This window comes from Microtus oregoni, unplaced genomic scaffold (assembly GCF_018167655.1).
Source record: "Microtus oregoni isolate MIOR12 unplaced genomic scaffold, Mior012 000005F_ref0000423, whole genome shotgun sequence".
NCBI lineage: Eukaryota > Metazoa > Chordata > Mammalia > Rodentia > Cricetidae > Microtus > Microtus oregoni.
The window spans coordinates 12,502,719-12,638,193 of record NW_024543064.1 but is presented as its reverse complement, the minus strand read 5'-3'; the positions used below and the strand labels follow the sequence as shown (position 1 = coordinate 12,638,193).

Genomic DNA, 135,475 nt, shown 5'->3' with positions numbered 1-135,475 from the left:
GGGAGGGAGGGAGGGAGGGAGGGAAGGAGGGAAGGAGGGAAGGAGGGAAGGAGGGAAGGAGTGGGTGGCTGAGGAATTCCCAGCCCAGTGACCACCCTCTCAAAGCAGCTTGAACGAGTGTGCACAGGAAGTCCTCATTCTGTCCTTGACATGACATTGAGTCCTAACCCTAAATGTGCATCTTCTAAAGAACCTGAGTCCCACTGCAATGTCATTAAGAAGCGGCTCTGCACAGCCGCCTGCCCTGTTCGGCAATACAGACAATGAAACCAACAAAACAACAGTTCACATTCAACAAGGGGCCACCAGGTCCACACACTGTAAAGAAGCAAAAGGGCATGTGGAAGTTCATGCTCTCACACACTCCCCTACACAGAGCAGAAAGCAGCTGCCCAGTAAATGCACCCAGAAGTCCAGGTAGCGCTAACAGGATCAGAAAGTATTCGGACACGTGAGCTGCCTCATGTGCCGGCAGAAAACTGGAAAATCCTGATTATGTTTGAAGATTAGACCGTGTTAAGGTATCTTGTGAATTTCCTGATTCTGCTGACTATAGAATGGCATTGAGGGACAGTGTCCTTGGGGGCAGGCAGCACACCGCAGTGCCCAGGGTGGACAACCATGAAGCCAGCAGCTTCTTCTCCTGAGAGGGGCAGCCGGTGCGAAGTGGGAGCTGTCGGAGCTGCAACTGTTCTGATTACTTGAGATCTTATGCAGAGTCAGGCAGGGCTGGCAAGATGGCTCAGGGGGAAATGTGCTTGTACTCAAAGCCCAACAACCCAAGTTGGATTCCTGAATCCCACAGCGGAAGGGAGAAAAGCAACTCCCAAAAGTGGTCCTCTGAACTCCTCATGTGCCACACACACCCCAGGGACCAGTGAGGGGCACATTAGCGACACGTGCTGACTACGCAAGACTCTGAGTTCAGTCCCCAGGACTCACACGAAGGTGGAGGGAGATACCTCACTACAGAGGATAGGATTGTGCTCTGACTTCCACACCTGTGGTGGCGTGTGCACGCCTACAGTGACATAACACACATAATAATAGTAAATAAAATTTAGGAGAAAAGTCAGATGACTCGCTCTCAACCAAACAAGTCACTTCCTTCTCTCGGCCTCAGTTCCAATATCTATACGTAACATAATGCCCATGTCTCCTAGAGGTGTGACCTAGCCCTTATCATCTTAAATGGAGCAGGTGTGATCGGGCCGAGACTCACAGCGAGGCTGGAGAGCTGATTCAGTGGCTAAGAGCATTTTGTTCCTGCAGAGGACCCAGATTCAGTTTCCAGCATCCACACTGATGGTGCACAACCATCTGTAACTCCCGTCCCAGAGGATCCAGCACTTGCTTCTAGTATATGTGGGCACTGTACACATACGGTGCCGACATCCGCGCATCCAAAACACCCACAGCAAGCCCTGAAAGGCAGATCTGTACTCCCCAGCTACCCGGATGGGGGTGGCGTACAACTTTAATTCCAGCACTTGGGAGGCAGAGATGGGTGCACTTGTGTGTATTTGTGTGCATGAGGGCACACTTGCCTGTGCACGCTTGTGTGGAAGCCAGAGGCTAACTTCCGGTGTCTTCCTCAGTCATCTTCTCACTGTTTTCTGTTTTTGTAGCTGTTTTGAAACTGGGTCTCCTGGAAGGAGGTGGGAGGTCCTTGGACTTCCCACAGGGCAGGGAACCCTGACTGCTCTTCGGGCTGCTGAGGGAGGAGGAGTTGATTGGGGGAGGGGGAGAGAAATGGGAGACAGTGGCGGGGAGGAGGCAGAAATCTTTAATAAATCAATAAATAATAAAAACTAAAAAAAGAAAGAAACTGGGTCTCACTATGTAGCCCTGTCTTGCCTAGAACTTGCTGGATAGACCAGGCTGGCCTCAGAGTCACAAAGTCCTCCTTCCTCTGGCTTCCACATAACACACCAAAAATAAATAGTTCTGAAAACTTTGAAACTTTATGGAATCCTTGGGTGGACAGAGAAAGCACCAGACCTCAGCTTTCCACCCCCACGGTGATGGAGCATCCAACAAGGCTGACCCTGGAGCCACCTCCTCCCCGGCACAGCCGGCCAGATGGAATGGACATCTGACCCACACTGAGCCCATTGGCTCATTGCTTCCAGGAATGTGGAATTAGAGACCCAAAAGGCTGAGCTGGAAGAATGACCACAAAGATCGTGCAGAACATGGTCAGTAGCCACATTATGAAGAAACCACCGCCGGGTCGGGCTGAGGCTTGAGAGAAATGTAAAAACCTTAAAAAACAAAACAACAACAACAAAAAAAAAAACCTAGTACTGAATATGTAATTCAGAGACATGACTCAGCAGGCGGAGGTCTTGCCCAGCATACAAAGCCCTGGGCTTAATTTCTAGCATCACACAAACCAGGAGTGGTGGTACACACCTGTAATCCTAGCATTCAGGAAGTGGAAGCAGGAGGAAATTTAAGGTCACGTTGGCTGCATAGTGAGTTCAAGGCCAGCCTGGGCTACAGAAGCCCCTGCCTCCAAATAAACCAGCAATAAACAAACACAAATAAAAATAATGATGATGATAATGATAATAGCAAACACTGTCTCTCTAGCTTGCACTGTGTGGACATTTGTGTCTATGAATGCATCCCCCACGCCTACCCCCAGTACCCTATAAAGTATTGTATTGACTTTTACAGATACTAAAGTTGAAGCACAAAGACTTGTTGTGGTCCCGACATCTGTCACTGATGCTGGGAGCCCCCCCCCAGAGCGCCTTTCACTGGACCTTCCAGAGGGCGTCTGTGGTCCGTGACAGCAAAGCAGCCTGTGACAAGAGGCAGGTGGTATTCTCTGTGCCCTGGCCACATGCAGGGAGAGGGGCACACCTGAGTGTTATACAAGAGAATGCTCAGCCCCTGCTTCTGCCTTCCTGGGTCTTCAAATATGAAAAGGTGGAAGGTCACCCGTGAAAGGTCACTGAGGGGTGATGTGAGCAGGGAACCTAAAAGGTAGCTGCTGGGCCTCTCAGAATCTCTGCCCACCAACCTGACACCACAGGCCCACATGCCCGGGAACCCTGCGTCATCTGCAGCCTCTCAAACAGAGTGCCTGGGCCTCTGATGAGCAGGGGTTTGGGTGGCTCTGCCTGGGACCTGGGCACACAGCCAGAAAGGACAAGAGGCAAGGTCTTTTCCTCCTGGCATCAGATTACCACCAACCAAGAGCTCAGAGTTGCCAGTCAGCTGACAGAGCCCAGAGCCTGCTCTAGAAGACACCACAGGGATGGAGAGACAGGGTGAGGGGCCGCTGCAGAGAAAAGGAACAGCAAGGGTACCAGGGACAGTGTGAGCCCAGCCAGGGGACTGGGTGCAGACACAAGGTCTCCAGAAGGGAACAGCCTCAGCTGGGGAGGAGATTCTGCAGCTGCCAGCCTGCCATGACACTGGCCACAGCTATGGCCTGGCACGAGCCCCAGAAACCTCCATTGTCCCTGGCTTCACCACCGCCCGGACTCTCTACCAGCTCCCTGGTCCCCAGATGAAAGGCGCTTTCTAAGGGTCATAAAACTGTCCCCACTCAGAACAATGGGCCCTTATGTGGCTGCACCCTTCACATAAACTCCAATCAGCAGCGCCCAAGAAGCTGCAGGCTGGGCTTTTATAGACTGGCCTTTTGGACCAGTCCCAGCACCAATTAACATCCAGTCCCTTAGTCCTTGTATGAGGCTCTGTTGGCTCCCTCCATTCACAGAGGCTCGCTGTGCACCAGGCCCTCAGACATCCCTGCCAGGACAATGGCTTTGTCCGGCTTTATGAATATGGAAACTGAAACCCAGAGAGGGTGGGCAGCCAGCCTGAGGCTACATAGTCAGAGCCCTGCGAGTGAAACCTCCTGAGAACGGTCTGCCACTGAGATCGTCAGCATGCAGGTCAGGCCAGGCACAGTGAGCTGGTCACATAGGCTGGGACCCAGCACACCAAGGACTTGATCCAAAGGAGGGCCTGAGCCCAGCCCCTCATAAAGCCCAGGATCCCCCACCAGCCCAGACTCATACAGTCCTGCCATGCCAATCCTTGTGAAGCCCCCAAAACTTAACAAATGCTTAGAGTGCATACACCATATACTCCATGCCCAAACCCCTTCACTCTCATAACACCAGGAATCTAGAAACCAGGAATCTACCAGCACATGAGAAGGATGTGTCCTCAGTCCCTCAATCCCAAGGAGTCACTTGGGATCCTTTCTGGCTCCACCCATTTCTGCACCCCTGACTCCCCCCTACACTATCTGCCTCTTCTCGACTTCTGCTGATTTCCTTCCCACCCTGCACCCTGCAGAGACAGTTTAAGGAAGCAGAGTGGGGTAACTCAGGCCTGCAACCCCCAATCCTGAGGAAGCAGAGGCAGGAGGATCATGCAATCATGGGTAGCCTGAACTACATAGCAAGTTTCAAGCTAACATGGGCTAAGATCCAAGATAGTCCTATCTCGAAGCAATCCAAAGACAGAGAAAAAGGCAGTGAACAACTCCTGGCCTCCTGGCTTCTTCTGTGCTAGATGCTCCACTCCTGCCTGGCAGACAAGAGGGGAAGCTCTTAAACCTTCACGTCAGCTATCAGTCAGTAAGGCCAGCACCCAGACCCTTTGTGGAGGTCGTTCTCTCATGGCTTGACCCACCCTGGGAAGACGGCTTGGGACCTGGCCTGTGTCGCTCTCTCCTGCCACTTCTGCTGCCTTCAGGGAAAGCAACCTGCCCAGAGGAACTTGTAGATGCAGTGGCTCATCAGAGCCAGGCCTGGAGCTGGCAATAGCACTGTTGTCATCCCCTCCATCACCATCATCACCGTCATCTCCTCCATCACCATCACAATCATCATCCCTTCCATCACTATCGTCTTCACCATCATCACCACCATCACCACCATCACCATTATCACCTTAACAAACACTTTATGGCTTCTGGGTGTTTAGCCTTTCTTTCCCTATATGATCTGGTCATTTCATAATACTCTGTGCTACACACAAGGAAACTGACCAACAAAGACAACCAACCCACAGCATAAGTGACTGTAGGGCTTGCTCAGTTATCTGTCACCCTTGCTACTCTAGCCCCCTGAAGGTAGGATCCTGTCTGTTTGGCAGAGTCATATCTTTAGAACACAGTGTCTGGTACTGAACAAGCATTCAATAAATTGCCTTTGGATGCATGGATGGATATAGGTGGGTGGGTGGCTGAGTGGGTGGATGGATGGATGGATAGATGATGAATGGATGGATGGATGGATGGATGGATGGTAGGTACATACATGGGTAGATAGATAGATAGATTGGTGGATTGATGGATGGTGGGTACATACATTGGTAGATAGATGGATAGATTGGTGGATTGATGGATGGATGGATGGATGGTAGGTACATACATGGGAAGATAGATGGATAGATTGGTGGATTGAAGGATGGTAGGTAATACATTGATAGGTAGATGGAGAGATTGGTGGATGGATGGATAGATGGATGGATGGATGGATGGATGGTAGGTACATACACAGGTAGATAGATGGATAGATCAGTGGATAAATGGTAGATGAATGAAAAGGGATAGATAGTAGATATGTATATAGAAGATGAATTGATGTATGGATGAATTGATACAACCATCTATTCAGATAGACTGATGAATGGAAGACATATGGATGGTACATGTATGTAGAAATTAATAGTAAATTAATGTATGCATGGTAAATAAGAGTGTAGAGACTAGTGGAGAGGGGCTGGAGAGGTGACTCAACAGTTAAGAGTACTGACTACTCTTCCAGAGGACCTAGGTTCAATTCCCAGCACCTACAGGGTGGCTCACAATTGTCTGTTAATTCCTGTTCCAGGGGTCCAACACTCTCACACAGACAAAACACATGCAGACCAAACACCAAGGCACAGAAAATAAATAAATCATTTATCCATTGGATGGATTGATGGATGGACAGATGGAAGGGAACATAGAAGGATGGCATCTGAGTGAAGACAACTGGAAACCAAGGGGAGAAAAACAAAGGGTCCTAGCTCCTCCACTCCCAGCCACTCATCCCCTGGGAGAGGAGGAGGAAGCTGGATGTGGTCTCCTTGTTTACTGGGAAATCCCGTGGCAGGGATCCCAGGGGAGGCAGAGGAGTGTGTTGACAGTTTCTAGGGACAAAGAAATAAGGATGTGGTGTGATGAGACACCTTGAGAAGCCTGAGTGACAGCAGTGGCAGAAGAGATCCCACAGTCCCTTCCCAGACACCTCCGTGCCAGGGAATTGCACCAACCCCAGTTCATGTCCCCACATGGGGTTGGGAGGGGGTGTAGGCAGCCATAAGCTGTACCCAGCAAGTGAGCTCCCTGCCCTGTGGCTGCAGGGTGGGGCCTGGGAACAGAGCTACAGATTTGCTTGGAGTCATCCTCACCATGGCCTAGGAGCTCTCAGACCCCAGGCTGGTGGCATCCTGGCAGCTCAGAGCTTTCCCTGCTGGCTCTCCTTATGCGAGAGACCTCATGTGACCCATGATGAGTCCTCCTGTCCCATTACCAGATTCTGGGGCAAGACAGCATGAAGAGATGTGGCCAGCCCCTTTCCCTGAGCAGTTTCCTGATGGAGAGGGAAGACTCATGGAGAGGGGAGGCATCAAGGCAGGAGACCCAGTTTTCTAGTTGCTGAAGGAAGGCTGGGGACTGCTTGCCTGGCAAACGAGACGTCCTGAGTTCAATCCCCAGCAGTGCAGAAACCAGGCATGGTGGTACGTGCCTATAATCCCAGTACTTGGGAGGCAGAAGCAGGAGGATCAGAAGTTCAAGGGCATCTTCCCAAAAACAATGCATTGGAGCTGCAGGAGCCCTGCTGGAGAGAGGGAGGAAGATAGAAGGAGAGGAGGAGGGAGGGAGGGAAAGACTAGAAGTATGTGACTTCTCACCCCTTAAAGAAACCCATCCAGGGGCATAAATGGAATATGTCATGGTCCAAGGTGGCACTGGGAGGCAGGTGTCCTCCAAGGCTGGAACTTGTCCCTTTGAAAGAAAGAAGAAGTGGGGGTTGGGGTCACTTACTATGCACCAAGTTTATAGCTATGACTGGGAGAACTCACCCCCTCCGCAGCTCTGGAAGCCCAGGGATGAACAAGTGACTCTCCCGCAGAAGGTATAGAGAGGCTGAGAACCCCAGCCTGACCCCTGAGCTCATCATTTCTCCGCTGATAGAGGACCTTCATCACGGGGCCTCTTCTCCCCAGGATGGGCCCTCGGTGTCCACGGTTTATTCCAAAAGGCCTGGGCTTGTGTGACCCTCACTCCAGTCTAGCTCATTCCCCTCCTATGAGAAGCCACAGATCCCTACTTCCTGGGCACTGTGGCTGTGTGAGCCTGGGTCAGAGGCAGGGTGGCCCGAAGCCGCTGGGCCCCTGGAGACTCTCAGAGCTAAAGGACTCTTAGGAATGGTGGAAACCAAGCCCCTCCTTTCCCAGAAGGGGAAACTGAGGCCCTGGGAGGACTAGGATGTCCTCAAGGTCACAAGATGAAGTCTAAAGCTCCTGGGAGCAAAGGCAGCCGACTGGCTCCAGCCTGGGGTTCCACCCCGACTGAGGCTCTGAAAAACAAGCCCACTGCGCCTCTTATCAGATAGAGGGAAAGCTTATCAGATTCCTTTCCTGCTTATTCAGGGCTCAGAGAGACAGGGTCAGGAAAGATGTGAAGTGGAGGAGGGAAGCTAGTCTGTCTTCCCTCCCTCACCTGGCCATCTCATGACTGAAACTGAAATGAGTGGGGGGGTGAGCGCTCTCCCTCCACACCCAGCTCCTGGTGTTCCCCCCACACTGAGGAAACTGGGGGCAGGGTGTCCTCTAACGAGGAGCTGAAGACTCAAGGGAGGCACAAGGCAGCCACTGTGTCTGTTCAGATCCATCCTCTCAGCTCCTGGGACTTGTTCCCTGGAATCTGGCTTTCAGACATCCTAGGAATCTTTAAATCTGCATTTATTATTATTATTACTATTATTAATTATTATTATTATTATTATTTTCGTCAGATTTGGTGTCAAGTACCTTTATTTTATCCACTGTGCAAACCCTCCAAAACAGGCTCCCTGCTTAGCTCCTGAGTTCCCTGGGAGACCCCTGCTCCCCAGGGAACTTATATTCCAGGAGTGGCACCCACTTCTGGGGACACGAAGACTTGTTTCATACCCTTGTCCCCACCCGATGGCTCTGTACCCTTGACTGAGTTCAGTCTCTGCTTTCCCACTGCCCACACAGCCTGTCTTCCGGCATCACAAAGATTGACATCAAGAATCGCACAGGCTAGCTAGTGAGATGGTTCAGTGGATGAGGACACTTCCCTCCACGCATGTGCCATAACCTGTGTTTGTCATCCCCCATACACACACACACACACACACACCCACGCACACGCACATGCACACGCACACGTAAAAAGAAATGTAAGGAGAAATGCTTAAGAGGTTCAAAGCCACTCTTTTGTTTGTTTGATTGTTTGTTTGTTTTTGTTTTTTGCTTTTTGAGACAGGGTTTCTCTGTGACAAAGTCATTCTATAAAAAATGTACCTCAGACACCAGTGTTAAAGGTCAAGGGCCTCACAGTCACCAAAGGACCTGCAGACCTTAGCTGAGCAGCTGCCTGGACTGTGTAGAGGCTTTACTGGTTTGGGTTGTTGTCTTGAAGAAGGGAGCTGGTGGTGTTGTGGAGACAGGTTCAGGATGGCCTCAGACTCACGGCAATCCTCCTGCCTTACCCTCCTGCCTACTGGGATTACAGGGGTAAACCACCCCATCCCAGCATTTTAAAGCAGTCCCAGTCATGACTAGCTAGAGCTCTCAGTGAAGTGGGGCCGTCAGGAGAACTCTGTGCGGCTTGTGCTCCACACACGGTGGTGCTCAGGGAGTGGATTGGTGGCCATGGCAGTGTGGAAACAGTGGATGTCATTGTTACCATTACAGCACTGGGGTGGGGGGGGGGACCACAGCAGATTTCTCATGTGTTCTCCTCCCCATGACTGCCCTCCAGACTAAGGACAGTGGGAACTTCTCTCTTCTCAATGACAGGAATATGGAAGGGCTACCCTTTACCTCCCGCCCAAAGTCTTCAGCTCTTGGAGGACAAAAAACAGGTGGGTGAGAGCCACAAGTTGGGCCTCAGTGGGAGAGGCAACTCCCCTCTGATGCTTCTGCCAGGCACCCAGGGTCCTTCAGACCTCCAAAGAGGAGGAGACAGCCAGGAAAGGGAGAGGACCCTGAATCTGTGCTGTCCCAAAGCTATGTGACTCAGGTAGGATAGCTGACCTCTCAAGGCTTCCGACCCATAACTATGGGGACAGTCATCAAGAGTGTCAGTCATCATGGGGATGGCTGTTCCCACCCTGTCCAGTTAACCAATGAGTGCCCTAGTGGACCAGCAATATGGGCTGGTTGTGTAGACTGTAAAGTGCCTTAGGTATGACACTGCCTTCTTGAACACAGACAGTGCCTTCCAGAAAAGCAAGGTGAGGTGGGAGATAGCAATAATGGAAAAAAAAAAAAAAGCAGGCAGGATCTAGGCCCCTGTTGTCCTCTGCCCACAGCCACCCTTCCTCTTCCTTAAACCCCAGCTCCCCTTCTCTTGATCTCTGAGATCTTCAGGAAGTGACTTCACCTCTCTGGGACTGCGATCAATTGGAGCTAACAGGTACTCAGTGGGATGTTGGAGGATTAAATGCGTCATACAAGCACCGCACTGTGTCAGCCAAATAAAAACATAAAGCTAGGGTCCAGTGAGTTTATTATGTTATCATTGGCCAGGCATTGGCCAAGCAATGAAAGACTCTTTCAGAAAGCACTGAGCTGTCTACAACCGGAGGTATTCAAGCTGTGGCTAAACAGCCACCTGTCAAGGGACTCAGGACAAGACTGCCAGGTGACCTTTAAAATGCCATCCAACCTCAAGCCGGTAAAATCTCTGCCAAGGACTTGAATAAAATGCTGTCCTCCCCTCCAGATCTGAAATCACAGGGACAGGTAGTGTCCAGCCACCTTGCCACCCATCTGCTGGGCAATCTCGGCTTTCTCTGGGGTCTCGGAGCCTCGATTTGCCAGTTATAGAGAGACGAGGCTTGAGCAGGTGTTCTGAAGCCAGAGCCGCCCTTCTCAACTCATTAACCTTAAGAATGGGGTAGGGGAACTCCCACCACACACGCGCCTGCTCGTGGCTCCCCCCACATTCCTCCTCCCACATCACCCTGCTCTGCTAGGCAGGAGCCAGGGTCACCACCGCAGAATGCAGAACTGTCAACAGGTCCTCTCTGAGACTTCCAGGTACTTCCAAGCCTCCCTGCCATCTGGGAGAAAGCTGGGCACCCCAGAGCTCAAGGGTGTCGACACAAGGAGACCCCAACCACCTCCGTCACATCCAAAGAGCCCCCTCCCACTGTGCAAAGATGGAGAGGACTTAACTGTAGCGAGTGACTGACCTGGATTGCTGACAGTTCAAACGTGGTACTCGGAGAAGATGCAAGTGGCTGGGGCAGGCACCGCCAGCGGAGCAGTGTCTGGTGGGGAAGCTGCTGGTGGAGCAGGCAGGAGCCTCCGTTCTGATACACACAGACTCCTGATCCAGGCCTGGCTAGGCTTGCAGACAGCCCAGGTGTATGAGTCACTTACCAGTCAGACCTGCTGGGCTGGGCTGGTGCATAGGACATGAAGGGGGGGCAGAGGGCGGGAAACTGGAGGACAGAAGGGGGCCGTGGCCACCACCACAAGGAAGAGCTGTGCAAGCCCAGCCTAGGAGGCCCAGGAGGTTAGCCATGGGAGGAACAAAATCATCAAAGATGAGCACAGGGCTCAAGATAAGGGGCTCAATATAAGGCCCCAGGGTGGTGTTCTACACATCCAGACCCTAACAGGGAAGATGAGAGGAACAGGCATACATTGATCTGGAAAGATACTCTCCAGGGTGACCTCGGGCAAGTAGCCTAGTCTCTCTGAGCTCAGTTATCCGCTTGTTAAACTGCAAGCGTAATTATAATAGCCTCTACTTGATAGGGCTATCTGGAGGATGAGATGAGACTGTATGAGGAATAGGGTCACCACCACAGGCTTCTGACTGCTAAGAACAGTCAGTGACCGCGGCTCAGATCACTGAACCATTCTTTGGCACTGCAGGAAAGTTAGCTGGCCTTGCCATCGTCAACTTTCTCATTGCCAGGGTTAATTATTACAGATTTGACCAATACGGAACTGGCCAAGAACACAGGTGTCTGAACGTCAGAAAGGTCATTTAATCACAGGTACGCTGCCTATTCTGTGAGCCTCGGAAAAGCCTACACGGAGGCACAAAGCTAGCTCCACCCCTGCTCACCAATCCACACAGATCAGTGGCAATGGGCACAGCTGTGCTTAAATTTCACACCAAAGTAGTTCTGTGTTCACCACTGAAACCCCAAAGCCTTGAGGTATTAGATCAGAGACGGACAACTGCAAACCTAGGGCTAAATCTGGCCTGTCCTTGCTTACATAAACCAAATGTGCATTTATCCGAACACAGTGGTGCACCCCTGTAATGCCAGCCCTGGGGACTAGGGGCGGGAGGATCTCTGAGCGTCAGAGGCCAGCCTTGAGCTGCATAGTGAGTTCCACATATGGAGATACCGTCTCTAAAATACAAAACAAACAAAGTGTGCATTTGCTCCTCCATTCTTTCCAGTTGTTTTACAGACACAGCAGCCTGGTTTCATCCTGACAGAGACTACAGCCCAGAGAAGCTCCAGAGGTTACACTGACCCTTTAGGAAGAAAGCCTGCCAACAGTGACTTTGACAACGGTGATGATGATGGTGGTAGTGATGATGGTAATGATGGTGGTGATGATAATGATGGTTGTGATGTTGGTGATGGTGGTGGTGGTGGTGATAATGGTGATGATGATGGTGTGATGGTTGTGATGGTGGTGGTAGTGATGATGGTAATGATGGTGGTGGTGATAATGGTGATGATGATGGTGTGATGGTGGTGATGGTGGTGGTAGTGATGATGGTAATGATGGTGATGGTGGTGGTGATGGTGATGATGAGGATGGTGGTGATGGTGGTGGTAGTGATGGTGGTGGTGGTGGTGATGGAGGTGGTGATGGTGATAATGGTGGTGGTGGTTGGGTTATGTACTCCACAAGTTTCATACACAGAAAACTTCTCCAAGCGTAATTCCATTCACACCCTTATGGCATCCTTTTTATGCAGAGAGAGAAACTGTGGTTCTAGAAAGTAGCTTACCCATAGTCTCACAATGGATGGATATTTTGATAAAAACTATTTGGACATGGGCATAGTGGCACACACCTTTACTCCCAGCATTAGAGGCAGAGGCAGAGGACCAAAGCAAGTTCAAGGCTAATTTGAGCTACACAGCAAACCCTGTCTCAAAAATTCAATTATTAAACATCAAATGAGTACATTTGATCTGGGCATGGTGGCACACTCCTGTAACCCCAGCATTCACGAGGTGGAGGCAGGGACATTAGCAGTTCTAGGTCATCCTCAGCTACATAGCAAGTTTGAGGCTAGCCTTGGCTACACGAACCCTTGTCTAAAAACAACAACAAAACTTGGATTTGGCTAAGTGAGTCCAAAGCCTCCTGCTCCACCAGTTATCCCAGCGGACAAGTCCTGGCTGGGCTTAGAAGTTCCCCAGCCCAGGAGAGGAACCTTAAGCCTGCTTCGCTGGATTCCCTCCCGGAAGGCTGAGAATCTCAGATGAGTCACAGTGACTGGATTTAATCTCTGAAGTGGAACAAGCAAAAAGAGTGCCACAGAAGTGAGTAAGATGGTGTGCACAGAGAGCCCAGCACGTGCCAGGCGGGCAGGCTCCCATCTAGGCTCCAGTGTCCTTGTCATTGCCACTGGGACTTGGAGTACACCCTAGGCAGGAGATGGTCATTCCCCCTACAGGAGCCAGTGTGGGATGATGGCGCCCTGGTCCCTGGTCTACACTGCTACCTGGACCAGAACCTGCAGTCACAACCCTGGAGAGGAGGCTGGCCCATGAGAAGGCTGAACTCTGTCTCCAGCCACACCCATCCCTAGAGCCGTTGCCCTTCCAGTCCCACTGCCTAGAAGGTCTAACCTGGTCTTGAACCCCCTAGATGCAAAAGAAAGTGGGAGGGGCCAGGGTTGGCCTTCCGAAAGCCTGACCAGCCCCCAGCCCAGGATGGGTGACGGGATTTCTGGAATCTCCTACCCTGCCCTTCCTTACTTTACCACAGCTCTGGGCCCAGGTAGCCTGAGAGGAACTGCATCTGGGGAGAAAAGAAGTTTTCCACAAATATACATTTTCCAGGGGACTCGAAAGATGGCTCAGAGGTCCTGAGTTCAGTTCCCAGCACCCACAAGGTGGCTCACAACCATCTGTAATGGGATCTGGTACCCTCTTCTGGTGTGTGTATACACAATAAATAAAGAAATCTTTTTTTAAAAAAAACACGCATTTTTCAGAAAAAAAGTAATAGCAAATTCATTTTTTTCATTTTTCCCTCCTTCCTTTTTGGTAACAGGCCCTCACTGTGTTGCCCAGGCTGGTCTTACAGTACCGGTCCCAAGTTATCATTTTAGCCCCAGCTTCCTTAGCCTAGATGGTTTTTTGCTGCTGCGATCAACACTGTAACCGAAAGCAGCTTGGGGAAGACAGGGTTCATTTCGGCTTACAGTATATAGTCCATCATGGGGGGAAGTCAAAGCAGGAACGGAAGCAGAAGCCGTGGAGAGACCCTGCTTACTGGCTTTCTTATACCCCCCAGGACCACCTGCCTAAGGACGGCCCCACCCACCGTGGGCTGAATCAATCCTTCCATCTCAATCACTCATCATGAAAACGCCCAACAGAAATGCTTGCAGGCCAGTTTGATGGAGGCATTTTCTCAGCCGAAGTTCCTTTTTCTCAGCTTGTACCAACTGGACAAAAATCTAGCAAGCACATTCTGGAATAGCCCCGTCTGCAGATGAACGAAACCACACCCCACCTACCTGCCACACCAAGCTGGCTTCCTACCAACCGAGGTTACAGAGACGGTGTGAGCGCCCATCATGCACCTGGCCTCTGCTCCGCTTCACTGACCCCGGCCACCCTTTGCCCTATTTAACTCCCCAGGCCCAGCAATCACAATACACCCGGTAGACAGGTAGAATGTGCGCCCCACTGAAGCTGATCTCAGTCCTTCGAGGAGAGCGGGATGGAGGCTGCTGACGGCGGGCGCTGTGGAAATCAAGGACTCCTCTACCAAGAGCTGCGGGGGCCTACGATTGGTCCCCACCTCTGCACTGCGGCTCTGAGGGGACATATGGTCCTACACCACGGGATCATCCTGGACTCCATAGGCAACCAGCACCAAATCCCTGCCTCTGCCCACCCCACTTCTCCCCGCCCCTCACCACAAGCCTGCAATACCCTCTTTGTCAACCCCAGCTGTATCCAGGTGCCATAAATGCCCTCAGAAGAGACTCTAGTTCACAACCACCGGCTTCACTTCCTGGCACCAACTTCCATTTTAGGTTTTGTTATTGTTGTTTTGGTTCATTGATGTAGCTGAGGATTCTTGGTTTGTGGTTTTGTTCATTTGTTTGTAGTTTTGTTGGTGGTGGTGCTGGTGGCTTGTTTGTGTTTTTTGTTTTAGACAAAGCCTCCAAGGGTCTAGCCGGGCCTGGACTAATAATGTAGCTGTGGTTGGCCTTGAACTCCTAGTCTTAGTGCTTCTACCTGGGTTTATGAGTGCTGAGTTAACAAGTGTGAGCCACCACACCCAGCAGAGCCTTGCATTTTATCCTATTTTTTACATTTGTGTGTGAATGTGTGTGGGTGGGTGTGTGTGTAGGTCAGAGGACATCTTTTGGGAGTTGGTTCACCTCCACCATGTGGGTCCCAGGGATTGAACTCAGGTCATCAGGCTTAGCAGCAAACCCTTTCCCTTACTAAGCCCTTTCACTGGCCCGTTCCTAAATTCTGTCTCCATTTTCCTCATCATCCCTGTTCAACCCAAGATCAACAGTCTGGAGTGCCCAAGACACCTCACTAACTCTGAACCGAGCCCAGCCTCATCGTGGGAAGGTGCCAGACTCTGGAGAATATTCCAAGGCAGAGCTCAGGAAGCATTGCGGCCCCCAGCAGAAGGACATCCTTATGCAACAAGCACTCTGCCCATTAGGACAAAGGCAGAGGAAGGTTTTTGGGACTACCATCCTGTGCAGCCTGGGCAGCTGGGGAGAGCCTGCCTCACTCTAGGCTCCTGCAGGAATGTGACTGCCTAAGACAGACTGTGTGCCCTTCCAGGAACCAGGCAGAGGACTGTCAGTCAGCGCAAGCAGGTTCCTAAACAGCCAGAGTAGCAGATCCCACATCCGTTTGGGGGATGGGAAAACCCAGGTTCAGAGAAGTCACAGAACTAGCAAAGGGGACAGATGGTGTTTGACTCTAAGTCCTCAGGGGGAGGAGAGGATTGAGGTCCCTAGGGCAGGCTGCTTGGGGAGCAGGGGGTCTGCCCAATGTTCCCAACTTCCTAAGTCATTTGCCCACAGCCCTGTGACACACTGGGTGGTGGTCTTCATGCCAAATGGTTGCAGAGTGGAGAATCCCACCTCCACCTCATCACACTCCTCAGCCTTTGCAAAGGAGGCCAAGGCCAGAGACCCTTCTGTGGCAGCCTGCCTGGGTGTCTTGGAGACAGAGGCCACTTGCTACCATCAGCTGTGAAACAAGTCATTGGGCTGGGCCAGAGGGTCCCCAGCTGTCCCCTCCCTCCTGCTCAGATGGGAACTTTGCCCAGGGGAAGGCACTGCCCCTCATTGCTTCTCTAAACTGTCTTCCTGGTCCCCAGAGTCACAGCTTGACTTTAAAGAGTTCCTAGCCCTGGACAGAGACACAACCAGCCCTGCAGCCTGAGCCCCAGGACAAGCCTGTAATTATCACAGGGTGGGGATCAAACAAACCCCAGTTTGGGTTCAGCTTCTTTGCAAGCTACATGACCCAGGAGAAGCCACTCGACCCATTGACCCATAGATGCAAGGTTGTGAAGTGGAGGCGAAGCAGTTCAACTGTGAAGGCCATTGTGCAAAGTGAGTGAGCTCATCCACGAAAGCACCCAGGTGCCCAGGGTCATTATGTGGGGACAATGGGAGTGGCCTTTGCCCTTTTTTATTCTACCAAACCCAAAAAGCTGGGACTTCGGTATGCCTCTAATCCCACTCAGGAGACAGAGGCAGGAAGATGGTTATTTTTGGACTGGCCTAGGCTGCCTAGAGAGACAATGTCTAAAAAAAATTGCTGGGTATGATGGCACATGCCTGTAACCCCAGTACTTACAAGGTGGGGTGCTGTGAAACAATCTTCGTACACTGGAAGTATGTATTGCTCTCATTGTTACTAAAAAGCTGAGTGGGCTGGGGGTGGTAGTGCACACCTTTAATCCCAGCACTCGGGAGGCAGAAACGGGCAAGTCTCTGAGTTCAAGGCCAGCCTGGTCTACAAAGCGAGTTCGAGGACAGGCTCCAAAGCCACATAGAGAAACCCTGCCTCAAAAAAAAAAAAATAGCTAATTGGCTAGGCAGGATTTGGGGGAGGGGGGGGGCAGAGAGAATGCTGGGAAGAAGGAGGGTAAAGTCAGAGGAGTCTCCAGTCAGATACATGGGAAGGGGACTTGTAGAAAATGAAGTAACAAGCCACGAACCCTGTGGTAGAACTTAGATAAGAAATATGGGTTAGTTTAAGTTGTAAGAGCTGACTGGAAACAAACCTGAACTGTCAGTTGAACATTTATAATTAATATAAATTTATAATTAATCTTTGTGATTGTTTGGGAGCAGCTGCCGAGACACAGAGAAACTCCACCTACAGTGGGGGTTGGGAGCAGGAGGGCCAGGAATTTAAGAATAGCCCGGGCTACATGAGACCCTGGGCTGCCCATGAGGCTCGATGGTAGAGCACTTGCCTTGTGTGCCTACGGTACTACATTCAAAGCTCTGTTTTGCAGGAAAACACTGTAAGAAAGATGAAGCTCTGGGACCCCAAATGTCCCACCTACACTGGCCCTTCCTGCGTTTGGAGGCAGGGCACTAAGGGTCCAGCTGGGACAGAGCGACAGAAACCTTCCTCCTTAGTGCTCCAGATGCTTAGAGGCATTTTCAGGGTGCCTGCTCTGCCCCTGTCATTCTGCCACTAAGATTCATCCCCACATGTTTATTATCGTCATTATTGTCCCTACTCTACAGGCTGAGAAAAAAAAATGTGGCTCAGAGACCTGAATGTTGCCACGGAAAGAGGCAGCTGGATTTGAAGCTTCCGGGGTGTTGTTGTTTGGAACAGGGTCTCATGTAGTCCAGGCTAGTTTCAAAGTCTCTACCTAGCTGAGAATGATCCTGAATGCCTGATACTCCTGCACCCAGCTCCTGAGTGCTAGGATTCCAGGCCTCCGTGTTTTATTTGGTGCTGGGGATCGAACTCAGGGCTTCACGCCAGTTAGGCAAGCATGGTAACAACCAAGCCACATCTCTCACCAATTTGTCTATTTATGTGGTTTTTGCTTATTTGCTTTTGTTTTTGAGACAGGGTCTTGCTATGTAAACCTTGAACTCATAGAGATCCACCTGCCTCTGTCTCCCAGTGTTGTGTGTGCTGATGCGGGATGCCCCACCCCGCTCCACCGGCTATTAAGACAGCCAACAGGCCCCCTCAACTCTGCAAACAAATGTCACCAATCAAGGACATCCACAGAAGCTGTTGCTCCCCCAGAGCTGGCATGGTCCATGGAGGGCCAGGAGGTGAACCAGCTGCAGTGTTGTGGGATATTTGTATGCTGTGTGAAAATGTATTGCGGGGTATTTGCACACTGTGTGAAGATGTATTGTTGTGATTGGTGTAATAAAAAGCTGAACAGCCAATAGCTAGGCAGGCAGTATAGGTGGGATTTCTGGGCAGAGAGAGTGAGGAGGAGGAGAGAACTGAGACTCCAGGAGTCAAAGAAAAAGCAGGATGGATGGTGCATGACAGATTAATAGATTAATAGAAATGGGTTAATTTAAATTAGTAGAGCTCGTTAAGAACAAGCCTAAGCACCTTTAATTCCAGCACTTGGGAGGCAGAGGCAGGCAGATCTTTGTGAGTTCAAGCTCAGCCTGATCTACAAAGTGACTTCCAGGACAGCCAGGGCTACACAGAGAAACCCTCTTTTGAAAGAAAACACACACACACATACACACAAGCCTAAGCTAGGCCAAGCTTTCATAATTAATAATAAGCCTCTATGTTATTATTTGAGAGTTGGCTGGCAGGACAGAGAAAGAGTCATTACAGGGCAGCCATGGGCTCAGCACTGAACAGCAAGGAGGAAAGGCAAGAGCAGGCACTATGAGCCCAGCCTGGAGGTCACAGGGCTGAGCAATGAAGGAAGGAAGTGGGGAATGTATAGATGGAAATTTCTGTCCTGCCCAATCCTACAGCCATTCAGTCCCAAATAAACAGAGGCTTATATTAGTTATAAACTGGTTGGTTTATTGCTTGGGCTTATTACTAACTAGCTCTTACAACTTAAATTAACCCATAATTCTTATCAATGTTTAGTCATGTGGCTTGGTACCTTTTCTCAGTGAGGCATTCTCATCTTGCTTCCTCTGTGTCTGGATTGTGACCCCATCTCTGCGTTTCCTTTTCCCAGAATTCTCTTATAGTCGCCCCACCTATACTTCCTGTCTGGTTACTGGCCAATCAGTGTTTTGTTAAGCCAATATGAGTGACAGATCTTCACTGTGTACAAGAGCATTTTCCCACAGCAGGAATGGGTCACAGGAAGAGTCTCACAAGCTAGAAGGAGTGGGGGTAGAGATTCTCATTCCTTTCCCAGGATAGGTGGTTGATCTGGGTCCCCAGCCTCTTTCCTGGCTCACAGTGCCTCCCCATGGCCTCCTGTCACCCAACATGGAGTTACACTGCACCATTAGAGGCCCAGGGCAGAGCCCCACCCCCACCCCAGCTGGATCTAGTCTATGCTGATATACACCAAGCCTTTCAAACTTCCCTCAACCTCCTTCTGTAGCTTTAGTTATAGGAGACCCAGTGGGGGATGCTCTGGAACTGCATCCAGGAGCCGGATGGAATGGGCTCAGCCATCCTCACTGGCTCCCCAGTCCCCCAGGAGACCAGTGGCTCCTGAGCCTGCCTCCATGGTTTCATGAGATCCTTCATGGACTCACGGGAACAGTGACGAGCCTGCTTCCCTGGGCTTGGGGAAGGGAGCCTCCGAGCAGGTAGCTGTCATTGACTACTTGTCAGTGTCTGCTGGATACTTTCATCAGTCACACTATCCCTAACATAGCCCTCTGCCATGTGCCATGGAGGGGAGGGGGGAGCAGACTCTGAGGCCGGAGCAGAGTCGTGACCTTCACAGTGAGATATGCCTGAGCCAGGCCTGTCAGCCCACTACCTTGGGACAGTGAGGTGGGAAAATCTAGAGACTGTGCCCTTCACTCCTCACTGTGTGTTTCTAGAAGATTCAAAGGTCAGACTAGGAAAGGGATGAATCCAAGACACCATCTGTCCTCTTGCAAAGCCAGCCCTGGACTCCCACTGGGGTCTTACCAACACAGCTGTGGAAAAGCAGGAAGTTATCTTTAGCCTGTCATGTCTTTGTGAGAGGGGGTCCTACTCTTGGATGGAAGCCCTGTAAGCTCCTCCCTGTCAAAAAGCTACCTCCCCAGTGAATCTACTGCCCCCTGCTGGTCACCAGGAGCTCCGTGTCCAGTTCAAAGGCAGGAAGCTGCCAGCTGCAAACATGACTGAGCAGGAAAAAAAAAAAACGCTAGAGTGGGGGTTGGTGGGAATGGACAACAGGGCTGACCGAGACTTTGAACTGCCCCTGGGGTCTCATATGCTTCACCCCAGCTTTCATGGCCCTGGAATGCTCAGCTCTTGATGCCACCCACATGCAATCCTTCGAGTTACCCCAGTGTAGCTCTGGCTGTCCTGGAACTTGCTCTGCCGTCCAGGCTGGCCTCAAACTCACAGAGATCTGCCTGCCTCTGCCTTGCAACTGCTGGGATTAAAGGCGTGAGTCGCCAATGCCCAGCTAAACCCTATTTCAAAAAAGTGAAGATGGCTCTATAGCTAAGAGCACTGACTGCTGTTTCAGAGGATCCAGGATCAAACCTCAGTACTCACTAGCATCTGTTACTCCAGTTCCTCTTCTGGCCTCTGCTGACACTGGGCACACACATGGTGCATAGGCATACATGCAGGTGAAACACCCATACACATAAAACAAGTTTGTTGTGGAAGAATCTTTTTGTACAATGTGAAGATGTATCTTTGCCAAGGTGCCTTCTAATTGGTTTAATAAAGAGGTAAATGGCCAATAGCTAGGCAGGAAGAGGTTAGGCAGGACTTCCGGGTAGAGAGAGGATAGGAGATGAATATAGGTGTGGGTGAGACACCAGAGGGCACGGAGAGGAAACAGGAAGAGCAAGATGGAGCCCTCGAAGGCCAAAAGAGGGTGCTGTATCCCCTGGAATTGGTGTATAGAAGGAATTGTGAACTGTTCTGTGAATGCTAGGGATAGCACTCAGATCCTTTGGAAACCAGGAAGTGCTCTTAACCTCTGAATCACCTTTCTAGACCCCCCTCCAAAAAAAACTGGAACAGGTCTCACTATATAACCCTGGCTGACCTGAACTTGCTATGTAGATCCAACTGGCCTTGAATTCACAGAGCTCTGAATGCCCCTGCCTCTCCAGTACTAGACTTAAAGGTGTATGCCATGATGTTCTATATCTAAAAATTATTTCAGAACAAAAATCTCAATTAATAATAAAACGAGGGCAGTTGACAAAGCGCAGCTCCACAATGTCTATCTAGTCTGTGTGAGGCCCTTAGTCTAGTCCCCAGTATAGAAAAAAGTGGGGGGGGGTATAGTGGTACACACCTTTAATCCCAGCACTTGGGAGGCAGAGGCAGGCAGACCACTGTGACTTCAAGGCCAGCCTAGTCTACAGAGTGAGTTCCAGGACAGCCAGGACTACAAAGCAAGTCTAAGGAAAGAGGAAGAGGAGGAAGTAGGGAAAGGAAGGGACAGAGGAAGGGAGGGAGAAAAGGGGTCCAACTAGCTGACAGGAGAGAGGTGTAGGCAGGTGTTGGGGGGCACAGCTGTCATCCAGCACTTTCAAGATGGAGGTAAGAGGATCAGTGGTTCGGTACCTGGTGTCTCCTACCTTCAGGATCCAAAGACACTGTAGACAATTGAGTCAGCCTTAGCTACCCAGAGTTCAAGGCCAGCCTGGGATAAGCGATACCTTATCTCAATAAAAGAACAAAACTTAGTCCTCAGCCGGGCGGTGGTGGCTCACACCTTTAATCCCAGCACTTGGGAGGCAGAGGCAGGCGGATCTCTGTGAGTTCGAGACCAGCCTGGTCTACAAGAGCTAGTTCCAGGACAGGCTCCAAAACCACAGAGAAACCCTGTCTTGAAAAACAAAAAAAAAAAAAAAAAAAAAAAACATAGTCCTCTGACTAAGGATAGAAAGCCAGGTTCCTGCTGCCCACCTCTCCCTCTTTCTGGCCTGGGGGTGAGACCTTCTTAGGGACCATTGCCAGCTTCAGAGCCCGGACGTGATGGTACAAGCCTAGAATCCCAGCCCTGGGAAGAAAAGGGAAGATCAGAGGTCCAAGGTCATCCTTGGCTTTGTTGCGTTTTCAGGGCCAGCCTGCACTACTTGAGGCAGTACGCCTGGCCAGGCTCAGAGCTCTGTCTGGCCCATCCCTGCTTTATTAACTACAGGGTCAGATGGGAAGACACAAAGTCCCTGGTGGGATGTCCTGAGCCCAAGTCCTCAGGTTCTTCACAGTCTGACAGAGTGACCTGATTCTGAAGGAAGGAACTCTCACCTGTGTCCCCTTCCCCTCCAAGCAGACCCATCGGTGCAGACGCATGGGGCCACAGCACCCCCTGCTGGTGGCCATGAAATCAACACCAAGAGGACTAGCTTCCTCCACATCTCTGCTTTCCGGTCTACCCAGGATTCTAAAGTAATCGCAGCAACATCCCAGCCTTGAAAGGCTCATGCTCTCTTCAGAGGAAAGCAACCATTTCCGAAAAGGCCCCCAGCACAGAGCCAAGGAGATTCACCTGGCCCACTCTGCCGTTCTGAAAGAAGTGAGCTGTATTCAGTGATGGATAGCCTGATTCAGGGGCTCAGTTCCCTGGGTCCCAGATAATAATTTATGTCTACCTGACCAGGGCAATTGGCACAGACCACTCTTTCATGTTAAGAAAAGCTGAAGGCGGCAGAGCATGTGCCTTTAATCCCAGCATTCAAGAGGCAGGGCAGAGGCAGAGGCAGATCTCTGTGACTTCTAGGCTAACTAGGGCTATGTAGTGAAGCCCTGTATGAAAGAAAGAGAGAAAGAGAGGTGGGGAAGAAGGGACGGAGGGAGAGAAAGAGGGAGTGGGAGGGAGAGAGAAAGAGAAAGCATTGTGTGGTGGCACGCGTGCATAAACCCAGCACCGGGAAGGTGGAGCCTGGAGGGTCAGCAGTTCAAGGCCAATCTGAGCTACAGAGTGAAACTATATCTCAAAGCAGGAAAAGAAAAAGAAACGTCCCGTTGGTAAAACTTGAGCAGCCATGGTTCCCTCCTGTTCTGGGTTGTGGCGAGAGGCAAAGGTGCTGAGGACATGTCGTGTCTGAGCAGCAGAGGGAGACAGTGTGCCGGGGAAAGAGGGATGAGAGAGCCAGGAAGGGGCCGGGAAGGGGTGGGCGGTACTGGTAGGGGTTTTGTATGTTTGTCTGTGTGTGTACATGCATGTGCACACACAAACCTCACATACCACAGAGCCCTGCCTCTGACTGCTGGCTCCCTGTTGTGCTAGAGGCTACAGCACAAAGAATCTATCTCTTTTTTTCTTCCTCTTTTTCCTTTTCTGATAATTTTACGAAGCATCTACCATCTTGGCTAGGGCCACAGTGACGTCTCCAGGCCTGGTAATCTCCCCACCCCACTGCACCATTGCAGTGTAGCATTGATTGGGAGGGGCTAGCAGGGGGCAGGGGTGACATGGGGCTGGCACCGAGAATTGAAAACTACAGAACCCATCCAGGTGGTGGTGGCAAATGCCTTTTAATTCCAGCACTTGGAGACAAAGGCAGGTGGATCTCTGAGTTCAAGGCCAGCGTGTTCTACAGAGTGAGTTCTGGAACAGCCAGAGCTACACAGAGAAACAGTCTCAAAAAAAAAAAAAAAAGCAAAAGCGAAAAACAGAACTCAGGAAGGTAAAAGAACAAAATTCCAGGGAGCTGGAAAGATGACTCAGAGGTTAAGGTGACCTCGATTTGATTCCCAGTCACATATGGTGGCTCAAAACCACCTACAAACTCGGTTCCAGGGGGTCTAACGGGCACTCATGTGGTACACAAACATGCATGCACGCAACACATCCACGTGCACAAAGGAAAACAAATACATCTAAAATACAGCTAAACAAAACAAAACTCCAACTTGTACTGTTTTTCTTTTAGGTAGGGTCTTAAGGAGTCCAGGTTAGCCTCAAACTACCTATGTAGCTGAAAAAGACCTGTAGTCAGATTTTTGTTTGGGCCACCAGCTCACAAAAAATGACACGGAAGCTTATTAATTATGAAAGCTCGACCTATAGCTTAGGCCTCTCCCACTAGCTCTTATAACTTAAATTACCTGTTTATTTAAATCTACATTTAGTCGAGTGGCTCCTTACCTCTTCTCTCCAAACTGCTCGTGCCTTCTTCTTCCCAGAGTTCTCTCTCTGCTGTGCCCAGAAGTCCCACCTATACCTCCTGCCTAGCTACTGGTTGTTCAGCTTTTTATTACACCAAACACAGAAATACATTTTCATACAGTGTACAAATATTCCACAGCAATGATTTCGAGCCCCGTGGTGGTGGTGCATGCCTTTATATCTTTAATCGCAGCACTCGGGGGGCAGAGGCAGGTGGATCTCTGTGAGTTCAAGGCCAGGCTGATCTCCAGAGCGAGTTTCAGGACAGGCTCCAAAGCTAACTTCTGCTCCTCCTGCCTCCACGTCCCAATCCCAAATGCGGGGATGGCAGTATGCACCTGCATGTCTACTTTGTGGGACACCGGGACTTCATGTTTTGATATCAGGCACCATGCCAGCTAAAGCACAGGCAGCCCTGCTTCCTGACTCTTTATAGAGCTAGGGAACCCAGGTCCTCAAACATGCTAAGCAAGCCCAGCCACCACTGAGCCACACCCCAGTCCTGGTTCAATCTCTATTAAAGGCCTTTAGTTGTTAGACAATTATTTTATAGGATTGGTCTAGAATGCAGAGAAACACAATGGGTACCCAGGTGCATGGAACTGTCAGTGTTTGTTTATGAAAAGGGGAGCAAGCAATGGGCTGAGGACACATCTTGGGACACCAGGGAACTTTTCCGTGATAATGAGGGAGGGAGCCTCGTTAGCTGTTGATTACACGGCCTGCCTGAGAAACTTAGCTGGGAAGTATCATCTCTGCTTCATTTCTCTAGGCCAGACAAACAACTCATTGGGGAGGTCTTGGTTTTTAGCCTGGCTGCTTGGGGCCATTTGAAGATTAGTCTAACACTATGGATTCTTGAGATTATTTATTTATTTATTTATTTATTTCTATTTCGTGTGTATGGGTGTTTTGCCTGCAAGTATGTCTGTGCACCACATCTATGTCCGGTGCCCAAGGAAGCCAGAAGAGGGCATCAGATTGTTATCATTCATTACATGGGTGGCCCGAGGCCGGTTCCATGAGGGGCAGTGGTGGGTGATCTGATGGAGGAAGGTCATTGGTTAAATAAAAATAAACTGCTTGGCCCTCATTGGTTAGAAGATAGGTGGGAGGAGTAAACAGAACAGAACGCTGGGAGGAAGAGGAAGTGAGCTCAGACTCCACAGCTCTCCTCTCAGGAGCAGACGCCTCAGAGAGACGCCATGCTCCCAGCTCCCAGGCAGACGCACGCGATGAAGCTCCAACCCAGGATGGACATAGGCTAGAATCTTCCCGGTAAGCGCACCTAGGGGCGCTACACAGATGATTAGAAATGGGCTAAATTAATATGTGAGAATTAGCCTAGAAGAGGCTAGATAGAAATGGGCCAAGCAGTGATGAAATGAATACAGTTTGTGTGTTGTTATTTCGGGCATAAGCTAGCCAGGCAGCCAGGGTGCTGGGGACACAGCCCCGCCGCCCCTAATTACTACAGTGATCCAAGGCCCTGGCAGGTGGAAGACAGACAGATATGCCATGCAGAGAGAGAGCTTGGGTTTAGAGTTTATTTAGTGGGTATTGGGGGGGTATAAGAGTAAGAGGTTATGGAGGGGGAAGAAGGGGGGACAGAGAAAGAGAGGAGAGAGGGGAGGGAGAGGCAGAGACTGCCTCTTCAGAAGAAGGATGGAGAGAAAGAGAGAAGGGGGGGGAACAAAGGCAAAGAGAGTGGCTTACCTCAGTGGAAAGGGTGGGGGGATGATTGGGAGTGAACAGGGCTTGCCTCTTAAAGGGACAGGGTACCCAGGTAACAGGGCAAGCCAGTAGATTACAACACAGATCCCCCTGGGACTGGAATTATAAACTGTTATGAACTGCGATGTGGGTGCTGGGAATTGAACCAGAGTCCTCTGGAAGAACAAGTGCTCTTAACCACAGAGTCATCTCTACTGACCCTGTAAATTTTATTTAACTTCTCTTAGGTCTTCCTTCATTGTCCCCGTGGATCTTTCTTTAATCTCCCTAGTCTTTATTTTAAACATTTATTTTACAAGCGAGGCATGGTGGCACACCTTTAATCCCAGCACCCAGGAGGTAGAGGCAGATGGATCTCTGAGTTCAAGGTCAGTCTATTCTACTTAGTTCCAGAACAACCCGGGCTACACAGAGAAACCCTGTTTTTAATATGCATCTGTGTGTGAGAGAAAGAAATTCATTTCTGTGGGCTCTCACAGACCAGACTGGCCTTGAACTCACAGAGATCTGGGATTAAAGTAGGTGCCCCCATACCCACCATTTATTTTATTTTTTAATTTTTCATTTTATTTTTAATATTATTATTATTATGGTTTCTTCAAGACAGGGTTTCTCTGTGTAATAGTTCTAGCTGCCCTGAAACTAGCTGGCCTCGAACTCACAGAGATCCGCTTCCCAAGTGCTGGGATTAAGGGCGTGCTCCACCTCCACCCGGCTGATTCGTTTTATTTTTAATTGTGTCTACACCTGTGTGTAGGTATGTATGTAAGTGCAGGTGCCCACAGAGGCCAGAAGAGGGGATCCATTTCCTTGGAGCTGGGGTTGCAAGCATTTAGGAGTTGACTGGAGTGAGTGCCGGAAGCTGAACTTGGGCCCTCCGGAAGTGTAGAGCGTGCTCTTAGCCTTGACCATCTTATTAGGCCCCTCGACTGACATCAAGAAAACATCAAACTTTCTAAGAATATCTGAACCCAGTCAGCCCCAAACCAAAGGCCAGCACCTCAGTCACTCTTCTCTTGTTATACGTATGAGTGTGTATACTTTGTATACACGGTCATGCGTGTGCAAGGGTGTACACATGCAGGTGTCTTCCTCAATGACTGGGTGTCCCTAGTCACACGTGTGGGGGTGTATGTGTGTGGAAACTATAGGCTAATGTCAGGCGACTTCCTTGATCATTCCCCACCTTACAAATCAAGGCAGGGTCACCCACTTGAACCCAAAGCTCACGAGTTCAGCTATTCTAGCTAGATGGCTTGCCTTAGGGATTTCTCTGCCTTCCTAGAGCTGGGAGGACAAGTGGGCCATCACATCTGCCTAGCATTTGTGTGGGGTTTGGAGATTCTAACTCAGGACCTCTTGTGTGCTCAGCAAGCGTTCTATCCACTGAGTCACCTCCCAAAAGTCTGCACCTTATTTTCTGAGACAGATTCTCTCACTGAATATGGACTTCACCAACTCTGTAAGGCTAGCAACCCACGGGACTCCACGGATCCTCCTCCGGTCTCCTTCTGCTTGGTGCCAGGATTAAAGGCACAGGAGTACTCAGGTTCTGAAGTCAGGTCCTCAGGCTCCCACAGCAGGCCTCCCATGGATTCACAGGATCTGAACTCAGGTCCTCAGGTTCACACAGCAGCTGCTTTACTGACTGACCCATCTCTTCAGTCCTTCATTTCTTTATAGGTTTTGCTCATTATTTTTAAGATTTTTTTAAGGGGGCTGGAGAGATGGCTCAGTGGTTAAGAGCATTGCCTGCTCTTCCAAAGGTCCTGAGTTCAATTCCCGGCAACCACATGGTGGCTCACAACCATCTGGAATGAGTTCTGATGCCCTCTTCTGGCCTGCAGACATACACACAGACAGAATATTGTATACATAATAAGTAAATAAATATTAAAAAAAAGATTTTTTTAAAATTATGCATAAGTGTGTAAGGGTGTGTGCATGTGAGTGCCTGTGCCCACAGAGGCCAGAGACGTCAGATCCTTGGAGCTGGATGAACTGATGGTTGCGAGCTACCCTACAGCCTCTACAAGAGCAGTACATGTTCCTGTTCTTGATTGCTGATCTCTCCAGCACATCATTGGTTTCCTTATTTGAGTCAAAGTGTTGATAGGTAGCCCAGGCTAGCCAAGTAGCCAAGTCTTGAACTTGAAATCCTCCTGTCTCCATCTCCCAAGTGCAAGAATTGATGTGGGAGTGTCATATATCAATCTGTTGATTTCATTGGTTAAGTAATAAAGAAACTGCTTGGCACTCATAGGTTAAAACATAGGTGGGTGGAGTAAACAGAACAGAATGCTGGGAGGAAGACGAAGTGAGGTAAGACACCTCAGAGAGACGCCATGCTCCCCTCTCCCAGGCAGACGTGATAGCTCTGCTCTCTGAGGCAGACGCGATCAAGCTCCAGCCCAGGATGGACGTAGGCTAGAATCTTCCCGGTAAGCGCACCTTGGTGCTACACACTTTATTAGAAATGAGCTAGTCCAGGTGCGAGAGTTAGCCGAGAAGAGGCTAGATATAATAGGCCAAGCAGTGTTTAAAAGAATACAATTTGTGTGTTGTTATTTCGGGGCATAAGCTAGCCAGGCGGCTGGGGTGCTGGGGACGCAGCCCCGCCACTCCTATTACAACAAAGAATCACAGGCATTACCCCTAATAGCAACTTCTATTCTCTTTCCTTTTGTAAAATGACATGTTTCTTCATTAACAAAGACATCATTGACATGTTATCCCCTTCTACTATCCCGGAGGGAGCCTGGAAATTCCCACAGACTCCAGGCCCCACCCCGGGACAATGAAGTCTCTGAGCCCCCAGCAGATAGGAAACACATGGCCACGCAGTCTGTGAGGCTGTCGGGATCAAAGTGAGGCATGTGGTTCTGACATCCCTACCCCTGGAGGGGCTCCAGCTCCTGGACCACAGGGGAAGGTAATTATCCCAGCAATTCCACCGTTCTCCATTGGAAAAGGGGCTGTCACCGCCCCCAAAGAACATCTGTCAATGTCAGAAGATATTTTGGGTTTCGTAGCTGGAAGAAAGGGGAGCTGCTGACATTTGACAGATCTGCTGAAGGTGCTAGGGGAAAAGTGGGGTCCACTATTGAGGTTCTTAGTCTCATTAATAAAAAGATTTAAGAATGAACTCAATTGGAGACACACGGACAATTTTTTTAGAGTTTAACACACACACACACACACACACACACACACACACACACACACACACCAAGGCAGGCAAGCTGTAAATATCAGCGGCTGCCCAGAGGCGGAGAATGGAGAAAAGAGAAACGGCCATGCTTTCTAAGATGGCAGGGAGGTCAGAAACATGGCTGACAAGCAGCCACATGGTATGGAGGGAGGTTTTAGAGAAAGTGTAAAGAAGCCCAAAATGTTGGGGGGAATCCCAAAATGTTGACAACAGCATGCTTGGAAAAGAGAAGAAATGTTTGTTTGACAATTAAACCTACCAGCTTATGTGGCTGTGACAAGTAGGGTCCTGTGCTAAGGGCAGGGATTCTGGAAGGAGACTATAGTACCTCATTGAAGGACTAATTATTCCGCCCATCTCTTCCCGTGGCTTAAGGTGAGCCTGCTGTCCTGGGGAAGGCCCTTACACACAGTGAATGAACCAGCCCAGCTAGTTATACCAGGGCTAAAGATTCCATCCTCTTGACCAGGAGGAGGTACAAGTTTAAGGTAGCTAGAATGACTGTGGAAATAGCACTTGAGAAAAGTGACATTAACCTGTATAGTCATGGGACAAAAGAGAAGTCACGAGTCACTGAAAATTATAGGCAGAGGGACTGGAAATGTGGCTCAATTGCTCACTTAGTACACAAAGCCAAAAGTTCAATCCCCAGCACACACAAACCCAGTGGGGAAATATATGTAATCCCAGTGCTCAGGAAGCAGAAGTTCAGGAGTTCAAGGTCAACCTCATCCATATAGTGAGTTCTAAGCCAGCCTGGGGCATATGAAACTCTGTCCCTAAGCAAACCAGAATTCATTGGTGAGGCTTTCAGGTAGATGAACTACAGCTGATGAGGAAATGCTGGGCTGAACTCAGAGATCCACCTGTCTCTGCCTCCAGAGTGCCAGGATTAAAGTTCTAAACAACCAGGACTGGCTTCTTTTTTAGAGACAAGACTTCAAATAGTCCAGATTAACCTCAAGCCCTCTATGTGACCAAAGATGACCTGAACTTCTGATCCTCCTGCCTCCACCTTCCAAGCACTGAGGTTGCAGGCGTGTGTCATTTCCTGCCTCCACCTTCCAAACACTAGGAATAAGCCAGGCAGTGGTGGCGCACGTCTTTAATCCCAGCACTTGGGAGGCAGAGGCAGGCCGATCTCTGTGAGTTTGAGGCCAGCCTGGTCTACAGAGTGAGTTCCAGGACAGTCAAGGCTACACAGAGGAACCCTGCCTCAAAACAAAACAAAAGAAGGGCTGGGAATGAAATACCGAGTTTCCAGCAGGCTAGTGGAGAGCAGCTCCCTGCTGTGAGAAACCTATTTAATCCAATAGCTTAGCTTGAGGGCCAAAGGAAGCTACATCCTCTTGTGTTAAGAATGTCTTCTAAAAGTCAAGAGGATGTCAGGTCATAGAAGAGGTGGTTAGTAAATGGTTATTACATGGGATGGAAGACAGCTGGGATAATCGCTCTCTTGAGCTCCACCCTTCCTCTCTCTCTCTGTGGAGTTTTACTCAGCCAAGGTCAAGAGGGCTGCTCGCGGGCTGGAGAAATGGCTCAGTGGTTAAGAGCATTGCCTGCTCTTCCAAAGGTCATGAGTTCAATTCCCGGCAACCACATGGTGGCTCACAACCATCTGTAACGAGGTCTGCTGCCCTCTTCTGGTCTGCAGACACACACAGACAGAATATTGTATACATAATAAATAAATAAAGAGAGATTTAAAAAAAAAAAAAAAAAAGAGGGCTGCTCGCTCACTTGCTCACTCATGAAGACAAATGCAGCTTCTTCAGAGAACTTCAGTTCCATTTACACAGTGCAGAGAGTGGCCCTAGCACAGAGAGTGACCCTTCTGTGTGTGGATATGTGTGTCTGTCTCTGTTTCTATGTGTGTGTGTGTCTGCGTTTGTATGTATGTGTGTTTGTGTGTGTGTATTTGTGCATGGGTGTGATGTGTATGAATGTGTCTATGAATGGTTTTGGTGACGTGGGAGGTGATGTATGCTGTGAATATGTTTTATTACCATTGGTTAATAAAGAAGTTACTTTCACCTTTCACCGGGCAGTGGTGGTGCACGCCTTTAATCCCCAGCACTCGGGAGTTCAAGGCCAGCCTGGTCTATAAGTGCTAGTTCCAGGACAGGCACCACCCTGTCTTGAAAAACAGACAAAGAAGCAAATAAATAAATAAATAAATAAAAATAAAAAATGAGGGCTGGAGAGATGGCTCAGTGGTTAAGAGCACTGCCTGCCCTTCCAAAGGTCCTGAGTTCAGTTCCCCAGCAACCACATGGTGACTCACAACCATCCATAATGAGATCTGGTGCCCGCTTCTGGCCTGCAGGCATACATGCAGACAGAATACTGAGAATACTGTATACATAATAAATAAATAAAATTTAAAAAATAAATAAATAAATAATGAATAAAGAAGTTACTTTTGGCCAATGGCTTAACAGAGCAAAGCCAGACTAAAAGAGATATATAGAGAGAGTAGGCAGAGTCAGAGAGAAGCCATGTAGCTGCCACCAGGGATAGACACCTCTGCTGGAGCCTGCTGAAACTTTGCCTGTAGGCCATGACCTCATGGTGTTGCACAGATTAATGGAGATGGGTTAGTTTAGGATATAAGAGTAAGCTAGGAATATGTTTAAGCTATTGGCCAAACGGCATTGCAAATAATATGGTTTCTGTGTGATTATTTCAGGAGTGAGCAGCCAGAAACCAACTAGCAGTCTCCCCTGCAATAGTGTGGTACTTGTGTGTGTGTGTATGCACGTGTGTGGTGTGTCTGTGGGTGTATGTATATGTGTGTCTATATATGTGTGTGTGTGTGTGCATGTTTGTGTGTATGTGTATGTGTGTCTGTGCATGTCTGAGGGTTCAGAGGACAGCTAGTTTGTTCTCTTTCCACCACTCGGGTTCTGGGGATGGAACTCAAATACAGTGCAAAAGAAATGAGGATTGGGATGAAGGGAAGGGATACTGAGATATTCACAACTTTCCTGGGAATTCTGGTGCCACGCAGCCATTCCCCTCTTTTTGTGGTTCTTTCCTCACTATGATGATTGTCAACTGTTGTGCCCCTGATGGTGTCATGTTGTTGGAGACCACTTGTTTGTTTCCTGGCTGCTTGTTTGGTTCCTAGACGCATGTTTGGTTCCCAGCTGCCCAGACTCCCGAAATAATCACACAGAAATCTGTATTAATTGCAATACTGTTTGTCAAATAGCTTAAGCATATTTCTAGCTAGCTCTTACATCTTAAAGTAACCCATTTCTATTAATCTGTGTATCTCCATGTGGCTGTGGCTTACCAGGTAAAGTTCTGTCCAGCATCCGGCATCTGTCTCTGGAGGGGCTACACGGCTTCTCACTGACTCCACCGACTCTTTCCTCCTCTATCTGCTTGGAACTCCCGCCTTGCCCTATTCTGCTAAGCCACTGGCTGAAACAGCTTTATTCATTAACCAATAAAAGCAAAACATAGACAAAAGGCCTTCCCACACTAGTGTCACTTAGTGTGTAGCTGGCGTTGTAATGAGGTTGATTAGAAGTTGCCTGGACATCATCACTCTGGATCTATCTTGTATCAAACGGTCAGGCCAGCTGACCTAAGGGGAGACTTCTAGGCACAGACATCCTGTGAATTAGGGAGAGTTAGATGTCACATGGGGTTCCCGGGCACTACTCAGGGTGGCATGATGTCAGTGATACCTGGGAGGCCAGTGTGGTGGCATATGCCCATAATCCAAGCACTGAGGCAGGAGAATCACTGCAAGGACAAAACTAGCCTGGTCCAAATGGAAAGTTCCAGGCTATCCAGGCAATTGTAGAGCACGCCTTTAATCCCAGCACTCGGGAGGCAGAGGCAGGTGGATCTCTTTGAGTTTCAGGCCAGCCTGGTCTACAAAACAAGTTCTAAAACAGCTAAGACTGTTACACAGAGAAGCCCTGTATTGGAAAATCAAAAAGAAAAAAAGAAGAAGAAGAAGAAGAAGAAGAGGAGGAGGAGGAGGAGGAGGAGGAGGAAGAGGAGGAAGGAAGGAAGGAAGGAAGGAGAATCAAGAAAGTTCCAGACTAGCCAGAGTTTCATAGTAAAACCTGTCTCAAAAAAACCCTGTAACCCAAATAATAAAAACCCAGAGATGTGTATTGAGGTTCAAGCCGAAGATCAGAAAAACAAAGCAGTCAACTCCTAAAGAGACCTTTTACCTCTACCAAATCTTCAGACCTAAAGGGAGAGATCCTGTTTCCAGGAATCCTCAGAACCCACACTCCAGTGAGTTCCTGTCTCTTCCCTTTATATTCTTCTCTCCACCCAACCATATCGCTCCTGTCTCCACCTCCCTAGTGCTGGGATTAAATGTGTGTGACTCCCAAACTTTGGGATTAAAGGTGTGAGCCACCACCACCTGGATGTGTTTCTGGATCAATCTTGTATAGCCCAGGGAGGCCTTGAACTCACAGAGCTCCCTCTGCCTCTGTCTCCCTAGTCCTGGGATTAAAGGTGTGAGCCACCCCTGCCTGGCCTCCAGTGGTTTTGCTTTGCATTCTGATGCTCAGGCAAGCTTTATTCATTAAAATACAAATAAATTATCACTACAAAAACAAACAAAAACAGGGCCTTCGAGATAGCTCATTGAATACAGAGCCTTGGAGCCAAGATTGTCCTGAGTTCAATTTCTAAAATTCATGGGGCAAAATGAGGACTCTTACAAGGTGGTCTTGGACCACCACACACAACAACAAACAAATGAATAAATAAATATAAATTGTTTCTATGGGGTGGGGGTACTGGAATGAAGCCCAGTTGGTCGAGGCTTGCCTAGCATACAGAAAGCCCTAGGAAATGGTGATGCCAGGAAGGATGGCACATGCCTGTAATCCCAGCACTGGGGAAGCAGAGACAGGAAGAAGAGCAGAAATGTGAGACTCCTAAACACTGGGATTAAAGGTGTATGCCACCATGCCCCTGAAAAAGGGACCCAAGGGGCTGGAGAGATGACTCAGTACTTAAGAGCTCTTGCTACTCTTAAGAGGACAGTTCAGTTCCCAGCATCCAGGTCAGGCAGCTCACAATTGCCTGTAACTCTAACTCCAGAGGATCCAATACCTCTGGCCCCTATGTGTTATGCCCAGATCCACAAAGTCCCCCAAAACTAACAAGAAGACCTAGTCCCATATGTAAAAGCAAAGAGCCTCTACTTTTATACAAGTTTGGCGACTCGGGCTCTCTGAATACTCTATGTATCATGATCAAAGAGCTCTGAGCTCAGTCAGGGTTGGGTTTTTATAGTAGCAAAGGTAGGGGTGAGGGATTTCTAAGGTTCAGGACCCCTGAGTGGCTGGCATTTGTCTATGGGTGTCCTGGTGAAAAGCAAAGGGTGTGTACTGGCAGGTGATCCTATTACAAAGGTTAGAACACTAGGAATTTCCTCCTTGGTGAAAAGGGGATGGGTGTGTGCTGGGCTAAGGGATGGCTGTTCCTGGGTGGAACGTGGGTGGTCTCAGTTTGTGGTCTTTCTTAGAACCAGGTATTGCCTTAGGGTAAACTGAGACTCAGGCCTATCTTCGGGTTGATCTATAGAGCCTGTCTTGACGACTGTATACCAAGCTGCCCAGGGTCCTACACTATGGGGCTCACAAACTCAATTTTTAATAAAAATACAAAAAGGGAGTTACTGGGAAACCCTGGAATAGCTCAAGTAGAGCAGCAATGAGCTTTACAGAAAGATTCTGGGCAGTGGATGAATGCGGCCTCTCAATGGGACACAGTGGTGTGCACAGCAGCCACCAGCTTCGGCCTTTACTGAGTCATTGGGTGAGGCCTGGTGCAGTTCTCCATGTACTGAGGCTCCAGGGACCCGCCTGAGAGAAGTTATTCCCACAAGGACAGTCTTGAATACTTCTAAAGCCTCGCTCCTCAGATCCACTACCTCTCTGCCCAATCCCCAGAAGCCTGTGGCCTAAAGTTCCTCCCAACATAAAACACTGCCAGATACCTCCACTCTCAGCTCCATTATGACCCCTTCCACAGAGGCCTTCTACAAGCCTCCCGTGGGTCACGTGCTTGTAATTCCTGCTCTTGGAAGGCCAAGGGAGTTAGACTGCTGGTGTTCAAAGCTGGCCCCACCCATACCCCCCCAAAAAAATCCCGGGCCAAGAATGATGGCAGACTTTAATCCCAGCACTCCGGAGGGAGGCAGAAGCAGGCAGATCTCTTTGTGAATTTGAGGCCAGCCTGGTCTACCTAGCAAGTTCCAGGACAGCCAGGACTATACAGAGAAACCTTAATCAGAAAAAAGAAAATCCCCCCCCCCATGTGCTCATTGACACCTTTCCTCAAGTGCCAGGACAGTTGATAGCTACCGTGAATTGCCCGGATGATGACTGGACAGAACCAGAGAAGCAGGGGAAAGGGCCACACCCGACACCATTCCCTGAAAACACAATGACAGCCCTCCCTGTCATTGTGGCTTCTCATTGCCCCGTTTTTCCTATCCAGTTTCTGGAACAACCCCCACCTAAGGAGTTCAAAGTAAACCTTTGGGCCCCCCACTTCTGTCCTTGGCCAAGACCAGGACTCTCATTTTCTCTTCCCTCGTGTTAGCTCCCCAGTTCTCAGCCGGGTATGGGTTTTGGGGCTAGGGACATGTCTTGGTCGGCAGTGTTTGCTCAGTATGAATGAAGCCTCAGGTTTCCGCCTCAGGACCCCATCCATCCGTTTTTCTTTTTTAGTGAATACAAGGTGTTTTGCCGTATGCGTCTGTTCGCCATGTGTATGCCTGGTACTCATGGATGCCAGTACAGAGTGATGGATTCCCACAGAAAAAATACAGACTCTGTAGGAGCCAGGGCAGCTTGGTACACACCTACCAGGACAGGCTCTATAGATCAACCCGAAGGTAGGGCTGAGTCCCAGTTTACCCTAAGGCAATACTTGGTTCTAAGAAAGACCACAAACTGAGACCACCCACGTTCCACCCAGGAACAGCCATCCCTTAGCCCAGCACACACCCATCCCCTTTTCATCAAGAAGGAAATTCCTAGTGTTCCAACCTTTGTAATAGGATCCCCTAGACAAATGTAAGCCACTCAGGGGTCCTGAACCTTAAAAATCCCTCACCCCACCTTTGCTACTATAAAAGCCAACCCCAACTGAGCTCGGGGCTCTCTGATCACGTCAATACATTGGGTGCTCAGAGAGCCCAAGTCCGTGAACTTGTGTAAAAATAGAGGCTCTTTGCTTTTACATACGGGACTAGGTCTCCTTGTTAGTTTTGGGGGGACTCTGCATATCTGGGCATAACAACTCCATTTCTCAATAGCCTCAAACTCATGCCAATCCTCCTCCCTCAAGCTGCCTAGCAGTAACATTGCAATAGAGTTACAGACAGTAGTGAGCTGCAATGTGGGTGCTGGGAATTGAACCCCTGTTTCTAGAAGAGTAGCAAGTGCTTTTAGACACTGGGCCATCTTTCTAGCCCTGACATATTTCACTAAAAAAAAAAAAAATGCATCCTTCTTTGAGTACCAAGGCCCAAATACTAACTAGACCTTTGAGGTGTTCGTCCAGATGTCCCCGTGTGGCAGCAAACTGCATACATCAGGGGCTTCAGTGAAGGAGACACGACTCAGCAGTTAAAAAGCACTTGTTCTTGCTGAGGAACTGGGTGCAGAGACCAGGCACTGATATACATGCAGACATAACATTTGTATGCATGAAATAAAGTAAAATGAATCTAAAAAAAATTAACACATAGAGTTTTCTCTCTGTACTTTTTTGGGGGGGTAGAGGCTTAAGACATGGTTTTGTTGTGTAACCCCAGCTGTCCTGGAACCTACTCTGTAGAACAGGCTGGCCTCGAACTCACAAAGATGAGTCTGCCTCCACCTCCCAAGAGTTGGGACTAAAGGCATGTGCCACCCCCTCCCAAATACTAATATATTTTTAAAGATTTAGTTATGTGTGTGGGAGTCTTTTGCCTGCATGTATGTAACATGTGTGACTGGTGTCCTGCAGAGGTCAGAGTTTCTGGTTCCCTCAAACTAGATTTACAGATGCCCGTGACTACCATGTGAGTACTAGGATTTGAACCCGGGTCCTCTGCAAGAGCAACAAGTGCTCTTAACAGCTGAGCCATCTCTCTAGCCCCTACCTTTTTTTTTTTTTTTTTTTTTTGTTTAACAGTCCAATCTACAGGACCTCAGCCAGAGAACCTGACATGAATTAATAGAAAGAAATACGAAATGCCTGTTATTTTTACCACTGGGGAGACAGGAGCGTTGTGAGTCGGAGGCTAGCTTGGGTGACAAAGCAAAATTCCTTCTGAAAATAAGTTTGTTTGTTTGTTTGTTTAAAAAAAAAAAAGAGGTAAAATGCTTGCTTGCCTGGCATGTGTGAAGCTCTGGGTATCAGGTATAAAAGAGGGCATGTCGGTGCAGCTCTCTAATCACAGCACTGGAGAGGTGGAGGCAGGGGGATAACCCTCAGTTGCAACTCCTCTTGGTGAGCCAGCACACCAACATAAGCTCACACACAGAGCTGCTGTTTCCACTGCTCTCACAGATCTCAGTCAGGCTTGTGAGGGCTTGTGAAGGGATGTGCGTAGGCAAAGCTGCCCTTGATTGTGCCAGCACTGCTCACCCATCAGAGCAGGAACAGAGTTGCCTGGCCAAGTGACTGGAGCCCTGGAGTCATAGCAAGAACCAAAAGGACAGCCACTTCCTAAGGTTGGACCCGGAGAAATGGATGGGAACCCCGCCCCCACACCCGCACCCTCCCCCACTTTTGCTTTTGAAATATGTATATACCTAAGCTGATCTAAAACTCACTACACTGGAAGCCAGGCGGAGGTGATGCACACTTTTCATCCCACCACTTTGGAGGCAGAGGCAGGAGGATCTCTGAGTTCGAGGCTAGTCTGGTCTACAGAGAGAGTTCCAGGACAGACTCCAAAGCTACACGGAGAAACCCTGCCTTAAAAAAAAAAACAAAAAACAAAACAAAACAACTTAAACCTCACTACGTTGACAAGGATGACCTAGAACTTCTGGACCTCCAGAACACTAAGATTACAGGCGTGAGCCACCACGCCTGTTTTTAGGTGGTGCTGGGAACAGACCCCAGGGTTTTGTGCACAGTTAAACATTTATCCCCTGAGCTCTGCCCCATCATCTAGACCAGGCGAGATGCATACACAGGTGAAAAGCTTGCCCAGGCGCCGTGTGAGTGGAAGGGCTTGCACCAGCTAGGCAGGGGTGGGTACCACCTAGAGCTTGGAACCCTGGCAAGGGGAAGAGGAGGACAGTGTGCCAGGCGTGTGCCTCACTTAGATTCATGGGCTGGGACTCTGAGAATTAGACTAACAGATAAAGGAGAGAAAAAAAAAAGAAAAAAAAGCAGAGTGTCTTGGCCCCATAATTCTAGCACAGCGGGAACAAGTTACACGCAGCGTATTAAGCCATGGAAATCTCAGACGAGTTATGTTTCGTGTCCCTCATCTTTAGGAAGAGGATCATAAATTTCCACCTTCAAAGACAGCCCTCAAGTATTAAATGAGATAATATCTCCTGTCATACGGGAGATGCTATCTTCAAAGCCTTCACGGAGCCGGGTGCCTGGCTCATTCCTTCAGCCAGTGCTGACTCCGAGACCAGGCTGCAGCATCTTCTCTGCTGTGGGTTTTCTAGCTTGGTGTTTTCAGAGAGCCTCCTGCAGCCCTGGCTAGGTTTGGACGCCCTTTAGAGATGAGGGCAACCTTGGACTTTTGATTCTGCTATGCTTACCTCCTGAGACTCCAGGTGTGTGTTTCCATGTCTGGTTTATCCTGTGCTGTATTTAAACTCAGGCGAAAAAAGAAAAGAAAAATGAAGAACGATCCAGTCTTTAAGCAGTACATGTTGGGGCACACACATAATTCCAGCACTTGGGAGGCCAAGGCTGAACCCTGCTTCAGGGGCAGCCCAGACTACCGTGTAACAGCCTGTCACAAAACGAAAGTCCCATCCTTTATCATAGACATTTGAACTTCTAGTCTAGTCTGGAAAAAAAAATATTCCTAAACTCCTTATTCAGTTGCTTGTAGCGTGCCCATCAAACACTTTGGAATGGCACTATCCTCTAACGCAAGCTGTGGTGTGCTTCATGGTCATGCTGGACCAAGTCCGTGTTTCCATGTGTTTGGAGGTGATGCGTGGGCCAGGAGGCTGTCCAGCCACGCCTGAGCAGGCGTGCTTGCCTCCAGGGTCCCCACATTTTGATTTTATAGTTACCATTTGTTGCTTTTGGCCTGGAACCCTCTAGGTAGACCAAGCTGACCTTAAACACAGAGAGCTAGCTACCTTTGCCTGAGTGCGGGATTAAAGGCGTGTGTTGTCACACCCGGATTCTGTTTGTTGCTGTTGTTTGTTTTGAGATGGTCTCTTGTAGCTCAGGCTGGCCTCAAAGTCCCTACTTATCCAAGGATATAATCTTGACTCTCTCTGGTCCTCCTGCCTCTCCCTCCCAAATTCTGGGGTTATCAGCACACGGCACTACTGTTTTGTTTTGAGGCAAGGCTATGCTTGAACCTTCTGATATCCCCTTGCCTCAACCTCCTAAGTGCCCAGATTACCAGGAAGACCAGCATCCTATCCCTGGGTACAGGCATGTCACCGGCCACCGGGAGACACTCTAGACAGTCAACCCCTCACACAAGGCAGAATTTCGCCTGGAGAAAGATTCTCCTTAGCGCAATCAGGGGCAGCAGGAGAGCAGAGGCTGCCAGCTGAAACTCAGGCCAGGCAGGGCGGGTTGGAGCTTGCCGACACTTCAAAGACCCGTCCCCCACTACCAGCACAGCCGTAAATGCCAGAGACCAGTACACCTTGCATAATACTGGCCAGGAGGAAGAATCCTTGACCTAGACAGAGGAGGATGCCAGGGAAAGCTCAGAGGGTCCCAGGAAAAGTACCACACAGCCCAAAGGAGGTGTAGGCTCTGGGGGTCCCCAAGCCTGGGATGAGTCTCTCCCACTGCTGTGTTGTTACCTCTTACAACTTGGTGTCTCATTCAGAGCAGCAATAAACAACAAGAAAGACAGTGCTGGGCAATGGTGGCACATGCCTTTAAACCCAGCACTTGGAGGCAGGGGCAGGCAGATCTCTGTGAGTTAGAGTTTGAGGCCAGCCTCCTGGACTACAGAGTGAGTTCCAGGACAGCCAAGAAGAAGGAGGAGGAGGAGGAGAAGGAGGAGGAGGAGGAGAAGGAGGAGGAGGAGGAGGAGGAGGAGGAGGAGGAGGAGGAGGGAAGGAGAAGAGGAGGAGGAGGAGGAGAAAGGGAAAGAAAAGAAAAGAAAAGAAAAGAAAGGAAAGGAAAGGAAAGGAAAGGAAAAGAAAGATTGCAGGCCACCTCTCTCTGTATTAACATCCCCCCAGGAGATGTGACCTAATGTCTATTCATCCCAGATGAGTCACTATAGGCAGAGACTGCTCATTTGTTTCGTGGCTTCCCAGACCCAAATAATCATTCAGAAACTCTATTAATTACAACACTGCTTGGCCTATTAGCTCAGGCTTCTTATTAACTAACTCTTACATCTTAAATTAACCCATTTCTATTCATCTGTGTATCACCACAAGGCTGTCGCTTACCAGAAAGTTTCCAGGTCCTTCTCTTTTGGCAGCTACATGGAGTCTCTCTGACTCTGCCCTCTCTCTCTCTCTCTCTCTCTCTCTCTCTCTCTCTCTCTCTCTGTTTGGATTTCCCGCCTGACTTTGCTCTGCTAAGCCATTGGCCAAAAAAGCTTTATTCATCAACTAATAAAGTAACACATAGACAGAAGGACATCCCACATCAGGCCACAACTCATTTTCAAGTCCAGCTTGATGAACCAATGAATTTACTGGGTGTGCTTATGGGAACAAGAGGTGCGGGTGGCCTAGCCTGGGGTCTCTTCTGCTATGATAAAAACACTTATCAGGGGCTGGAGAGATGGCTCAGTGGTTAAGAGCATTGCCTGCTCTTCCAAAGGTCCTGAGTTCAATTCCCAGCAACCACATGGTGGCTCACAACCATCCGCAAAGAGGTCTGGGGCCCTCTTCTGGCCTTCAGGCATACAGACAGAATATTGTATACATAATAAATTAATTAATTAATTAAAAAAAACACTTATCAAAGTAATTTAGGTGAGGGCAGAGTTTACCTCACCTTACAACCCCAGGTCACATGATACCACTGACAGATGTGGGGACAGGAAGTCAGAACAGGGGCCTGGAGGCAGGAACAGGCAGAGGCCATGCAGGCGTGCAGCTTCCTGGCTTATAGCTCATGGCTTGCTCAGCCTGCTTTCTTATACAACCCAGAACTCCCTGCCCAGGGATGCCAAGGTGAGCTGGGTGCTCCCGCATCAATCACTAATCAAGAAAATGCCCTCCCGACTTGCCCAAGGAACAATCTAATGCAGGTGACTTCTCAGTTAAGGTTTTCTCTTTCCAGATGACTCTAGCTTGGGTCAAGTTGCCAAAAGTGAACCAGCATGGTGGGTGTCCCTCCCCTGCCCACCCGCCAAACAATTACATCACCACAAAGTCCCACCCAGCAGGGCCAATGGCCTCCTGAAAGCTGTAGACATAGAGACCCCCCCCATTAACTTTCTATCCTCTATGTATTCTATCCAGGCATCTTTGGGTCCATATACAACTAGAGGAGGGTTCCGTGCAAATCAAAGAGGGGCACGTTAAGAAGGGGTGGCTGAAACCTAATAATTCTCTCTGACACCCTCTTCTCTGGGGGAACATCGACAGGACAGGTGTGGTTTCATTTATTTATTTATATTTTTTTTGGTTTATTTTTGGTTTTTTGTTTGTTTGGTTGGTTGGTTGGTTTTGGTTTCTCTAGACAGGGTTTCTCTGTAGCTTTGGACCCTGTCCTGGAACTCGCTCTTGTAGACCAGGCTCGCCTTGAACTCATAGAGATCTGCCTGACTCTGCCTCCTGAGTGCTGAGATAGGTGTGTTGCTTTTAATTAATTTGTTCAGCCGGGCGGTGGTGGCACATGCCTTTAATCCCAGCACTCAGGAGGCAGAGGCAGGTGGATCTCTGTGAGTTCGAGGCCAGTCTGGTCTACAAAGGGAGTTCCAGGACAGGCTCCAAAGCCTGTCTCGAAAAACAAAAAAAACAAAAAACAATTTATTCATTAATTGTTTTTTCAAGGTAGGGTTTCTCTGTGTAACAACCCTGACTCACTTTGTAGACCAGACTGGCCTTGAATGCACAGAGATCCACCTGTTTCTGCATCTCAAGTACTGGGATCAAAGGTGTGCACCACCACTGCCCAACTTTTAATTTATTTTTTAAGACAGGGTCTTGGGACTGGAGAGATGGCTCAAATGTTAAGAGCACTGGCTGTTTTTCCAGAGGTCCTGAGTTCAATTCCCAGCAACCACATGGTGGTTTACAATCCTCTATAATGTGATTTAATCCCAATACTCAGGAGACAGAGGCAAGCGGATCTCTGTGATTTCAAAGCCAGCCTGACCTACAGAGCAAGTTTCAGAACTGGCTCTGTTTACTGGGAAACTCTGTCTCACAAAACAAACCAACAAACAAAAACGGGGGGGGGGGCTGGAGAGATGGCTCAGCGGTTAAGAGCATTGCCTGCTCTTCCAAAGGTCCTGAGTTCAATTCCCAGCAACCACATGGTGGCTCACAACCATCTGTAAGAAGGTCTGGTGCCCTCTTCTGACCTGCAGGCATACACACAGATAAAATATTGTATACATAACAAATAAATAAATATTTAAAAAAAAAAACAACAGGGTTTCAGACCAGCACAAGCACGCCTTTATTCCCAGCACTCAGGAGGCAGAGGCAGACAGATCTCTGAGTTCAAGGCCAGCCTGGTCTATAGAACAGGTTCTATACTAAATAGAGTAACTTTGTCTCAGAAAAAAAAGTCAAGAATCTCACTGTTAGGATTATGCTGGCCTTCCCTGTCACCAGGCAGGATAAATCCCTTTAAGAGACAAGCTCCACCCACTCCCAATCTCAGGCTTGCGCGCTTGTGCGTGTGTGTGTGCGCGCGCGCGCGCTCTCTCTCCCTCTCTCTCTCTCTCTCTCCCTCCCTCCCTCCCCCTTTCCCTCCCTCTCTCTTTCCCCCTCTTCTCTGTCTCTGTATCTCTCCCCTCCTGATGTGGGAGTGTCATATATCAATCTGTTGATTTCACTGGTTAAGTAATAAAGAAACTGCTTGGCTGGCCCTCATAGGTTAAAACATAGGTGGGAGGAGTAAACAGAACAGAATGCTGGCAGAAAGAAGCTGAGTCAGAGAGTCGCCATGATTCTCCCACTCCAGGCAGATGCAGGTTAAGATCATTCCTGGTAAGCCAGCTCGTGGGCTACATTAGAAATGGGCTAGTCCAGGTGCGAGAGTTAGCCAAGAAAAGGCTAGATATAATGGGCCAAGTGGTGTTTAAAAGAATACAGTTTCCGTGTAATTATTTCGGGTAAAGCTAGCCGTGCGGGCGGCCGGGTGCCAGGGACGCAGCCCACTGCTCCTACTACAACACCCTCCTCCCCCCTATCCTCCCAATACCCGCTTCCTAAACAAAATGCCACACTCCCAATCTCTCTGCATGGCGTGTTCTGTCTCCCACACGGCCCCCACTCTAGTGGGACCTGCCAGGGTCACTTGCACTGAGATCTTTCACCCACTATGTAGCTATGGAAGCCTGGAGCTTCCTATATAGACCAAATTTTTTGCAAACTCACGGAGGTCTTTTTTGCCTCTCAAGTACTGGGATTAAATACGGCCACTGAGCCTGGCAGGCACCCCATCTTCTATTGTAGGATGTATACTGTAAAGTCTGGAGAGCAGATAGCTTTCCTGGGGGCTGCCTGGGGTAATTGACAGACTTACTTAAAGTAACGCATTTATTTGTTTGTTTATCTGTTCATTTTGGAAGACAGGATCTCATGTAGCCCAGGCTAGTCTCAAATTTGGTAGTCTCAAACTAGCCTGGCACTCCAGATTCTCCTGAGTGCTGGGATCACAGGCATACAATACCATGGATTAAGTTCTAAGAGAGGAGAATATGTTAAATCTTCATTCTTTACCGGAAAGCCCCTGGCTGGATAGTAATCCTAAAATCTTCAGGTCAATGTACAATGTCATAGTGCCACTTAGGGACACAGACATGGGGACCCTAATTCTTTCTAGGGTGCTAGGACTCAAACTCTGAGATTTACACATCAGACAAGCACTCTACCATTGAGCTACATCCCCAACCCTTATTCTTTCCTCCTGTAACCCAGTCTTCATTTTCTGGTTTTACAGACTGCTGATTAAGGGAAAAGGGCCCGTCCACCCTCAATGACTCTCTAGCCTGAAATACAGACTCTCAAGCACCGTGCCTGTCAGGGGATATGCGGTGTGACGGCCTCAACTCCAAGCCCGCCTCCAGTAGCTGCTCATCTCTCTTCCCAACCTACCCCTACCCTCCACCCCCATCTTCCTGCCCAGGGCCCTCCCTTCTCTTTGCTTCTGTAGCCCCTCCTTTTTCCTATAAACTGGCAATAAGATAGGCTAGCCATAGAACTCTAGACGTTTCTTTCTTTTTTTTCTTTTTCTTTTTTGGTTTTTCGAGACAGGGTTTCTCTGTGGTTTTGGAGCCTATCCTGGAACTAGCTCTTGTAGACCAGGCTGGTCTCGAACTCAGAGATCTGCCTGCCTCTGCCTCCCAAGTGCTGGGATTAAAGGCGTGCGCCACCACCGCCCGGCTAGAAGTTTCTTCTCTGAAGATGCGAACAGTAAGTATTCTAGAGTTTCTGAGACAAGAGGGGAAATTTCAGATATGCTGGGGGCCCTTGGCTTATACAGCAAAGACGTGCGAGCAGTATAGTTTCTTCTTTCTTTTTATCCCTATTCCTGTGATAAAATACTTGGACAAAACACAACTGAAGAGGGAGTTTGTCCTGGCTCACAGTTCTAGAGTGCAGTCCGTCACAGTGGAAAGTCAGGGCAGCAGGAGCCTGAAGTGGCTGGTCCAATCAAGTCTGCAGTCAGGAAGCCAAGAGAAGGAGAGGTGAAGGAATGCTGCTGCCCAGCCCCCTCTCTGGGTCACACAGCCTGAGGATTAGTGCTGTTCTTTGTGGTTGCCTCTTTCCACTACAATCAACGGAATTAAAACAGCCTCCCCTAGGCATGCCCAGAGGCATCCCAGTGATTAGATTCAATTAAATTGACTACACCAATTACCACGGGGGAAGTCAGAAAGGCTAGAGAGGGGACCTCAGTCTACATACTGACCCACCTCTAACGTGAAGATTTTTGGGGAAGATTTTGATGCCCTCTGCAAGTTCTCCATCCACCAGCATGGCCAAGATCTGGAGTTGAATCTTCTCTTGGCATCAAAAGGCCCAGAGGTGCCCCCATGGGTGGGATAACTATTGAGTCTCCCCACTTCGGAGCCTCCTTCCAAGTCCTGAAGGCCTTCTCCCTGGCTTACTCAACCCAGCATCTCCACCTTTCTCCCTCCTCTAAGCAGCAAGTTCCTCCTCTCTGGGGCACTGCCAGGCTCCACTCCCTCAGGCTCAGAACTGACCTGGGGTGTCATTTGTGAAAGAAGAGAAATAACTTCACTTAAAGGAGCCCTCCCCCCCCAAAAAAGGGAGTTGGGATGGAGGCCCTATGGACCAGGAGGTGATGAAATGGGAAGACTACACACACCAGGTACGTTTAGTTAGTTTTTTAGATGGGGTCTCACTGTAGCACAGGCTGGTCTTGAAAGCAACAAAATCTACTTCCTCTGCTCCCTAATTGCTGGAATTAAATAAAGGCTTGAACTATTTTGCCTGACTTTCTTTTTCTGCATATGAATGCTTTGCTTGGCTGTATGTGCATGCCTGGAGCCTGAGGAGGTCAGAAGAGGGTGTCAGATCCCTGGAACTAGAGTTTCAGATGGTTGGGAGCCATGCTGGAATTTGAACCTGTGTTCTCCACAAGAGCAACCACTTGCAGCCAGAGGTCTTAAAGGATGGAGCATTTCTCCAGCCCTCCTCAGAAGCTTCTTCTTCCTTCTTCTCCTTCTCCTCCTCCTTCTTCATTCTTTTTTTTTTTAAATATTTATTTATTTATTATGTATACAGTATTGTCAGTATTCTGTTTGCATGTGTGCCTGCAGGCCAGAAGAGGGCACCAGATCTCCTTACGGATGGTTGTGAGCCACCATGTGGTTGCTGGGAATTGAACTCAGGACCTTTGGAAGAGCAGTCAGTGCTCTTAACCTCTGAGCCCCCCTTCTTCTTTCTTTTTTGGTATTTCAAGACAGGATTTCTTTGTGTAACAGGCCTGGTTGTCCTGGAACTCGCTCTGTAGACCAGGCTGACCTCGAACTCACAAAGATCCACCTACCTCTGCCTTCCGAGTGCTGGGATTAAAGGCATGCGCCAGCACCACGACAGGCTGTGTGTGTGTGTGTGTGTGTGTGTGTGTGTGTGTGTGTGTATATATATATATATAATTTTTTTTTTTTTAAATCAAAGGTTATCAACACAACAAGGGTCCGCATTTCCCGACCCTTCCCTTTTCCCTTTATGGTGATATCGAGCAGTCAGAAGTGAAGTAGGACTTACGGGAAGCGATGTGGTTCCCCCCACCCCCATGTCAGGCAAGAAAGAAGCCACCTTGACCCCGTGTGGTTCACAGTAGACCTTTTTTTCCTTGCCATGCTACTTTCGCTTTGACTTTGGGTAACACTTACGTTATTCTACTTTTCAGAGGCTCCTTGGTAGATCATTCCCTGGAGAGAGGAGGAAAGTCAGGTACAGAGAAGCAGTTTAACTTGATCAAGAACACACAGCAAGTAGCAGAGCCGGAGTGTGTGCTGGGCCACTTGAGTCTATGTCCGCCATGTCTCAAGTTCACTATCCTGGCGGCACTTCCAGCACTGCTCTGACCTCAGCTTCACCTGTGCGCATGCGCCCCTGCTGAGTGACACTGAGACCCTCCCCAGCAGGCAAGGGTTCTGGGTAGTGATTTGCAAGCTTCTGTGTCCATGCACGGTCTTCCGCCACGGGCAGAGATTTGGTAATAAAGGTACTCTTTTGAACACTGCGTGTATAATAATAGTTATTTAAAGTATCCAGGAGATTAAAAAAGTAATGAGTGGTTTGGCTGGCAGAGTGACTCCTGGCAGAGTGGAGGGCACTGAGCCGCAGGCTCCAGAGAGTGGACACATGGTCTTTCTCTGGGCTCGCTGGAGCCAGCGGGGCTTCGCCGGGTCTCTGAGGTTCTGTCCCTCAGAGGAGGGATTGAATTCCAGCTAGAAAATAACTTCTCCAAATGACCAGCCTTCCACCACGGGCAGGCACTAGAGAGACCAAGGTCAACTTCCCACTGCCGAGGTTCCTGAGGCTGGGGTGTGACAGGCTGTGCACTGAGTCCACAGGTTTTCTATGGATGGATCGGTGTAGATCTGTGTGAGTCTGTGCACTTCTGTTTTCTTTTTTAAATTTTCATTTTGTGTGTGTGTGTGCGCGCGCGCACGTGCACCACCAAATGAACTAAGAGTGTGGAGATCCGACAATGTTTGTGACTCTGTTTGCCCCTCATGGTGAGGATTTCCGAGGTCAAAGGCTGGCCTCGGGTTTTAGCACCAGGAGCCTATGGCTGCTGAGCCACTTTGCCAACCAGGAGGAGCTCCTAGCGAGAGATCAGCGGTCATAAGGTCATGGAGTTTCAGGACTGGGAGAGGCATCATACAGTATCCAATTCCTCCTACTGAAGTCATGGTTATGGTTGTGTAAAAACCATCTTTCCCAACTGTCTCTCTTTTTCTTTCTTTTTTTTTTTTTTGAGACAGGGTTTTTCTGTGTAGCCCTGGCTGTCCTGGAACTCACTCCATAAAGACTTGAACTCAGCCGGGCGATGGTGGCGCACGCCTTTAATCCCAGCACTCGGGAGGCAGAGGCAGGCGGATCTCTGTGAGTTCGAGACCAGCCTGGTCTACAGAGCTAGTTCCAGGGTAGGCTCCAAAGCCACAGAGAAACCCTGTCTCGAAAAAGCAAAAAAAAAAAAAAAAAAAAAAAAAAAAAAAAGACTTGAACTCACAGAACTTGAACTCCTGAGTGTTGAGATTAAAGACATGGGACACCATCGCTTGGCTCTAACTGTATTTTTTTTTAATTTTTACTTATTTATTTATTTAGTTTTTCAAGACAGGGTTTCTCTGTAGCTTTGGAGCCTGTCCTGGAACTAGCTCTGTAGACCAGGCTGGCCTTGAACTCACAGAGATTTCCCTGCCTCTGCCTCCCAAGTGCTGGGAATAAAGGCAGTACCACCACCTCTCAGCAAATTATTCTGGTTTTGTTTTTGTTTAAAGATGTATTTATTTATTATGTACACAGTATTCCACCTGCCTCTGCCTCCCAAGTGCTAGAATTAAAGGCATGCACCACCACATCCAGCTACTTCAAAACTTCTTATTTGTTTATTTATTTATTTATTTATTATGTACACAGTATTCTGTCTGCACACCAGAAGAGGGCACCAGGTCTTATTACAGATGGTTGTGAGCCACCATGTGGTTGGTGGGAACTGAACTCAGGACCTCTTGAAGAGCAGTCAGTGCTCTTAACCTCTGAGCCATCTCTCCAGCCCCAGATTATTCTCTTTTTAATCAGCACCAGCATGGCCCCTCACAACCATCTGCAGCTCCAGTTCCAGTGCCGTCTTCTGGCCTTCTGGGGTATTCACATACACGGTGGTGCACAGGCATACATGTAGGCAAAACACGCATCACATACAATGAAAAGTAAATATTCAAACATATTTACTTTATTGTAAGTTGTATGCCTATGTGGGGAGGGGTGGGGATTGTGCATGTGAGCCCAATATCCAAGAAGTCCAAAGGAAGCTGTCAATCTCCTGGAGCTGTTGTTTTTTTTTTTTTTTAAATATTTATTTATTTATTTATTTATTTATTATTCATACAGTATTCTGTGTGTATGCCTGCAGGCCAGCAGAGGGCACCAGACCTCATTATAGATGGTTGTGAGCCACCATGTGGTTGCTGGGAATTGAACTCAGGACCTTTGGAAGAGCAGTCAGTGCTCTTAACCTCTGAGCCATCTCTCCAGCCCACCCTGGAGCTGTTGTTATAGGTGGTTTATACCGACCAAAACGGGTGTGGACGACTGAACTCCCATCCTCTGGAGGGCCGTTCATCCCGTTCTTCACTGAGCCATCTCTTTTCTTTTTTCCTTTTCTCCCTTTTCTTTTGACGTTAGGGATGTTACCCTAACCCTCACACATTTGAGTACGTGCCGTGTACTGAATTGTACTCCTGGTCCTATGTTACTTGGTTGGGATAGCCAAAGCAAACTCACAGTGGGACCACAATCTTATCAGGGTTGTTGGTGAATTTCCCTCTTCTTGCTTTTTTCTTTTCTTTTCTTTCTTTTTTTTTTTTTTTTTTTGTTCTTGACAGTGCTGGGGATGGAGCTCAGGGCACGCACTGTACCGCAAAGCCACACCCTCAATCCAAATAAGCCTTGTCCTGTCTGGCACACAGTAAAAGGTCAGTGTTTTTGAATAAATGTAGGAATGTCTTTCACCTAGCTGTCTATTTGGTGAATTTTAGAATTAGCCTGGATATTTGGGATGGTGGGAAATTCCCAGGAAATCATTTTCATTCTTCCTTTGCTTCTTCTTCTTCTTCTTTTTTTTTTTAAATATTTATTTATTTATTATGTATACAATATTCTGTCTACGTGTATGCCTGCAGGCCAGAAGAGGGCACCAGATCTCATTACAGATGATTGTGAGCCACCATGTGGTTGCTGGGAATTGAACTCAGGACCTTTGGAAGAGCAGGCAATGCTCTTAACCACTGAGCCATCTCTCCAGCCCCCTTCTTCTTTTTTTTTTTCCGAGACAAGGTTTCACTATGTAGCCAGGGTTGGTGGCCCGGAATTTGCTATGTGGACAAGGCTGGCCTGGACCTCTCAGAGATCCACCTGCCTCTGTCTCTTGCATGTTGGGATTAGAATCAAGTGCTGCCAAGCCTCAGCTTGATTTTCCTACTGTTTTAGACAGGTTGGCCTCAACTGTGCTTAGTAGCTGAGGGGATGAGGTATGACCTTGGATCCCTCCCCTCCCATCCTGTCCCGTCCCCTGTCCCCGCACCCCCACCCCAGAGAGAGACAGGGTTTCTCTGTGTAACAGCCCTGGCTGTCCTGAAGCTCTCTTTGTAGACCAGGCTGGCCTCGAACTCACAGGGATCTGCCTGCCTCTGCCTCCCAAATGTTGGGATTAAATAAAGGTGTGCGCCACCATGCCAGCCAACCTAGGATTTTTTTTTTTATCTTCCACCCTCCACTTCCAGAGTGCTCGGATTATGGGTATGCGTCACTATTCCTGATTGACATTGTGAAAGAGATGGAAGCGAGGGGCTCCTGCATGTCAGGTACACTCTACTCCTGAGCTACATCCACCATTCCTGATTGACCTTGTGAATGGGATGGAAGCGAGGGCCTCCTGCATGTCAGGTACACTCTACTTCTGAGTTACATCCCCAGCAACGATGCTTTTGTTTGTTTTTTTTCCACTTTAAAAGGATTATAGTTTTGTATGACATAACATAGCTTACAGTGCAAGAGGTCCTAGCCACTGGGGCTCTACCAGAGTCACCAGGGCCACCAGCATGCCTTAAACAGGCTGTACTGTCTCTTGTCGGTAAACTTCGGGGGAATGATGTGACTCTGTGCTGGGATAGAGCCCTGTTTTTCTTGTCTATTTAAATTCCAGTGGATCTCAGCCTGCTGAAAATGTTCTCGGTTTGATTCATTTCACAGATGAAGTTGGTTGGATGTCTGTAAAACATCCCATAATCCCTTTGCTTTGTTCCCTTCACAACCTCAGTAGGTCTTGCTAATATAGCTTGGTCTGACCTGAGAATCACTTTGTAGCCTAGGCTAGCATAGAACTCCTGCTCTCCCCTCTTCTGTTTCCAGAATGATGGGACTACAGGCTTCAGCCACCAGAACCTAGTTGGTCTTTCTCTTGTTTCAGACTTGTATAGCTGGGTTTGGTGGTACTAGCCTGCAACCCCAGAATTAAGGGGGTGGGACAGGAAAACCACAAGTTCAAGACTATCCTTGGTTATATAGTAAAATGGAAGCCATCCTGGGCTAAATGAGATCCTGTCTCAAAAAAAAAAAAAAACCCCCCCAAAAAAAAAACAAAACCAGTTGGGCGGTGATGGCACACGTCTTTATTCCTAGCACTCCAGAGGCAAAGGCGGGTGGATCTCTGTGAGTTCGAGGCCAGCTTCGTCTACAGAGTTCTGGACATCCAGGACTGCGCAGAAAAATCCGGCCTTGAAATAACCCCAAACCAACCAATCAAACAAATAAACAAAACCCCTGCATTAGTGCCGTCCCCTGCCATGGAAAGTAGACCCCGAATAGCATCTCCTTTACCTGGCAGCTTGAGCAAGGGATGGTTTTCTAGAGAGACGGTGAGCTATTGATTAGAGACCAATTCTGCAGACTGTGGCTGTCACGAATGCAAACACGGGTCAGGCTGGGGAGCCACCGGTGGCCGCAAACTAACCACGTATGTTGATTGAATTGATTTCGATCCAGGTTTTCCCGGATTGGAGAAATTACATTTGATTCCCCAGATGAGCCCGTTCTCATTTCACATTTCTTCGGGCCTCTCTTCTATTAAAAGAGAAACAGTAAAAGCTGTCAGGGCACAATCGCAAAGTGCTCGCTTAATCCTAAGACTAGGCGGCAGGGCTGCAAGAGCCCTCTCCAGCCCCTGGGACTTTTCCTACCTCCCTAACAGGATGTGGCCCAGGCATGAGGCAGAATGCCGGCAAATACTCATTGATTCGGTTTAAACCCTGGTCCTCACTGAGCCAGCTTCGTGGCTCCTACGTCCTTTAGCTTAGAGTCCCTCTCCACGAACTAAGGGATGAACACCCCAAGGATAAAAATAGGCAGGGGGCCCTTCCTTTAGGAAACTGGACGAACAGGTGGCACTTCTCAGGCTTTTGGAAACAGAAAAGGCTCCTGGGATATCTGTTTAAGATGCATGTTCCTGGCAGAAGCTAAGTGTAGCTCAGAGGTAGGGTACACCCTTCTGTTTGTTTGTTTCATTGTTTCCTTTGTCTTGTCTGCATTGGTTTGATTTCATTCCCAGCACCCACAAGGGGGCTCACAAGTCTATAGTTCCAATTCTAGGGCACTCTTCTGGTCTCTGTGGGTACTGCACACACTTGGTGCACAGCCATACATGCAGGGAAATCTCTCATATACATAAAATAAAAATAATAAGTCTTTAAAATCATAAATTAATTTATTTACCTACTTGCTTTTGGATTTTTGAGACCGGCTTTCTCTGTGCAACAGCTCTGGCTGTCCCAGAACTCACTTTGTAGACCAGGCTGCCCTGGAACTCACAGAGAGTAGCCTGCCTCTGCCTCCCGAGTGCAGGGAGTAAAGGAGTATGCCATGACACCTGGCTAAAACCATAATTATAATCATAACAGTCAGGTATGGTAGCACACTCCTTTAATCCTAACATTCAGGAGGCAGAGGCAGGCAGGCAGATCTCTGTGAGTTCGAGGCCAACGTGGTCTACAAATGGAGTCCCATGCTAGCCAATCATGTGTAGTGAGACCCTGTCTAGAAATAAATAAAATAAAAAAAAATAAATGAAGATAAATAAAAAGTAAAGCAAAGAAAATATAGCATATAGTAAATAATAATAATAAACAACTTAACATTAGTTTGCATGCGTGGGCATTTTGCCGTCTTGTATGTAAGTGCACCATGTGCATGGGGCAGCCACCATGTGGGTACCGAGAAGCGCAATGCTGGCTTTAACTGCTGTGCCATCTCTCCCGCCCCTGCAGTTTCTGTTTTAGTAAGTTAGTTTCTAAGAAACTCCCGAGGGATGCTGATGCTGCTGGTCCCAGGGTCGCATCACCGCTTCCTGACCGGGGCTGAGACGCTCCATTTGTCCTGCTTGTCTTAGCAGCCAGCTGTGCAACCCTACAAGCGTCTCTGAACTTCCATTCCTCTTCTGGACGTTATTTAGGTCAGCAAGCAAATGTAGACCGCGTCCTCCATGCCAGCTGCCCTGGCTGCTCACAAGATAGTGGCCAGAAAAACCACAGGTTGATCCCAGGATAGCTGCCAGGCTGGGGACTCAGAGGGCCAGTTGTAACATTTAGAGACCTTTTGGATTCTAAAATTCCGTGACTCACTATCAGAAATAGAACAGTTTTTTCTTTTTAATTAAATTATTTTTATGTGTGTGTTTTGCCTGTGCACCCTCTGGCATGCATTTCCGGTGCTCAAGGAGGCCAGAAGAGGAGGTTGAATCACCTGGAACTGGAGTTACAGACAACTGTGGGCCACTATGTGGGTGATGGGATGGAACCCAAGTCCTCTAGAAGAGCCAGCCGTCCGTGGTCTTAAGTGCTGAGCAATCTCTCCAGTCCCTAGAACAAGACCTTTTCTTCTCAGGAAAGCTCTTACTTATTAGATCTACCTACAGGTTTGGGTGTGAGGAAATAATAAATTCAGAAGGAACCCCAGATCAACGTTGCCATTTTACTAACAGGAAACCAGACCGAAAACAGGAAGAGCTGACTCCAGAACAACCAACTCATTTTCCAGTGGCGCTCACAAAGACAGTGTTTGGCCTCAAAGCCCGGACAAGCTGCTAAGACGCCTAATAACGCATCAAAGCGGACCTGGCTGCCAGGTTCTCCCAGCATCCCTCAGTTCCTACCTGCTACAGAGTCTCCCTGGCTAACACATCCCACCCCTACCCTAAATTCTCCAGCCCAGAGACTGGGCTGGGCCTGCCCTTCTCCCACCGCTTCTTCCCTATATAATCCAGCCATTCTGGCTACGCGTGGCGCTATTTTAGCCCTTTTACCTCTTGACCGCTTCTTGGTCTCTTGCTCTCCGGGCCCTCTCCTCCCATGGTTGGGTTCAGTCTACAGATCTTGCTCAGCCTGGATTCTTTCCTCTGCCTGCTTTCTCTTTATATCTACAATAAAAATCTCCGTTATTAGTCCAAAGAATGTCTTTTTTGTGTGTGTGTTTTTTCGAGACAGGGTTTCTCTGTGGTTTTGGAGCCTGTCCCGGAACTAGCTCTTGTAGACCAGGCTGGCCTCGAACTCACAGAGATACGCCTGCCTCTGCCTCCCAAGTGCTGGGATTAAAGGTGTGCGCCACCACCGCCCGGCTCCAAAGAATGTCTTTATTTTTATTTTGTTTATTTCATTATTTTGTAATGGAGTTCTTGTTTTTTTAATTTTTTTATGTATACAGTGTTATGCCTGCATGTATGCTTATGGGCCAGAAGAGAGCACTATATCTCATTGCGAATGGTTGTGAGCCATCATGTGGTTGCTGGGAATTGAACTCAGGACCTCTGGAAGAGCAGCTTGTGCTCTTAACCACTGAGCCATCGCTCCAGCCTCCGGCTCCTCATTTTATTTCATTTTTCCATTCATCTACTGGCTTTCCGGTCATGCTTGCAGTGCAGCTCAGTGGGAATAAAATGGCTGAAGACCTAAGGTCTGTCCCCGGGAGGACCCAACTCCTGCACCCAGCAAGTTATTCTCTGACCTCCACAGGAAACCCTTGGCACACCTCCCCACAAAAGAGAGAAAAGGCCTAGTGGCACATGTCTTTAACCCCAGCACTCATAGGCAATGGCAGGCAGACCTGAGTTCGAGGTGAGCCTGGTCTACAGAGAAAGTTCCAGGACAGCCAGGGCTACATAGAAACCCTGTCTCAAGAAAAAAAGAGAAAGAAACCAAGAAAAAATATAATTTTGGTATATCAATCCTAGAGAGGCAAGATGTTATCATTTCAACGAGAAATCGATGTTATTTTAAATATTTATTTGACTTTACATTTAAAAAATGTATCATTGTGGGTGCATGTACAATGTCACTGATTACACATACCACGGGTTGCAGACTGGTTCCAAGGGTCAGGAATCAGGTCATCATGCTTGCACTGCTGGATGCCGGGAGCCTTTACTTCACCTGTTGAGCCATCATGCCTGCCCTATTCTTCTTGCTGTTGTTGGTTGTTCGTGTTGCAGATTTATTTTTAATTATTTATTTTTTTGAGACAGGGTTTTCCCATAGCTATGAAGCTAGTCCTGGAGCTTGCTCTGTAGACTAGGCTGGCCTTGAACCCACAGAGATCTGCCTGTCTCTGCCTCCCAAATGCTAAAATTAAAGGTGAGTACCACCACTGCACCCATCTATTTGCTTTTTATGGGAGGTCTCTATATGTTGCCCAAGCTAGTTTCAAACTTTTGTTGTTGTTGTTGTTTTGAGATAGGGTTTCTATGTGTAACAGTCCTGGCTGTCCGGGAACTCGCAATTCAGAACAGGCTGGCCTCAAGCTCACTGAGATCTGCCTGTCTCTGTCTCTCAAGTGCCGGGATCACAGGCACACACCACCACAGCCCAACAGTTTAAAACTTATGATTCCCCTTGCCTCAGTTTCCCAAGTGAGACTACATAGCTATATACCATCAAGCCCACGCTGATATAATAAAAACTGTTCATGAACTCTGTCATGGATCGTTTTGTCTTCAAGTGTAGTGTGAGTTGGGTATGGTGGTACAAGCCCATGATGGAGGTGAGGCCACAGGATACCAGTTCAAGGCCAGCATGAGCTAAGCGGTGAAACATTGTTTCAAGAACAAAGGAAAACAAAACAAAACAAAAACCCCAAATGAAACAAACAAATCCAGTGTTTATGCTGTAGGACATTTGCATCATGGACCTCTCCTATTCAAGGGTTCAGTAGTTTCCCTCCTTCCTTGTTCAACAGCACAGGCAGATTGGATGGCACCCTATTGTGGTCCAATGCACATACCCAGACCATTAGATTTCACTTCCATCTGGAGCTGGGGGCATAGATTGGTAGAGTGTTTGCATAGCATGTATAAAGCCGATTCAATTCCCAGCATCATATAAATGGACTATGGTGGTCCATGCCTGTAATCTCAACACTCCAGAAGTGAGGCAGGTGAATCAAAAGTTGAAGGTATTCTTGGCTACATTTTTAGCTCAAGGCCAGCCTGGAGTACAGGAGACCTGTTCTAAAAACAAAACCATCTCCACCAGCAGTAGCTGGCTTCATTTTTATATAAATGCGACCAGAGACTCTTTGGACTAAGGGGAGATTCCTGCAGTCCAGCTGGATGGAATCGCCCCTCTGGGAAGGACTCTGGCAGTCGCTGAGTCCAACCTTTATTAAGGAGTAGCAGAAAAGGCTAACAGCAAGATCACCCATATTTGCATGTACAAACGGAGACCAGTCACCTGTGCTCAGAGAGAAGGGCCCAGAAGTCTCAGTGCCTCCTCTCCCTTCTCATCTTCACCCCTTTCTTCTGTCCTTGAGCAGTTGCTCAACTACAATGAAGTAAAATTCCCAAGCTTAAGTGGGAGTTGGAAGGAGCACTCCCAGCTTGCCCTGTAGGTGTACCTCACTCTGTCACACTGGTTACATAATCTGAGCTGCCGACGTGCCTCGCTGATGAGCTGAGCGTATGCGCCTGCACCCCATCTCAGCCAGGAGTCACTCGGGCTTTCCCTGGGTCTGAAATAGTGGAGAACTGAGGCATGTAGCGGCAGAAAACACTTTTATCACTCGCCGAGGTGGGCCAGTTTTTGGGTGTTATCCCCCAACTGCGCAGCTTCTCCAGCGCGGCCTCAGGAAAAACCAGTTTTGGAAGCACCACACCTTGGGTCAGATGATGCAACGTGATATTAGCGTCGGGTTGCATCAGCGGTTCTGACGCATGTGCCTTTTACGCCGACAGAAAGCAGTATAATGGGGCCGGAGAAAGAAAGAGACGTTCGCTGCCTGAAAGCCTTTTAAAGGCGCCCTCAGCGTTTCTAATTGGCCACACAGGGTGTTGTCGGGAAGATAAACGCCGAACCAGCCACCTCCCCCGACAAGCTCGGGCATGCCGTTTCCTGAAACCAAGATCTGACTGCACACTTAAGACAGAATTCTTTTCTGGTTGGTTCTAATGTTTTATATCAAAGCCTCAAGGTTTAATCTCTTCAAATGCCTGGCCTATTAAGAGGCTTTCAAACGGTGCTCCTATGTGGTATTGACCTGTATATCTCCAAAATGTACCAGTTGATGCTCATCTTCGGAGCTGTTTTTACATAAGTGCTTCCGGCTCTCGGGGCACACAGACTTATGACTTTATCAAATAACTTAGGTTTGGTTCTCTTGGAGTCTCTGCTTTCAGAGTGAACCCCACCCCTCGCTTCTCGATATAATAAAAGAATGAACCGCAAAGACCCTAGAAGTCTCTAGTCAACCAAAAAAGTTGCCAAAAAAAAAAAGAAAAGAAAAAAAAAGAAACTTTCACAGTAGTCAACTCGGGCACTTGAGAGGGGGAGGAGAGAGGATCAAGTTCAATGCCGGCTTGGACTACAAGGTGGGTTCAGCCATCCTGGTCTGTCTGAGACAGAACAAAACCCTAAAGAAAACGGAAGAAACCTTTGGTAGAAGAGAAAGTGACACTGAGATGCAAGCCTCCCCCTGGCACCAGCCAAGTCGATCTTTGTCCAGTCGACAATCCTGCACGTTGCTTGCCCGGTTCTACGAGCTGGCGCCTGCCGACTTCTCAGCCTTGCCACTTTAATCCCACTCACCTCAGCACCTCTGGCCACTTCCCTTCCGGGGAACCCTGCACTATTCTATGGGGCTGGGAAAATGCTTTTCCTGGAAGGTCGGATTCTTTAAATTGCTCAACCCAGCTTGCCCAGGAAACGCCTTCCCTAATCCTGGAATGGGGTAAGTACCACGCTTTCAATTATTTCTTAAGCTTTCTCCTTACTCCGCCTTCCAAAAGGGCAGAGATCTTGTTCTCTTCGTCTGTACTTTCAGCATCTAGCTCCCTTGCATCTTGTCTTGCTTGTCCTGGGGGCGCAGTAAATATGGTAACAGAAAAAGAAAAACTTTTCACCAGAAGTTTCAAGTCCACCTATGCCTTACCCCCACCCTCCGCTAATGACTAGTTTCTTAGTATATCAAACCTTTATGTAACTTGACCATGTTACAGCACCCGGCTGCATCCTGGGACACGTCCACGGCAAATAAAATCTAGCCTGCACAGGAGAAAGTTATTCAAATTGTATTCATCTTTCATTCCAATCACTCAATTAGGGCACGTCCCTCGTTGGCTGCTGCGTGAGCAAAGCAACTATTTTCCAGCGAGTGTCCTCAGGTGACCTGTCTAGACGCTCAGAGGAAAAAACAAGAGAATCTGACACTCTCTGGAGCCCCATAGACGCCTGTGACGCGCAGGCCGCGCTGCGTGGAAGGGCGTGCGGAGCGCACAGCGGCAGGCCCAACGGGGCTGGCGGCGTGGCGCCGGGTGCCCGGGACACAGGCTCCAGTGGGTGGCCCGGCCGTCGGGGTCCTCCGGCCGGTAGGGGGCGCGCGCGCCCGGGGCCCCTCGCCGCCCGCCGCGCGCGCGCTCGCTTGCCGCCCGGCCGCACATGTGTTTCTGTTTTGTGTTGTAGCATTTGTTCTGGAAGCTCGTATTTACATTTTAAGTGTATCTGGTGAGTGGGCTGGAGCCCTCGTCCCGGCCGGGGAGAGAAGAAGCCGTCGACCCGTCTTTTCAATCGCTCCCCCTCCCTTTTCTCATCACTCCAACCAGGTAGGGGCTGGAAACCGTCAGGGACCAGTTTGCAGGGTCTGGGAAAGTTTTTTTTTTCCTTTTTTTCCCTCCTCCCCCCACCCCAACGAGAAAGGTTTAAAAAAAAAAACAACGCTGGGGAAGGGGGGGTTGGGGAACGGAATGAATAAGAAGGGGAAGGAAGGCGGATCCACGTGGTTTAATCGGAGACAGACAGAGATCCCATTGTTCAAAATCAATAAAAAAAAAAAAGCAGACGGGGCGAGTGCGGGGCAGCGGGGGCCGGGCAGGGGGCCCACGAAAGTTCCTCTTTCCGCGCGTGCTCGCAGGTGCTTGAGGCCGGGCTGGGGCGACGGGGGGGTCCCCGCGTGGGCGCGGCGTGGGGAGGGGCGAGGGAGCAGCAGGTGGGGCGGCCCACGCCGCGCCGCGCTCCCCTCCCCCGCCGCCAGCCCGTGTGCATTGTGCTCCCGTGTCTCCGCAGCCCGCGACCATGCCCAGGAAGAAGGGGGCGGCCTGGGAGGAGCCGAGTTCAGGCAACGGCACGGCGCGCGCGGGGCCTCGGAGGCGCGGCGGCCCCGCGGGCAGGAAGCGCGAGCGGCCCGAGCGCTGCAGCAGTAGCAGCGGCGGCGGCAGCAGCGGCGACGAGGACGGCCCGGAGCTGGACGGGGCCCCCGGCGGCGGCAAGCGCGCGGCCAGGCCGGCGGCGGCGGGCAAAGCGGGCGGCGCGGCCGCGGTTATCACTGAGCCCGAGCACACGAAGGAGCGCGTCGTGAGTGGGGCGGGGGCGCGGGCGGTTGGCGGTTGGGGGGAGGGGCGCCGCGGGGTCACGCCCCGCCCCTCCCCCCACGCCGCGCGGGGAACTCGGGGGAGCTGGTCCCGGGCCGAGGGAGCGGGGCGTGCGTGGCCACGCGGGGGCTGTCGCTCTGCCGCGGGTGCGTCCTCCCCCTCGCTCTACTCCCCCCTTCTCCGCGTCTTTTCCTCCGGGGGGGGGGGGGGAGGGCAACCCGCCGGGAGCTGCCGGCTCGCGCCGGGGCTTTGAGGTTCCCGCCGCTGCGGCTCGGGCGCCCCGGGGGGGCGGGGCCTGGCGCGCGGCGCGCATGCTCCCTGGGTACTCGGCGCGGTCGGCCGGCCGGTGCGCGCGGGGCATGGTGGGGGCCCGCGCGGGTGTGAGCGCGCATGCTCCTCGGAGGCCCTCCCCGCCCGGGGGCTCGCCTCCTCCCACCCGCGACCCCCCGCAGAGCGGCGCTGGGCTTTGTTTGCCTCGGGTGGCCGCGGCGTGGGGCCGGTGGGGTCGGCCCGCCTAGCGCTCTGGTCTCGGCCATCTAACTTGCTGCTTGCGGGAAAAGCCCCGCCAGGAGCGGTACTAGCCGGGCCCAGGGTCCGCAGCGTCCCTCCTAGAACTTTGTGTGCTAGTTTTCTTTGGTACACTTCTGCTCTCCTTCCCGGCAAGCAACCACATTCTCATGTTAACCCTAAGAAAGAGATGGGGCTTGAGCCTCGGAGAGAGTCACCCTTGCTTCGGAGGGTGCTCTGGAGAGGTGACAAGGGTTAAAGGGACCTGGACGCCTCACAGCCATCCAGGCACACTAGATGGGATCGTAGAGAGCCCTTAACCATCGCAGATCGCGCCCGTGAATGTACTTCACAAGCAGCCTTCACAGTGAAGTGGAAGGAAGGGCCTGGCTAGGCATGCAGGGGAACCCTGCGTGAAGCAACCAGATAGTGCGATGGTCTCAGCCTGCCTATTAAAAGAGGAACTCACCAATTGGTCTCCTACTCCCCAACTCAGAGAGTTTGGACAGGATTAAGAAGTTAGGCCTATCTCGAAAAAACGGGGGGGGGGGAGAGGCATGATGGGGTCCTGCCTCTGTTGTGTGGGGTTTTTCGCGAGCTTGGGGAAGTCACATAGAATTGGATTATCTGTGTCTGAGCTAGCAGCTGTACTGCTCTAGTCCACTGCAAAAGCAGCAAGTTTATAGTCTGGAAGGATATCTTAACCCCACGGCGTGGGAGTGGATTGCATGAGGAGTGGAAGAACGGCGCGTGTAGCAGGGACTCGGAGACCTGTCTCTGCCTCCTCCAACCCCGGATTGCAGTTGGCACTTTGTGTCCTTCTGGGACATGCCATCTCTGAGGGAAACAGCCCCCTGCAGTTTGTGCTTGTTTTCTGTGTACAGCTAACTTCCCGTACATGTATAGAAACAGGAACTTAGAAGCTGTGTCTGCCACCTGAAAGCAGGGCCTCTTGAGGATTCTCACACTGGTGAGTGAGTACAGGGCCATAGAGGATGGGTGAAGGTAGGGGCCTGTGAGGATTCAGAAGAGATACACTGTTGCATCTGGCAAGTTTCTTGGGTTTCTCAAGGTCAAGAGCACAGCCTTGCATTCTTTCCCACAGGCCTAGGCCAGCAGACTGCCCAGTGTCTCTGGCCCAAAGGGCCATCATGGTCTTTCTCTGCTAGGCAGATCAGGGACTGTTCTCTGTGGTAGGCTTAAGTTTCTTGATCTTTCAGAAGTTACTTAACTGAACAGACACCAGCCTCTCCCCTGTGGGTTGCTGGAAGGAGGCTCCTCTGCCAGTGTCTGAGCCTTCCCTTATCCTGAGCTTGCAGGTGTGTTGGGCTTGGGAAGATGAGCCAAATGCTTGCATTGTTGAGGGGCGTGTGCTAGGAAAGACAGGAGACTTGTCAGTTTGTAGAAAACTTCAGTCTTGTCCTAAGTTAGCGACTTGGTCTTGTCCCATGTTAGTCACGGATTGGAGGCTCACAGGTAGGATGTGTAGTTTGTCTTTCAAGGAAGAGGCTGATTCATAGTTCCCGGTAGTCTTGCTTGAATCCTCAGAAACTGGTGAGTGGCACAGGTGGTCCTGCTCTGAGTGGTTGTTTGGTTGTTTTGCTGTTTTGTTTTTTGAGGCAGGGTTTCTCTATATAGTAGCCCTGACTGTCCTGGAACTCGATCTGTAGACCAGGCTAGCTTTAAGCCTGGAGATCCACCTGCCTCTGCCTCCCAAGCGGTGGGATTAAAGGAGTGTGTCACTACCGCCTGGTCTGTGGGTTTTCTAACGGGTTGCTAAGGCTTCATGGACCCCTGAGACACATTGTCCATTCATAGTGAACGTAGCTGAAGCCGGAGGGTTGGAAGCCCTCGGGGACTGTTGTTACCAGCTCTGTGATCCTTGTCCCAGGGCATCAGTCTCCTGAATGGCCATGTGAAGAGGTTGACTCAGCCTTGCGAAGTGTACTTGGGCAACAATTCCGAAACTGCTGTGGCCAAGTACTCCCAGTTTGTTGATTAAAGATACTCAGTGCATTTTCTGTCTTAGCCGCTCATCTGGGCCCAGGTCAGTCCTGTGACCAGTCATGGGGAGGTAGGTAGCTAGGTGAGATGGAGTTCCCCCATTCTGGACTCTTGGCCTTTGTTTGCCTGCATGCCTTCAGGTACAGTGTAGGCTGGGCTAGCCTTTGCAGAGCAGGGAAACCATGGGCTTGTTCTTTCTTCCTGTCTTTCCCTCCCTGCCTCCTTCCCTCCAGTGCTTGGGACTGAGTCCAGGACTAAGCACATGCTCTTCCACTGAGCCCCCAAGCCCTCCCAAATCCATTTGCTCACTCTGGTCCCCTGGATAGGGCCAACAGGCTTATGGGATATGTTGTTGCAGTTCTGTGGTTGAGGGTTTTTTTGTTGTTGTTGTTTTGTTTTGTTTTTTGCTTTTTTTGCTGGGGGCTTTGCTTGAAAGGGCATTATAATAGCACTAATTAAAGTTCTTATTCCCTAAGAAGGAGGGAAGACGTAGGCTGTAGAGATGTGAACTGTTGGGTTACTAGTAAAGTAGGTATTGGCAGTGAATGCAATCACTCATCTTCTGTGAGAACATGGGCCATGGTGTGAAACTGGAGCCAGTGTAACAGGTCATGTTTTTAATGGGCATCCAGGCAAGGTTGCCCACAGACAGGGCTTTCCTGTACATACTAGCTGGCATGAAAGCTTCAGGAACCCCAGGGGTAGCAGTAGGCAGTAGACACTGGCCGCCAGCCCTTTGGACTGGTAGAGCTCAACTCGTGGTGTCCGCAGCACTCAAGAAGCTTTGCTGTGTGATTACCTCTCCGAGTGCTGAGCTGCTAGTGCGGTGCTGTCTGGCCTGGAGTCCTGCTGGATTTGAGACCTTGCCCATCTATTGCTGGGTCCCTTCAAAGTCCTGAACTGAAGAGTGGTCACGCATACACAGTAAGTGATGGCCTTACAGAGGGCCCGGTGCTATGGGCTGAGGCTGGTAGACTTCCAGCCACACCTGCCGTTCAACAAAGGAGAGAGTAAGGGAAAGTAGGCTCCCATTGGTAACTTGAGTCTGCTGCTGCAAGGCTGCCCCACACTCCATACTCCTGAATAATTGAACAGGGAGGCCACTCCAGTCCTGTGAGGCCTGGGCCTGCAGCAGAGAGTCAGTCTTGAAGCTTGGTCCCTGCCATCTGCCTCCTGGACCATAATACTGGGAATGCCTGGGACTTCAGATTCCCCCCCCCCCCAATAAAATGGAGACCGTGGAGGGTGTTGTCCAGGACAGCTGATCTGGGGCCACGGCTTGGAGATTTGGGAGCTGCAGCTGCTGCTCAGATCTGGTTTGCTCCAGGCCTCCACAAGGGTCTCTTTCTTAAGGATGGAGGAGTATAGGGGTAGGTACATAGATTGAGCCTAACAACCGACTTTATTTAATTGCTTTTATTTATTTTATTTATTATTATTTTATTTATTTAATTGCTTTTATTTATTTTGTATTTGCTTATTGTAATGGGGATGGAGTCCAAGGATTTTCCCAGGCTAGACATTTTCCACTGAGCTTACAATATACTTTACAAAGAATTCTTTTTCTCTTTTTCTTTCTGTACTAATTTTTATTTCTGTTTGTGTGTGTGTGCCTGTTTACACCATGTGTGCACAGATGCCCTCAAGTCAAAGGGTGTCAGATCCCCTGGAACTGGAATTACAGAGTTCTGAGCCACTCTCTACCTGATCTGGGTACTAGGAACACAAAACTGTGTTTGTGGGCATGTCCGAGTCCTCTATAAGAGCAGTAAATGCTCTTAATTATTGGGCCATTTCTCTGCCCCCGCAAAGTGTGTTTGGAAATTGGGTATAATCCCAGCATTTGGAAGGCTAATGCAGGAGGATTATATAAATGAAGGCCAGCCTGGGCTACATAGTGAGCCTTTGTCTCAAGCAAAGCAAAAGTGCATTTTCCTCAAAGACATCCATTTTATTTATTGTGTGTGTGTTAGTATGAACACACAGAGGCCATGGCTCCTGAGGATTTGAACTCAGTTCATCGGGCTTGCACGATGACTTCTTTTATCTCGTGGAGCCAGCTCAGCAGCCTACAAGTAATTTCCAAAGGAAAGAATAATGTATTCGACCTGAAGGCAAGGAGAGAGTACTAATGATTTTATGGGCACAGCCCATAATTGTGTAGTGGCCTTAAAGTGTGAACTCTATGGGTGGTGGGGCTCAGTAGCCCAGCTGTGGGTTTCTGTGTTTAAGATGGCTGGACAGGTGCAGTGCCGCGTACCTGTACTCTGGTGCAGGGAGGCTGAGGCAGGAGGACCACTGAGATTGAGAGGCAATCAGCACTGCAGAGCAAAATTCCATCTCTACGTGTGGAGAGGGCGAGGAGTCACGCTCTTGTCTGGACGTCCCAGTGACAAAGTCCCCCTTTACCCACTGGTCCTGTCCCCACTGTGGACAGCATTGAATGATCCATGAAAGGCCCCTCTGCATCAGACCCTGCGGCCCCACCAAAGCTGAGCCTTGTCTTTACCCTTTCCATCTCCCAGATGAAGATACCCAGCTGTCGTTCCTCCTCCTTTCCTGTTAAAAACACGGGACTGATGGCATGGTGACTATGCGGAGGACCTGCGGGGCTTTAAGTGTAAAGGCTGTCAGACACCATGATGCTTAGAGTGGGGGATATGTAACTGGCCTCTCGGGCTGTGGCTCCTGAAGGGGGAGAGCAGAGCTCTCCTTTGGTTCAGCATTAGTGTTGAGCTCAATCTCGAGACTTCTGGGGATGGGCTTGGGGTTGCCTACCTTGGAGCACATAGATGAGGGCTTATTGGATGGGATCTGTGCCAGTATGAAAGCACCAGCCAAGAATTTTTTTCAAGCCAGGTGCAGTGCTGCATGCACATTTGCAACCCACACGGCTGAGGCTGTAGAGAGAGACCTTGTGTCTTCTATTTCCTAGGACAGCTGTGAGTGCCAGCCGCAAGCAGTCTAACAAGCTAATTCTTGGCCTTCTCTCTCTCTAGAAACTCGAAGGGTCTAAATGCAAAGGGCAGCTTTTGATTTTTGGGGCAACAAACTGGGACTTGATTGGACGGAAGGAAGTGCCTAAGCAGCAAGGTATGAGAAACTGTCTGAAAGATGACTGACTGCTTCTTATAACCCAGGGGGCCAGAGGAATGCTAGTACCTGCCCACCAGGTACGTATTCTCCGTGTTTGTGGGCTTGTTCAGAGAAGCCAAGCAAATGGCTTGAGGCCACAAAGCCGCTCTGCTGAGGTGAGGGGGCTGCGTTTGAGCTGAACCTGGTCTCAGGCTTGTCCCTTCACAGTCCTGTGTTTAAAACACTCAGATCACTCGGGAATGGAGTCCTCAAACAGGCATGGCCCCTTGAGTCCTTGAGATTGCCTTTCATTACAAGGAAGAGGTTGGCCCTGTTCGGGGAGACATGAGGCCCCAGACAGATGTCCAGGCTACTCACTGGCTTGTTAGAACACCTCAGTGGAACTAGTAAGCTGTGGAGAGAGAATGGGTGCAGTCCTGCCATCTTCCTGTGTCCTGCTGCCTATAGATGGGTCCCTTCCTGAAGGGCCTCTCAGAAGAGGGCTGGCTGGCACAGCGCCACATTTGATGGCTCTTGATTTCATTTGGAAACATGCCCAAAGTGCTTCCCAGCATTGCTTTGTCCGTGAACAAATATTTGAACACCGGCACACCCTAGCGCCCAAACCCAGAGCCTTTGCCATCATCCTGCCTCAGGAAGATGATAGGGTGTCCTGCATGGTGTGGATGGAGCTGCCCTGCTGCCGCTCCTTCTTGTGGAAGATCCCGTCCTGCAGCATAGCCTTGGGCACCTACCAGTCCTCATGAGTGAACGGAGTGGCCATTGCAGCTAGGGCACACAGGGTTCCTGCTCGCCAGTGTGTCTATTGCCCTGTAGATATGGTAGGGGTACCTTTATCTGACTCTCCCTCCCATGCCCTATGTGTGCCACAAGTCCAGAGCACCCTGGGCTAGTCTTGGGAGTCTTGCCAACCTACCCATCCCAGGGAGCCTCTTGCCCCCATCTTCACTTGCTCTTCCTGGCTTTGCTGTCTCTGAAGTCATTTAGGTATGTCTGGGCTGTCTGTAACTTTGCCTAGAGCTGTTAGGCAAGGTTTGCTTCTCACCAGCCTGTAGGTAGAGGAGGAACACATACCTACCTACCCTGTCTCTTGGATCTTTGCAACTCCCTACCTTTAATGTGGCCTGGATTGTGTGGCAGCATCGTGGTCTTTGCTATAGCCTGTGGTAAGGACCAGGTCCTGGGGGTCTGGAAACCGAGGGATAAATGCCTACCAGCCTGGCTCTGAAGCTGAGACCACTGCCAGCTGACTTTGACTTGGGCTTCTCTCGACTGAAATGGGGGGTGGGAGTCCTGGAACGAGGAGATGGCCTGATGTTCTTGTGACGGCTGATGGTACCCTCTTCAGGGAAAGAGGCATTGGCGGGATGCTGGGGAGCCAGCTAGTTAAGAGCCTGGCCATTCTCTACTGCACTCTGACCCCCTCTAGAGCCTGGTACTGTTGCAGTTCATGGGTGACCAGTGGAAGGCCTTTACTTGCTAGCCAGTCCATGTCTGAGTCACCTGAACTGTGGCTAGTTTCTCAAGATAGCCACCATTGTCCTGGAGGTAAAAGAAAGTCACACCCCTGCCTTGGGAAGTAGGAGTGGCAAGGGCAGGTCTATGGCCTGGTCCCTGCTCCCTGTCACAGAAGCAGTTATAGGTGGGTGCTTGGAGTGGGGTACAGGTTAAATAAGGGGTACAGTGCAAAGTCAGATGTGGGTTTTCTGGAAAGTCTGAAGGGTGATGGGGACACCAAACCCTGCTGAGAACGACCTGCCTTTTGGCTGTGGGAAGGCTGAGGTGCAGGTAGGAGGGTAGATGGGAGCACCCAGTGATGAGCGTGTGTCACTCCAGGTAGGGTGCAAGAAGGCCACCCTACCCTGTAGTAGGGTTGGGACCCAGCACTGTAGGGGTGACCGGCCAGTGACCCCAGGCAGGCTTGGTTTTTCCGACCCCTGGTGATAATGTTGGGGTGTCCTCACCTGTCCAGTTGTGCTCTGCAGGGGTTTAATTTGTGTTCTTCCCTTTGCAGCTGCGTATCGCAACCTTGGTCAGAATTTGTGGGGGCCCCATAGGTATGGGTGCCTGTCGGGAGTCCGGGTGCGGACCGTGGTTTCGGGTTCATGTGCTGCCCACAGCCTCCTCATCACCACAGAAGGGAAGCTGTGGAGCTGGGGTAAGTAAAGTATTGGGTGTGGGCTACTGTCAAGTGTGACTTAGAGTCACCTGGAAGAGGTTCTGTCTTCGTCTGGATCCATGGCTGCTTGCCCCCCCCCCCCCCCCGTGTGTGCGTGTGTGTGTGTGTGTGCGCGTGTGCGTGTGTGCGTGCGTGCACATGTGTGTGCATCTGCATGTTTGCACATGTGGAGAGCCGAGGACAACTTGGGAGTCAGTTCTTGTCTTCCACATTTCTGTGAGTTCTGGGAATTGAACCCAAGTCTCCAGGCTTGTGCAGCCAGTTCCTCTTATCTGCTGAGCCATCTCATTACTTCCTGTTCTTTGAATCCTTCTTGAAGAATGTTTTTCTGAACTTGAGACAAGTATGATCTTTCTGACCAGCCATCTGTTCTGGCCTGTTGTCCCTGCACTCGGCCCTTGACCTGCTTGTGGCACCATGGGACACGAGGCCTGTGTCCCCACAGTCCAAATGCCACCCCCAGCTTTTGTAGCTGCCACATCTTGTTACAAGGCCCCTGTGGCTGAGCCCTTGGGGCTCCTGGCCTCAGGTCTGATTTAGGGCCTTTGCCCACATTTCTCTTGCCTCCCTCCTGCCAGGCTGTGTTGTGGCTCCCAGCTATCATTTTTTCCAGGTGGGCCAGAAGGAAGTATTGCACAAGGCTCGCGTCATCCAAGCCACAGGGCTCATGCAGCTGGGGGAGTTGGCTTCTCTCGTTTGTTTCTAGCCTTTGGCTGGCTTCTAGTCCATATGACGTTTTTATTTTGGTCTGTTTGAGCCATTTTTTGGTGATTTCATGAGCTGCTGTACCAGAGTCCAAATATATTAACATCTGCCGTCTTCTCTGCACTTTGCTAATTTTATAATTCTGTTGAAAAAAAATCTAACAAGTGTGTGTGGCCCAAATTTATCCTCCCAGGCTCTGGGTGGCACACCAGCATCTGCCCCAATTTTTGTTTTCTCTGGGTTGGTCTAGGGCCCCTCCCGCATCCCCTGCTGCTGCGTCCTCAGTACCTGCCAAGGCCTTTTAGGTCAGCTCCCCAGCTTCAGCACTACTCTTTGATCTCCATGCCGGTCTCACCACTACTCGGGTTCTCGATTGCACCTCAGGGCAGACTCTGTGCCAGGAGTGCTTCCTCCAAAGCAAGAATGGGGGGAGCTCCCTAGAACAGCAGCAGGGTTGTAGAGATCTGCAGGACATCATGAGACCACTGTGAGACACTTGGGAGGGGAAGGGCGCCAGAGGCATCCCAAGCAGGAAGGAGAGGCTGCTACTCTGTGCTAGGCCTCTGAGTGACATCCAGCCTGCCTGCCACTGGACTTAGGTGTGGCAGGCTCCTCTTGAAGTTAGCGCTTGCCCAGCGCGGGACCCTGAAACTAGCCCTTTAATTGATGTCCATCTGCTGGGGGGGTCCCCCTATGAGGGAGGCTGGTCCCCTGTCTGCCTGCCTCCTGCAGTCTGCTGTGGCTCCCTCAGCTCACTCACCTGTCTCGTGACTGAACTAACCAGAAGGGGACGCTCACCACTGGGGAAGATTAATGGGAACCCCATCCTGCCCGTGGCCTTCTGCCTAGTGCATCTCTGAGAGAGATGGTCCTGGGGTTACTCGGTTTTGTTTTGGATCTGTGTTAGAACCTGGGTGGGATTTCAGGGCTTCCAACTGTCCCTGGAACCCACCCATTGCCGGTCCTCAGCTGAACCAGGGCTCCCTGAGGAGCTGTGCATTGCTAAAGCCTCCACAGGATTGGTCCCCTGCTTGTCTTCACACGCCCTTGGGTACAGCACAGCTGACCTGATGAAGGTGACCCTTGTCATGAGGGTACTCAGGGCTTGGGCTTTTTTGTTGTTAAAGATTTATTTAGTGTACATTGGGACTTTGCCTTCATGCATGTCTGTATGACATGAGGGTATCAGATCCCTTGGAGCTGGAGTTGCAGATAGTTGGACACTGCCCTGTGGGTGCTGGGAATTGAACTCCTTCCTGTCCTTTGGAAGAGCAGCCAGTGTTCTTAACCACTGAACCATCTCTCCAGCCTCAGGGCTTGGATCTTATAACAGGGTGGGGATGGACATAAGAAATGAAGATCAACAGTAGGAATCAGACCCTCTATGAGGAGGAGGGGACAGGATTCCCGGCTGCCGTGGCAAGGCAGGTGGGAACGGGGTTCCTAAAGCTTGATGCCTGTGGAGCATCCAGGCCACACCAAGCATTTCCTGGGGTAACAGGGACTGGGGGCCATTGGGATTGTGTTCTGTGATGTTTTTCTCTTTTGGCTTTTTGAGGGGGTCTGCCACCCAGCTCCTAAAAATAAATCACGCACACAGAGGCTTATTACTTATTACTTATGAATGCCCGGCTTTAGCTTGGCTTGTTTCTTGCTAGCTTTTCTTACATTATCTTAATTGCCTTTTGCCTCTGGGCTTTTTTCTTCCTCTGTGGCTTGCTGGTTGGCTGGCCCCTGATGTCTTCTCCTTGTTCTCCAATTGCTCCTTCTTCTCTTTCCAGTTATACTTTCTGCTTGCCGGCCCTACCTCCTGCCTTGCTTTTGGCCGGCTGTTCATCTCTATTAGACCGTGAGGTGTTTTAGACAGGCACAGTAACAGCGTCACAGAGTTAACAAATTCAGCATAAACAAAAGTCATACATCTTTTTCCAAAGATGTATTAATAATATTCCCCAAGAAGGATGGTCCCATAGCTGTTTACTTCCTGTTGGGATATTATCAGGGGGGCGCCTTTTCACTGGGGAGAGTAGCCAGGCTCATCCTGCTCTCGGGGATTTGCTGAAGGTTTGTTTTGGGGCATGGAGTGGGTGCTGCCTTAGCTTGTCCTTGCATTGCTGACCTTGCCAGCCATGATTTCCTCACAGGTCGGAATGAAAAGGGGCAGCTGGGCCACGGTGATACCAAGAGGGTTGAAGCCCCTAGACTCATTGAGGCACTCAGTCACGAGGCAATCGTGCTGGCCGCATGTGGGCGCAACCACACCCTGGCGCTGACAGGTAAGAAGGTGGCTGTCTTTGCTCAAGCTGAGGCAAAGGCCACAAAGATGTTTTCTCTGGAGTAGGTGAAGTTGTTGTATGAGTCTGGGCCAGTGTCAAAAGGGCGGTGATGCCCCAGTTTGGTGGGTGTCTTCCTGAAGGCTGTGAGCCCCTGTGGTGGCCCCTGGCTGCCCAGACCAGGTCCTGTTTGTGGCAGGACTCAGCTCTGTTGTATGCCCTTGCCATCCTTGGGACAGATGGCCACACACACAACTCTGTATTAGTGGATGATGTAGCATGAATTCTGGTTATTCTTAATAAAACTGAGTCAGCTATGGGGGCTAATTCTGAAGATCAGAGAAGCAGAGCAGCCAGCCATTAGAGAGCCGTTACGTCTACCAGTGCTCAGACCGAAGGGGCGATCCTATCTCTACAAATCCTCAGACTGCATCCTCCTGCCAGTCTCTACTTCCCTAGTGCTGGAATTAAAGGTGTGTGACGCCCAAGTACTGAGACTAAAGGTGTGAGCCACCACTTCTGGCGCTTAGGTCACTCTTTTGTGGCCTTGAACTCCATCTGCCTCTTTCTCCACAAAAACCTGGCCTCTGTAGCTAACTAGTGGCTTAGCTCTGCACTCTGATCAGGTACGCTTTATTTGTTAGATTACAAACAAAATATCACTACAGGGTAAGCTGTTTTCCTAACACTGATCCAAATCCATTTGAAAGTGTTGACCCCTTACATCCTGTTCTGTCATGTTTTTCTCTCCTTCCAGACACTGGCTCCGTGTTTGCCTTTGGAGAGAATAAGATGGGACAACTGGGCCTTGGGAACCAGACAGATGCTGTCCCGAGCCCTGCTCAGGTACCAGCAAGGTTGTGGACTTGGGGCAGCTTAGGTTTGCGAACATGTGATGGAGAGGAGCGATGTTAGGTCAGCCCTGCCGTGGGATGCAAGGGTTTCCTCGCCTGCAGACACCCTGGTTTTGTTGTTTGTGACCCTTGCCCCATACCCCCAAGGTTTCTCTGTGTAGGTCCAGCTGTCCTGGAACCCACTCTGTAGAACAGGCTAACCTCAAACCCACACAACCTTCCTCTGCCTCTAAGTGCTGCCTTTAAAGGTACGCACTACCATCCGGCAGATAGCGAGTTTTGACCTCAGAATGGAGTGGGGGTTGTGCAGGGGGCTTCCACTCTGGAAAACGGTGCCGACTGCCAATGGCTCAGGGGTGCATGTGGGGGGAACCTCATGGCTATGCCTGTAGGGTTTGAGGGATAATGAAGGACTCCTGTTTTGTTAGCTATGACTTACAGAGTGGAATTGGATAGTTAGAATGGGTAAGGATGGGATGAGCCTGGGTGCCATGTTCGCCCACACCATCAAGGGTTAAATGCTTGTTCCTTCTGTCAGGGCCTTTGCCAGGTTTCTGTCCCTGTGTGGTGGGACCAGCCTATCACTTACTTACGGAAGCCCTGCTTGTTACTTCCTTGTTTGAGGCTTATAGCAGTATTAGTACCAGAAGTCAGCTTTTGGGGTCACTGCAGGACTTTGCTGCCTCCAGCCCTGGTCCCTGTGCTTGTGCCAGATGATTTGGGGCGGGCGGGCGGGGGGGGGGATTGCTGCTAGGAGACTCCAGAGTATGAAGCCATGTTCTCAGCCTCTGCTGTCCTGGGAGGGTGGGGGGTGGTCAGCTTTGTGCTAACAGGTGTTCAAGTGGCAGCCATGGAGCCATAGAATCCACCCCTGTGGTAAGCCCTCTGCTTCGTACCAGAGTGGAATAAGGAAGAGATAACAAGGAGCTGAAAGTTGGCTTTTTCTTTTCAGATCATGTACAATGGGCAGCCAATTACCAAGATGGCCTGCGGGGCTGAATTCAGCATGCTGATGGACTGTAAAGGCAACCTCTATTCCTTTGGGTGCCCTGAATATGGCCAGCTGGGTATGGAAGTCTATTTCTTAAAAGCTCTGTAATCTAACTAAGCGTAGAGCCAGAAGGCAGTGTGGGGCTGCGCACACGTGTTACAAGTGTGGGTAATTGATCCAGACAATAGCTGCTCCTGCTAAGTGCATCTCATGCTCCGCGGGCCAGCTTGCTGTTAACTCACAGGTTACAGGGGTCAAGATGCTCTACCTCAGTGAAAACATCAGGATTGAGTCTGGCAAAGCTTTTGTTTGGGTTTGGAAATCCATTAGTATGAAAATCTCAGACAGAAAGAAGGACAAAAGCCTAGCCACTCTCAGCCTTTATTAGTGAGAGAATTACATAAGGGTGAGGTTCTGAGAATCTTGACTGAATAAGCACCTGACATGTCTGCAGCTCATCCCTCACCGCAGTGGACGTTATACAGGCACAGAGCAGACGAGAGGAGGTCAGCAAACTGTCCTCAGAGCCGGCAAAGCTTGCCACCCAAATTTTGCAAGGTCTCCATTTTCCTTTCTCTGACTCCCGAGGCAGCTCTTTTGGTGCCTTCTCCAGTCCTGAGCAGGAGGTGAGGTGTGGGCGCCCCCTGCTGGTGTCTGAACAGCCTGCAGCAGCCCCGGATCTGGGTTGCTGGGTCCCAGCGTCATTAGAAGTGCGCAGATGGGAGAGTATAAATAGCAGCAGAGCATTGCACTGGCCGTAGACTACAGGGAATAGTGACTCTGGGAAACTAAATATACCTCGAGTCAGAAGTGAATAAGAAGTTCGATCAGCCCCTTACGCACATCCGTGCTGGTTGCCAGGGAGTTCTCAGGGCTTGTTGGATAAACGGTTTCCATAGCCACAGGCGGGCCTCCTGCCATCCCCAGGCCCAACACAGGAAGTGTGTTTCTGTGCTTCCTGCTACGTGTGCAGCTTGCCTGCCACCTTTAGACAAGCATCTTGATGAAACCAGCTTGTTTGCCTTCAGCAGCTTCATCTTTGCAATAAGGGTGGTGTTCATGGAATGGTTCTGGAAGGGACAGTTAGGCACTGTGTGCAGCTAGAAACCTCGCTTCACCTGGTGTGCAGAGCCTCTCATTCTGAACTCAGCAGTTCACTGTGAAGCGTGTTCCTGCTCAGAGCCAGCTGTGCCAGCACACCTGTGATCCTAGCAGCTGAGAGCAGCGCGGGAGGATTGCAGCAGCTTTGAGGGTGGCTTGGTTTACCTGGGTTCCAGCCAAGGCTGCGTAGTGAAAGCCCTCTCAAAGCTAAACACAGCCCAGTCTCCCAACTCTGCTCCTGTCTCGGGGTAGACGCCTTTAGAATCCAAATGTGATTTCAGAAGGGGTTCTGTTGCAGTGACTGGGTGACCAGGGATGGCTGACCAGGGAAAGACATTGAATTCCTCCCAGAGGAGAAGGTAGCCGCCCCACCCCACCTTCCTGGAGGAAGTGTTGCCTGCACTGTGACAGCAGCCAGGTGCTGATTGCAATGTCTTTAAGGAGGTAGAAGAAAAACAGTGGCAGGGTCTGCCTGCTGCTCTCTGGGACAGTCTGGGTGTAGTTAACACTTGGGCAGACACTGCTTGGAGCCCTAGTCAGTAGTAGAGAACTTGTTGGGAAGATGGCGAGGTTCCTGGTAGCTTTAGGCTTTTCAGTGCCTGGGACCTCACAGTGGTGTGTGAGGGTGATCTGAACTGCACACAGAAGGCAGGCCTCGACAACACCTAAGCCAAGCCCAGCACCCTGATGTGCTCAGTTAGGTTGTGGTCCAGGGCTGTTTTCTTAGTGCAGCACCCACACATCCCTGCCTGTAAAGGTCTGATGAGCAGAACCACAGCCTACTGGGAACAGTCAGTGTCCTGCCATGACAGCACTTCACCCGTGGGTCAGTCCTTGCCAGGTGGATGCAGCCCACATTGTCACAGCACTTCTGGGAGGTGGGGCAGGAACCGAGAACATTCTGGACTGTAAGCAACCAGGGTCTTGGCTAGTGGGCCCAGATTGGCCCCTTGTGACTTGGTGACTTGTTCTGTTTATTTGGTGGTTTTATTTATTTACTTTTTTGTTGTTGTTGGGTTTTTTTGTTTTGTTTTTTGAGATCTATTCTCACTGTTTCTTTGGCTAGCCTAGAATTTGCTTTGTAGACTAGACAGGCTTCAAACTCAGATCAGTTTGCTTCTGAGTGCTGGGATTAAAGGTGTGGGCCACGATGCCGTATCTGTTTGTTTCTGAAATAGACTCAATGTAGCCCAGGCTGGCTTGAAATCCCCTGTGTAGCTAAGGATGGCTTTTACCTCCTGATCTTCCTGCCTCCATCTCTAAGTGCTGGGATATATCACCAATGCATGAAGCCAGAAAATGTTGGGTCCTAGGGCCACAGACATGGGAATTCAATGCTGGGCTGGAGCAGGCCCTTCACCAATGAAGCTAATGCCGACCCAGTCCCTCATGTCTTCTTGCAGGTGGTTTGTGAATTTCAGATTTATATGTCCTTTGCAGTATGTTTAAATTACTCATTTGTAGACAGAAATGGAGAGTTTTGTGAGCGATCGTGCTCACCCTTTCCCTTCTGGATGTCCTCAGAACTCTCAACTCCAGGTGCTTGGTAGATTGATTGGCTTTACGATGAGAGCTGCCTACTGTTGTGACCTCAGCCACAGGAGGAAACGCATTTTCCTTTTCCTCCTAGAGTGTATGTAGGGTTTGTCCCAAATTATGGTCTTATTACATAGGGTATCCGTGTTGTTTTATATGCATTTTAAGTTACCACAAGCTCATGACCAAGTGGCTGGGCTGCGGGCAGGGTGGACCTGGGCCTGTGACAGTACAAATGTAGTAGTGTACCTCTATGCCCTATGCATTCTGCTGTTGCTGATGGCTGACTCTGCTTACCACAGGACACAACTCAGATGGGAAATTCATCGCCCGGGCACAGCGGATAGAGTATGACTGTGAGCTGGTACCCCGGCGGGTGGCCATCTTCATTGAGAAGACCAAGGACGGGCAGATCTTGCCTGTCCCAAATGTGGTAGTTCGAGATGTAGCCTGTGGTGCTAACCACACAGTAAGCTTTCTTTTTTTCTCACTGTCCAAAACCATCCATGCTCGTATAGACCGGTCCTGGGTGTCTGCCTTACTCAGCTTCATGTCATTAGGCTGGGTGTTTCCCATCATGATCTGATTGCCACAGACGCATCTGAACATGAACATCCAGGTGTGTCGTGTGCACGCACACTGTGTCACTATGAATATGAGTTCATACTAGGGTATGAATGATTAACTATTGAGGGTGTGTCCCCTAAAGGTCCTCTGAGCAGAACAACCCTGGGAGGATAGCCTGTGTGCATTTGCTGCCTTGAGCTCTTCGTCTTTGTGAGGACATAGGCACTGAAGGAGTATGTGGAAGTTAGGACACTGAGTGACATCAGTCAGCAGCCCTGCATGGCGAGTGCTTTCACCTGCTCGGCCATCTTACCAATCCTCTTTTTAAGATAGTCTCCCTCTGTGGCCCTGACTGGCCTGGGACTCGCTCTGTAGACCAGGCTGGCCTCAAACCCCCAGAGGGGTGAGCAGTGTGCACCTGTCGTTAGCCCTTCTTGATCTCTTCGCTGAGAGTGGGTGTGTCTGGTTTGGGTGTTCTGCTTTGGCAGCAGAAAGGAATCCCGGAGTTGAGTCCCAGGGCCACTCTCTGTCAACTTGGTGGTGCTCAGTGAAGAATGCATGTGTCTCGAGCCTGCAAGTCCTTGAACCAGGATGCCAATTTCGACCTTGGGGCAACCCATGTTATATGTTTTGCAGTGCTTGGTATGGAGCCTAGGGCTTTGCACATGCTGGGCAAGTGCTCTGGCCCTGACCTGTACATCCTCTGTCCATGCTGAGTTTGCACATTCATGGGGCTTAGCTGTGAAACCCCAAAGACAGAAAAGACAAATGGTAAACAGCTGGCACATCTGTGCACCTGTGGCCGGCAAGTGCAGAGCAGGTAGGTAGCAGCCTTTCCCTCCTGTGTCTAGTTTAGACAGTGTTGGAATAGGAGCTCAAGTGTTGCTTCAGGGAGGAAAAAAGAAAATCATACCTCTATAAAAGGAAGTGTGTGCTGGGCCCTGCTGGCTGTCTGTGTGGCCAGCTAACTTCTTGCCTTATAGGCTGTGAAGTTTCTGGGCTGCTCCTTTGCTATCTGCTGCTATCCCGGGTCCTCTGGGCAGAAGCCATGACCTGCAAGTCACAGTCTGTGTCTCCTCTCCCTGCAGCTGGTCCTGGACTCACAGAAGCGAGTCTTCTCCTGGGGTTTTGGTGGCTACGGCCGACTGGGCCATGCAGAGCAGAAGGATGAGATGGTGCCTCGCCTGGTGAAGCTGTTTGACTTTCCAGGGCGTGGTGCGACCCAGATCTACGCTGGCTATACTTGCTCCTTTGCCGTCAGTGAAGTGGGTCGGTGTCTGTTTGCCCCCACCCGTCTTCCCAGGTCCCATGTGCAAGATTTTCCCCTCTTGGGATAGCTGTACTCCCCATAGGGCGGGCCCATAGCCATTTTGTCCTTGACTCTATCTCTGCAATGTCCATTTAAGCAGGTTTATCACCTTGGTGTCCTGAGATGCTTCCTTGTGACACTAATGTGCTTTGCTTCTTCTAGGTGGCCTGTTTTTCTGGGGGGCCACCAATACATCCCGTGAGTCTACTATGTACCCGAAAGCAGTGCAGGACCTCTGTGGCTGGCGGATCCGGAGCCTCGCGTGTGGGTGAGTGAGTGTGCCAGGGGTGCGTGGTGTCTGTTTCTTCCTGTGACTGTTAGGTGCCCTGTGTGCCTGTGTCCTTGGGAAAGCTGCTGTGAGTGCTGACTTGGGGTTTTCTTGGCTGGTGATAGGAAATACCAAATCCCCAAAATTTGGTAGAGGGGATAGTGAGGGCCTAGTGGCTAGGATAGTTGGCTCCTTCCTTCATGGAAAGTAATTCTGAAGTTTTACTTTCTTAACACAGCAAGTGGGTAGGGAAGCGACTTTTAATTTGATGTTCGCATTGAGGGTACCTGCTGAATTACCCAGTGCTTATAGGTGATAAATCTGGGTGGGTGTATGTGGGTTAGCTTGGCTCTGAGCTGTTGCTCCCTGGTCCCTCTGTCTGTCTGTCCTCCACCCCTGCCCTAGTGTCCCTCTTGTTAACTTTCTCTTGAGGATGAACTGTCACTTTGTCCTTATGTGGCCTCCTCCCCACCTTAGTGTTTCTCCCAAAGGACTCTCCCTCTGAAAGGCCCAGGACAGATGGGCAATGAGGCCCTGGCTCTGGTATTGATCCGCTAATGAATGCGGACCATCCCTGGCCAGGAGGAGCCTCTTACTCCTTACTGAGTTTGCGGTATGGAGGTGGTGGGTGTGTTAAGAGGTGTCCTTGGCACAAGCCAGAGGGACAGGTGGCCTGCAAGATGTCCTCGCCTCGGGTGGGTAGTGACAGCTTCTGCCTGTTTGCAGGAAGAGCAGCATCATTGTGGCGGCCGATGAGAGCACCATCAGTTGGGGTCCGTCGCCAACCTTCGGGGAACTGGTAAGCCCTCCCTGGGGTCTAGGAAGAGCTGGACTAGCCGAGAGAGACCTGGAAATGGGCATGAGGAGGGTGTCATTTGGTTTCTAAGTTCTAAAGCTGTCCTGGCTGGTGGTGAGGCTGCTTGTCATCCATGCAGTAGAACAGGACAGTGGGAGGTGTCAGACCTGTGGGGCTACAGTGACGTTGTCCTACTATTGGGACCCGTCGTCCACGCTCACAGAAAGCAGTGTATGAAGCCGGGCGTTGGTGGCGCACGCCTTTAATCCCAGCACTCGGGAGGCAGAGGCAGGCGGATCTCTGTGAGTTCGAGACCAGCCTGGTCTACAGAGCTAGTTCCAGGACAGGCTCCAAAGCCGCAGAGAAACCCTGTCTCGAAAAACCAAAAAAAAAAAAAAAAAAAAAGAAAGCAGTGTATGAGCTGCATGTACCGTCCTGACTCCTGTGGCTTCCAGACATTTCTCATTGGTAGAGTCAGAGAGGCAGGCTGTCCTTGTCCCTCAAGCAATCACTGGTGTCTGAGGGCCACTAGCCACTCCTCAGGGTTCCCAGACCCAAGGGATCCCTCCTGAGACTGAGGACCTTCCTCCGTTTTTTGTATTTTCAGAGAAGGATGGACGGTGTGTTTTTGTTTGTTTTCAAAACAGTTTCTCTGTGTAGCCCTGGCTGTCTTATTCACTCTGTAGGCCAAGCTAGCCTGAAACTCTCAGAGATCTGCCTGCCTCTGTCTTGTGAGTGTTGGGATTAATGGTGTGTGCCTTCAATGTCCAGCTTCTGTTTGGAATTGTTTTTTTTTTTAATTTTATTTATTATTTATACAATAATCTGTCTGCATGCATGCCTGCAGGCCAGAAGAGGGCACTAGACCTCATTACAGATGGTTGTGAGCCGGGAATTGAACTCAGGACCTTTGGAAGGGCAGGCAATGAATGCTCTTAACCACTGAGCCATCTCTCCAGCCCGTTTGGAGTTTTTTTAAGACAGCAACTCACCATGTAGCTTTGGTTGTCTTGGAATTCGCTATGTAGACCAGGCTGGCCTCACTCGGAGATGTGCCTGCCTCTGCCTCCCAAGTGCTGGGATTGAAGGTTTTTGCCATTATATGTGGCTGTTACAGCTTTTGGGGCCCATCAGAAATGGTCTTTGACAGCCTGAACTGCATGGTGGAGTAATGTCAGTGGTCTAGTGACTTACTGGATAGTCTAAGCTGCAAATTAAGACCCTCTGTCAAAAAACACTTGATCTTCTGGGGCTAGAGAGATGGCTCATGGGATAAGTACTGCTTTCTCTTGCAGAGGATGAGGGTTCGATTCCCAGCACATACACACATGGTGGCTCACCATTGTCTATAACTAGTTTTAGGGGATCTGATGCCCTCTTCTGGCCTCTGCAGTTACCTGGTACACAGCTGGAACACACATACATGCAGGCAAAATACCCAAACACAAAATTTTGAAAAAATTTTTTAATTTCTTCTAAACACAACTTTGTGTCTTAGTAACAGCCTGAGGGGCAGGGAGGTGATGCTGCTTCAGGGGCCATTCCTCAAATTTGGGAAGATGAGACCAGGGTGCAGGATAAGCCTCAGGGCGAACCACCCTTGGTCCGGTGCGCTCCAACAGCCCTTGGCCACTTTCTTTTAACCTCTGGTGTCTGATGTTGCCACTCGGTGCTCTGCACATTTTGTCCCATAATCACAGTGTCTTCATCTCCCACCTCCGTGAGTGATGCCTGGAGACACACATTTTCCTTTGGTTAGACCTTCCCATGGTCTGTGTTTCTGTCTTTGCAGGGATATGGGGACCACAAGCCCAAATCTTCCACTGCAGCTCAGGAGGTGAAGACCCTGGATGGCATCTTCTCAGAACAGGTGAGTGGGGCTTGCGGTGTCACAGCTGTTCACAGCCTGCTCACAGCCTGCTAAGCTGTGTAACACCCCTTAACTGGCTTTCTTGTCCTGTGGCTGTGTGTTTGAAGGGTACAGCCTGCAGCAAGAGAGGGACCGAGGGGTGCTGATCTAGGTCCCTGGCAAGTTCCTGGTTCGATGGTCATCACTCCCTACCCCCCCCCCCCCCCAAACTGGGATCCTTGCCACTAGGCCAGGGTCGGGAAAACTAGTCCTCAGCAAATACATTTTGACCTGTGATCCGGAAAGCAAGTGCAGTGTGGAGCTGCCCCCGGTCCCTGCCCGCTGGGCTTCAAGGCCTTCCATCTGGGCCTGTGACACTGGACATTTAGCAAGGAGAGAAGGGTTTAATTTGCTTTCCAAGGGCCCAGCCCAGTTTCTGACCCCCACTGAGCCAGTGAATCCAGCGCATGAGCATTCGACATCTGGGATGTGTGTGTAGGGTGCTTGTGTTGCTGACATTGGCTTGTTCTCTCAGGTGGCCATGGGCTATTCACACTCCTTGGTGATAGCACGAGACGAGAGCGAGGCTGAGAAAGAGAAGCTCAAGCGGCTGCCCGAGTACACCCCACGTACCCTCTGAGGCAGGGTGGCACTCCCCTCGTGGCAGCTGTCATTTACACGTGCACTGGGACCAGAAGTCAGACAAGGAATTTAGGAAGCAAAAGTTGACCGACGATGCATTGGGTCAGCCTCTCTGCGGTTCCGTTTCCAAACAGTTCAACGTTAACTACCTTTTTCTGTATGCTTTCCAAAGTGTTTTCCCTCAATGTTTGATTAAAACATCTGCTCATAGCCAGCTTGCCGTTCTACGAGACAGGCAGGAACTCAGAGCAATTTAGGCTTTATATATAAGTTGTATTTCTTTTTTCCCCTCCTGAGTATCCTTGTCCAGCCCTACCATTCCAGCCATAATTAGCATTGTGATCCGAGTGGGTGCCACGTGGGAGAGGAATCGCCACTTTCCCAGATAGAAACGGCCCTTCCAGGAACCAGCAGCCTCTAGGCCAAGAAATCCCCAGTGCTCGGTCTCCACCCAGCTCCCGCCTGCCTGCTTTGGGAGACCTGGTCACTAGCTTGTGGGCCCTCCTGCCCCTCACCTCCACCCAATAGCTGTTTGCTGGCTTGCTGTCTGCAAGGCCCACTGCCTTTTGGCTGAAGCATTTGTAGAACCAGCCATTTCCCCCCTGGTGGGGGAACTGGGGTCTCTGTGTTTAGCCATTTATATCTACTTTAGCTCTCAAGTCCAAATGAGAATTGGGGACCATGGGATATGGGGGTGGGCAAGGTAGGGACCCTTTGTGTTGTTGAAGGGCCTGGCTTATGGCTCCCTGTGGAGCCCAGACTGTGCTTCCCAGTTAGAGATCAGCCAGCAGTCAAGTGTGTGTTCAGTCCTCTGTGACCTGTCGGCTCCTGCTGTCCCCTCTGCCTGGGATGGCACCTTGTTTTGAGACTTAGCCATTCTTCTGCTGGCCCCAGTGCTCTTTGGCGCTTGCATTTGCTTGGCTCTGGTACCAAATAGTTGGGATTTCTGATGAAATCCCCTGCCCCGCGTGTCAGCGCAGATGCTGTGACTGCCACCCACATCCCCACAAGTGCCCTCTTCCCGAGCCCGTCCTGGTATTGACTTTGCGGCTGAGTTCCAAGGTGCCTTTCCTGGATCCCGAGTGTGGTGGCAGCTCGGGCTGGGGCCCCTGGTTCCCAGAGGGTCTGGGTTGTGTCGGCTGCTTTAACTAGGTTTAGTTCCGTGGTGCTCTGGGGGAGTCGGGGAGAACTGAAGTGTGAGGCTGGGTGGATGAGAAAGTTAATTCTGGTCTTCAAATTTATGGTTTCGCTTCTGGTGTTGTGACGCTTGTTACTGTCTCTATGTTAAAATGCCAAAAATGATCTAGTCGCTGCTTCCTTCCCGCCCCAGTACTCCACAGCAGCTTCTGGCTTTGCAAGGTGTGTTTGTCTCGGCCAGTGCCATGGCCTGGCGGGAACGGATCCGAGTTCCCACTGTCTCCCATCGCGTGTCCAGCTATAGTCAGTCCAGGGACAAGCTTCTTCAGTGGCAGTGCTCCCGCAAAACTAACCTGCTTTGTCCTGGTCACCCCAGACGCCACCCCTCGCCTCCACGTGCCGCCCGAGCCTTCCCTGCTCTCTCTCTGGCTAGTGTTGCTCAGTGTCTGCTCCTTTGTCCTGGAGTTGTGTGGTCACCAAGAGGGCTGCGGATGCAATAGCCCTGAGTTGAGCTGAGCTGGGCTCATCTTCCAGGGAGCAAACCATAGCCAGCAGTCAACTCCTGGGTAGTGCAGGGGTGGGGGCTGAGCAGAAAGTCCCTTCTGGGGAGAGATCCTTGAGTCCAGCCGCAACCCCTTCCTTTAGGCTAAAATGTCCACCTGAGCTTTTCCACTGGGAAACACCTTTAGAACAGGGACAGTGAGAAGTCCTGGGCAGGAGCCATTCTGGCCGCCCGTGGACTCCTGAAGTCTTCCAGTCACCGATGAGAGGGTAGCAGGAAGGGAACAAGCGAGGATGGTGTGATTTGGTTGAAGGTGCCTGGTTTAGTGCTGTTAATTGTCTTATTTTTTTTTATATATATATTTCTTGGAGTAAACATTTTAAATAAATGGCATCATTGTTTACTCTGCCTCGGCTCTTGTGTTTCCTCTTCAGTAGTGTGGACTGTACCCTCAGCACTGCGCGTGCCCCATAAGAGTGTCCAGAGAGGGCTGGAGAGATGACTGTTCTTCCGGAAGTCCTGAGTTCAATTCCCAGCAACCATACGGTGGCTCACAAACATCCGTAATGAGATCTGGTGCCCTATTCTAGCCTAAGGAATACATGCAGGCAGAACACTGTATACATAATGTATATATTTCTTAAAAAGTGTCCAAAGAGGGTGAAAGTAGCCCCTAAAGAGCTTCTGGGACATCCTGGACTAGAGGGGTACAGAGAGCCCTGACCATCCCTAAGAAATGAACAGGCAAAGGCCAGCATGTTGACAACTGTCAGAGGCTTCCTTAGTGGGAATGTCCACGGAGGTGCCCCAGGACACATGTCCCAGCTCATGGGTACAAGGTCTCACGTAGCTCAGGCTAGCTTCTTGCTTCCAGCATATGTGAGGTGTCAGCCCTTGGTTAATGGGAGCGTACTGGGCATGAAGGTGGCTAGCTGTTGATGTTCATGGGGTCGGGTGTGTTGAATGTGGGTTTGGTTTTTGGTGGGTTTGGTTTTGGGAACAGTGTCACTATGTAGCTCCCTCTGGCCTGAATTTTGTGTGTACACTAGGCTGGCCGTGAATTCGGGTCTACCTGCCTCTGCTTTCTAGGTACTGGGAGTAAAGGTTTGTGTACCACACTCACTTAAATGTTGACCTAAGATGTTTTCTTTTCTTTTTTTTTTTGGTTTTTCGAGACAGGGTTTCTCTGTGGTTTTGGAGCCTGTCCTGGAACTAGCTCTTGTAGACCAGGCTGGTCTCGAACTCACAGAGATCCGCCTGCCTCTGCCTCCCGAGTGCTGGGATTAAAGGCATGCGCCACCACCGCCCGGTGACCTAAGATGTTTTCGACGCGGCCTTTAGGTTTTGGTGCTGGGGATCAAACCTAGATGAGCAAGCAGTCTCAGCAAAGTTTTATCCACCCCAGTCTTGTGGGGTCTATGAGAAGGGAACCCCACATTCAGAACAAGATATCTAAGGCTATCTGGCTGCTTCAGTTTGACCAGTTACCCACCAGGGGGCACTGAGGTCAGCCTTTCGTCTCCCACCACAGGAACTGAACCGAGGTCCCTGAGGGCTACTGCACATCCTGGCTGTCATTTCCTGCAACACACACCAGCAGTCTTGAGGTTGAGGAAATGAGGTGTAGTCACGTGACTCACTTGGTCACAGGGAGCCTCTGCTGAAAGGCTGTAGTCATCCGCCCCCACACCCCTCCAGGAACCGCCTCTGGGAAGCTCGCTGCAGAGCTGGAGACCTTACCCTGACCAGGCCTGGTCTGTGCTGACGGCTGGTGGAGAAGCCTCCCTAGTTCTCTCATGTTACTGGAGCTCCTTGGGACAAGGACAGAGGGACCCCAGATGACCTGTCACACCCTTGCCCCATTAGGGACCCTGGTTCCCGGTGACTACAGTGTGGAGAGGTCTAAGGAGCAGCCTTGTCCAGGCACTAGTCAGGGACAACAGCTGCAGAGCCCAGACTCGGCTGAGGAGCCAGGTCAGCAGAGGCGGGCAGAGCAAGCATGACAGTAAGCTAAGCTTAGAATTTTACGTGTTTGGCCTTCGTGTGTGTGTGCCTCGTGTGCCATGTAGCGAGTGCCTCAGAGGCCAAAAGACGGAGCCCCTGGAACTAGAATTACAGTCATCAGTCGCCATGTGGGTGCTGAGACTGGGTCCCCTGGAAGAGCAGCCAGTGCTCTAACCCACACACCTCCAGCTCCTCCCTAGCCGTCTCCGGGAAAGCAGGAGTCCCTTGGTGCACCTAAGAAGTGGTGCTAGGCCTGTCATTTCGCTGCGGAGAGCTTGTGCAACACGCCAGAGCACTGTTGCACTCCCACTGTTTGGTTTGTGAGACAGGGTTACTCTGTAGCAGCCCTGGCTGTGGCTCGAACTCAGGGATCCACTTGCCTCTGCCTCCCGAGTGCTGGGATTAAAGATGTATGCACCACCGCCTGGCCCCATTCCTGCTGTTAACCATAGTTACACGCAGGCCAGCACTTGGGTAGGAAGGAGGCAAGAGGATGAGGGTTGCCTACTTGCATGAAGTTGGAAATCCGTTGTTCCGCTGTGTAGGTCCTAGGGACCAAACTTGAGGTTTACCTTCTGAGCTATCTCGTCAGCCCTCAAGGTCATTTTTGCTATGTAGGGAGTTCAAGGCTGGGCTGGGCAACATGAGACCCTGTCTCAAAAAAAAAAAAAAAAAACTTTAGGGTGGACAGGATTATCAGCCCTCAGTTTTCTCATCCACACCACCCTCAAGTTGGGCGATAGAGCCCCAAGTTGTAGATGTACCATGGGGGCTTTATGTTCAGAGCAGTCAGGTTTGGGGATTATCTTCCCAGTCAGACAAGTCTTGGCACTGGCCTCATTCTAGAGTCTTCTCGCCAGCCTGAGTCCTCCCCCAAGGTGTGGTGACTAGGGGCTGCATCCAGCCCAAGTGGGGCAAGCTCCCTTAGCAGCCCAGGCCTCTCCTCCAAATGCAGGCAGCTTCTGAAGCTGCATCCAGAACCTGTTTTATTTGCTCTGCAGTTATTATCTAAAGATCCCTCTCCACATTTCCCTTTCCCTCCAGGATCTACAGCTGGTAGATCCGAGGGGCCCTACCCTAACTCTCCAGCTTCTCCTTCCCTTCAACCTACTGCACCAGGAATCATATGCCATTACCGCTTTATTAACTGCTTTATGTATGGTAAAGACCCATTCACTCTGGGGTGTGGGGGAGATCTGGCAGCTTTGGGACCCCAGGGCTTAGGGGCTCATCTTCCACCACTTGAAGGCAAACGGCACCCGGCGGATAATAATACAGGCACGATCATCTCCAATGTCGGTCAGGTAGCAGTCAAAGTCTTCAATGAAGGTGCACTTGAGACCCAGGGGCTCCAGTAAGTCGCAGACTCTCTGTTCCAGGCAACAGGTGCCCTTGATTTTGGGCCCAAAAGGCTTGGGGATTCCTAGATTCTTGTCCAATACAACCATCTGCAGCTGTTAAGATAGAACTAGGGTCAGGCAGGGCCAGACCCAGAAATAAAAGCTATCCCTACCTCTTCTGGGGTGTGGGTGGGTGAGTGGGAAGGGCATAGATTTTATTTATTTATTTATTTATTTATTTATTTATTATGTATACAATATTCTGTCTGTGTGTATGCCCGCAGGCCAGAAGAGGGCACAAGACCCCATTACAGATGGTTGTGAGCCACCATGTGGTTGCTGGGAATTGAACTCAGGACCTTTGGTTCACCAGAGCAGGCAATGGTCTTAACCTCTGAGCCATCTCTCCAGCCCAGGGGCATAGATTTTGATATAGGGAAAAACCACACATCCCTCTTCTTAGGGTTGACCAAACTTAAACCTGTGTCCATGAGGGCATCTCTAACCAATCTCAGTGAAATCAATCTACTTTTGCTTAGTTGTCCAGTGCCTGCCAATGTTTCTCTGAAAAACACAGAATTCCCTCTGACTAGCCCCTAACCTTGATGGGCTTACCTATTTGCCTCTGGATTTGTTGCTCTGACCCTGTCTGTGAACCCTATCCCAGGCAGCTTTACGACTCCAGGGGCTCCAGTAATCCAGAGTTTTTAGCTTTGTTCCTCAATATCCTTCTTTCTTAACCCACGCATAGCAGCTTTGGTACAAGGCACGTGAATCTGGGGGCTACACCACACTCTCATTTCAGGCTATAACCATCTGGCCACCAAGGCACCAGCAGCACGGGCTGTGTTTGAACAGCCATGCCCAGCAGCCCTCACCATGTCAGGGAAGAATGGCCTCGCAAAGAGTTTTGTGGTCTGCTGGTTGGAGGGGACGTTGGTCAGCAGCTCCAGGCAGAAGAGCTGTGGGATGGTAATGATGTCCTTCTCCACCAGGCCCAGTTCCTTCTTTAGGAGGGTGCGGTTCAGGCTAATGCATTTCTGCAGCACAGGGAAGGCAGGGAAAACAGCAGGAACGTAAGCATTATCAGGAAGGATCTCTGCTTGATGCCACACAGATCCAGAGGAGGCCTTAGAGCAGCTTCTATCAGGTTCAAATCCTGTGAGCCAGGAACCCTGTCGGCCACCCGAGCCTTTCCCTAACATGTAGTATAGCATAAAGTGAATTGAGAATTCAGAAAAGGCCAGGGTCCCTCAACTCATCTTTGCTGGGTGGCCACTAGTGTCAAAGCCTCCTGCAGGTGAGCAGGGTTGGGAGCACAGTGGGAGTTGTGGGAAGCATACAGAACTCTTCAGGTCCTTCCCTCAGATCTAAGCAGCCACTCCTGCCTACTCAACACACCCTCCCCTTGGGCACATCCCTGCTGATGCCAACACCCTTGGTATCCAACTTCAGCTTGAAATAAGATCAAGCCACCTGTCCTAGGTTCATCTGGTACCCACCCTGCAAGGACAGGTGGTCCTCACTGGTTCTACAGAAGCCACGGCACCAGTGCACCGTGGCATAGTATGTTCTTGGTCTGAGTAGTAAGGACCTAGTGAACAGAGCACCCCACTGCACCCCCAAAGTCTATATCTGGGCCTGCAGTTGCCTGTACCCCCCCAGGAGCATCATGGCCTCCCCTCAAGCCCTGCAGTGCCAGCACCTTGGGGACAATCCTGCACCCCAGGCTTTTACCTCTACATATTCGTTCTGCTTTCGCAAGTTCTGATCAGCCAGGATTTGGGAGATGGTTTTGGCCTCCCTCCCTGTGGAAAGAAAGACCAGGCAGGGACAGATTAATGCCCAGCATGACCCAGCCTGTGGGGCATCCTCAGACCAGTGACTGCATCGTCAGCCTCAGGTACTACACCTGGGTCTAGTATCTTACATCTGATGCCAACTAAGATACACAGCACCAGAAAACTCAGGCAGGATTTACTGCCACTAGTTTGAGGGGAAGCAAGCTCAGAGTGCGTTAGTGTGGAGTCATCAGCCCCACCTCAACTCAGGGCACCTCAACCCTCTGTGTGCTCACTCCCCACACACACGTGTATACCGGGAGGCCCGAACTCCATTCCCTCAGGTTCCAGCCCAGAGGTGACACATGACCTCTCACCCTGGGACAAGGTGTCCCTGGACCCTACCACAGACGTTACTCAGGAGAGGGGTGGTACCCCGAGTCTCTAATCCAGGCCGAGAAAATGTCCTGATGCCCCCACCTCTTTATTGGAGAAGTCAGTCCCTTTGCGTTCCCCTCACACATTGAGGTCAGAAGATGGCCTGGGGCACACCTTTGTCGGTTCCCTTAAGGGAGAGCTGGAAGTGTCAATGCCACCAAGCCCTGTGGCCCCTCATGGAGGTCATATAGCATCAATTTAGGTGAATGGAGTCACCTTACTGTGGCCCAGAATCTCGGGTCTGCCTGGATAGTAGAGTGCCCCCTCCTGGTGTGGGGTATGTTCCAACAATGACCATCCCACCACCTCTTAGGATTTCCTGTGCCCTCTCCACCAAGAATGACAAAGACCCTAGGTCAGTGGTCCTCAACCTTCCTAATGCTGCGATCCTTTAATACAGCTCGTGTCCTGGTGACCCCAACCACAAACTATTTTGCTATTTTATAACTGTCATTTTGCTACTATTAGGAATCATAATGTAAATCAGATATCCTGCATGTCAGAGGACTCCTGGGAAGGGTCATTTAACCCACAGGTTGAGGACCACTCTGGGAGGTACTAGGGTGGCCAGGTGGCGGTGGCTCATGCTTTCAATCCCAGCACTCAGGAGGCAGAGACAGGTGGATGCGAGTTTGAGGCTAGCCTGGTCTACAGATTTGAAGTTCCAGGACAGTCGGGGTATACAGAGAAACCTTGCCGGGGGAAAAAAAAAAAAAAAAGTTCCTAGGTGAAGAGAAGTCACTTTACCATTAGAGAGGAGCTGCTCTGTTCTGACTTCCTCAAATAGGGTCACGTCCCCAAAGCCTTCCTTCTTCTTCTGTTCAAAGAGCTCATAGCAGGCACTGGGGCTGGCCAGCAGGAGACGGAAACCCTGGGAAGGGAGATGAGGGTCACCCACTGTGGGGGTCCCTAGGCTCAGCAGATGTACCCCTCTCCGGCCCCCAACACAAACCTTCCCGTCACCACTTTTATCCTTCACAGGGACAAAGCACATGAACTCATCCACGTGGCCTGTCATTAGCCAGTCTGAGAAGAGCTCCACGGGGGCCTGCACCTGCTGGGCACACACAAAGTCTCGCAGGGTCTTGCTCATGTCCCGGCCCTCGGGGCTGGAGGATGGAAACAGTGTTTGAGATGGTGTGGCTCAGGGCAGCTGCCCACCATCCACTGAGAATCAGGCCACCCCCGGGCTATGGACTGCTTTTGCCACTGGGTAGGTAGGGCAGCTTTAAAAAAAAAAAAAAAATTCGGCCGGGCGGTGGTGGCGCATGCCTTTAATCCCAGCACTCGGGAGGCAGAGACAGGCGGATCTCTGTGAGTTCGAGGCCAGCCTGGTCTACAAGAGCTAGTTCCAGGACAGGAACCAAATGCTATGGAGAAACCCTGTCTCGAAAAATCAAAAAAAAAAAAAAAAATTCCTTACTCTGGGCCCATGAACTGGTTCAGAAGATAAAAAGCACTTCTTGCCAAGCCTGGGGACCTGGATTGACTCCCTAGGACCCACATAGAGAACTGACTACCTACAGGTTGTCCTGAGTGGAACGTGTGTACATGGTTCTCAAACACACAATTTAGGAAGGGGTGTGTGCTTGTGGTAGCCCTTACTGTGACCTAGCTCAAGTCCAAATCCTAACTGAGCCCTAGACTCTCCTGGTTTTAGGGTTAATACCACCAGCCCAAACCCATGTTTGTAAAAGACATGTCTAAGTCACGGGGTGGTGGTGCATGCCTTTAATCCCAGCACTTGGGAAGCAAAGACAGATGGGATCTCTGAGTTTGAGGCCAGCCTGGTCTACAAAGTTACAAAGTGAGTTCCATGACAGGATGGTTACAGAGAAACAACAACCCTGTCTCAAAAAAAAAAAAAAGAAGAAGAAGAAAGAAAGAAGAAAAAGTCAGTCATGTGTTTGGGGTCAGTAGCCTAGTTGGATTTAAAGCCAGGAAAATCAGACATTTTTGGGTAGTTTTTACTCTGAAACAGCACTCAGGCTGGTCTCAAATCCATAAAGACATGAGTCAAGGAAAAATCTGAACCTAGGACCTCCTGCTTGCTATGCAAGCACCCCAAACTGCCACGTCTCTAGCCCCGCCCCCAAACTTGATTTTTCTAAGCCCAATCTTACCACAAACCAAAGGCTCAAGTACCCTGAAGTCTCAGAAAGAATGCAGAGCGGGCCTGCTGAGGGGGGACTAAGAATTACTGGGACCAGGGTGATGGCCTTTTCCCCTTAAGACAGCTGGTCACCTGCCAGCTGGCCTCCCAGCTCACCTGGGGTAAAAGCTGCCACCAATGAGGACCCTGCCTAGCGGGTAGTCTTTGCCTTGAGCCTTGACCGGTGGGGACACCATAAGGTTCCCAATAGAATCCAGGCTGCCCACTCCATGGTCCTCGGTTTGGTGCATCAGATAGCCAATACCAGGGCTCTAGGAGGGGAGCCGGTAGGGAAAGGAGAGTTATACAGGAAGCACTGGATGTGGGTCCCTTCTCCTGTCAGGTCTATGCACATCTTTCCCCCAGAGGCCTCCTGGAACCCCATCCCCCGCACCCCATCCCAGCTCAGCACTAGACCCTGAGGAGTTCACTAGAATGGAACATAACCCAGCACCCTCACCAGTGAGTATTTCATGGGGAATTCGTCCAGCTTGGAAACCCGAGGGGTGTCAATAACCAAGGACACCGTCTTGTGGGGAGCCTGAGTGTAGCAGAAAGCCATCTCATCCTGGACAAGACAAAGATGGAGATGAACTTTCTTCAGCTGCTTCCTCTTCTGCTACCCTATTCCCTGGGGGCAGCCAGAGGGAAACCTCCTGGTCAGCTCCTGCTCAGCCCTCAGAACCTTCCCGGAGGCTTCACCACCCAATACATTCCACCTTCCAGCTTGAGACCGAGAACCTCCAATCCCATCCCAGTGACAGGTCTTGTCAAGTTCTACTTACAAATCAGTTGTTTCTGGCACCTGCAGGCATTCGCCATGATCTGACTTGCCCTATGCCCTTTAGTCAGACACCCCGCCAACAGGGGTTCCTGCATCTCAGCCAAGCGACTCGTTTTTTGGTGTGTGTGTTGATGGGGGAGAGGTGTCTTTTGAGACAGCCATCTCATGTAACCTTTAAAGTTCTATGTGGCAGAGAACTGGCTTTGAATTCCTGATCCTCCCTGCCTTGTCTCCAAGTGCTGGGATTAGAGGTATGCACCACCTCACACCCCAGTTTACAGGATGCTGGGAACTGAACTTGGACTCTCCTCTGAGCTACAATCCCTAGCCTCCTCTCTCCTTTTCCTGAGACAGGGTTTCTCTGTGCAACAGCCCTAGCTGCCCTGGAATTCACTTTGTAGACCAGGCTGGCCTCGAACTCAGATCCGCCTGCCTCTGCCTCCCAAGTGCTGGGATTGAAGGAGTGTGCCACCACCACCCAGCCTGCACTGACCTTTCGATTCGGCTGTTCCTTTAAAGTGTCACCCCTGCCTTGCTTTGAGTTTGCTTCTGTACTTTGCTGGAAGGGTCTCTTATTCCATGGTGCAGCCCTTCCCTGCCCCTGATCACGCCTCATTCCCCCAAGCACATCTCACATTGTGACCTCCATGTTAATGGTACTGCCACCCGAAGAGCTGGTGCCCTGCACCCCCATCACACCCACGACAGCACCTGGCTTATAACCCACCTGAAGGTTTCTTCAGCTACCTAAGTGACCAGCTTAAGGCTGTCCTGTCTGTTCCCTTCTCTTTTTCTCAGCACTTAGAGCTTGAGCCTGGCTGGAGGGTCCTTTTTTTTTTTTTTTTTTTTTCGGTTTTTCGAGACAGGGTTTCTCCGTAGCTTTGGTGCCTGTCCCGGAACTAGCTCTTGTAGACCAGGCTGGCCTCGAACTCCCAGAGATTCGCTTGCCTCTGCTTCCCGAGTGCTGGGATTAAAGGCGTGCACCACCACCGCCCAGCCCGAGGGTACCCATTCTTAATTCATCTCTAGCCCCTGGTGGTACGCCAGCCTCTGGTAAGTGTGCAGATGTGCTTGGGGCAGGATTTTCCAGAACCAAAGCTGAGCAAGCTCTGGTCCTGCTGTTAGGCCAGGCACAAGGCCAGACTCGCAGCCCAGCTCCTCCAACACTTGCAACTGAGGTCTCAAATTGATCTTGAAACAAGCTTAGCATCTGAAGAGGGGGCTGAACTCTAGGCCTATCCTTGACGAGCTGCAGTGGTTTGCTGTCTGACGGTTAAGGTCATCTCGTGGCATGTGCCAAGCCTCCCTGCCCCTCCTCCATAGCTAGGGCACCCCAGGTGGGGTCAGTTACCTGGAGCCACCTGCCCTGGCGGCTGGGGTCCTCGTAGACAGATGCCACCTCCACGCTGCTCTTCTCACTCAGCCTGGTCACTGTATCCACAAAGCCCTGTATCTGCATCTCCCTGCCACAAGAGAGAAGCCCACTAGGATTTCCTCAAGGTCCTTGAAACCATCATACTCCTTGTCCCAGGGGGAAGGCAAGGGAGAGGGCCACATTCTGCCCTCAAGGTGAATGGAGCAACTCTCCCTGTCCCTACTTCAGCATAGCTTGGACTTTTTCTGCCTAGACCATGCTGGCCACTGGTGATATTCCAACCCTGTTCACACTGTTCACACCTTTGGATCCCCTCTGCACGCACACACTTTATTTCCCTTGTGTGGGCTCCTCTGCTCAAACCATTGGACAACTGTAGCTCCAACAGGGCTGCCAGAAACTAGGCAGCTCACGATGGATGACCAATGACATCATTGATTTGTGGGGCATAGGGATATGGAGACATCTAGATGCCTGGGTTGATTTTCTGAGATGGGGCGTCATGACTACAGTGTTCTGGAGCTTGCTCTGTAGACTAGACTGGCCTGCCTCTGACACCCGAGTGTTGGGGTTCTAGGTCTGCATTCCACCACACTTGGAAAAACTTGTTTTTTAAAGTATTTATTTATGTATGCAGTGTTCTGCTAACATGTATCCCTGCAGGCCAGAAGAGGGCACCAGATCTCATTACAAATGTTTGTGAGCCATCATGTGGTTGCTGGGAATTGAACTCAGGACCTCTAGAAGAGCAGCCAGTGCTCTTAACCTCTGAGCCATCTCTCCAGCCCAAAAACTTGGGGTTTTAGTGTTTTCATTCAAGGCATGAATACTTGTGGATCCACAGTGGACATTCTTTCCTTGGGCATCGAGTGACATTTGAAGGTGATGTCAAGACATCCAATTTAACAACTGGACCCTCAAGAGCTGGCTGTACCAGGAAGTCACAATTGGGAAGTGTCCTAGTTGGGATTCTAGTCCAGCGTTGGGGGAGGAGAGGATGCTAGTGACACACCCTCCCCAGGTGGCCTCTTACCTGCACAGGTAAATCTCAAGCGGCATCTGGGTGCTGGGAGTGAAGATGTAAGGAGCCACCCGGAACACTACTGTATCTTTGTATAGCGGGATATCTGGGATTAACTGCAACATAATGACAGGTCTCCATGGCAACCCGGCTCCATCTGCCCCCTTCCATCCCTGGATCCGCAGCTGTTCATCTTTCCACCCATCCCTGGAGCCCACTGCCTTGCACAGCTTTCTGTAACATCCGCCAGCTGTGCTGAGAGCCACATTCCTGGGTGTCCTGCCTAGCACTGTGGCTCTCTTCCTCCGAGCCCAAGGGATCCTTGCTGACCTGGCAGCATACCTGGTCATGAGACAGTTCCACTAAAGACACGGAGAAGGAAATCAGGCCTGCAAAGCTGGTGGATGGGAACTCCAGGGCTTCTATGTAGAAGGTCTCTTTCCCTCCGTTCTCAAAGGGAGCCAGGACATGGACAGGCCTGTTGGGTCCTACTACCAGCTTATAGGCGTCTTCTAGGAGAGAAAAGGGGACGAGTGGCTATTAGAGAGAGCTGTCTAGTTGCTATCGCCAGTCCAGGTGGGCAAGCGTAACAGGCTTGTGATCCACCCCGACATCAAAGCTGAGGGCTCTGGGACCGTCAGGACTGTCATGAGTCACTTCATGCACCATCATCATACTGTATGTGTTCGCATGGGTACGGGCATGCATGTGGAGCCAGAGGTTGACAGAGGTGTCCTCAATAACTGTTTCTGAGGCAAAGTCTCCTTCAGTGAACCAGAAGCTTACTAATTCAACAAGAGTGGCTGGCCAGAAAGGCCCAAGGATTCCGCCATCTACCTCCCGCAGCTGTGGGGTTTCAGGGGCAAGCCACACCTCACCTAGGTTTACATGTGTGCTGGCAACTGAACGTAGGCAATTCCTGATTACAGAGGTTTTACCGACCCAAGTTACCACCCCAGCCTCTGCACCAATGTTTTTTGAAGGCCTCGACAGACACGCTAGGAGTCAGAACTCCGCTAGAGAACCCATTCTCGAGTGTCCAACTTGAACCACGTAGGTAGTTGCATCCTTGAACTCACAAATCCGACATTTGGGAAGAACTGTAGGAGTCCCTAAAGGTGAGGCACTCAGTATGCAAAGACGGGCTTGGCAGCCCCACCGGCATATTGGCAAGCCACATGACGAACAGATGGATGGATGATTTCTGGAGAGACCTAGAGTTTTGGTGCCCTGCCCCTACCACCAAACCTAGTTCAGTTTTAGAATAACTAGAAGAGACCCTGAAGGTAGATGGCCACATATCAGGCTGTCTTTATAATAGTAGCTAGACTCCAATTGTCATCCCATTGGAAACTGTCCATCAGCTGAGCTAACGAGCTTCTCCCTGGTGTCACTGACTACCAGATTCTTCTCACCGCTCCTAGAGCTGTTAATCCAGGCCAGTTATGGGAAGTTAAAACTAGCACCCTTCCCCAACCCCACCCCTCCACTTGGTCCCTTTCCCCAGGCTTTCAATCAACCTGGACAGCAAGCAGCACAGGCTACTTGCCTCCTGGGGAGTGAGCAGGGGATTGGGTGCTATCCCCACATGGACGCACCATGACGACTGCCACTCTGGCTTCTGAGCCACTGGATCCTAAAGACTTGCTATAGAGAGGGTCTGGGGTTAAGAAGTTGGTTCCAGACTAGAGATGCCTCAGTGGTTAAGAGCACTAGCCAGCTCCTTCCAGAGGACACAGCTTCCCAGCACCCATGTGGCAGGCTCACAACCATCCAACTCCAGTTCCAAAGAATCTCACAGTCTTGTGGACCTCTGCAGTCACCAGGCACACAGTGCATTCCTCGTCTACCATGGGATGGCTAACCCACGGTAGACAGGACGGGATGGCTAACCCATGGTAGAATGTGTAAATTATCTGGTAAAGATAGCAGCCAGACAGCCCCTGTAACATAGATCTGGCCTGTGACTTGCAACTCTAGATTCTGGGCACCCTCTTAGAGGCGGTATAGGGCCACCAGTTGACCCACATGCCAAGGTGGAGTAGGGTTGGGACTTACTCTGGTGCAGGTAGACTCTTGCCTTGCTTGCCTCTTCCTTGGAGGTATGGAGGATCAGCCAGTAGTCCTTAAGGACAGAGGCAGGACCCTCCACAGACAGGGTCATCTGAGACAGGTTCTGTATTTCTGGGCAAAAGGATGAACACAGGCTCAGACCAGGCTCCGGGGATAAGAAAGTAAGCAGCAGGGATAGGGGTAGAAATTGCATCGGGTCTTGTTTAGTAGTCCAGCACGGCTGAACTCTGTGATTCCCCTGCCTCAGTCTCTCAGGTGCTGGGATGACAGGTGAGCTCTCATGTTTGACTTTAAGGCTTATCCAAGATCCTCTGGCCCCTGGGATGCTCTCGGGTCCCCAGCCTGAAGGCTCCTACTCACTGGAGAGAGGTTCCCACATCCCTTTTATGGGATCAAGGATTCTTACCACCTTGTGAAGTCAATTTCTCATCTCTACCCCCCCGATGGCAAAATGAGGCTCGTTCACAGTCAGGAAATAATGAGTTGGTGTTTGATTTCAGCCTCTTCAGGACTGGAGAGATGGCTCAGGGCTTAAGTGCTCAGGCTGCTCTTCCAGAGGTCCAGAGTTCAATTCCCAGCAACCACAATGGTAGCTCACAACCATCTGTAATGAGATCTGGTGCCCTCTTCGGATGTTCAGGCAGACATGTAGGCAGAACACTGTATACCTAATAATCTTATTTAAAAAAATGATCCCCACACTGGAGCACTGGACTGAGCTCCCAAGGTCCCAATGAGGAGCGGAAGGAGGGAGAAGATGAGCAAGGAAGTCAGGACCACGAGGGGTGCACCCACCCACTGAGACAGTGGGGCTGATCTATTGGGAGCTCACCAAGGCCAGCTGGACTATGACTGAAAAAGCATGGGATAAAACCGGACTCTCTGAACATGGCAAACAATGAGGGCTGATGAGAAGCCAAGGACAATGGCACGGGGTTTTGATCCTACTTCATGTTCTGGCTTTATGGGAGCCTAGCCAGGTTGGATGTTCACCTTCCTAGACATGGACGGAGGGGGGAGGACCTTGGACTTTCCACAGGGCAGGGAACCCTGACTGCTCTTTGGACTGGAGAGGGAGGGGGAGAAGAGTGGGGGGAGGGGGAGAAGGGTGGAGGAGGGGGAGGGGAATGGGAGGAGGGGGAAACTTTTTTCCCTTTTCTCAATAAAAAAATGATCTCTTCATAGGACAAAGGATATGGCTCAGCTGCTAAGAGTGTTTGCCATGCGCAAAGCCCTGGGGGGTCCAGTCCTTAGCACTACATATAAACGGTGTGGTGAAGCACACATTCCCTCAGGAGGTAGACACACAAAAACTAAAGTTCACAGCTACGCAAAGGCTTTCTCAAAACACATGCAAAAGAGCTGGAGAGATGGCTCAGCGGTTAAGAGCCCTGGCTGTTCTTCCAGAGGATCCGAGCTCAATTCCCAGGAACCACATTGTGGCTCACAACCATCTGTAATGGTATCTGGTGCCCTCTCCTGACCTGCAGACAATACGTTCAAGGCAGAACAGTGTATACATAAACATAATAAATAAATCTTAAAAAAAAACACCTACAGAAGAGCTGAAGAGATGGCACAGTGGCTAAGAGCATGTGCTGCTCTTCCAGAGGACCTGGGTTTAGCTCCTAGCATCCATTTCAGGTGGCTTACAACCAATTGTAAATTCTAGTTCCAGGAGATCTGCTGTCCACTGACTTCAAGGTCTCCAGCACATATGTGGTGCATATAAACTCATGTAGACACATACATGTATAAATACTTTTTTGGTTTTTCGAGACAGGTTCTCTCTGTGGCTTTGGAGCCTGTCCTGGAACTAGCTCTTGTAGACCAGGCTGGCCTCGAACTCAGAGATCCACCTGCCTCTGCCTCCTGAGTGCTGGGATTAAAGGAGTGTGCCATGATGACCAGTTTTGAGTTTAAAAAAAAAAGATTTTTAAATTCTATATGTATTGGTATTTTGTCTTCCTGCATGCCTGTGTGAGGGTGTCGGAGCCCCTAGGAAATGGAACTACAGACAAGTTGTGGACTGTCATGTGTGTGCTGGGAATTGAACCCAGGTCCTCTGGAAGAGTAGCCAGTGCTCTTAAATGCTGAGCCATCTCTTCAGCTCATGAATAATTATTTTAAAAGCTATACACATCTTTGTATGAAACCATATGGCCTGTCATTACACAGCTTCAAGGCATAAAACCCTTTGGTATGTCAATAATGTCTCCCAGGGCCTTTGTACATGTTAAGCAAATGCTCTCCTACGAGGCACACCACCACCAACCTATGGAGAAAAGACAGCCAGCCTTCAGGAATCAGCTGTGGCCTGTATGTGTACTGAGGAATGCCCAAAGCTCCATAGAGGTGGGGGACATGGAAGATGTACCTTTGGAGACCTCCTGATCACTGGACTGGTCATCAGGCTCGCCCGTGTTCCCAGAATTTAAATTCACCAGCAGGATGGCTCCCCAGCCATTCGGGCCCCACACCCATCTTTTCTGCAATAGACAGGAACATCGAGGCAGGAAAGAGACAAGCAAACCCCGTGCTTCTCATGTGCAGAGTTTGGCCCCGACAGTCCCTGGAGACCCAGGGGGCAGCTTGAGAATGATGACCCGTGACAGTAGAAGGCTACTGGGTGAGTAAAAACTAAATACAGGTTACAAGTGGCTACCCAGTTTCAGGAATGCAGGGACAGAGGCCTGCTGCAAGAGATGTGTCCCCTCAAGATCCAGCAGGGGAGAGCGCTAACTCTGCTATCGCCGGCTATATAACCAGGCCAATGCCCCCTGCATACCTGGCTATTTTGGTTTTGTCTTGAGACAAAGGTCTTGAAGGGCATCCAAAACCTATCATCCTGCCTTTGCCATCCCAATACTAGGATGACAGGCAGGTGCCACCACCAAATCTGGCCATTTCGTTTCGAGGCAGAAATTCCAGGCTAGCTTGGAATTCCCTGTGTTATCTGTGCCTGATCTCTCTGCTTCTATTTTGTGGATGCTGGAAAAACACATCCTACCACACCTGGCTGTCTTTTAGTAATTCAGAAGTCGATCTTATTAACCTTGACTCGTATAGCAGTGAAAATTAAAGACACCCTGGAGATCAGATAAAAATGGGCCTGGAGGTCAGGGATGGCTTCCCTTGGGTCCTGCCTTGCTCCCTTGACCAGGTAAGCCTCACCTTAGCCTGCTTGTCACTTGGCATGTCCAGCTGTCCATCTCGGTAGATGTCTGCCTCCAGGGAGATCTCTGAAAGGGAAGGAGAAGGTCTCACACCTGGACTGCTGATGCGGCCCAGAAGCTCTGGTGGTCCTCACAGGGCAAGCCCAGCCTCTGACACTGTTTGAAAGCCTTATGTGGTGTCTTGATGTTGAGAAGTTCAGCATCTTCAAGATTCATGCTGGAGACCCGTGTGATGAGTCAGAGGAAGTTAGACATAAAAAAAAATCTCAATCTTCTAGAGTGATTTTATATTAGGATGTAACCATAGCTAGACTGGGTCACAGGTTAGACACTCATGGTACGGCAGTATCCTCAAAGGCAGGCCAGTTCCCAGACTAAGTCAGGGAGGTAGCTATCTCCCCTCCCCCCATCCTTACTCTAGAGCTCAGACATGGATTGCGAGGTAACCTCATCCTCCCAGCTTTCATCCTAATCAATTCCAACAGGGAACCTACCTCCCTACATTCTAGAACAATCTTTGAACTTGAAGATACACAAATGATCAATACAGAATCCCCTTGGGGATCTAAGAGTCCAGGCTCTGCCCAAAGACTTCTTGGGGACTACCCTCCTGTGGCATCCCACTGTCCACCCTTTCCCACACAGATCGACTTCCTTCAACTTTATAGCCTCACTCCTAGATCTTGTGAAGAAGCTCACAACTACCCGCCAACTCCAGAGTTTGAGATGCTCAGCGCCCTGCTGGCCTCCAAGGGCCGACTATACCATTGGATGCGCATGGACAAAACCTGTACGGAATTTAAAAATAGGCTTGGGGCAGGGTAGAGAAAAATCAGTTTTTGCTTAGGATCCACTAATTTGACACATTATAAGCTATGTTGGGAAGTCAATACCCAAGTACCTATGGGGCTGCCTGGGTAGAGACAGTGTTGGGAGTCTACAGAGGCGTGAATGACACGAACCTGGTATAATTTGGTGGCCGGCTAGGGGTGAAGGGCTCTGCAAAGGACTTTGGGAAGGATCAAGGAGCGAGCTTGATATGTTTCAGATGACGTGTATTGGGAACGATAACAGGTGTGTCTAATACCATCCGGTCAAGGCAGAGAGACACAGTGATCACAGGCTCTTACAGAGCAGCTGCGAGATGGAGCTGGAGAGATGGCTCAGTTGTGAAGAGATGCTACTGCTGAGGAGCCAAGTTCAGTACCCAGCATCCATCAGGCATCTCACAACCACCTGTAACCCAGTTACAACAGTCCAGGGGCATCTGATGCCACCCCCCCCACCCCGGCCTCCTGATCACCCATGTGGAGTGTAAGGCCTTCTTAGATCAGTCAATTGCTGAGGGATCCATAGTGAGAGGACTTTGGACCAGACCTGTCAGCGATGAGTGAGGAAGGGGGCAGATAACGCATGCCGATTCTGGATGCTTTTATCCTCAGGAAATTAAGGAAGAGGCACTAAACCGAAGGAACACGTCTGTGGATGCTTCGGGTCCAACGGGAGGGGGGGCATTTTACACACAACAGTCTCTGCCTAGCTTGACACCACCTGCCCTGCTCTCCAGAGGGCTGGATCAGCTTCAGCTCCTAGAGGGAGCAAGACTCACCAATGCCGGTGAGGTACAGCACAGCTGTGGCTGTGGGGGACTCCTTGTCGGGACAGTAGTAGGAGACCAGCACCTGTGGAGACAATGTGGAGAATCTAAGGGCCGAGAGCAGGAGCCCAGTGCCAGAGTCATGGACAGCGTCTGAACGTTTGACCTTGGCTTTGTGCTCGAGCACATAAGTTTCCAGTGACCCACTGCCGAGCTGACCCAAGGACCTCGAACCACTGAGGACCTTAAAGAGTGTCTCACTGATGGGGTTGGAGAGTTGGCTCAGAGGTTAAGAGCAATGACTGCTCTTCCAGAGGACCTGGACACAGCCAGCTGCAGCTGACCTGTTACCAATGGGCTTCAGCTAGGCTTGCCAGTTTCCACACTGGGATCACCTGGGTAGGTACGGTTACCCTTCTCCCCTCCCTGGCTCACCTTGTCCTCATCCACAGCGGGGCTGGGTGACACCATCCTCACCAGTGCCTCCATGGGCCGGGCCATTGGCCGCCAGACCACGGCCTCCCCCTTCCCAGTAATGACTGAGCTGGAGATGTGGATCAGGATCCTGGGAGAGCCACGGATGGTGAAGGACTCGCAGTTCTCGGGTGCACACCTGCTTTGCCAGAGACAACGCGCATTAGAGGCTCAGGGATGCACTGACCGAGGGGGCAGCAAGGTTCGAGGACAGCCCTCCAATCTTTGTCTTCCAGGGTTGATGATGTGGCCTGCTGGTCGGTAAAATGTGGGGGCTCCTAATGTCTTCAGATTTTCTCTTACCATCCCTACCCTGGAAACCGCCATTCATTCATTCATTTCCAGCCCCAGCTTCACTCTCCCACCAATACCTCACAAGCGGTCGAGTCTTCCTTTTATATTCGGGGCCCCAGCTCCCATGCAGGGAGCGAGAAAATTCAAGAACCACAAAGAAAATGTCCCCTTGCTTACTCCTCATGGCCACACCTAAAGTTAAGGGGGCCTTTTAGAAACAAGAGGCAGAAGAAAGCATTAAATCAGCATCCTAGTGGGACTGCATGGCCCCTGGAGATCAAACCAGATTCCTGGAGACTAGCCAGTTCCGTGGAGAGAACTAAACTAACCTTAGATTCCTGGGTACAAGGACTCTACCCAGACTACCCCGCGCAGGTACCCCTTCAGATGCTCCCAAGCCTCACCCACTGATGTCCAAGGTGAGCTCTGTGCCCAGTACGCAAATGACACGGGTGGGACTGTCCAGGGACAGGCTCACGGTACTCTGGAACGACATGGCAAGGCTTCTGAGGCAGCCACTCTTGGGTGCAGCCTTTACCTAACGAGTAACCAAGTAACCGCACAGGGCTCTTGTGCCCCCTCGCCCTCCTCTTTAGTAGGGGAAGGAACGCCCCAGTCCGCCCCCTCGTTAAAGGTTCAGGGCCTCAATCCCACCCAGGTGAGCCTGCTTTACTCCCTGGTAGCTGTGGGAGGTGCACGGGAAGGGGGAGAGGGGATGGGGATGGGGGGACTCTTTCAGTCAGTAGCAATGTTTAGCCGCTGCTGTCTGTGGACCCTGCAACCCTGGGGAATCAGAGGCTAATCGCTTGGGGCTCCGGCCTTCTACTGGGAGCAAGAGACATTCTGGGAAGTTGGAACCCGTGTGGACCAAGACCCTGCACATTCTGCTAGAGTTGCCAGGGTGAAGGTCTCCAGAGGGCATAAGGGGTTGTGATTAGGGTGCTACATCTCAAGGCTGGGGTCTTGGTTCTAGGATAGTGGTTTACAACTTGTAGGTTTAACCCCTACTGGGGTCACGTATCAGATATCCTGCATATCAGATATTTTACACTGCAATTCCTAACACTAGCACAATTAAAGTTACGAAGTAGCAACGAAATAATTGTATGATTGCGGGTCACCGCAACATGAGGAGCTGTATTCAAGGGCTGTAGCATTGGGAAGGCTGAGAACCACTGCTCTAGGGTGTATGCTACTTGGAAATTGATGAAGGACGGGGCTTGACAAAGTGTTAAGGTCACAGTTGGGGAAGCTGGTTAGCTCTGCAAGTCCCTGGTCCTGGCAGACAGCCTATATCCTTTTCCTGGTGATAAAGGTACCCAGTGGCCCACAGCTGTGTCTCCTGCCAGCACGGGGTGGGGTGGGGGGGTGGGTGCGGTGGGGGTTGGGCAGCACCAGCTGGTGCGCGGAGTAAATCTGTGGTGCCTTGCTTACAGCTGTTGTCCATCTAGGCCCACAAAGCAGAAAGGAAATTTTATAGTTATCGTGAATTTCAAAATTGCTAATACAGGGGTCAGCATTCTCACATCCTGCGATAACTTGCCGAGATGACAGGTCCATCGGGGAGTTTCGTGGTCTTTTTCAGAGATGCATTACCTAGGTCAAACCACTACGCCACGTGTGGCGGTTCCTGCCTGTCCATCAGTTCAGCATTCAGACTGAGGCAGGAGGATTTCTGTGAGTTTGAGACCAGTCTGGGTTCCAGAATGAGACCCTGTTCCAAAGACCACAAAATATCATATTGCATTTCACAGTAAACATATTTATTGTTGGGGGGAAAAAAGACCCAGTTGAGGTAGCCCAGCCTGTCGTTGTGGAGTGAGTTCAGGGCTAGATTGGGCGATTCAATAAGAGTGTGTCAGAGTTTTTTTTTTGTTTTGTTTTTTGTTTTTGTTTTTTCTAGATAGGGTTTCTCTGTGGCTTTGGAGCCTGTCCTGGAACTAGCTCTGTAGACCAGGCTGGTCTCGAACTCACAGAGATCCACCTGCCTCTGCCTCCCGAGTGCTGGGATTAAAGGCATGCGCCATCATCGCCCGGCGTGTCAGAGTTTTTAGAAAGTGGGTGGATGGGAGTGTAGCTCCTGCTAGAGAATGCGTCTACCTCCAGGTCCTAGGCTCAGTTCCCATTGTTCCCCCACTGAAAGCTGAGCGTGGTGGCTCGTATCTGTAGCCCTGGAGCTTGGTAGACTGGAAGGGGTTCAAGCGTACGATGCCAGCCAGGGCCACTTAAGGGGACGCCATATAGAAACTTCTCCAGCTTATTTCCCAGAAGACCTTGGTGCAGGGCAGAGCTTAGAGGAAGCCTCCTCCATTCCTCTGTTTTTCCTTTCTACCCAGCTATCTGAGGAGTGATGGTATCAGCTGCCAGCCGGCTTCCGAGGGCACACCCGTAATCTGTACACTGGGGAGACCGGGGCAGAGAGATGGCTGTGAGTTTGAAGGCAGCCTTAGCTACAAAGGGAGTGTCACAGGTTAGGGCAACTAGCAAGACATTGCCCCTTCCCTCACCACTACCCCACCCCAAAAGGAAAGCAAACAAAGCAAGTGACAGCAAAGGCAGAAACTGGGAGCTCAGTAGGAGCTGGCAGTGGGGGAACCTCTGGAAAGCGAGGGGGCCAACTTCACAGCCACCCGGTTTCCAGCCCTGTGAAACTGCTGTGGTCTCAGTCCTCAAGAACTATGAGGGACTCGGTTCCTTCCTGGCAGTCTCTGAGGAAGGGAGAGAGGTGAAGGGATTATTATTATTATTATTATTATTATTATTATTTTTGGCTTGATGAGGTTAAAGAAATGTCAGGACTGGCCAGGTGGCCCAGTGGGTAAAGACTCTTGCCACCGAGCCCAATGTGCGGAGTTTGGTGAACAGAGCACACATGATAGACAGAGGAAACTCAGTGTTTTGAGTGTTCCACACATGTGCACTGTGGTATGAGGCTACATACACAAACACACACACGGTGGGGCATGTATGTGCCCCACTTTTAATCCGAGCACTTGAGGCAGATTTCTGAGTTCGAGGCCAGCCTGGTCGATAACACAGAGATCTGGGTAAGCCAGGGCTAGACATAGAGAGACCCTGTATCAAAGAGAAAGGGAAAAAAGAAAAAGAAGAAAGATCAATGACACCAAGAGTTTCTCTAAGGAAGAAGTTGTTTGTCAACGGGAGTACACCAAACTGAGAGCGTTAGCATCATAAGATGAGGTGGTGGAGGCCGGTATTTATTGGGAGAACAAAGAGATAAAAGGACATATTTGATTGGTTTGCAAAAGCCCTGGGTCACAGTTATAGGCTGACAGCTTATCATTGGCTGGGGTTAAATTTTGTAAACAAATTTTTCAGAAAATAACCCAAATTTCACTTATCGCTTGTAATGGGGCAAGGTTGGGGCTGCTGTTGAGACCCATCTGGTTTTATTTGCTCATGGATTCTGCAGGCCTGGTGTTTTGTTTAATGTGTTAAAGGCATTGTCTCCACTCCATGGTGCTATCAAAAGGTGATGGACTCTTCTTAAAAAAATGTTTTAAAATGGTTTTATGTGTAGGTGCCTGAGTGTAGGTAAATGTACCACATGTGTGCAGGAGTCCACAGAGGTCAGAAGGCACATCAGATGCCCTGGCACTGGAGTTACAAACAGTTGTGAGCCATCATGTACGTGCTGAGAACTGAACCCAGGTCCTCTGCAAGAGCAGTAAGTGGCTTTAACCACTTAGCGGTTCTCCACCTGAGGGTTGTGACCCCTTTCACAGGGGTGACATATCAGATGTCCTGCATGTCACATATTTACATTACGATTCATAACAGTAGCAACATTACAGTTGTGAAGTTCAGTGCACACCATTTTAGGGTTGGGGGTCACTACCGCATGAGGAACTGTATTAAATGGTCGCAGCGTTCCTAAGCCTTCCTCTTTTAAAATGATCTCAGCTATCCTCCTGTGAGACAGGGTCTTATGTGGCTCAGGCTGGTCTCCGACTCGCTATGCATCTGAGCCTGGCCTCGAATTCCTGTCCCTCTTGCTTCTGCTTTTCCAGTGCTGGCCTTGCACACAGTGAGAAGCTGGCCAGCACACCTGGTTTCCATTTTAATTTACTTTAGCCCGTGAGCTGCTCACCAGCTGTAGTTTGCTCTCTGGGTTTTACCCTGGCTCTCTTGGAGGCCTTCTTCCTGACGACGGCCAGCCGAGGCAGTCCCTCCACTTTCGGGACTGCTTTCTCCATCAGCCTCCCCCTACCCTTCTGCAACCTCAGATCACGAGTCTGTGGGGTCTGCCTACTGTGTAGCTTCCCACTGGTCCCAGCCTTTCTGGGCCACAGGGAAGTTGCTTTGACTCAGACAATTCCAGGCCCTGGAACAGCTGCTCCACTTCATGGTCGGACTCAGGTTTTATCCTTTTCTCATGGGCAGGGCAGAGATTTGTAGGAAAGAGTCCTGTTCGGGACAGATCTTACTATCTAGCCTAGGCTACCTTTAACTCACAATAATCCTCCTGCCTGAGCCTCCTGAGTGCTGGGAATATAAGTGTTCATCTCCAGACCTCTCAGAATCTGAGGTTTAAAAAAATTATATTTGCATGTGTGATATTTGTGCATGCGTGTGTGTGTGTGTGTATGTGTGTGTGTGTGTGTGTGAGAGAGAGAGAGAGAGAGAGAGAGAGAGACAGAGAGAGAGACAGAGAGAGAGACAGAGAGAGAGAGAGAATGCACACTGCATCATGCTTGTGGCCATCAGAGGACAATGTATGGGAGGTTGGTTCTCCTATCATGTGGGACCCAGAGGTTGGACTTAGGTCTTCAGGTTGTACCCACTGAACCATCTTGCTGGCCCCAAACACGAGTCTTTTGAGCGCTGTGCCAGCCCTCACTCTATGCTTAGTTCCACTAAAGTCCATCATCCCTACGGTGTTCCAGGCCCTGTTCCAGGCAGTCTGACACACACCAACAAGCAATGCCTAATTGTCGGAGGTAAGGAAGTTCACTGAACTTAGTTTGTGTATTGACTGGCTGGTTGGGGGAGCCCCCGGGTTGATTTATCTCGATTTTCCTCTGACCAGCTGGGATTATCATTTTAACATGGGAGCCGGGGATCCGAACTGGTGCCCTCACGCTTGTTCCGTGCATGCTTTATCACACAGAACTGTCCCCCAGTTTCTGGAGGAATGTGGTTTTATTGTCATCAGTACATAGGGTGTGTGAGTACTGACACACCAACGCCACTCACTGCAACCACGTGGCAGTCAGGGGACAACTCCGTGGGGTCAGTTTTCCCTACCTTTCCACGGGTTCTGGGTACTGAACTTGGGCTGTCAGGCTTGAACTCAAGTGCCTTGGGTCCAAGGAATAGGTTTCTATTTATTTATTTTTAATTAATTAGCTAATTAATTGAGTCTGGGTCTCATTATGTTGCCCCCGGATAGCCTGGAACTCAGTATACACAGACGAGGCTGGTCTTGAATTTACAGATCGCCTGCCCCTGCCTCCCAAGTGCTGGGATTAAAGGTATGAGTCACCACCCTGGGCTCAAAGGCATGTGGTTTTATTTTTATTTTTTGGTTTGTTTTTGTTTTTGTTTTGTTTTGTTTTATTTTTCGAGACAGGGTTTCTCTGTAGCTTTGGAGCCTGTCCTGGCACTAGCTCTTGTAGACCAGGCTGGTCTCGAACTCACAGAGATCCGCCTGCCTCTGCCTCCCGAGTGCTGGGATTAAAGGTGTGCGCCACCACTGCCCGGCAAAGGCATGTGTTTTTAAAGGTCTGAGTGTATAGCTGATTGGTAGAGAACTTGCCCAGCACCCATAAGGCCCTGGGTACTTAAAAAAAGAAAAGACATATGAGTTAAGTCAAAAGAGCTCCCAATCATAGTTGAAGCTATTCACCTCATGGGTGCTCTGAAATTAATTTCAATGTGCTTTACAGAGAGGGACTGAGGGTGAAACTCAGTGGTAAAATAAAGACACAAAACCACATCTTTTTATTGCAGCCGCTCTTAAACAGAACTGAGCTTGCTAAGCAAGGATCATTTTAGGGCATGCAAAGATGGAGGAAGAGCCAGACATGGGCAAAGCAAGCTAGCCACAGCAGCGAGTTAGGGCCACCCCTGGGGAAGCCCAAACATCCCCAAACCTCTTGCCGCACCTCACTGCAAGGGCCCAGCTACCTCTGGCCAGGACAATCTTTGAGGGAGGTTGCCAGAGGCAGTGGCTCAGGGCACCATGTGCCACCACTTGAAGGCGAAGGGCTTCCTGCGGACATTGGTGCCACAGTGAACCTCTCCATGGTACACGTGGTAGGCATAGAAGTCATTGATGAAGGTGCAGTGGAGGCCCAGCGGCTCCAGCAGGGAGCGCACCTTCTCCTCCAGGCAGCAGCGGCCGGCAATGATGGGCCCGAAGGGCTTGGGGATGCCCAGGTGCTTGCCCAGCACCAGCATGTTCACCTGCGGGAAAGTGGGGGCTCAGATCAGAGGAGACAGCAGCTAGGGTGGGACCCACAGGTCTACTGGACTAGGTCTGTGTTTTTAAAGATTTTTTTTTAACTTTATTATTATATTACAAGCATTGGTGTTTTGCCTACATGTATGTCTGTGTGAGGCTGCTGGATCCACAGAAACTGGAGTTACAGGCAGTTGTGAGCTGCCATATGGGTGCTGAGAATTGTAACCCAGGTCCTCTGGAAGAGCAGCCAGAGCCCTTAACCTCTGAGCCATCTCTCAAGCCCCCGGTGTTTTCTTCTTGTAACAAGCCTTCAATTGGTAAAAAGTCACATGCTGTTGAAGTTCGCTGAAAAGCTAAACCACAGTGAACTATGATGCATGGGCCTCAGGAAGAGAGGGGGACAGATGGAGTTTTCGTATAGCTCAACATGTGGAGAAGACACCTCAGTAGCCAGATTTGAGCCCCCGACTTGAAACCCCAGAGCCGGCTCCTTCCTGAACTGTAGCCCCCAGTCCTACACCTGCCCGTGGGCTGGTCAAACTCCATGGGAGGTGGGAAGATGCTTGGGGGTCACAGCTAAGTAACAAAGGGGTCCACGCTCTGAAAGGTCAGATCTGGTCCTGACATTGTTGCAAGACTCCGAAGAGGCTCTGGGTACCATAAGGGACATGTGAACCCCTAAGTGTGAGGGGAGAGTCACCTGCACCTGCCTTAGGCCTGCTTTAGGCCTCTCATTGGTTGCACGCTGAGGTTTAAGCCATTTGAGTGAGAAGAAGTTGGGTGGTGGCTGTCACCTCCTTACCATATTTGGGAAGAAGGCCTCGGCCTTTGGGTTCCCTCTGGAGTTCCCCACGAGCTTGAAGAGCTGTGGAATGTCAATGATGTCGCCTTCCGCCAGGCCCAGCTCCTGCTTCAGCACCACCCGGTTCCAGTCAATACAGCTCTGGTGGGGAGGCCAAGGGGGTGCATTAGGGGAGGAGGAAGAGTGGAACCATAGGGGTGGGTAAGAACCAGGGTTTGGGCTCCCAGGGACCTCATACACTCCCTTTCCTGCTCTCTACCTGTTCCTGGGCTTCAGACCCTGGGGGCCAGTAGCCAAGCCAATGTCAGGGAGCAGCCCTGCAAGGCCCCCACCCCACCCACCCATGTAGCTAATGGCAGGCAGTGTCTCCAGGGCAGTCTGGCTGAATACCTCCACATAGGCATTCTGGTCTCTCAGCTTCTTGTTGGACAAAATGTCATTGATTGTCTGGTTTCTTCCTGTCATGGAGGAAGAGAGTGAAAAGATGGACCCAATTTAGGAGGCAGGCTACCCCCCAGTGAGGGAGGGGCAGAGCTGGACCCAGTGTCTCCATCTCTTTAGTGAGGATGTTCTAATTCAAGATGCTCTTGCTTGCCGGGTGGTGGTGGCACACGCCTTTTATCCCAGCACTCGGGAGGCAGAGGCAGGCGGATCTCTGTGAGTTCGAGTCCAGCCTGGACTACAAGAGCTAGTTCCAGGGCAAGCTCCAAAGCTACAGAGAATCCCTGTTTCGAAAAACAAACAAAACAAAACAAAACAAAAGATGCACTCGCTCCCCACAGTGCACCCTTTCCCAAGGGATCCTGTTTTGGAGGAGTGGTTCCAGAAATGCAGTCTTTAATGGTAAAACTTAGCACACTCTAGCACCAGGATTGGCACAGAGTCAAAGAAACAAGGACGGTTGAGTGACCCCACTGAACCTCACTGACACAGAGGATGAGGAAGGCGACCATCGAATAGAAGAGGCCACAGCCTCAGACCGGGGGGCAAAGCCCAAAACAGCACAGAGGACAAGCTGCTGCTTGAGAAACAAGATTCCAACAGAGTCAACCAAGCAAACCAAAGAACTCCATTCCTATGTCAGCCCCCGATCCAGCCGCACCAACTGTGGTGGGGCCCCAGCACCAATAAATGAGGCAGCTGTGTCAGTGTCCCCAGGAGGTGGCACTGGCTGGCTGGAAAGGGAAGCTGCATGAGGAAGGCTGTTAGGTGGGGGCTAAGGTCAGCTTGGGGGCGACACAGCATGGCTGGACCCCTGACTCGGGGTGGATCAGGACTGGAGTAATGAGTGGGGCCCTGGTGCTCTGGGCTCTTCCAATTCCAGAGCTTTAACCGTTGGTCTCAGAGTGAGTGTGTGTGAGTGTACCATACATGCATCTGATGCCCGAGCAGGCCATAAGACAGCGTCAGATCCCCTGGAACTGACAGGTAGTTGAGAGCCATCAGGTGAGGGCTGGGAATCAAACTCAAGTCCTCTGCAAGAGTAACAAGTGCTCTTAACTGCTGAGCTCTCTCTCCTGTCTCTATATTTACTTTTGAGATAGCCTCTCATGTAGCCCAGGCTAACCTCAGATTTGCTGTGTAACCAAGAATGACCCTGAATTCCTGGTTCTCAACCTCCTGAGTGCTGGGATTACAGGCGTGCACTACCACGCCCGGTTTACAGTGCTCAGGGTAGAAGGGGCTGATGCTTAGCAAGCCCTCTTCCATCTGAGCTAAGTCCGCAACCCCAGACCCAGATGCTGTTAGGGAAGAAGGAGATTGGGGTGGGTGTGGGCTCTGTGCCAGAGCGCTTCCTTGGTGTGCATGAGACCCTGCATTCCATCAATACAGGGAAGGAAAACTAGCAAGCAAAGGGGCATGGAGCTGGTTTGCTCACCTCTGTCTAACACACTCAAACAGGTGTAGAGAAAACTCTTGTGTCCCAGAGGGTCCTTAGCCTCTGACCCTGCCTGTTGAATTTATTGAAAACATTGTGTCCCATGGACTTCGCTCAGTTCTTTCTCTCTGTTGCCCTGGAGCCTTCTCAGTTCCCTGTCTGTAATTTTCCCTTTCAGTTACCTCATGGACTTTCCATGCTGCTAACCCTGGTTCATGCCCTGCCACTTCCAGGACACCTTCCCTGAGCCGTACTGACTCAGGCACCCCCAAGATAACTTTGTTGTCTTAGTAGCTCACTGGGAGCTTGGGGACCCTGTGCTGAGTATGGTGCCTCGCGCACAGTCGGTACACAAATCTCTTTAGACCCACAGAATCTCATGGAACAGTGGATACCATAGACAGCAGAAGAAGCTGTCCACACAGGATGCCAGCCATGGTCAACTTACTTGGGATCCCTTCAAACAGCGGTACCTCCCCATGGCCCTGACTCTGCTGTTCCTGGAGCAGCTGGTAGCAGGCTCTGGGGCTGGACATCAACAATCGAAAGCCCTGCTGGGAAACACTGGGGTCAGAGGGCGGCTCTGCCCCCCACATGGGGTTTCTAGGAGGGGGGATAGCACCCTCTGTTGCCTTCCCGTCCCCACAGAGAAGGAGAGCTGGCTTGAAAACCCAGGAAGAGCCGGGCGGTGGTGGCGCACGCCTTTAATCCCAGCACTCGGGAGGCAGAGGCAGGCGGATCACTGTGAGTTCGAGACCAGCCTGGTCTACAAGAGCTAGTTCCAGGAGAGGCTCCAAAACCACAGAGAAACCCTGTCTCGAAAAACCAAAAAAAAAAAAAAGAAAACCCAGGAAGAAGGGCTGCGCACCTGCCTGTCGGGTGCTGGGACGAAACTCAAGAACTCATCGATGTGACCCACGAAGAGCCAGTCAGAGAAGAGCCTCACTGGGGCCTGCACCTGCTGGGCGCACAGGAAGTCCTGCAGGGCCTGATGCATGTCTCGGCTCTCGCTGCTGTCCTCACAGAAAGGAGAAGTTATGACAGCCATCAACAACATCAAAAGGCACAGTGCCTACTCACAAGTGGTCCTGGAATCCCACCTGTGCATCTTCCCTCAGAGAAGGAGGGTCATGGGGCCCTCGTGTGAGATTCCAGCGCCTGCCTGCACCTCTTCCAGCTGAATGTAGGTCTTCCCTGTCCCTATATCATCACATGCTCTTAAGAGGCGTGAGAGCAGTGGTTCTCAAACTGGGGGTCACGACCCCCATAGGGTCAAAATACCTTTTCACAGGGGTCACCTAAGACTGTTGGAAAACACAGATATTTACATTATGATTCATAACAGCAGCAAAATTACAGTTATGGAGTAGCAACAGAAATAATTTTAAGGTTGGGGGTCACCACAGTACAAGGAATTGCATTAAAGGGTCGCAGTGTTAGGAAGGCTGAGAACCACTAGATAGAGTGTAGTAGTGCAAAAGAAAATTTGAAGGGGAGAGGAGGTCCATGGATGCAGGGAGGCGGGGGAGGGGTCATCCATGCTGGGGTGAGACTTCAATGATGCTTCATGGTGACCCACCCACTTGTAAGTAACCTCTCGCCCATGCTCAGTGCAAGCCCAGTTCACCCCCAAGTTGGACGCTGGAAAACCAATTACTTTGGTCAGTTGTTGATCTTAGCTGGAAAAGTTCACGCAGTAGGCGTGGCCGTTGGGACAGTGGACTGGTAGAGGACTCAAGGCTCTGCCCACCTATGGAAGGGACCAAGGAGCATGGGCTACTGCTGTTGTGGCCCTGATATTTGAACAATTTGGGCTTTGCTTCCTTCCTTGGAGGGAAACTGAGGCACATCCACTGAGGCTCATAGGATCAGGGTCAAACCACAGAAAGCATTGCCCACTGACTCAGCCTAGATGCCTCTATGATGGAGAAGCATGGGCTTTGGAGCCGGTCACGCTCACTGTGCCACCCCTGGTTTCTGGCACACAGTAGATGCTCAGTAAACAGTCACTGACTGAAGATTTGTAAGTGGACAGAGGTAGGCCCTGGAGGTTCCTCTCCCTACGTGCGGATTCCTCTCAGTGTCCGCTGACCTCCTGGGTTTGGAGAAGGTACGGAAGGCTCCACCGTGGCTTTTGTCACTGTCCCCTACCCCAGTACCTGGGGCATGGCCACCCCTCCTGTTCTTTCCCTTACCTGGAGTAACCACTGCTCCCGATGAGGATCCTGCCAAGTGGGTATTCCTTTCCTCTGACGGTGACTGGGGGACTCACCTCCAGGTTCCCGAAGGCATCCAGCCCTGTGACCTCTGCTGTGTAGGGCCCTCGGGTCACATAGCCAAAGTTTGGACCCTAAGATGGGAGGAGGAGACTCTGAGACTCAGAGGCATCTGCCCCGGGTTGCAATGGTGACTGAGGGCTTAAGGCTGATTTGGCTGCGGGAAGGAATCCTGTGATTGCAGAGAGGAAGCTCATGACCGTGAAGTGTAGAAGGGTTGCTGGATTGAGCCAGGGACCCTCGAAAGTGATGGGGCACATGCGCAGAACAGAATCTCAAAACATTCTTTCTGCTCGTTCTCTACAGGCTGGCAACAGGGAAGGAGTGGAGACAGGGACTCCTTCAGCCAGTTTGAGGAGGGACAGGAGTCCAAGCCACCCCTGAGGCCAGCACTTGGTCTACAGCATGCCCCCATCCTGACCCTGGCCTGGAATGGGCTTTACAGAGCGTCTGTGACATCTCCATATGAGTCTTTATCAGAGGTCACATCTGTTACCCCCAGTATGAGTCTTGCGGGTGCTGTGGCAAATCACCTCCAGGACAGTGGCTAATATCACCCTGGTGTATCCTCCTGCACGTCTAAAGGCCTCAAGTCACTTGTCACACGATGGAGCCAAAGTGTGGCCTCATGCCCCTCATGGAGGCCCCAGAGGAAGAGTCTAAAGAGAGAATGTCTTGAGCTGGCTGGATGCCTGTGGGGGCCTTGTGCTACCTCCCCACTGTAGTCCTTCTCTGCTTTGCTGTGTGGGAAAGGCAGCCCAACCGCTGCCTCCTTCATCTCCTGGTGCCAGTAGCTGGCCAGGTGGCCTTGCCATCCCATGGAATCCCAGCTGTGAGCTGAGCCCCCTACCCACATCACTCCTCCAGCCACCTCCGCTCCCGCAGACGCTGGACACAAGATGCCAGGTGGGTCTTGGTACCTGCCTGGCTTCCCACTTGTCCTGCCCAGAGAGCTGGTGAGTCCTCCTCTCATTAGCCCGCCACCTTCCCATGGGCCTCTCTTCCCAGGGGACAGCCTGGAGGTAGCCTTTGCCCTGTCTCTCTCCCAATGGCCCGCAAATCCTGCTGGCCTGGTCTTGTGGAGCTTCTCAGAGTGTGAGTACTTCCCACAGGGCCAGTCACTGCCCCTCATCAGTCCTGGTCCTTTTCCACTCTGCCCTGACAATGAGTCTAATCTCTTCATAACATAAAGCAGGACACACCCTCCCTGACTTAAAATGTACACAGAGCCCCCTTTTCTCAGATTCTAAACTGACGGCCTCACGGGGGAAGCAGCTCAGTGACTTTGCTGTCCTCGACACTGAGCTAGCTTCAACAGCAGGTGTTTAGTTTAAATTCTACTTCTCTTTTTAAAAATTTACTTATTTGTGCACCCATTATTTTTATGTGTGCATATGTGTGTGTCTGAGAGAGTTTATATGTGCCACATCTGTGCTGGAGCCCACAGGGGCCAGCAGAGGGCTTCAGAGCTCCTGGAACTGGATTCTAAGTGTTTATGAGTCATTATGTGGGTGCTGAGAACTGAACCTGGGTCCTCTACATGAGCAGCAAATGCTTTCTTAAGATGGAGAGAGCCCCAGGTGTGATGGAGCAAACCTTTTATCCTAGCACTTGGGAAGCGGAAGCAGGTGGATCTCTATGAGTTCCAGACCAGCTTGGTCTACATAAGCCAGTTCCAGGCTAGCCAGGGTTATATAGCAAGACGCTATCTAAAAACAAAACAAGCAAACAAAACAAAAAAGAAAGAAAGAAGCAATGGGAAGAACCACTTTTCCAGTCCTCTGATTCCTTTTTCTCTCACATATTTTTTAAAATATATATACAGAAAGCCAAGGTTATTCTGCAGAGCCCAGAATAGCCTCAAATTCTGCCTCCCCTGTGCTGAGTGTGAGCATGCATTATATCAGACAATGTAAAATTTCCCAGCGTCTTACTGAAAGACCAGCACCATGCAGGGCACATGCCTGATGCCCATGTGTGGCAATAGCAGGGCACATGGCATTGCCCACCTACAGCAGTAACAGGGCACACACTGCTGCCCTCCTCTAGCAGTGGCAGAGCAGCTCCACACCCTGGCCAGGCTGGGGAGAAATAACAGAATACTCTGGAGATGATGCATGCAAGGCTGGCTAGTTTTTGTCAACTTGACACAAGATCATCTGGAGAGAAGGAACCTCAACTGAGATGTCTCCATCCAATTGGCCTGTGGGCATGTCTGTGGGGACATTTTCTTGATTAAAGATTGATATGGAAGGGCCCAGCCCACTGTAGGCAATGCCAACTCTGGACAGGTAGTCCTGGGTGCTACTAGGAAGCAGGCTGAGTAAGCTACGAGGAGCAAGCCAGGAAGCAGCGCTTCTCCATGGCCTCTGTGTCAGCTCCTGCCTCAACTTCCCTCAGTGATAGATTGTGGCAGGGAAGTGGGAACCGAATAAACCCTTTCCTCCCCAAGCTGCTCTTGGTCAGAAGGTTTTATCACAGCAAGAGAAGCAAATCGTGCCACTGGGACGGCCCTGACAACACCAGCAGAGGCCCTCCTGAGTAGGACATTGACACTGAGACCTGACGGCTGAGAGTCACCCAGCAGAACAGAGAGGTGCATTCCTGGCAGACAGAATGACATATGGAGGCAAGGAAGGGACAGGGAGAGTGGTCCGTGATGACACTCGTGGGAACACTGATGACAGTTTCCTGTTACCCTGGTTCCTTTCACATGGGTAAGGTGAGGGTGTTGCGCATATACCTAGCCAAGGCCCTGCTGGGGTCTCCTTCCACCCAAGACTGGAGGAGGTAGAGGGGAGACTCCCATGCTGAGGATCTATCTCTGTCACCAGCTGCTGGAGGTCTGACTTATAACAGGGAAGCTGGCCTTTAGATTATCAAAGTGGTAAGATATAGCCACTGCAGGAAGAATGGGAACCAAAGTGGGGGGCAGATGGGAACGGACAAAGTCCTGGTAACGGTAGACTGGTGCTCCCACCTCCAAAGGGGATGAACTTGCCTCCACCATCAGCCCACACAGAGAGCCCAGCTACAGCTTGGTCATAGGCATAGGGTGTGCCAGGAAGAAACCTGTTGATGAGACATATCCCTACAAGCCTCTGGCATGGGGCGGGCCACTGCCCCTCTCCCTGGAGAGCAAAATACTCCTGGCTGCAAAACGTGTTCCTTTTTCTGAGGGTTCCAGGCTCCAGTGCAGGCTAGGGTCTTCCGGGGCGGGGGACAGGGAGGCAGTGTGGGAGGCCCGGTGTCCTCACACAGAGCCTCAATTTCTACCTCTGTGGAATGGGCCTAGTGATAGCATCTCAAGGGTTGTCACGTGAGATGAGTCAGTCCCCGTGGAGAACTCAGCACCGTGGCTGGAAGCACACGGGCTCAGTAAACATACTATTATTGTTATTTATGATGGGGACAACCTGTGCTGAGCTGGCATCTATCTACCAGGCCGGGCCAGTGTGACTCACCAACATGTCACCTCCCACTCCCGAATGTGTTGACCGTCGCTGATAAAAGCCCGGCGGATCCCGAAGCCCCAACACAGCCCCAGTGGTGGCCCCAAAGGACAAACCACACCCAAGAGATGGAACTCCTGTCTTGTGAAAGAGCACTCTTGGGTAGCCCAGGATGCCCCTCACAAGGTTATTCCAAGGATGAGCTCATTCCTGAGAAACCAGATCTTATCAGGGTACTGGTTGGAATAACCAGCACCACCTTGTTGAGTCCCACTGGAGCAGGGATTCAGCTTTGGGGACTCTGCTGCTCAGGGACAAAGGGTGGGGCCTACGGGGTTCCTACCATGACCCGTTTGATGGGAAAGTCCTTCAGGCCTCTGTCCCTCGGGGAGTCGAAGACCACCGGCAGCGTCTTGTGGGGAGCCTGGATGTAGCCGATCTCCATTTCATCCTGGAAGGGCACAGAGAGGCTGCTGGAGATGCCACAAAGTCCTGTACCTGGTGTGATGTGGACCCGCCCCACCTGCTAGCCACTGACATCAAGAACAAACTCTGTGGGACACCTGGGCCCAGAGAATGGCTCTGAGGTTGCAGACCTGTGTCCTGCATGGCCTGCTGGGAAAAGGAATAGGACAGAGGCCCTGAATCAGGGGGGTGGGGACGACCCTGGGCTGAGGCTGGGATGGGTGACTGAGCCTTGTCCTTGGGGAGAGAGACCATCCAGTATTGGGGTGTCTAGGGGTGCTGAGGGGATGCTGGGGGACCCAGAGAACTCCCAGAATGGCTAGAATAGGCAGAGGCTTCAGTGGGAAGGCAGTTGACTGAGTCTAGGTGACAGCAGCCTTCTGGACCTCACAGGAGCAGGCAGGAGGCCCACCTGGCACTCTAGGTAGGTGTCCAAGTTTTCAGAAATGGATCTGGTGAGGACTTTATCCCTCCAGCAAGCAGTTGTGCAGTGTGCAGGGACAGTCACTATGAGAAGTCACAGGATGGAAACCTTGGTTAGTGGGGACATGTCTGCAGCGTCCCAGGGATCAGCCTATATCACAGAGTTGGGATGACAGGGGCGGGACTTAGGGGACAGGAAGAGAGACGCAGTCCCACTGGAGGGACGGTATACATGGAGGGGCAGCCTTCATGCTGGTCTTTGATGAGCATGACTGGAGTATGGGTGATGAGGAGGGGAACGTCTGCGGAGCAATGGGCAAAAGGCAGCAGGTGAGAGCAGGGATGGCCATAGAGATGGCGGGGGGGGGGGGGGCACACAGTGACTATGTCAAGTGAACTCTTAACTTGAGCCCCCGGTATGAGTACCTTCCGAGGCTCCTTCCTCCCAGTCCATCCCAGGAAGAATGGCCCCCAAGTTCTAGTCTGTGCCCCAGGAGCCCACAGCCTGCATCTGTCCCTTGGCCTCCAGTGGACAGGGCCACGTACCTGCATCCACTGGTCATCCAAATTCTCTTCCTCTGGGCACACAGTCAGCTTGCACTTGGCTTTCTTGGTCAGAGCAGTCAATGAATTTAGGAAGTCTTCGTTTTCAGAAATCCTACAAACATGAGCCCCGATGTCCACAGAGCAACGACCATGATAACAATTTGTCCCTCTCCCCAGGGTCCTGAGCAAATTATGGCTTCCAGCGTCTGAGGGCAGTTTTTTTTTTTCCATTCCCAACAAACATAGCACCCAGAATTCAGGACTCTTCCTAGTGCACCCAGACCCCACCCCCCTAGAGCTTCACCTGCACACGTATACCTCCTGGGGGGGCTGGGTGTTGGGAGTCATGATCCAGGGAGCCACACGAAATGTCACACTGTCTTGGAACACCAGGGCCTCGGGGAGATCCTGGAGGGGAAAGATGAGAAGGTACGTCATGTCAAGCAGGGTTCATCTGCTTCCTCTCCCCCACCCTCTTCTAGGCTGAGGCCTACCGGGTTAGATATGTCCAGCAGCGAGACTGTGAGGGGAATGAGCCCCTGGAAGTCAGCGTCAGGGAAAGCCAGACCCTCCACGTAGAAATTTGTGCTGTGTTGGCCGCCTGGCAGCTCCAGGCGGTGTGAGAACTGTTGTGGGCCCAGGACCACCTTGTATCTGGATGGCAGCTTGCCCCCTAGACAGAGGCAGAGCGCGCTTAGCCCTAGCGTGCCTCTGTGGCTCCGATTTCCTCCCCGCCGTGCTGAGATGCCCAGAGTCCTTATGTGCCACTACCCAAGGGTCCCTGGAGGTGTTTAGGGGGGAAATATCAAAACTCCAGTTGGGACCTTGTTTTCCTGACTAGAGGGGTCTAGGAAGGGCACGGCAGGTGCCAAGCCATCCCTAACTCCACTCCGTTCATTTATTCATTCGTATACTCATATGTTCATTTATCCCCAAGCACACTGTGCTGTGTCCTGAGTGACCATGGAGGAACAAAGACGTATAACAGACACCAATTAAAACAATGGTAGAGGGAAGTGTGTGTGGGGGAGTGACAGTGCCTAGATGGAGGCATGTTGGGGACTGCTACCACCAGACCCTGAATTTCCTGTAAACAACTTATTTTCCTCTGCTCTGAGCAGCCTGCAGCTGCTCTGAGCACGAGACCCTGATGGCAGGGAGTGGGTTCTGATGTGTCTGCAGTTGAGAGATCCCGAGAGTTGGGGCGTGGCCAGAGCCCTGTATAAGCTGCCCCTGAGCACAATAAAGAGGGTGTTCTTGTTTCAAGGATGATCCATGTCTCTGTCTCTCTGTGTGTGTGTGTGTGTGTGTGTGTGTGTGTGTGTGTGTGTGTCAATCTCCAGGCCCCTGCCTGCCTCACAAACATCCCCTTGCTCAGGTGGTACACCACAGGCGTAGTACTGTAGTACACGTAGTAAGGCGCTACGGGATCATAGTAGCAGGGACACAACAGAGGCACAAAGATAGTCATCCCTCCATCAGCTTGATTAGCTAGTTCATCTAGGATGGACGGGTGGGGCCAAGCTGAGCCTTGGAAAGCCCTCTCCTGTCCACCATCCCTAGGAGAGCAGAGACATCAGTACGTGCCCCTCCCCCTTGGCCTCCACTCACCATTTTTAACCATGCGCACGGCACAATGGCTGCTCTGGCCCTCTAGCTGCTGCTCTGTCCCCCTATGCTGGCCACTCTGCTCCGACCCCCCCCCCAGTCTGGGATGCCCTTCCTGAGAGTACCCGCAATCTCCTCCGACCTTCCTCTTTCTCCGCCCCAGTTCCACTCCTCCCACTGCCGTTCCTCATTATCTTACCTGTCACCCCTCCTATCCCACTAGGATGAAGTGACATGGGGCAAAGAGTTGGTCATGTTCATGGTTGTGAGCCCAGGGCTCAGAACTGAGGCTGGCAATGCCGGGTTAGCGGGTGTGAGGGGCTGCAAACCTATGATGTCTGAGCTACAAGGGTGTTCATGGCATGTGGGGGCTGTAAGGGGGTTCATGGCACGTGATGGGGGTGAGGGGAAAGAGGGAGGGGAAGTAGGAGAAGAGAGAGGAGCTAGGAAAGAGAAACAAGGAGAAATAAGAGTGAGAAAGGAGAAAGAAGAAAAGCAAAGCGAGGGAGAGAATAGAGAGGAGGGGGAGGGGAAGAGGTGGGCTCCCACTGGAGGGAGTCCTTGTGCCCAGCTGGGATGAGGCATCTATTGACCTTCATCTGGAGACAGAGGACAGACGCCTGTGCCTGGCACTCAGAACCCAGCACACCATAGCTCCATGGGAACTGCTTGCCAAGGGGAGTGGGGCAGGGCAGCGCCCCATCTGGTGGGGGCAGGAAAGGAGCACGGGGTCACGGGAGGCAAGGGAAGGGCCAGGCCGACTCACGTGTGACCCGGAACACCCTCACTTTGTTCATCTTGTTCTTGGCCACGTGCAGCACGAGCTGATATTTGGCAAAGAAGTCTTTGGGAGTCTTCGTGCTTAGGGTCATTGGGGACATGTCCTGCAGGTCTAAAACAAGAAACATGTGGCCCAAGATTGTTATATCTGTATTCTATCTCTACTACCCAGCTCCCTCCAGCCGCCTCCTGGTAAAGCCCACACACCCTGCCACAAAGGAACCTGGTTTCTTTTCCTTTTTTACAATGCTGCTCTTTTTGCTCATTTTTAAAATTACATTTACTGTTTTCTTTTGTTCCACAGCTCTGGCAACGGAACTGGGAGTCTCAGGTATACAAGGAAAGAACTCCACCACTCACCTCCAGCCCGCGGTTACTTATTTATCGTGTGTATGTGTGGGAGAGGTTGAACGCGCTGTGGTACGTGTGGGGGGCAGAGGACAGGACAGTTTGTACAGCGTTCTCTTCCTCTACCATGCTGCACCCTGGTATTGAACTCAGGACATCAGACTTGGCAGCAAGCACCCCTACCCTACCCCGTGAGCCACCTCACCAGCTCCTGACTCTATTCTCTTCAGCATATTTATGATGTTTATCTGTGGATGTCTCCAAAAGGGGGAGGCAAGGAGAGAAACCCAGAGCGACAAGGCCTTCCGTCCCACTGTCATTTCTTGCTGTGACCCCAGCACTCAAATTCCAGAGCACAGAGAGTGCCCAGGAGAGCGGTGGTCCATGGCGGTGGGCGGCATGGGTTTGTGTAGCAGGGTGATGGGGAATATGCCAAGGGGTCACTGCTGGCAGCTGCGGTGAAGGAGGCAAGGATATGGGCTCAACCTGGATCTGGGTAAGCTTGAGGGAAAACTTCAGCTCTTAGTGCCTCAGTTTCTCTATCAGTAAACAGGGCAGAGAGAATGCCAAAGGGTGGGGAGCGTAAAGACGAGGGGACACATTTGGAGCCACTGTCCAGAGCCCTGAGAGTGCTCACAAGGTCATGGATAATAAATATCCTTCAGGGCTGTCCCTGGTGTCAGTGTGAGATACATAGTTGCTTCCATACAGTGGTAGCACTTTAGCATTCCCCTCCCCCCACTGCCAGGGAAGGTGGGTGGCTTGTTTCATTGAGACTCTGCAGGACCCACCACCATTCTTGAACCTCTTAAACCCACCAAGGAGGCAGGTTGTCTGGGCTGCAAATACTGACGGCAGCTGAGTAACTGTGTGACTTTCACAAGCTTGACTTCTTGTCTTAACTTAAAAAAAAAAACAACAAATATTTATTTATTATGTATACAGTATTCTGCCTGCAGTTCCGCCTACACGCCAGAAGAGGGCACCAGATCTTATTACAGATGGTTGTGATGTGTTTGCTGAGACTTAAACTTGGGACCTCTGGAAGATCAGCCAGTGCTCTTAACTGCCGAGCCGTCTCTCTAACCCTTGTCTTAACTTCTTAACCTCTCTGTGCCTCAGTTTCCCCATCCTTTAGTCACTGGGGTCTTGTGCAGTATTTGGGGACCAGCACTACTTTTTTAAAATTAAATTTGGGCCTCGTGTCTGAGCCATGCCCAGACGTGTGGGCTAGACAGGGGCCAGCATGGAAAGCAGAGCCTCTTGGGGAGCCCACACTGATCTCTTCAGACTGCTGTGCGACTTTAGCGGGTCACTTACTCCCTTGGGACACTTTTCCGTTCCTTCCTCTGTAACATGGACATGCTAACAAGCGTGCTTCCTCTAGTCAGGGGCTACCTTACAAAACCGCATGGGCAAATGAGCCTTATTGACGTGCGAGGCCCTTGTCCTGGGACCCGGCCATGGCTTTTGTCCCCAGAGATGGCCACAGCCTTTGTTCTTTACCTTTGTTGTCCAAGACCATGTCATCCTCAAAGTCCATTCTAGAGGACGTGGGGTTCTCCTTGTCACAGTTCACCAACAGGATGGCGCCTTGGCCACATGGGCCCCAGGTCCAGGTGCTCTGGGAATATCAGAAGGGCAAAAGACGCTATGGTAACTCTCTCAGATCCCACCAGCCCTTGGGAGACAAGAGCTGTTTTTTGTTTGTTTGTTTTCTCTCTCCCACTTCGCCTGTTTCTCTCATCCAGCAATTCGCAGGCCCAAAAGGTGGATTTCTGATGGCTCCAGATATAAGCAAATCTGGATGTGAGTCAGAGGTGTTTGTGGTTTGTTAAAGACAAGGCTAGCTTCGACTTCTAATCCTCACCTCTGAGAGCTGAGATCACAGGCCTGTGCCGCCACACCCAGTCTGTGAGGTGCTGGGTATTGAACCCCGGACTCCGTGCATGCTAGGCACCTCTACCAGCTAAGCTGCATCCCAGCCTCAATTCATCCATTTGTTTTTTTAAAAAAGGAGCCTGATAGTAAAATATACTTTAAAAGCCTTAAAAAAATTGGCTTAAAAAACAAAAGGAGTCAAATACATAAGAAATCAAGATTCTAACCCGTACAACTACTCTCATGTGACCAAATAAATCACTCCTCCCTGATGTGAGTGCTATTCTTGGTACCAGAAACCCTCTGCCCAGTGATGAACTAACTCTGGGTGGCCCGGCCTGTAGAGATCTATCATAATATGATAGATTAAGCAATATTGGATAAATTACGATGCTAGGTGAGCCCTCTAAGCCACACTCTTCCCCTTCCCCTACTATTGATGGATTAAATCATTTGGAGCCTGCCTAAGTGTACACTAGCCACCAACACAAAGTCACGCAGGCAGTTCTGAAGTTCCAAGACCCTGGGTTAATAGTCGACCCTACAATCCACCATCTTTCTGCAACACACACTCCCGGCCATGCCTAGCTTCTCTCTCCTTCTACCCCGTCTCTCTTCCCTTCCCTGTCACTCACCACCACACCCCCCTGTACACAGCTCCGTGGGAAACTCAGCTATCGGCTATTAAAGGTCTGGGGAGCATTTCTGAGCCACAGCTGGGACCCGAGTGACTCTAGAGATTCCAGATTTGTAGGCTAACACCATTTCTGAACCCACAATTGGTTGTAAATATGACCTTGTAAAAGAGATGGAATATGCCTAAGCCACAAGGTCACCAGTTATTTCCTGGTAAGGGAACCTTACAAGTTAACAAGAGACGCCGGCGAGGTGCCGCTGTTCAGCTTATCACCACCAGGAGGCGCGATAGGCACGCACCATGTCTCTAAAGCGCGTATTGACGGACATTTGAGCCTCACCTGATCCTTCCCAGCCCTAGCAGGCTTCGCTTTGCCGGCTTTGCCAGTGCGGGTGACATCTGTGCTCAGGGAGATTTCTGAAATGGGCGTGAGAGGGGAGAGGTGGTGAGCGTGAGCTGCAAGGCTCTCAAACTGGCTCTGATAGTCGGCCCCGAGAATGGGAGCTTCTCTGTTCCACCCTTTGTCCCCAAGAAGTCACACTACAATTCAGAGAACAAAGTTCTGCCTTCCTCGGGGAGCCATGACTGTGATGCCAAAGCCACCCCAGTGAAGCCGCCACAACCTGCCAGGTCACCTTGTCAATTTCTCCAAGAATTCTGCCCCCGTCCCCCAGGCTCATCCCACAGTCTTCATCTGGTCGTTGTTACGCCTGTGTGTGTCTGTGTCAGGGGAAAACTCATGCTCCCCAAGTCTACCCTGTGCAAATGTCAAAGCAAAGTGTCTGTGAACTCCTTCCCTCTACCAGCAAATGCGACCACAGCTGCTTCAATAATGTAGACCCGTGTGCCTCGCAGTGCGACACAGGGACCATGGCCTGCACGAGAGGGGCGATATGACCTTTTACTATTGTGCCATAGCAGATTCACTAATATGCATGAATCTAGGGACATAGAATTATCACGGTACTCCTGGCTTCCCCACCTCTCAGCAAGCAGTTCCTAGAGCCTCAGTTTCCTAATCAGTGAAATGGGATCACGGGGTAAAGTTCCCTGGATTATTGTAAGAATTAAATGCAATATCTCAGTCCAGGTTCTGGCATTAGAGTAAGCCCCATTTTATTTAAATCTATACTCATGAGTGAAGACACCCAGCGACTTCATATGCTATTTATATATTTAATACACACTTAAATAAAAAGAGTAGATTGTTCAGGTTGAGTTCTCATTAAAAATATATTCAATTTTTAAAAATTGAGAAATAAGGTCTCACACTATGTTCTCCAGGCTAGCGTCTAGCTCCTGAACTCTGTGATTCTAAGAATGAACTTTTAAGAAGATTTTATTATTTTTATTTATGTGTTATGTGTGTGTGTGGTGGTGGGTATATGAGTGTAGTTGCCTGTGGAGGCCAGAAGAGGGTACTGCATCCTCTGGAACTGGAGTTAACAGGTGGTTGTGAACCAGCTGATGTGGGTACTAGGAGTCAAACTCAGGTCCTCTGTTGGAGCAATACACACTCTCAACCACTGAGCCATCTCCCCAGTCACAGGGATAGATTCTATTAAAGATGAATATGAAAGAAATACAAGTACGTGTGTTTAAATGGGTTATTGATATGATAAAAATGAAACATAAATAATGGGATTTGGGGAACACAGAATTATCTGCTATAAAAACTATAATATGAGTGGAGCAATGGTGGCGCACACCTTTAATCCCAGCACTCAGGAGGCAGAGACAGGAGGATCTCTGTGAGTTCGAGGCCAGCCTTGTTCACAGAGTGAGTTCCAGGATAGGCTCCAAAGCTAGAGAGAAACCCTGTCTCGAAAAACGAAAACAAAACAAAAAGCTACACACACACACACACACACACACACACACACACACACATAATGAAGCATTAAAAAGGTATAGAAATTTGTGCATAGAATCCAGGCCCCTACTTCCTAGCCTGAGAAGTCAGTTATTACACTGTGATGTGAGCCTTCACCTGCGCTTATATTAACTAATTACCAGGGATCCCGTAGCTGGAAACTCGTCTGCAGCTGAGGGCGACCTTGAGCCTCTGATCCATCTGCCTCTACCTCTCAAGGTCTGGGAGTACTGATGTGCACCCCACACTAGGTGTATGCAGCACTGGGCGTCAAACCTCGGGCTTCATGCCACCTAAGCTAACACTCCACCCTCACCCCCAGTCCCCCATCCATGCTTCTTTGTGCTCACTCTCTAGGGAAGGGGAACTTAAGAATTACTGGATGGGCTGGGCGGTGGTGGCGCACGCCTTTAATCCCAGCACTCGGGAGGCAGAGGCAGGGGGATCTCTGTGAGTTCGAGGCCAACCTGGTCTACAAGAGCTAGTTCCAGGACAGGAACCAAAAGCTACAGAGAAACCCTGTCTCAAAAATAAATAAAATAAATAAATAAATAAATAAATAAAAGAATTACTGGATGGATGGCTAGAAATGGTGGTTTTTCTTTGCTTGCTCTAAAGTAAGCTCTAGTCATGTTGTATCTTGGAAAGATGCCCTGCTGGGTGGGGATGTGCTATGTGGAGACAGAAGGCAGCTCTACGGTCCCTCCCTCCCTCCCTCCCTCCCTCTCTTTCTTTTTGAGACAGTATCTTAGTATTTAGCCTTGGATGACCTTGAGCTCACAGAGATCTGCCTCCAAGTGCTGGGATTAAAGGTGTGTACCCTTGGCAGCTCTTTGGGACCCTGGTTATCACTTACCCACCCCAGTGAGGTACAGCAGGGCTTGGATCGGTGAGGCCTTGGGTACATAGTATGAAATTCGAACCTAGAAGACAATAACAGACCATTCATGTCTTTATTAGTCATTCCAAAAACAGTCTGAGCTGCAGCACAAATTCTTTTTTTTTTAAGATTTATTTATTTGTATTTTATGTGCGTTGGTGTTTTGTCTGCATGTATGTCTGTGTGAGGGTGTCAGATCCCTGAACTGGACTTACAGACAGTTGTGAGCGGCCATGTGAGTGCTGGGAATTGAACTTGGGTCCTTTGGAAGAATAGTCAGTGCTCTTAACCCCTGAGCCATCTCTCCAGCCCCTGCAGCACAAATTCTAATTGATCTTAATAATAAAAACCCGAAGTCAACTATCAGGGGGTAAAAGCTGTAGGATCAGAGAAGCGGCCAGTCACTAGAGAGTTCTTAACTTCTACCAGTGTTCAGACCAAGGGGCGGTCCTGTCCTCAGATGGCTTCCTTAGACTTCACTGTACCTCAGATGGCATTGAGCTCCTATCTGTTCTCATTTTATTTTCCTCTCTCCGCCCAACCACATCACTCTAGTCTCCACCTCCCTTGCACTGGGATTAAAGGCATGTGATCCAAAGTGCTGGGATCACCTTTGTGTGAGCTCTGTTTCTCTTTTAGATTGGATCAATTTCGTGTAGCCCAGGGTGGCCTGGAACTAACAGAGATCCGTCTGTCCTCCGAGTTCTGGGATAAAAGGTGTGTGCTTCCACTCCCTGGCCTAGTGAGTTAGCGCTGCACTCTGATCTCCAGGCAAGCTTTATTTGTTAAAAGACAAACAAAATATCACTACACTGAGCCCTGCTGTGTGCCGGCTTAATCCTGTTCAACTCAGCTAATGAAAAGGGTCCCAAGGGAGTCCAGGAGTGGAGGATCCACTCAGCCAGAGAAAAGGGGTGAGGGAAGACTTCACAAGGAGGTGTTTATTGGCTGTCAGCTTGGCATAATACAGAGTTATCTGAGAGGAGAAAACCTTAATTGAGAAAATGCATATATTGAGAAAGTTCTAGCTATAAGACATTTTTAAAATTAGTGATTGGTAGGGGAGGGCCCAGCCCATCGTAGATGGGGCCATCGGGCTGGAGGTCCTGAGTTCTACAAGAAAGCAGGCTGAACAAGCCAGTAAGCAGCACCCTTCCATGGCCTCTGCTTCAGCTCCTGCCTCCAGGATCCTGTCCCGTGTGAGTGCCTATCTTGGCTTCCTTCAGTGACAAACAGTGCTGTGGAAGTGTGCGTCAAATAAACCCTTTCCTCCCTAACTTGTTTCTGGTCATGGTGTTTTATCACCGCCATGGTAACCCCGACAAGGACAATGTGTAGCCTGAGAAGGGGAGAAGGGACTCAGCAGCCGGAAATGAGGTGCAAACGGCAGAAGAGGGAAAGAAGGAGTAGGTGGTGGCCGGGGAACTGGTCTTCTGCAACAGAAGGCCAGGCCTTCAGGTGTCTCTCACAGGACCCAGTTGGAGAGCATCTCTAGGCAGCATCCAAACAGGGGGGCTGGCGTGGGTCGTGGGGTGGAAGGGGAGGGAGTGGTCAATGGTGGGTTGGGTGGGGGCAGGAAATAGAGGGGTAGATTGTGTGTGGGGGTCGTGTGGGGGTGGGAGGAAAGAGCAGAGGTGGGGTGGGTGGGTTGTGTGGGAGGAGTGAGTAGGGAGTGTTATGTGTGGGGATGAGAGTAGGGAGTGGAGGGTTGTGGGGGTGGGTTGTGTGGGAGGGAGGTGGGTCGTGTGTGGGTGTGAGGGGGGAGGGACTGCGGGGTGCAACTCAGTGGTGGACGGTGTGCAGCACACGTGAAGCTCTGGGCTCAGGCCAGTCCCTCTGTCCAGGGAAATAAAAACCCAGAGAGAGGAATCTGATTGGCCCAGCTGCCAGGAAGGGCGGGACACAGGGGCTGAGAAACCTGAGTGACATAAGCTGGGGGGCCAAAAACAACTGAAGTGCTACGAGGAAAGGAACCTGGGGGTAGACACTGAGGGGACACACTGAGGGCCACATGGAGGAGCCCCTGAGAGGACACTCCTACAGACAGTGGTTATCCTGGAGGATGACGGAATCATGACCTCTCTTCTGTACTCTCTGGACCCTGGCGTCCTTTTCCATGTTTCCATCCGGGCTCCCGGGCTCCAGACCGCTCTCTAATTGCAGGCCTACTTGCTTTGTGCCAGCTAGTAAACATCTTTGGGAGGAACTTTTCTCTGGCCTCCCGTATTCTTCAGAAAATGGGGTCCTTAGCCTTGTGTGGTGGCACAAGTCTTATCCCAGCACTGGAGAAGCCTGAGGCAGGGGGACTGAGAGTCTGAGCTTGGGTTAGTTAACGAGAACTTGTCTCAAAACACAGGGAAAGTAGAACAAAGGGTGGAGAAAGGGAAGGAGGGAAAGGAAGGGAAGGAGGGAAGACAAGGTGGTCCCTGTCTCCCTCACCCTTCTCTCCTCCCTCCGTCTTTGTCATACAGGACATCTCCTTATCCAGGGTCAGCCCAGGGGCCACCTCGGTATTCCAGCTCTCTCGCAGGCTGGCCTTTGGTTCCATCCTTCAACTTAACACTTCTTTAGGGAAGTGACCACACCTGCTGGACACCCCATCTCTGTGTTTCTAGGGTGGGTCGCAGAACTTGGCCCCCAGGAAAGACCAAACTGGGTTTGCTCCTCCAGGGAACCCCAAGAGGGTCTTGTGGAGAAGGGGAACATAGGTGGGGCCCATCTTCACTCTTGGAATTTGTGAATGAGGCACTGGGAGCAAAGTCACTAAGGATCTAAGTTAAGGATGACCCTCGAATTCAGTCCAGTGGCACGTGTCCCAACAAGAAAAGCACCCATAAGAAAAGGAGGCTGAGGGACCAGAGCAAGTGACCACACTCCAGGGAATGCTGACAGGAGCCAGGAGCCAGGAGAAAGCGAGAGTGGCCCTTAAGGGAGCCATAGGGAGCCACACTGCTCACATCTGTCTTCTAAACCTCCAAGTGCTGTGAAATCATCTTTTTGTATGGCTCTGAAGATGTGTTGCTCTCATTGGTCAATAGCTAGGCAGGAAGAGGTTGGGAAGAAGAAAGGCGGAGTTGCCAGAAGACTTGGGGAAAAGCAAGATGAACGTGCCTTTCCGGGGAAAGCCATGTGGTAGAATGTAGATAAGAACCATGGGTTAATTTAAGTTGTAAGAGCTAGTTAGTAATAAGCCTAAGCCATTGGCCAATCATTTATAATTAATATTGGTCTCTTTGCGGTTATTTGGGAGCTGGCTGGTGGGACAGAAGATTCCACCTACATGCAAGCTGCAGCGGCCACTGGAAACCAACACTGAGGCACAGAAGGTGCTCCCGGTGGCTCCCTGCCTGTGATCTTCAAAGACTTCACAGCCACAGCTAATGTTTGTCTACTTGTGTTTTACTCAAAGCCCCCAGGACTGTAATCCCCTCACCCCAGCGCCCTGCTCATGTCTGCATGAGATGCTGTTTATTAAACAGTTACCCAGAGGATGAACTTGACCCAGACACCCCTTCACAGGTCCCTGCAAGCTTCATCGTGAACATTGTGTTTAGAACTGGAAGACACACCTCTGGGTGTCCCTAGGAGGGTGTTTCTAGAGAAGTTTAGCTGAGGCAGGGAGGTCCACTCTGGTGGTGGTGGCACTGTCTGGTGGGCTAGAGTTGAGACTCAATGGAGGGGGGAAGGAGAGAGCAAGCTGAGTACCAGTGTTCCTCTCTCTCTGCTTCCTGACTGCGGATGCCATGTGACCGGCCGCCTCAGGCTCCGGTCACTGTGCCATCCTCACCATGATGGACTGTGCCCCTAAGTGTGAGCCAAAATGAGCCCTGCCTTCCTTAAGCTGGTTTTTATCAGGTATTTGATCCCAGGGATGAGGACAAGAACGGCAAGGATGGATGTGCAGTCAGTGTGGACACTGTGGAGGGATGAGCGATTGAAAACTTGGTCGGGGAAGGGGACTCTCCCAGGGTGAGCCCTGTGTATGGAAGCAAAACTGTCGGGCTGACGTCTCCCATCCTCAGCCCCCCAACCCCATCTACTAGGCCTCACCCCATCCCATCCATCAGTCCCCCAACCTACCCCACCGTACCCTCAACCCCCACCTCACCCCATCCCCCTCACTCCCCTCCTCACCCACCCCATCCTTAGCCCCCACCCCACCCTTAGCTCCCACCTCACCCCACCCCACCCTCAGCCCTCCACCCCACCCAGCAGGTCCCCACCCCTACCCCAGTCATCACACCCACCTTTTGGTCATCTGTGCTACTGCTGGCTTCTTTGACCTGTAGGGTCACCTCCAGCTGGGGGTCCAGAGGCCATTTGGAGGCACCAGTGATGCTCTTCTTGGCTGGAGGACTGTGGGTGACATCTATGACCACTCCTGGGGAGGCTGTGATGCCAAAGGTCGTGCAGCCCTTGGGAGCAGAGCTGTGGAGTGACAGGGGCCGGCAGAGGCACTGGTGAGGAGAGGGCCTGGCCCCCCACGATATTGGTCCCAGCAATTCTCCTTTCCCCACCAGGAAGAAACACAGGCCACCGCTGGGCTAGCTCTGGCCAGAGAGTAAATACGATATGATTGCCAGAAGGGGATGAGAAAACAGAAGGGGAGGCCTCTGACTGGGGGCCTTACACTTGAACTAGAGAGACAGCAGAGGAAGGTATATATCATAGGCACCTCCTACACACCCACAGAGCAGTGTGCATGCAGAGCCCTTCAGCAGTGGGCATGCCAAGGGCTGTCTGTATATAAAGAATCACACACTCAGAGATGGCTCAAAATACCCCACAACAACAGCCAAAACAAAATCACACATATTTCTGGAGTGGTGGCAGAACAAATAATTTTTTTTCTTTCTTTCTTTGAGAAAGCCCTGGCTGTCAAAGAACTTAATATATAGACCAGGCTGGCCTGGAACTCACAGAGATCCACCTGCCTCTGCCTCCTGAGTGCTGAGATTAAAGGTGTGCACCACCACGCCTGGTTTGCAGGTAGACATACTTGAGGCTCATCCTCTGACAACACAAGTTGATCAGGGGTGGGACGCACTTTACAAAGCAACATGAATTTGAGAGGGAGGAGGTGAGGGGACAGGAGTAGCATTGGAGGCTGGAGAAGGAGGGGAGGAATGATATGAACACATACTCATGCATCAGATTCTCAAGATAAAAATGACAAAAGCTGTTGGGAGCCAGGCCTACCCCAGGCTTTCTCAGAGGTCATGATGAAAGGACAAAGGGACCTTGAGTTCTGTGTTCTGCTCAGGGGTGGCTGGGATCAGGCCTGGAAGGAGTTAAGGTTTCAGTTAGTGGACACCTAACTCTTTCCTGGTGAAGACACCGGAGTTACCCATCCTGGGGCTATTGTACACTTGGTCTGCATTGCACTTGAGATACAATGTGTTCCCTTTGTGCAACATTGCTTGACTAGCTTCCTGCTGGACTTTGTCCCATGGTATAATGGCTTTCTGCGGACTCTGCCCCCATCCCTGTAAACTGTATAGTGGCTGCTGTACTTCTTAACAAACGTGCTTGGTGCAAGCCGTCAGCTTAGGCAAGATCTGGTCTCCACGTCCCTATATTCCTTATTTCTCATCTGCCGGTTCAGGTTGGAGGGCACTACTGAGTTTAGGGCTGTCTCCAGGGATCCCTTCCCTGTACGTATTTTTCAGACGTGTGGTCCTAGGCCCAGGGGCAGCTGCCTCAACCTCCCCCGGAAACAGGAAGACGGGCTTCCAGGCTTGATCCCCAGACCTGCGGCTGCAGACTTGGTGTCCAGTGGCCTGAACTTCCCCTGGGCACCCTCGGGCATGAGAGCCACACCCAGGAAGCTACTGATAGGCAGTTGCTGAGTTACCCAACTGAGCAGAAGCTGAGGGATGCAGAGCCCAGGCTCAACTAGGCACAGATGAAACTAACTGGTGGTTGAGAAAACCTGTTTTGTTGTTGTTGTTGTTGTTGTTATGAGGCAATTATTTCATTTCAAAGTCAACAGAACCTGCTGCTGGTCGGGGGAAGAACAATGCCCAGATTTCTTTCCTGAGAGACTGTGAGGCGACACAGCTGGGAGGTGAGGGCAGGGCGCAGGTGGGCTTGGGTCAGCAGTAATCGGGACACAGCACGAGGGTAATTGTGGGGGAAGGGAGTGACAGAGACCAGAACAGTAAGGTCAGTGAGGGAGGAAGCTTCTCTTTGGTGAGGTCACAGGGCAGGTGTGCAGGAGCTTGCTTTCTGGAACATTCTCTCTCCTTTCTCTTTTCCTCATCCCCACCTTTTGCTGTGTGAGCAGAGGGCAGAGAGAGGCTTTCCTGGAGGATTGTGGGAAAAGGCTGGGAGAAATGACTTGGGGGCCTGCCCAGGTGAGAGGGGAAAGAATATAGTATATTTTCTTCCTTCCTTCCTTCTTTCCTCCTCCCTCCCTTCCCCCTCCGTCCCCCCCCCCCTTTCTGCCTGTCTGTCTCCCCCCTCTCTTTCTGCAAAAAGATTCCCAGATGACTGAGTGTCAGTGAGAACCCCTTCCTGTATTCAACTTTCTTTTACTCAACAAAACAGGACGCCACTATATGTGAGGCCTGGCCCTCCCTGGTGCGTACACACACACACACACAAAGTGATTATTCCCCCAATCCACAGCACTCACCCCCAGCATAGGTCTGTGATCCCACTGTGGACACCTTCTAGTGTCCCGAACAGGGACACCATTCAACACCACTCATCCCAAACCACCTGTGCCTCTATCCCTTCAACACAAGCAAGGGCATCCTTACCTGGTTCCCATGCTTGTGGGGACAGGGAGCACTGGTGTCCTGACTCACTGGGCCACAGAGTCCAGTGTGTCTGCTTTAGCCAGCAGTCCTGGGGGAAGGACTCACTCAGATAGCACTGCCCGCGAGGGGCAGTTAAAACAATTTATTTATAATTTCATCAGATTCTGGTCAAGGCCATGTGAAAAGCACAAGGACCCAAATTTGACCCCCAGAACCCATGTATAAAAGCTAAGTGAGGTAGCTGGGCCTGGTGGTGGTGGTGTATGCCTTAATCCCAGCACTCAGGAGGCAGGCAGGAGGATTTCTGTGAGTAGCCTGGTTTACAGGGCGAGTTCCAGGACAGCCAGGGCTATACAGAGAAACCATGTCTCAAAAAAAAAAAAAAAAGAGCATGCTTGCATCCCCGTGCTGGGGAAGACAAGTGGATCCCTGGGGCTTACTGGCAAGCCAGCACCTCATTCTCCATGGCTATCCCATGACTTGACCCGGACATCTGCCTCCTCCCTCATCCCTTGTAGACCGTTCTCACATGGCAATCAGTGATTGGGTTAACCAAGGCCACACATGGTATCCCATTGCCCAACACACCTCCATGGCGGTCCACAGCAAACCAGGCCTTGAGAAGAGCAGAAGTCCTTCCACTGCCCCACCCAAGCTGCATAGGATGCTGCCCCTGCCCAGGGCACCCCTCCCATTCTTGTCCCCACTAACTGCTCATGCCCCTGCCTCAGGTTCTTTGCACTAGCTGTATTGGCTCTTCCCAGGGGACAGACAAACATCTACATTGTCATCAACACCCCTGTCTGATCATATGCCATTGCTCTGATCTCCCCGTCTGAAAACCACAATCAGGACTAGCCGGACGGTTCAGCGGGTAAAGGCGCTTGCTGCTAGGCCTGTGAGATGGGCTTCATCCCCGGAACCCACACAGTGGAAGGAAAGAACCGACTCCCACAGGTTGTCCCCTGACCTCTGAAGACAGAGCCTGAGGGATGACACCTGAGTTTGTCCTGGCCTCTACACACTCCCCGACACACCTGAATCTACAACCACGTACATACCTGCAGACACTACGAAAGAAGCACCGTGACTGTGGCCTAGGGAGGGCTAGCCTGGATTCCTGGCAAGGATGATGGGCTAGCTCTGGCTCCTGTCATCTCTGCACCCACCTTCAAGCAGCTCATCCTCTGGGCTTTCTTTTGCCTGTGTCCCCAGCCTCCCACTAGTGGCCTGGGGACCCCCCAGACCCTGAGTGTTTTCCTCCTGCCAGAGTCAGTCAGTCTCTGATCATGGGCGTGTCCCAGAGACATTTATGGACATCACTGGGGCCTCAGCTCTGTGGGGGCGGCTGCAGCAATCCCACATGAAAGGCAACACCAGACTCTACCCTGAGGCTTCCTCCGCTGTCCTGTGTGATCTAGGACAAAGGTCTCAGCGCTCAGTACATCCTCAGCCTATATTTGGTGAAGGAACAAGGGAGTGGAAGAAAGAACAAATGAATTGGGGATCTGCCTGGAACTGTGTGGAGTACCTAGCTAACAGCACTGCGAAGTACCTAGCAAATAGCACCGTGGCATACTAAACAGACAGCCCCATGGAGAACAATTGCAATGGTCACACTTAATCTTGAGAGTCATTTCACCAGACAGGTAAACCTATCCTCCCTTCCGTCAGCCTCCAGCAGGGCCTGGCAGCAGCGGTATTTCTACCTCACAGAGAACTGGCTGTGGTGGGTCACACCCCTCCCAACTTATCTCCCTAGCAGATCTCTTGGCCAGAGCCTGAGCTGGGCCAGCAGCATCCTGCCCCTGCTGGCATTGCCCACCCCGCCCCACCCGCACAGGCTCACCCAAAGACATCCAGCGGGGTCGCAGTGCCCACCACACACACAGCATGGGTGGGCTGCTCAGGGGCCACATGGATCACCGCGCCCTGGGCCATCCTAGGTCAGCAGGCAGCAGGAGGCCCCTGGGACGGTTCCTTTATAGTGTGCCAGGCGAGGCCATGAGTCAGCACCTGCCCTGCCCCGGAGGCCCAGCCCCACTTCACGCAGGTGCCCCAATGGGCTGCAGAGCCTCCTCTACCCTGGGCTACCCAGGACCTCCAGGTGGGTGTCCATGGTGGGCTTGGCAATAGTAGAGAGCCAAGCTCCCTGTAGCCTGGGAGGGGAGGGCACAGCCTGTGCCCTTCACCACCCTTGCCTGGGCCAGGACTGGATAGTCTTGCCCAAGCACACTTAACCGGACACTGGGAAGAAGGTGAGCAGGGCAGGATGCTAAGCTGGAAGTCATGCCTCTGAGTCTCCCGGGGATCTTCTCACCCAGGACCCCACTCTCTGCCCTCAGGACAGCCTATGAAGTGTGGGCTGTTATGGTCCCCGCCCGCATCTCATCCTCCAAGCTGCTCCGAGATCAGCACTCACATGATCACGCTCACTTCCCAGAGGGAGAAACTGAGGCATGGCGAGGCTTCACGCCCAGTCAGGGTTTGAACAGAGGTGTCACCACAGGGTAGGGCCTTTATTAGCAGCCTGGGCTGGTGATGTGATCTTTCCAGACTACGGCTTCTCACAGTAACACTAAGCATCCAAGGGCAGGTGACTGACTGCCAGCCCATTTTATAGATGGGAAAACCAGAAGCTTGGGGAGGGGAAAGACACTTGTCCCGGGGGGGCCGTGTATCGCCTGTGACAGGGCTAGGAAGGGTGACAAGGTTGGGAAGGGAAACCAGATTTCCTGACCTGGAAGTGAGGTTTGCTGTATATCCTGGGTCTCTGCCTCTAGGAGGTCTCTCCCACGAGATGGCACATGGGTATGGGTATGGGCCACCCCTGCCCCGAGGCTCTCATGAGGACAGGGCACCTGGTGCCAGGTCTGTTTGCTAATGGGGTAAATGGAGGAGAGGGAGTCCAGGGTGGACAAGTCTCAACAGGAAGCACCCGGAGGTGTGTCCTAAGAGCAGCAGAGAGTACAGGCTGGTGGGGGGCTGTAGAACCGGGTTTTGGTTTTATTTTTCATCTTCTCATTTGGCTTTGAATCAAAGACTTTACCTCATGTGATGCAAGCCAAGATGGCTGCAGGATTAGGCAGATTTGAGCACATGGCCTCCTTGCCAGTGTCCCCAGGACTGGGAGGAGGCCACTAGGGACCTGAGAGAAGAAAGGCTCCCAGGTCCAATGGATTCCTAAGCAGGAGCTAGGACTAGGGTCACTTCCTGTCCTCCCAAAGATTTGTCCAGGACTGATGACGTTGCTCACGCTAATTTGGGAGGCCCAAATTAGCCCAGTCTTTCAGGCTGGTCATGTGATTAAGAGTCTGTGTTTCTCATGTTCCCTTGGGGAACACAAGATCCGGCCTTCATTCTGTGCATGTATTATTGTTAGGCCCACGGTCACACAGCAAGTCAGCGGGAGGAGAAGAATGTACCCAAAGTCTCTCCTGGAATAGATTCCTCGCTTTGCCCTTCTCTTGCCCTCGGTCTCTCTTTTTAAATGGGGCCAGTAGAGCAGGTGGCCTTTGATGAGACTTGAGGGGGCTGATGACAATGGGACTCTATGACTGGTCCCTAGGAAGAGCCAGCACAGCTGTGGTATAGTGATGCAGTAAGGGTCACTTCTGTTTGTCATGTGAGTCCTGGGGACCCAAATCAGGTCCCCAGGCTTTGTGGCAAACACCCTTGGGGCCATCTCCCTGGTCCCCAACTTGATTTTTGAGACAGGTTCTGTCATTGGTCGGAATCCACTAAGTATGCTCTGCTGGCTTCCGAGGAGCCCCAGAATGTCTCTCTGCCTCTTCAATGCCGGGATTCAAGCGTGTGCCTCCACCCCTGGCCTGGTGTATGTGTTCTGTACCTGTGTGCACACATGTACGAGACTGTGTGTACGTGGCTAGATGCCACAGGGCAATGTTGGGTGCCTTCCTTGATGCTCTCCACTTTATTCTTTGAGGCAGGGTCTCTCATCGAACCCATGCTGACTGGCTAGATTTGCTGGCCAGCGAGCCCTACGTATCCCCCTGCCTCTCACTCCCAGTCCTGGGATCACAGGCCAGGCTACGGCACCTGGCTTTTTTATGTGGATACAGGGAATCCAAACTCAGGTCCCGTCCTCAGTCTTGCAAGACAAGCATTTTACTGAGTGAGCCCTCTCCCCGGGCTTTACCCACTGGTTACTGAGAGGTGTATGTATTTAAGATGCACAGTGGACTGGAGGATGTTTTTGTTGTTGTTAAATTATCATCACCGTCACTACTACTACTATTATTATTATGTGATGAGGGCAATGCATGGACATCAAAGGACAGATTTATGGATCCGTTCTCCCTTTGCACCTTTACATAGGTTCTGGGCGGGGGGGATCAACTCGGTTTGTCAGGCTTGGCAGGAAGCTTCCTTACCCACCAAGCCGTCTTGCTGACTCAAGATAG

The 135,475-nt window shown here is 50.7% G+C and overlaps 3 protein-coding genes across 6 annotated transcripts; 1 reads left to right on the top strand and 2 right to left on the bottom strand.

The window, feature by feature from the left end:
* Positions 1–56,555: 56,555 nt before the first annotated feature.
* Rcc2 (regulator of chromosome condensation 2) lies at positions 56,556–81,902 on the top strand. 2 transcript variants are annotated; one of them, XM_041651878.1, is made up of 14 exons: positions 56,556–57,549; positions 58,281–58,420; positions 58,881–59,168; positions 64,696–64,789; positions 66,807–66,950; positions 69,821–69,952; positions 70,707–70,795; positions 71,756–71,870; positions 74,734–74,900; positions 76,087–76,267; positions 76,470–76,575; positions 77,302–77,374; positions 79,164–79,241; positions 79,756–81,902. In XM_041651878.1, exons 3-14 carry the CDS (start codon positions 58,890–58,892, stop codon positions 79,858–79,860), a joined length of 1,563 nt encoding a protein of 520 aa, XP_041507812.1. In that variant the 5' UTR covers positions 56,556–57,549; positions 58,281–58,420; positions 58,881–58,889; the 3' UTR covers positions 79,861–81,902. The 2 variants fall into 2 exon arrangements, with proteins under 2 accessions (XP_041507812.1, XP_041507813.1); XM_041651879.1 differs by lacking the exons at positions 56,556–57,549; positions 58,281–58,420 and adding an exon at positions 58,603–58,728.
* Positions 81,903–84,725: 2,823 nt separating this feature from the next.
* On the bottom strand, positions 84,726–100,506 carry Padi6 (peptidyl arginine deiminase 6). 2 transcript variants are annotated; one of them, XM_041653153.1, is made up of 17 exons: positions 100,415–100,506; positions 99,678–99,855; positions 99,255–99,327; positions 97,644–97,711; positions 96,847–96,958; positions 94,463–94,580; positions 94,001–94,017; positions 92,739–92,905; positions 92,409–92,512; positions 91,352–91,463; positions 89,677–89,784; positions 89,334–89,488; positions 88,017–88,173; positions 87,812–87,935; positions 86,583–86,653; positions 85,724–85,885; positions 84,726–84,959 (listed from the first exon to the last, which is right to left on the bottom strand). In XM_041653153.1, the coding sequence occupies exons 1-17, from the start codon at positions 100,504–100,506 to the stop codon at positions 84,726–84,728; spliced, it is 2,052 nt and encodes a 683-aa protein (XP_041509087.1). The 2 variants fall into 2 exon arrangements, with proteins under 2 accessions (XP_041509087.1, XP_041509088.1); XM_041653154.1 differs by lacking the exon at positions 94,001–94,017 and having other exon boundaries at positions 92,739–92,908; positions 94,455–94,580.
* A 5,699-nt stretch (positions 100,507–106,205) lies between these two features.
* On the bottom strand, positions 106,206–132,992 carry Padi4 (peptidyl arginine deiminase 4). 2 transcript variants are annotated; one of them, XM_041652554.1, is made up of 16 exons: positions 132,901–132,992; positions 128,535–128,715; positions 124,264–124,330; positions 121,875–121,951; positions 120,523–120,640; positions 118,655–118,780; positions 116,775–116,953; positions 116,585–116,688; positions 116,281–116,392; positions 115,190–115,297; positions 111,314–111,468; positions 109,987–110,131; positions 109,563–109,669; positions 107,630–107,693; positions 107,240–107,380; positions 106,206–106,439 (listed from the first exon to the last, which is right to left on the bottom strand). In XM_041652554.1, the coding sequence occupies exons 1-16, from the start codon at positions 132,990–132,992 to the stop codon at positions 106,206–106,208; spliced, it is 2,010 nt and encodes a 669-aa protein (XP_041508488.1). The 2 variants fall into 2 exon arrangements, with proteins under 2 accessions (XP_041508488.1, XP_041508487.1); XM_041652553.1 differs by having other exon boundaries at positions 107,630–107,697; positions 109,567–109,669.
* Positions 132,993–135,475: the final 2,483 nt, after the last annotated feature.

What these genes read in the sequence shown, in the direction of transcription:
- Rcc2 (XM_041651878.1), top strand. Translation starts at nt 58,890, where the DNA reads ATGCCCAGGAAGAAGGGGGCGGCCTGGGAGGAGCCGAGTTCAGGCAAC. An exon ending in ATCCGGAGCCTCGCGTGTGG is followed by an intron (nt 76,576 to 77,301) that starts GTGAGTGAGTGT and finishes GCCTGTTTGCAG; the next exon opens with GAAGAGCAGCATCATTGTGG. An exon ending in ATGGCATCTTCTCAGAACAG is followed by an intron (nt 79,242 to 79,755) that starts GTGAGTGGGGCT and finishes TTGTTCTCTCAG; the next exon opens with GTGGCCATGGGCTATTCACA.
- Padi6 (XM_041653153.1), bottom strand. Translation starts at nt 100,506, where the DNA reads ATGTCGTTCCAGAGTACCGTGAGCCTGTCCCTGGACAGTCCCACCCGT. An exon ending in TCCCCATGAAATACTCACTG is followed by an intron (nt 89,489 to 89,676) that starts GTGAGGGTGCTG and finishes CTCCCCTCCTAG; the next exon opens with AGCCCTGGTATTGGCTATCT. An exon ending in AGCAGAACGAATATGTAGAG is followed by an intron (nt 85,886 to 86,582) that starts GTAAAAGCCTGG and finishes CCTGTGCTGCAG; the next exon opens with AAATGCATTAGCCTGAACCG.
- Padi4 (XM_041652554.1), bottom strand. Translation starts at nt 132,992, where the DNA reads ATGGCCCAGGGCGCGGTGATCCATGTGGCCCCTGAGCAGCCCACCCAT. An exon ending in CATGGTCTTGGACAACAAAG is followed by an intron (nt 118,781 to 120,522) that starts GTAAAGAACAAA and finishes TTCTTGTTTTAG; the next exon opens with ACCTGCAGGACATGTCCCCA. An exon ending in ACCAGAATGCCTATGTGGAG is followed by an intron (nt 107,381 to 107,629) that starts GTATTCAGCCAG and finishes CCTCCCCACCAG; the next exon opens with AGCTGTATTGACTGGAACCG.